Here is a 121,896-nt window from a genome sequence, read left to right on the forward strand (position 1 = left end):
AGCTGGGCAACTCCAGTCAGCAATCATCTGGAATGTGGCAACAAGGAGTTGCAGGGTAAGTTATGGATTTGGAAGCAGCTAAGGAAAATTAAATTAACCCAAAGCAAAGAAAAAAAGACAAGTCCTGCACAAGCTGAGATACACACTCTCTGCTGCAGTTTGCTTTCCCCTTTGCTGCCACTCAGCCTCCTCTGACGACTGAGTATCGTACAGTGAGGTTGGAGTTTGCCTGTGATGAACAAGCAAATCTTGTCCTCAGCTGACGGTGCAGAACATACGATGAGGCTTGTGTTTTGAACCATGCATCTAGTTAAGCTAAAAGCACTGAATTCTTACAGTGTTAGAGTTCAGAATACTAGAATATTGGAATATAAGAATACTAGAGCTTGCAAGGCTGAGTACACTGACGTGACTGTGTATGCACAGAGACTGCACAGGTCTTGGGGGCTTGGACACAGCTGATGCTGCCAACACAGAAGCGGAGTTTGAGCACCAATGAGAGCACAAAGTGTCTCAATATTTGAAATTAAGAGATAAAAGCATGAGTATTTACTACAGAAAATGATGAACTAAGGCTCATGTAACTCTTTCACGTTATCTATTTGAATGCAAATAGCTTCAAGCAATAATTCCTGAGAGCATTTAAACAAACATTAAGTTTATAAACCAGTTCTGGAGGACACAGGCAGTGCGACTGTATCACCAGAAGTACACAGCGGCTCTCACAAAAGCCAAGAGCTGCCTTCATTTGAACGCCTTTCAGTTTTGGGACAGGGATATGGAGGGAGGCACATTTCACCTGCAACATAAACGTTTACTTCATTTCGTGAGAACAGCGTTATGTGATGGCTAAGAGAGAGTTTGGCTTCAGCTGCTGCAAAATCCCAGTCTAAACCTGCTAGAGATACAGCAGAAGAGTGGCTATAGCTGTGTGCTCTCTCACAAAGGGCGAGCTTTTCAGTTTCAGCTGAGCAGATGGAAGGCTCGAGGCTGCCTTGCTTTGCTCTCCTGGGTTTGAGGGGATGGACTGTCGGAGGCATGACCCCCCGCCCCCTTCTTGTCTGTAGCAATTTTATAACACAGAGGCACCATCCTCTGGGTTTGCAACCTTCAGTGGAACCGATGGAAGAACCCACAGAGATACCAAGATCCTGCAAGTTTCATGAAAGGGGCAGGCGGGAAGAAGGAAAAGACTAAAATCAGCAGCTCCAAGAAGGAAAGGCTGCGGTGGGAGTCAGAGCCTGTCCAGCACGGCTCAGCAGCAGGCTAAGGGGTACAAATACGCTGGCCGGCTTGGGACTGGCCCCAGTGTGGGCTGCTCGTGATAGTTGCTCAGGAGGAAGCTGAGCCTAGTGAGGGGGAGCCTGATGGGGGGATGTGAGAGGGTAATCTGGGAGAAGGGAGGAGCTGAGGACTTCAAGATGTGCGCCACACCTATCCGTAAGGTCTGTTGGTTCCACCACTGGTGGAATCACCTGGGCTTCTTCACAAAACTACATGCTATGACATGAGCAATGACCTATTAAACTGTATCGGATGCTCTTAACAAAGCACAATCAGCTTTAAAAATGCCTGTAGGGAGAAACACCACCATCCTGCGTGCCATTAATTAATTCTGCCACTTAAAAATGGGAACACTGTGGTGTACAAGTAATTCTGGGGCACAGCAAGACACCGCGCTCAGCTGAGCCTTACAAGAGTGATTGTATCTGCGGAGATTTCACATTGACCTCTGTGTGACGTGAGCATATGCCATGAGGCCTTGTACTCACGTGCTCTAAGACTTTTCCCTGGTTTGCAGCAGGAGAACTTGTCTGTCTTTTCAGTGAATGGGGAGTAGAAAGTCGTGGGAAGGACATCCGAGAGTAATCAGCAGGCAGATGACTTCCCCTGCACCCGCCCTCCGGAACGTCTGTCTCCCCGTGCAGCAGAGCAGACGCCCGTCCGTGGCTGCGGTAGGAGACGAAAGCGCTCCAGGCCTGCGCAGGAGGGTTGCTCTCTCTGCCGGATGACAAGGGGTGAAAAGTTTTAAAGTTGTGGAAAAGCCTGGACTGACAGAGCAATGTTGCTTCTGAGTCTTACTTCTACCTGCATGCTGCCTCATCCTTCAAAGCAGGATTTAAATGCGTTTGAAAACTACACGCGCCTGCAGGGCTGAGCTGCTTCAGCAGCTCGCTCCAGCGATGCGCGCTGTCTGAAACAAGCCTTGACTTGCACCACTGCCCATCTTCAAGCCGTACAATGAAGGTGCTTCCTTCCTCGAGACAGATTTCTTTCCATTAATTCATCACTCTCTCTTGTAGCTGGAAATTATCTCTTGGGATGGAAAACTGGAATAGATGTAAGGAAATCTTTGCACCAACCACAAACACCGTGGCTGTCCCATTCACACCCGCCTGAGGAGAACCAGGATCTGCGAGCACACCACACCCCGTCATCCACTGTGGGGTGTGAGGGTTGGGGGCAGCCTAAGAAGATGCAGACCTTTCTCCAAGCTCTGCCATTGCTCTGCGTCTTCTTGCAACATGCTCCTGGCCAGTCAGTACTGAATTGTTGGCTGGATAATGGCTCAATGGCTCTGGCTGATAAGTTTTGAAGGAGCAGGCTGTGCAAACGCTTCCCAGTGTATGTATTTAAAAGTTACAGCTTTCAGAATTTTAGGTCTGCATTCTAATGAATTGTGCAAAATATTGAGAAATAAATCTGCTTTGACATCACCTGGAAACTCATCTCTTTCAAAGCCTGCCCGAACAGCAAATTTTCCAGAGGTTATTTTTTGTTATCATCAGTTTCAGTTTAAATTGTGCCATAGGCATTACTGGCTTCAATGTGAAATAGTTCCTTCAAATAGGCACGATCCAAAGGAAAAATGAGTTCTTAGATGTTTCCTTGTTAAAGCTGGCTGATCAAATCACTTCTGGTATGCTAATGGCTCCAAAAGCTGTCACGTTGCTTCTGTTAATTTAGGAGTCTCTGTACTAGTAAAGATATTTGCATAATAGCAATCATTTGCAATAATTGTATTTTAAGGAAAAAAAAACGTTTTCTGAGTTCGCACTGTAGAACCAAGTTCACTGAGCACTCCTTTTTGGAAAGGTGTTTATTTTTTCCCCAAGTTTCTAAGATTAGGTTTACATGCTTAGAGTAAGGTAGCCCACCTTCACAACAGAACCTGTGACAGCATCTGTATGACAAAGACACCTTGCGAGAAGATCAGCTTCGCAGGGCTTTGCCGCTCACCCTAAAATCATTCGGTGTTGCTTGAATTCGTGCTGATGCTAGAGGGAAAAGCAATTCCACTATCTCCTCCCTCATCTTTCCTCAAAATATGAAGACTATGGTGAGTGCTAGTGATGGCTCCATGGGTTCCAGAGGTCAGGCATGCATCTGAGACTGTTAGGTCAAAGCTGCTGGTCCTAGAGAACATCAGTTATGGGTTTTTGCAGCATGGTGGTTTGTTGAAGAGACCTGTAGACATGGGAGAAGAGCCATACCAAGGAATTATTAGTCTGCACCTCCTTCTCTTTTTTCCTACCCATATGTACCCGTCCCGAGGTGGCTGGAGCACACCAAGAAGGTATCTCTTTCAAAGCCTAGGAGCTGTGGTTTCCTGTCATCTCAACAGCTTTTGCGTGGTGCTGAGCTTTTGGCCATGTGTCTCCCTCAGCCATTTGCTTTATGGTAGAGGTGGTAGTTCAAAACGCACGTCTTTTGTGGGGGGTTTTCCTTCTTTGGGGTGGGGGCTTGTCTTGCCTGTGTAAAACTTCATGGGTAGGACGGAGGGGAGTGGTGGTTCAGCTTGGTTCAGTCAGGATACGTGTGTCCACATTCTTGCACCATCGGAGTATTCCATTGGTAGCAAAGGGCTATCATTTCTTGAAAATGCGCATAAAAGTAGGCAGGCAAGTCATCCGACATTATATATATGCAATTGGGACAGATTTTGTCGCAGAAGAGTCTAATTGCTGTTACAATCAGTCAATAAATGTTCTGCTGATGCTGGAGAGTCAAAACTCATTTGACAAAATGAAGAAAAACCCTGGTTATAGAGTCAAATGGTTGATTTAAAGGGACAAGCTTAAAGAAAGAAACCCACAATTCACTGGAAGTGAGGGTGTCAGGAAATACTCGGACTTGAGCCTCAGTGCTTCGGGTCTAATTTCAGTTATTATTTCAGCTTGTCTGAAGCTCACTGAGGTATTTTAGGTTTGGGCTGGTAGAAACTTTAGTTAACTTTGCTGCCCAGATTAACTTTAAATCCTGCCTGATTCAAACTGGTGCCGTTCACGTGAAAGATAACCTGAAAGAACGCCTGTGTGCTGTTTATGCTCTATACCGCTGTTATATACATGTTTATGCCATATACCGCTGTTATATATATGTTTATGCCATATACCGCTGTTATAATGGTTCAACCTGCCGCCACCCCTCGGGCTCCTGTTTGGTGGTCAGGGGTGCTGTGTCGGACCGCCTTTTCCTAATGCCGAGGGGTTGCTTTATCCAAGCTGCTGCTTGATTTCCACGTGCGGTTCAGCTCCGTGCTGGTCCCGGCCCTGCCACTACCGAGGGAAGGCCCCGGCGGCGGCCTCGGGCGGGCCGCGCCCCCGGGGCACGGCTGGCTCCCCCTCACACACCGCCGGGGGTGCCCGGTGCCGGCAGTGCCCCCGGGACACAACCGCTGCGGGGTACGCCCGCGTCCCGCCCTTCCCGCGCTGAGCCGTGAGGGCTCGGGGCACCCCCGGCACCTCCCCAGCCCACAGCCCGCGGCAGAGCCGACCCCCGCCGCGCGGAGGCCCGTGGCGGCTCGCCGGGGTGTCTGAGCGGGGTCCGCCTGCTCCGCGACCCGCACCCAGGGGCTGGCTGAGGGAGGGAGGGAGGGAGGGAGGGAAGGGGAGAGCACCGCGTCCCGCAGCGCCCTCCTCGCCCCTTCCGCCCCGGAGCGCGGGGGGCGGGGGGCCGCTCTGAGGCGGGGCTGCCATTTGCCTTCGCCGTTACCCCTTCCCGGGACTCCCTTCAGCGAGCAGAGGGGGCCCGGGAGGGGGCCGGCTGCCTGCCGCGGAGGAGCCCCTGGGCGGAGAGGCGGGCTGGCTGCGGCCGCCGCTTGGCCCGGCCGGCGGCACCACGTCAGCTCCCCTCAGCCGCCCCGGGCCAGGGGCCGGCGGGGCCAAGATGGGCGACCCCAAGTGACTGCGGGCCCCCCACCCCCAGTCCCTGGGGGCAGAGGCGCCCGGCAAGAGAAGATGGGGCCCCGCTGCCCGTCGCGGGCAGCTCCCTTCACCACCCACCCTCCCCCCGTCTCGGCCCCCCTGAGCGCCGTGGGGCGGTCGGTGTCCCCCGTCCGCCCCCTCCGAGAAGGGAGAAGCCGACGGCCGGACAGACGTGGCAAGCGACCCTGCCAGCGGGGTGCGCGGGTGGCCGGCGGGAAGGGGAGCTGCCGCAGCCCCTGTCCTCCTCCCTGCGCCGGAGAGCCGCCGTGGCGCTCTGCTTAGCGGCCCGGGAGGCCGGGAGGCGCCAGGGACGGCCGGCTGCCGGGGCACCCCGGGCTGCCCCCCTCACACACGCACACTGCCCGAGCGGCCGCGGCGCCGGGAGAAGAAACTGGCGGTTCTCCGCCCGCGCCCTGGCCGAGGAGACCCCCCTGGGGGAGAGCAAACGGGCTCTGCGAGCTGCAGGCGGGCTGGTGGGGCTGTCGCTGCCCCCCTGGAGCACCCAGGCCGGCTGCCCGCGGGGAAACGGGGCGAGGGACCGGGGTGACAAGGCAGGGGCCGGGCGCGGCGGGACCTCTGGTGAGGGGGAAAGTCGCCGCTGGCGGTGGGACGGGCGGGGAGAGCTTGAGCAGGGCATCCATCCTCCTCCCGGCTGCCCCGTCCGCTTCCCCGAGCAGGGCGGGAGGCTCCGCAGGCCCTGGACAGCTCCTTGCTTTGAAAGCCCTCGGAGCGCCCTCCCGGCCGCTGCCAGCCAGCCGCCCGCCCCGGCGAGGCTCCCCGCCGCGCCGCCCCAAAAAAGCCGGGCGAGGGGTGGGGGGACGAATGAAAAAAAATTTTTAAAAAATCGACAAAAAATCAGGGGACGAGTCAGATTTTCCTTCCGAAAGCCTCAAAGTGTCCACGTCCTCAAAGCATGGAACCAATTTAAGGCCGCCCCCTCCCTCGCACCCCCCCCCCCCCCATACCCTCCCCTCCCGCCTCTGCCAAGGCTGCCGCGGCGGGCCCGGAGACAGGGGGCACGTGACGGCCCGCGGGCCCCGCGCGCCCATTGGCTGCGGCGCCGCCGGTGACTCGCAGCCGCGGGACCCTCCTGCGGTATAAATGGGGCGGAGCGGGGCGCGGGTCATTTAGCGTCCCGGGCAGCAGGTCGGTGTGAAGGGCCGGGGTTCTTCCTCCTCCTCCTCCTCCTCCTCAGGACTGTATGCCTGCGCCCCGCGGGTGATCGCGAACCACCGACCGGGCACCCCGCGCCACAAGGAGTCTGCATGTCTTGCGCCGCCTAGACATGCTCAGCTTTGTGGATACACGGATTGCGTTGCTGCTCGCAGTAACGTCATACCTAGCGACAGGCCAACGTAAGTGCTTTCGGCTCCTTCGTGGCGGGGGTGGTGGCAGGGGGTGGCCGGACGACTCTCCACCCAGGCGTCTTCCCCGCGGACGGGGGGCTGCAGCCTCCCAGGCGACACAGACCGGCTCACGCAACTGCCACCCCCGTCCCGGGCCAGAACCTAGCGTCTTTTTTTCCCTCAGAAATAGAAAAGGATGGCAAAAGGTCAACGGGACACCCCCCCAAAAAAAAAACAAACCAAAACAAAACAACACCCCAAAATACAGAAAAACGGGCTGGCATCTGAAGGAGAACGCAGAGCCCCCGCGGACAGCCGTGACGGCCGGACCCAGACCGCGCTTTTGTCAGCCTGCGGGCGCCCTTTCCGAAGCGGGGGGAGCCGGGCGGGCCGGCGGGGGCTCACCCCTTCCTTCCGGGGGGCACCGAGGTGCGGGACACCCGCCCCCCAGCCCCGGCCGCCCCGTATGGCGGCGCCCCCTGGCGGCGGAGCTCTGGCGCGCCGCGCTGCTGGGTGCCCTCCCAGCGGGGCGGCGGGGGGGGGGGGCGGCCGCGGTATTCGCGGGTCCCCCGAGGGGCTCCCCGCACGCTGAGCCCGCCCTCCCGGGGGTCTCCGGAGAGGGGAAGAGAGTGTAGGAGGCGGGAGAGAGAGACATGGGTTAGCTCTAGTGCGGAAAGGGGCTGGGGCTCCCCGCGGGTGCAGCGCGGCTCTCGCTGGGGAGTTCCCCGCCCCTGCTGAGGGGAAGGGCAGCTCCCCCTCCCCACACACACACTGCAGTGGGGGAGAAGCGGAGCCTTTCTGCGCCTCCCCCTGTGAGGTCCCCCCGGAGCCCCCCCCCCCGCAGGACCGGCTTAGACCTGGGCTTCGGCCGCCTTCCGAGGCGGAGGAGGGAGGGGGGCAGCCCCCCACAGCCCCCCTCAGCCCCCAGGGAGGTGCCCGCCAAGCCTCGCCAGCAGCGAGGCGGTGGGCGGCAGCGTGGCCGTGCCCCGGGGGAAGCCCCAGGGCCGTTCTGGCGGGGCTGAGGCCTGTCCCGACACACCGCGGCCGCCCCCCCGGCGACATCCCCCCCCCCCCCATCGCGCCGGTGGCGGGCAGCGGTAGCGGCGCCTGGGCAAAGGCGGAGGAGACGGAGCGGTTCGGGCGGGGGGTCCCGCCGCGGTGCCGCCGTCCCCTGGGGCAGGGACCGTTCGAACCCGCTGGCCCGGGCCCCGCGGCGGGTCGGTGCGGGGGTGGCCGCGGTTTGGCGTGGCCGGGCATGGCCGGAGGGACACTTGGTGGGGAAACAGTCGGTAATGGCGTCAGACTGCTGGCGTCGAAGTGCGGGGTGCCACGTTTTTACCGGGGTAAGATTCAGCCGAAGTGGGTTTTTAATGGCTTGAAGTTCTGTTTTCGAAAATTACTCTCTCCGACTAATTAACGAGAGCGTACTTAGTAGGAAATAACATAAAGTTCTTTCCTGTTTGGTGTGAAATTCTCTGTGACACACCATGCCGTTTACATTAGGCAGCTGTGGAAACAGGTATCTCTGGGCAGAACCACTCCCCATAAAAAGTGAGGTAGGGCCATTTATATTAAAATTTAAGATTACTCCACAAGTGAGTACCTTCAGGTGTGTCAGCCTGTCTGGATTTATTCACCCGTTGCATGCACATGTATGTGAAAATGTGCAATTTTTTCCATGGAGATACGTTTAAGCATATTTAGAGCAGATAGATTCATGCCTTTTTACCGTGTCAGCCATACTACTTGTTTTAATTTCGTTAGCAAGTCTGTTTTGAATTTGAAGTACCTAGCAATCTTACCTGTGAGTCTTTGCCATTTAAGATGATCACCTTAAAAGTAGGAAATTACATTAAGAAAACACTTCTTGCATTAAGAAAATTGATAAAATTGCATTTTGATTTCAAAGCATTGAAATGTAAAATAACTGAATCCACACTCTAATTATCTCCTTTTTTTTTTCTTTCCCTTCTTTTTCCAGATGTGAGTGAGGTCAGTATCATTATTTTTTATCTGATACGTTAACATCCAACCTCAATTAACAGGCTAGACTTCTGGTTTTGTGGGGATATTCTTTATGAACATTAATTCCCAAGATGGTCATGGAAAGGTACCAATGAAGTCCTGGAGGGACTGCCTGGAGAGGTACCCACCCCAATGTCTGAAGTGGGACGGCCTTTGTAAGAGACTGCCTTCATAGGTGTAAAGACCACGGGGGGAGAGTGACGGGGCAGTGGTGTTGGGACGTTACACCTGGCAGTTGGGACTGGAGACGACTCTGCTGGAAAGCCAGCCTTAGCATCTAGATTTCGTTGCACGGGAGGATGGTGGAAGAACTCAGGTGTGACTTGGTTTATGCCAGTTTTGTAGGCTGTGAGACCTGTAAAATTGTCAGGCTTCAGCAGAACGTTCTAGTGTAGTTGCAGGTATCTGTGCTGTATGATAAACTGCAAGTCTTCACAGTAGTGTAAAACCATAGGTTACGCTTAAATATACTGCGCTGTGAAAAATTGCAGTTATGTGGGAAGGTGGGTCTAAGTTTGTACATTATTTTCGTTTAAAATAGTGGGAGAAATTGTATCTTGTTTTAATTCTCTTCTTTATTTTTTCCAGGCACCTGCAGGGCGGAAGGTAAGCGTTTTTGTTTTTCTTGTGCGGAATGGGGGTGATATCAGACATTCTTAGGCAGACTGGTGTGTTGTTGAATAGTGGATGAAGGGAACGCGGACTACATTCATCGTCTGCAGCGTTCCCTGAGAACAGCAGGGGCACTGAGATGAGTGGGAACGAGGGAAGAATGGGTGCAACGTCTTAACACTAGGCTAAATTAAAGTATTGCATTTAGGCTGCTTCACCCAAGAGCAGAACTAAGCCTCCCAGGAACTGAACTACTTTAAAGTAGCATTCCTGTTCAGCCAGAGTTGCTTTGGGAAGATTGACGTGAATCAAACAGTCCAGCAGTGACCGTACAGGTCTAAAAGGCTGAATAGATTCTATTTTATTTCTAAAAGTCACTCCTGTTGAATTAGAGCCAGTTCTTCAGTAGAGACTGAAACCAACTTTGCAAGTACTTCTGCGGACTGTGCAGCGATACTTTGAGCTGTCGTAGTAATGACAGTGATACTTCCAGTAGCCTATTGTGCAAAACGAATGTGCTGTCTGTGGAAAACAGCTATGGGACCTGTATGTACAGTCTTCTGTCCCTTTTCCCTGTACCCTAAGTGTTTCTAAGGTATCCGTTTCCCTGTATCGTCCTGGAGAAGGTCCATGGTAACTCATTAAGTTTTATTTTCTTCCACCAGGGCCCCAGAGGAGACAAAGGGCCACAGGGAGAAAGGGTAAGGAGTTAGATTGACATTACTTTGTTTGCGATCTCTGAACAGCAGTTGTTGGGAGGCCAGTAGGAAAAAACTAAGTTTAGGCATTGATGCGAGATGAAATGAAGGCACCGGTAGAAGCTTGCGGGTGCAATGTCATTGAAAAGAAGCCGAGTTGGCGATGCCCCAGCCTGCCCCAGCAGCACCTCCCCAGCCCCGCTGGGCTCGTTGTGCCCGAGCAGAGGCGGCTGAGGTCGGGTGCAGCCCGGCAAGGCAAGGGATGGGGCGAGAAACTTTTTTCCAGCTGCCCACAGTGGAGGTAGTGCCTGAAAATGCAGGAGGGAAAGTTGATCCCTGAAGATGTGGTCTTTGAACGACGTGCTGTATGGATAAGCTCTCGGCGTCAAACCCGACGAGCCCAAGCTGGCTTTGAGGGGCGTTCGCTGCCTGTGCCTCCACAGAGGGCTTGAAGCAGCCGTGTTCTCGGCAGCCGGGCGCTCGTCCCCTGCCTCCCCTTAGTCCCAGCAGACTTTGCGCTGGGAAAGGAGCCGTCAGTGCAGGCGGTTGAGTGATTCGGTTGTAGTGTCCGCTCCTGCGGCAGTACCTGCTTTTCTGCTTCGCTGCTGCGTTGTGGCTGCTTTTTGCAAAGTGCTATCCTGGAACTCCCACCCCTGCCCGGGCAGCCTGTAGCTACCCTGTGTCTGGTATCTGCTGGAGATGGGAATGCCCTGGTGCTGATGGGCAGCTCGCGAGGGTTTCTTAGATTGTGATATGCTGACAAGCGTAGTGTGCACTGTTGGGAAGAGTGTATCTCTGTGGTCAGCTGGGTATCTGCTTTAGGCTGCCCCAACTAGATGTGTTTAACAACACAAGAGGCATGCTTTGTCCGGAAGGCAGCGAGCCTAATCCTGCTCCTTTAGAAATCCAGGAGACTTTTATTATGGATTTCACCTAGCACTGAACTGGGTCCAAAATGCAGACCAAATGAAATACCTCACCTCACTGCCACGATGGCAAAACTTGACCGGCTTTGTGCATGGAGGATGAGAGAATATAAGGGCAAGTCTTGCTGGGCTGAACACGTGTAATTTCAGGCTGTTGTAAAAGAAGTCCTGACAGTGGTAGCTGAGTGACAGTATCAAAAATCTGTAGAAGAGCACTGCTTTATTGTTCTTGAATTTGTGGTTATACCAGCAAATAGTCTAGATTGATTAAAACCTGGCCTTGAGCTTACTCTGGGTCTGTATTAGTTCATAGCAGTAGGGCTGATCTCTGCCAGTCCTCAGTTGGTCAGATTTTAGGCTCTCACTACCTGACAGGCTGTGTGGGTCCCCATGGGTCACTGGGCTTCACGGGTCCAAAATCTGGTCGCTTAAGAGGAAACTTCACAATTTGTAGATTACACTTGGTAGGATAGAGCCAGTATCGCCCCCATAAATCTCAGCTGGGAAGCCACAGTGAACACCTGACAGGAGGTGTGGCAAGGGAACGCGAAGTGCTTGTTTCCTCAGGTTGGCCACGTACTGCAGCTGCAGATATAGCGCTGCTGTAGCGTGTGCTGGTTGTTAGTGAATTGATCACCTCGGAGGTTTCTTTAACTGCTTCTAATGTGCACTTTGTAATCCTGTTTTTGACTCTAGGGTCCACCAGGTCCTCCAGGCAGAGATGGTGGAGATGGTCTACCAGGTCCTCCAGGCCCCCCTGGTCCTCCAGGTCTTGGCGGAGTAAGGCACCCGAACTTTCCATTACTGAATCTGATAATCTGTGCTTCTGACCGAGGCTAAATGCTTCTCTGCGGGAAAACGCTGATGTGGCATGGGAGAGTAGAGGAAACATTCTCTTGTGATCCACAAGAACTCGATGGTCCCAGTTCCAATGAAACTCTCCTTCGGATTTCTATTTTCCGTGGCAGATTTGGATTATGTATTCAGCAGGGACTTACGCACGGGAGCAAATCAATCCTGTTAATTCACATTAAATTTGTACAGCCATAATGTGCACGGCTAGGAGCGAAGTGAATGAAACCGGGGCTGTTCAGCAGGTGGGGAAAAGAAACGGCACTGGGCGGCTGGGTTCAAGAGCCAGCAGCTGCATTGGAATAAGCTGAAGAAGACTACCCTTCAGCTAAAAGCCCATGTTTAAAAGTCCTGTAGAAGTTTAGAACATCTTCCTTTAGGATTCTTCATTTCTGCCTGTATTCCTGCCGCAGAACAGAGCGGACTGTGCCGCACACCCGCTTTCTGCAGAAGCGTCCGTCATGTGTCCTCTGCACGGCGCTGGCTTTAACTCCTTGCTTGACGTTGGCGTGCGCAGGGAGTGTGAAGGCACAGACAGTGTCCTGTCAATCAAGTTTAGTGGCAGAATACTCTCTTGTCTTCAGTATGAATAGCAATAATTTATTTTCCTATTAGCAAACCCCAAACTGCTCTCATTAATTCCTGTTATTTTAATATGCTAATAAGACAAAGCCAGCAAGAAAAGGATTTTTGGTGGTGTTGTATGGAACTTCTTTCCGTTTTAGTGACGAGGGAAAACGTACTCTGCAAAACTAGATGTAGATTTGCCTGCAACACTTAGGCTGATCAAAGGTCAGCGGTCCAGTGCGGTGTTGCCGAGGCTGCGTGCTCCTCGGAGCTCTTGGCAGCCCAAGGGCCCACCTCGCCCGACCGTCCGTCAGGGCCGGTACGTGAATTTTGCTTCAGCAGTGGGGTGAAAAAATATGCATGGCTTCCCTCACTGGAAATCCGGCAGGACAATTTGAAGACTTCAAGAGAGTTTTTGATTTTAAATGAGCACTGAGTTTACGTTCTTAGTTTTCAGTTGACAGTGCTGCGGTGCCTCTGTCGCTGCTGCGTGGGTGTTTGAGGCCGTTGTGTGAAAGGGCCTTCCTGGGAACACCGGGTCCTTCTGGAAACAAGTGAATAGGGATGTATTTGTAACAGGGCCATGTCTAATGAGTTTTATGCGTGCTGCTTTAACATGCCACATAGCAAGTCGGATGACAGTTAGTTGTACAATGGTAATTATCAATACTTTTTAAAGCAAAATTTTTAGTATTTTAATTTCAAACTTCTTTTCTCCTGCAGAACTTCGCTGCTCAGTATGATCCATCTAAAGCAGCTGATTTTGGCCCAGGACCTATGGTAGGTATATGATTTAGCACTTGATAACTTGCACAGATAACACGTGTACTGTTTTCCTTTGAGCCTGATCCAGCTGTATTAATGCATAGTGTTAAAATTAGTGTTTCGATCGTATGTTGAGTCAGCTTGTGTACCGATCCTTTGGTGTAGGACTGTGTGAAGTGTTTGAAATGGAGTCTTAGCACTTCAAGTATGGTCTTGGGACTGCGTATTTAAGTCGAATATAGCACTACTGGGTCTTGTGCTTTAATTCTGACCGTTGACCACACTTGTGTGAATCAGTGAATCTCATAATCAGATGTCAGATAACAGACGTGCTTCGATGTAGTGCTGCTTCACCCGTGTGGAGACAGAAGACTGTGCTTTAGGAATGAGATCGATTGTAAAGCTGCTCTCTAAAGCAGGCCTAGGTCTAGGAAGTAACTCACTATCTCCGCTCCAGCCGGTGACCATTGCTCTCCCATGGCTGTACAACCCTTGGATTGCACAGGTTTGGTGGGGAATTGGCCACCACGTTTGGTTCTCAACAACCGAACGGCAGTACTTGCCACCACAAGGCTGTTCTGAGGAGGAATCGTTATTGGTTCCTCTATACCATGTCCAAATGGACCTTCAAGGAGTCTGTTGCCTCTCCCCGTGAGCTTCTAACCCTCCCTGATGTTAGCAGGTACTTCCAGTGTACAGATAGCAGGACATGGGTTGAATTCACCAGACCCCCTGACATCACAGACAACGCGTCTGGTGGGTGAACAGCAGGGTGAAGTCTGCCCAGCGTTCTTCTGGGTCAAGTGCTTGTTTCTGTTCCTGAAAACAGTGTAATATTAAATGCACTTTTGAAAGTATTTTGGCAGCTATTTAGATATTAAATGTAGGGAAACAGGAGTAGCTTTGATCAAGTTCTGCTCTCTGACAATAAATCAGAAAATGTGGCTGAGGATTTATTTGGGGTGTCACAATTTCTAAGTTTCCATTTTTGAGTCGGTTAGAGTTCATCTGACAGCAACAGCAGTAGAATCTACCTACTGTGAGGAATTTTTAAGTTTCATAAAGAAAATGTGAGAGATTGGGAAGGTAAAAAGGAGGGGAAAAACAATTATGGAATACAATTTGTGGAGATTCACAGGGCTTATGCAGTGCATGTGGTTCAGACTGTCCAGAAACAGTTATTTTTCCTAGAATTACTGCATATTTTTATAGTCACAAGATTCCTTTAGCTTCCATAAGTAAATGCCTGCATTTAATATGCATTTATTCCCCTTAATAAAACGTCTTATGGGAAAGTTACATAAACCATTGAAATTTGGCACATGATTTTAGTCTTGTAATAAGAAAATCTAAAAGAGTGCCCAAGAAAGTTTTAAACCAAATTAAAACCATAATGATTTCTGTTGAAACATCTCATAAAGCATTCACTGGGACAATAGAAGCCTAAATTAAATTTCAGTTCAAAGTTTTTGCTTGCTTAGTAAACTTAAGACAAGTGTTAAAGTGCAGTAATCTATGGAAATTTCCTTTTAAAAAGTGATTTTTGACCCTTTTTTCCAAGATGTGTGTAAATTCCGAATTCAGTCAAGGAGAGTACTTTAGTGACTTATTTTGTAGGGGAAATTAAGAGAATTTAATAAAAACCAGAAAACAATGAAACATTTAAATAGAAGTTGATCATTATTTGAAATAGATGTATACACAATATGTATAAGAGGTGTTTGATTTCTTTCCAAAATTATGGGTGAACCTCCCAGTTCAAGGTAATGCTGCCATTCATAAACCTTTGTTTTCCCTTTTGCCTGCCTACTGTTTTAATGATCCTTTTCTCCAGCATCTCTTCTTGAAAATCATGATAAAATTGACAGGCCCAAACCCAGCCTTTCTTAAGGTGTTGTTATCACCCTTGTCTTTAAACTCTGGGAGTTCATGCCCAGGGAGAGGGTACGTAGAAGAATGGACCAGTGCACTTGCTAACGAGCCAGAATAGATCACAAAGCCTGATCACAAGGCTCCCAGCCATGATGGGATGTTCCCAGTCGTCTCACTGGGTTCTGTGCTGGTTCAGTGCCTTTAGGTCTGTTTGCCCTTGGACTGCCTGTGCAAATTCATGCAGGCCTCTCTAACTTTCTCTGACTTGATTTGGACATTGTGCACTGATTTAGTATTTAGAAATACCAGGAGCTGGTGTTATAGATGAGTTTATATAGTGGTGATTCTGTTTAACGGTTTTGTCATTTTTCTCCCCTAGGGATTAATGGGACCTAGAGGCCCACCTGGAGCATCTGGACCCCCCGTAAGTACAGTCTCGTCTCTCCTACTGACTGATACCTCAAAATAGCTGGTATCTGCTATCACAGATACCTGCTATCACAAAATACCTTGTTCAAGCACTAACAAAGTCTCCCTCCTCTTCTAGGGCCCTCCTGGTTTTCAAGGCGTTCCTGGTGAGCCTGGTGAACCTGGCCAAACAGTAAGTACAGGTTTCACATACAGGCCCTGTTAGCGTTAGAAACAGGGCACCAAAGTAGGCTGGTGATGTTTAGGCCCGTTTCCCCTATCCCTGTGCACGTCCTTGGATGTTGGAATTGGATATTCCTGCTTGATCCCGTTGCAGAAGCAGAGCTGAACACTCGGGTTCAGACTCCTTCAGGGTGGAATCACAAAGCGCAAAGACAGGCTCCAGCTATGCCCCGGCTCAAGCCAGAAACCAGCAAAAAGCCTTCTGAAGCGTCTGAAGGGCGATGCTTTAAGTAATCCTCAATCTATCTTCAACAGGGTCCCCAGGGTCCTCGTGGTCCCGCTGGTCCTCCGGGAAAGGCTGGTGAAGATGTAAGTGGTTATTAAATGTTTCTCATCTCTTTTTGGGGCTATGACCCAACTCTGACACTAGGTTATTGGTAAGCTAATCATTCTATTGGCCGTAATTCTTACATTGTTCTATAGTACTGGGTAGAATAAATAAACCCCTGAAATAATTAATTTACAGTACAAGAGCTGCTGTATGTTGGAAATGTACGGAAAAAAGGGTAACTTCAAAACCTCTCCAAATATATCAATTAGCTTCCTGAATACAGGGAGAAGGAAACTTGAAAGCTAACAAGCTCTCTGTATTGATTGAAAAAGAGAAACTTTGCCGATGGCTTTTCTTTTTTTTTTTAATGGTTTCTGTTGTTATTTTGTAAAACGAGCTTTCCTTCTCAGTGCACTTTTACTGCCTTGTTTAGGGTCATCCTGGCAAACCTGGCAGGCCTGGCGAGAGGGGTGTTGCTGGCCCTCAGGTACGTCGCGGTCTGCTGTATGCAGGGCAAAGCGGGTCTCTCATTTCTGAATTGCACCACGTTAGCAGGCCACTAACGTTCCCTAAACGGATTAATCCAACTTCAAGCCTTACCTTCAGGGACATCACGTAGTTATGTTTTCGTTTGGTGTTCCCCCCGCCCCCCGTAAAGCTCGTGTGATGAGTAACAGAAGCGACATAGCGAGGCGTTACTCAGGGGCCGGTGAGCAGGCGCCTCGGCATGGCAAGCTGTGCTGCCACGGGTTAATGCATGAAATCTCAGAGTCAGAACTGGGAAGTCGGGTGGATTGCTGATTGCTGTTTGTCTGGGAACAAGTCTGGTCCTGGGACGTTGGGGAACGGACTGTGTTCCTCACGTCAATGATCACGGCCCAAATCTACTCTTTAATTTTATTAAAAGAATTTTTCTTTCTTTTTAACTGCGGTATATGAGACAATCATTCATGCTCTGTGTGTTTTCAGGGTGCTCGTGGTTTCCCTGGAACTCCTGGTTTGCCTGGCTTTAAGGGAATTAGGGTGAGTATATAGAAACTTTTTCCCTGAATAGTTATGACTGACAACACTTCAGCGTACTGAAAACCCCTGGAAATCCCCTCAAAGTTAAGAGTGCATGAACCTCTTTGAAGTTTTTAATATCTCCTGATATGAAAGACTGTTTTTTTTAAAAAAAAAAAATCATAAGATTATATTAGGAAATCATTTTGTATGTAAAGAAGGATTTACCTTACAAGACTAAGAGTTTGTGCATAGCCGTTTGTGGGAAAATATATATTAATACTTATTTTTCTATTCAATATAGGGACACAATGGTCTGGATGGTCAAAAGGGACAACCTGGTACTCCTGGCATCAAGGTAAAGATGAAATCTGAAAATTTAGGATGCATTTGTAGCTCTTCCTAGCCAAGGGCATGTCAAGTCCCCTCCAATCAGTCTTCCATGTTGTCACTAAGTGTTGCCCTCCTGTAGTAATGTGGAAGTCAGTGTAGGACAATCCTTGCTCCTTAACATGAGAAATCATTCCTGGGGCCTTATTCCTGAGCCCTCAGTCGAGTCAGTGCTTTCAGTGAGTAGGAACTGCAGAGTTTGGCTCTGGTGATTGACTATCCAGTAGCATTTGAGATGGATTTTGCTATCTCTGCTTTTCTATGGGTTGTGTTTTGCATTTTGGTGGGTTTTTTTAAAGCATGCTAAAATGAAAACACCTCATTTGTCTACAAAATTCTGCTGCGTGAGACACATGCCCTAGTGTAAGGCTTTCTGCTAAAAATTTGGATAGATGCAGTGCTCTTCTGAGTTAAGGCTATTTGATCTTCACTCTTTTTCCTTTTTTTCCTTCTTCAGATTAGTACATATTTGAACACTATCCTTAAAAAAATGCTTTAAAATATGAGCTAGAAACGTTTCTAGCAAACTTCTTAGTTTCTTCCTCTCCCATTCTACCTCAGTGCCTAATAGTAGTGGTCTTAAAAATCACTGCTGAAATGTTGGGCTGTAGGAAGTTTTAGTGCTTCTGACTTATTCCCAGAAGACTTGTGTTCAAGAACTGTTAATATAACGGTGAAAAGCTCAAATACAAACAAGCAAGAGGGAGAATTAGTAAGAGCTTAGTGCTGCTTGTTTATAGAGTTACTAATCGTAACAGAGCGTTCTCCAGTATCCCGGCAAGTTGTTAACCGTCAGAAGAAGTTTGGTAAAGAGACAGCAAGCACTCGCTCTGTCCTGTTGTTGGAGATCGAAATCAGATAAAGCAATTAAGTAAAGGAAAGAACAGTTGTTAGTAAGAGCGCTAATCTGACTGCATGGGAAGCAGGAGCATGATAAACCGAGGTCACTAACGGTGCTGACAGCATTGCTGAGGGCAAAATCTGGTGTCGCCCTCAGCGTTGAAGAGTGGGTGCGTTCAGACGTGTGCAGGGCACGGGTGCCCTAGGACAAGGGCTCTTGTCACTGTTAACCAGCTGCAGGCTTGTGGAGAAGGGAGAGGAGTCATGTTTTAGTGGCTGTCACTCGTGTCTCAGCATTACTGGTCTGCAGTTAAAAACGCCTGAGGCGGATCCTTATTTCCAGCCCTTTGACAGGACCTTTGTCACCTTGACCTCGGGCAAAAGAGAGCGTCATTCTGCGGCTGCTCTAGCTGAAAACCAGCTGCTGAGGGACCTGAGTTGGTAGTTGATGTAAATATCAGGATAAAGGGGGTAAGGAAAGCCGAGGTGGGCAAGTGAAGTGACTTGCTCTGGCCCTCCTCTTCTACGAGGGTTCCAGCTGGGCATGTTCCAGCGTAGGCAGCGGCAGTCACAGCCTCCGCACTCCCAGGACTCGAGGGGCTGTTCCTGTGTACTGGGGTGCAGGGGCTACAGGAGGCAAAGGCAGTAGGGTCCAGCAGCTGAGGGTCTCTAGAAGGTGTGTGCTGTCTGCCCGAAGCATCCTTTCAGTGACTGAAACCTGTAAACTTTCTTTTTCGTAGGGAGAGCCTGGTGCCCCTGGTGAAAATGGTACCCCAGGACAACCTGTAAGTATTTACTGCTGCTGTGGGAAACGATAACCTGATAGATGTGGTTCAGCCAGCATTTTGGTCAGGTTTTGTCAGCCAGCTGGATACTCTAATGGGGTGTGACTGTTCAGAACGAATTACCTGGCTGTAACACACTTTGTACAGAGACTCAGCAGAAGAAAAAGAATCTACACGTCTTTGTTCAGTGAATAGATATAAATGAGTTCATTTAATTTTTCTTTCAGGGTGCTCGTGGTCTCCCTGGTGAGAGAGGAAGAATAGGTGCCCCTGGACCAGCTGTAAGTGGCTTCCTGTCTGTCTGTCTGTCTGTCATAGTGACCGGCCACCTGCTGTGGCTTTCTCTCATCTCCAGACCTCTTTTCAAACCCTGTTTATCACGTTCTTTCCTCACAGGGAGCTCGTGGAAGTGACGGCAGCGCTGGCCCCACCGGACCTGCTGTAAGTTTCAGTCTTGATCTTTGGCAAGCTGGTTCCCTAGGCCTTGAGTCCCTCTTTCTGTGTGTAGAGGATTTCTTGGGCTTCCGAGAAGTTGATTGCGTGGATGTTTTTAACACAGTTCTTCGTTGCTTATCAGACCATCACAAAATGAATTACTAAAACACAAACCCTTTGCAGACAATATCCTGAGAGCCTCAGGATTTATATTAAACATGTCTGTAGCGAAGGAACAAAATATTCTCTCATTTGCACCAGTGAGTTCGTAGGGAAACGCCCAGTGAACAGAACTCTCATTTCCAACAGTCTAACAGAACAGTTCTCATCCCAAAACTAGAGAAACTTACAGCTTTTAACGGATACATACCATGCACGTGTTGCAGATCGCTGTCCTTATGTACATTCCGAAACTGTTACATGCGCTCCAGGACACAGCAGTGCACCTGCAGCGTTAACCTCTGTCATTGGCCTCTGATAACCTGAGCTATGTGAGCTAGTGTGAGCAGCCAGTAAGATCCAGCTGTCCTGATCTGACTGGTAAACACCAACTATTCTGATAAGTGCTGAGCCAATGCACATTTGTCTGGGTAAAAGGGGTTGTTGTGGTCAGAGCACACCAGCGCGTTCAGTAAACCTCATTTATTTCAGTGACATAAATGTGTGCACAAAGGTATAGTTTAGAAGGTGTCAGAAATTCAGGAACAGCCCAGGATAGCTTTTCCTTTCTGCCTTCAAAATTGGAGTCACTGATGAAGCTGCACATGGTTCTGTTAACTTTGCTAAAGCTGACTTTAATACTCCCGGTCCCTGGCATGCTTTGGCAGAGCAGAATGTGGGCATAGCCCTCCAGTCCTCCCATATGGGGTATTTAAAAAATCGATGTGATTGGGCACTTAAATTGCAGGCAAATAGAGACCTTCTAGCTAAGATCTGATGTTATATGCTGTAGTAGGACCAAAACATTTTACCTGTCTTGAAGGCAATTGAGTTACTGCAGACAAATCTGGAGCTGCTGACGGTGGAGGTGTTACTCTGCCTGGGCAGCGGCAGCGAGCCGCGTTGGGGCCCGGTGGCTGTGCCAGGCTGGAGTTATTTTACACCTACTTAGGTTATGGTGCTGTAAACATTCTGCATGGCACTAACACTCTTTTTTTCTAAAACTAAAACAGAAATAATCCTTCTTGCCACAGGGAATTTAAAATGTAAAAAGGGTCACTGCAATGGAAACTCAGGACGTTTTTCTTTTCATACATATCTTAAAGGGCATTTGGTCTTCTTTTCTTTGCTCGTGCAAAACCAGTGAGAATTCCAGGTGCCCAGTTTATGGCAAATACGGGAGGTTACAGCATGTGGGAAGCCAGCTCCTCTTTGCTATACCAGCTGACCCGTTCTATTCCCTTGGATCTGTGAGGCAGTTTTATAATAAGCGTTTACAACTGGAAGACGTTAGCCCACAAAAAAAAAAGTAGATCTCAATCCCCAATAGCTATGAAGGAGTTGGATATTTCATTAAGAATTGAAGAAAAAGTACCCCTTTTCATTTGCATGCATTAAAGAATAGCAGGGGCTGTGAATTCTGTGTCTTCCCTCGGGGTGCCTGGGTGCTGGGCGTTAGGAAGCTCGTCCTGTTGCAGATCTCACAGCAATAGCCAGACAGTGGAAGCAGCAGGAGGCCCTCGTCAAGCTGATGTGCCACGGCCTCTTGACATAAAAAAAGGGCAGTTTAATGAAAGGGCACCGGGGCTGCAGTGTTCACTGCCTCCAAGTGTGCACCCAGGGGACGCATGGACATTTCTGATCCGTTCGCCTGCGAGTTAGCTCCTGCCCTCGGCCTGACGCCTTTTCTGGGGCTTCCTGACGGACCCCAGCGTGGTCCTGCCGAGCGCTGGCTTGCAAAGAGGCGCAGAGATCTTGCCAGCCCCCTCCTGCTGCGTGAGGACGGGCGAGTGCTGCCATCAGCTCTTGCGTGTGCCCGGTGGTCTGGAAGGGCTGCTGGGGTGAAGCCCTGCCCAGTGAGCCCTGCCCAGTGAGCCCTGCCCAGTGGGCCCTGCCCAGTGAGCCCTGCCCAGTGGCCCCACTGGAGCGGCCACCCAAGCCGTGCCTTGGCAGGACGCAGTGCTCCCCCAGCTCTTGCCTGGCAGGTGCCTGCCTCCGCCCAGCCTCCGTTTGTTCCTTCTCAGGTGTTTGCCCTCAGGGCAAGGTTTCACGGAATCGCTGCTTAATTCACACGTCTTTTAGCTGCACTGCAAATGTTTTCAGCATTGATCTCGCTCTTAACTGTTTGTAGGGAGCCAAATCTGTCAGTTTGGAGTTGCAAAGGGCCACTGATACTCTGAGATGGTAACGTGTGGAAATGTCTAAGTAAATGCGCATTTTTTGGATCTGTTTACTTCAGCAAGCAAGATGTGTCTGCCGTGACGCCGTACCTTTACACAACTGCTTCCCTTTCCTTTCCTAGGGCCCTATTGGTGCTGCTGGTCCTCCAGGCTTCCCCGGTGCTCCTGGTGCTAAGGTATGAACATCTGCTCCTGCTGCTACATTTGATGGTGAAGATGAAGTATAGTAATTAATATTGCTAGGCAGCAAACCCCCACCTTCTCTGAAATGGGAGTGCTTTCTTATCAGTTACAGATCAGGAGGAGGATGAATCCCTACGGTATTTGGAGAACACCATATATGAATGCTAGTGTAAAATGCAGCAGTTATGTCACAGCTGAAGATTGAGGCTAAGCAGGTTCAGGAAGACACATAACCTCTTTTTTTTTTGCTGCTTCCTATGTGGTGCAGTTGTATACACCTTGCAAGGGTGACACGGATTGTGATAAATAAGCAAAGTAGCAGTTGACATCCCTTTACAGAATCAGTGGAGTATCAGGCTCCTTCCAGCCTAAGTTCCTGAAATTACAACGGAGAAATTGCATTTAAACTTTTCAGGTTTAGGGCAGTACAATTTTGTTCTTGCAGACTATAACTTAGATGATTCTATTTATTGCTCAGATCTCAGCATGTTTACCTGGGTAAGAATCTCATTATTTTCAACTTTACTTTGTCCAAGGAAGGACAGAGGATTTGGGGCAAAGGTATCCCATATTCTGCATTTACAAATTTCACTGATATTTGCCAAGAAGCTCAGAGCTGCATACACTTACATGTAGTGTGTGATACCGTTTTCCACCCTTAACACAAGTACTGAAATGCCATGTCACCACAAACAAAACGCTCATCTTGATCCATCTGTAGGAGAAAATAGAGTATTGTTTGCCAGACCTCTTAATATTAACCTCAGGGAAGATGAGGAAAAATAGAGATCCCATTCTGGTTATTCTTGTCAAAAAGGAAGTCTCTTGGAAACCCTGAAGAGTTCTGTGATGCAGATGTGAGCGTGGTTACAGGCATGTAATTTCTAGAGAAGACTGCCTACGTGTCCAGGGTGAACTCTGACTACTTAGAGAACTGCTGAAGAGAAGTTGTCACTATATTCGTTTTTTTTGTAGTAGACTGAGTGAATACAAGCTTCTGAGAACCAAGAACCTTTTTCCCTGTCACTTACTGCGCTGCAAACCCTATCCTGCAGCACTCTGATCAGACATCGTTTTGCATGGTGCAGCAGCGCTGACAGCACCTTGAGGTGCAGGGTAGTGGTGAATCAGGTCTCCTGCACCGTGAGGCATCTCGGGCCCATGCTGGAGGCACATGGCTGCAGCTAAGGCTGGAACCATTCTGATTTTCTGGATCAACCTTCTGTGTAATCCTCAGCGATAATGTAGCTTCTCAGACGTGCTGAGCGTCTGTTGTTCCTGTTAGCCATTAGCTTCGGTGGAGCCTGCTAGGCATCCCAGCTTCAGTGCCTTTAAAATCCAGTAGAAACTCTCAGCTCCTTGGTTTCCTGGCCTCTGGACTGGGAACATACATATAATTGTCTTCTTAGTGTCAGGCTAATGAGGTCTGCTCCGCTGTTGCCGTAACACTGATAGAGGGCTCTGTCCTTCTCTCAAACAGGGTGAAATCGGACCTGCTGGTAACGTTGGTCCTACTGGTCCTGCTGGTCCAAGAGGAGAGATTGGACTTCCCGGTTCCAGTGGTCCTGTCGGCCCTCCAGTGAGTAACTTGCCAGACTTTATCTGTTGTCGGATGGGTGCGTGTGAGACTCCGAATTAACCAGTATTGTCCTCTTTCTTAACAGGGCAACCCTGGTGCCAATGGTCTTCCAGGGGCTAAGGGTGCAGCTGTAAGTACAGCCATGCTCACGCTTGTTTTCTCTAAAAAACCCCAATTCAGTTAATGCCACAGAAAAGACAGTGAGCTCATGATACCTTTTCTCCCCTCTGTTGGACAGGGCCTTCCTGGTGTTGCTGGTGCTCCTGGTCTGCCTGGTCCCCGTGGTATTCCTGGTCCTCCCGGCCCTGCTGGCCCTAGTGGTGCCAGAGGACTTGTTGTAAGTGACCTCGTATATCGCAGGACTCCAAAACAGGACACGGGGTCTGCAGTTGTACAAGATTTCCTCTGGATATATTTATGTATTTGAGGCAGACATCTGTTCTTCCTCCACTAGGACTAGGCATTGCAGTTCATTTCTGTGTCTCACTGCGCCCTTCAGATGCTGAGGCTGAAGCGATTCACTTGGCACTCCCTTTGAGTGCAAGGACTGTCAGCTCTGTGCACGTTGGTAGTGCCAGGAGGGATGTGGCAGCAGTCTCGCAATCGGGCCGTCAGTGGGTATCCTCAGCGGAGGAACCAGCCCTGAATGTGTCAGGGTTCAATTGCTGTCCTTTCTAAGCATCTTTAACACGTTTGGGTGCGTCCTGTTGAACCAAAAATACAGTTATCTCCATTGACCATTGCTCACAAGAGAGGCAGGCATGGCACTGGATGATTAACGAGTTTTTTGATTCATGAAAAAGCTGTCCAGGTAGAAGAGAGATTTTTTGGAATGATGCTTAATTCTGTAATCTCTTTTTGTTTTGGACTCTAGGGTGAACCAGGCCCTGCTGGTGCCAAGGGAGAAAGTGGTAACAAGGGTGAGCCTGTAAGTATGGCAACATGGGAAGGTCTTTTCAGTGGAAAAGCCTGATAGTATCTGCAGGACAGTATCCGATTGCTTCTTTCCCTCTGTTTGGCTGAAATAGGGTGCTGCTGGACCTGCTGGCCCTCCTGGTCCTAGCGGTGAGGAAGGCAAGAGAGGCGGCACTGGTGAACCTGGCTCTGCTGGTCCCCCGGGCCCTGCTGGTCTAAGAGTAGGTTTTCTTTCTGTGTTACAGAAGTAGAAGCAAAAGGGAAGAGGAAATAAAGCTAGAGTCACAAAGGCAAATTAAGTAATTATGAGTGATTAAATTTACATTAATGCTGCTAAGCAAAGATCATTGGCAGTTCTGAGCCTTTTGATTAGCTGGGACAAAACCTATTTTTGCTTTGTATTAATGCTGTTTTCTGTCTTATCCCTGAAGTAATTAGAGGTTGCTTTGATTTATCCATTGTGTAATATTTAGTGAATTATCTTTGATTACTCTTAAAGCTTTGTGATGGGATTTAACTGCTTAAAACAGATGATTGGCTCACACGTAACGTGAGGTTTCAATTCAGCGCCTTCAAGGGTGCCTCGTACCCTTTTTGCTGGGTCAGGAAACCACTCCGTGAGCTTTGGGAGGTGCATGGCTTTGTGGAGGAAAAGCATGCACAGGAAAATAATAGGAAAAGTGGCAGATTCAGTGTGGCACCTTGGTCAGGGTGAAGGTGAAGCTGTGTGGGCCAGGTTGTGGGGTCCTGCCTGCTGGCTAGAGCCACCGTTGGATTGCAGTGAACACCGACAGTGCTCTGATACGAGCAGGTTAGAACCTGAAGACATCTAAGGGAAGCAAGAGAGACTTCTGTCACCTTATACGTTGACACTGAGGTGCGTGTGCCTACAGCTGCACTTACCTCAAATCCAGCAGCCCTGCTTGGAAGGCTGAAATTTAGCGAGCACTAGACGCCTTGCAGGAACAGATTTCTTTCTTCCCCTCCCTTGATTTGTTTTGTGCTCACTTGCAGGGTGTGCCTGGATCTCGTGGTCTCCCTGGAGCCGATGGCAGAGCTGGTGTCATGGTAAGACTTTTGTCCGGGTCACTATTTCTAAACCATCTTCTTCTGTATACAGATGGGTGATGCTTTTTGCTGCCTCTGCCTGATCTTATTTATTTGTTTTGGTAGGGACCTGCTGGTAACCGTGGTGCTAGTGGTCCTGTTGGTGCTAAGGGTCCTAGTGGTGATGGTGGCCGTCCTGGTGAGCCTGGTCTTATGGGTCCAAGAGTAAGTTTGAACTCTGTGGTGTAAGTTTGAACTATGCAAAGAGAAAATTACTTACAATTTAGGGACAAAATTATTCAGAAATCCAACTGCAAAAATTCAGCCTGTGCTAACCACAACTAGGGCACTTCCACCACTCTTCCCTATGGAAAAAGCATCCATAAGGAAATGATTAAGAAGCATCAAAATGTTTGTTGGAATTAGTTTCTTTTGTATGTGGCAGCATTTGATTGCCTTGTCTTGGAGCAGTGCCCCCCTGTACTGCTTACTGAAGTGTGTGTGTCCTCTTTGACTAACGAGAAGAAAAGCAAACCCCGCTGAAATGATGTGAGATGGCTGATCTCAATTATTTCAGTTTTATTTTGCAAATTATGTCACTGAAAACAGCCGTCCACTTTCAGTGGGTGCTGCAGCCAGATTATGTCCATGTCATTGTCTTTTATGCTCTTTAACCTACTCTTTCTCTTCCTACTCCACCCCATGAAGTGAAAGAGTTCTCAATGCACATGTGAACTATTAGGCATCTGCAAACGTTTAAGCACATTCTCTGCTGAAGTAGAGGCTAAATGAGTTTATCTGAGTGACACAGGTACTTGCCTACACTTGATTTTCAGCTGGCACAGGAGCACGTGCCACCAAATTGAACTTCAGTGCGTTTTAGATGTAAACTTGGTAGGAGGTACAGTCTTGTTTCCACAGTGTGTGTTGGTAACTTGGCATCTCCGCGTGTGTGCGTGTGTGCATGTAGAAAAAAACTTCTGGTTAACTGTTGGGTGAGTTGGTTTCCTTCTAAAGACATGAAACCTTTCCTTTCTCAGGGTCTCCCAGGTCAGCCTGGAAGCCCAGGCCCTGCTGGCAAGGAGGGCCCTGTGGTAAGTACCTTGCTTTTCATTGTTTCCCGTCACATGTGGAGCAGACATAAACTGGGCTTTTAAAAAGCAGAGATCTCAGCACTGAGCTCTAACACAACTCTGTGTAAAACCAGCAAGACTTTACTACCATATTACTAGAAGATCAGTGAGAAACTTTCCATTCGTTTCTGTGGGTCTCAGACCAGGCCTGTGTCCTGGAAGGGGAAGAAGAAATTACACAGTTCTACAAAAAGGAGAAAAATGAGCATGCGATGTGTAAAGTGTTTAAAGTTAAATGGCATTTGCCTCCTGTCAGTACAGATTTCTCCTAAACCTGAACTCTAATTAAATTACCCCAGCCATTTGATAGTATGGTTTGTTTTCCTAGGGTTTCCCTGGAGCTGATGGTAGGGTTGGGCCAATCGGTCCAGCTGGCAACAGAGGTGAGCCTGGCAACATTGGATTCCCCGGACCAAAGGGTCCCACGGTAAGTACAGTACAGAAACTTTCTATCACTGGACAGTATTTCCAGACTAGTCTGTAGGTCCCCAACTCTAACAGTCAGACACATCTGCCTGTGTCTTCCTGTCCTGCTTATTGGATGCCATCCACTTGCATTCAAGAGTTCTCTTTTAAATTACTTTCCAGTTATCTAAAATGTGATTAAACAAATGAAAAAGAATTTAATTAGTTTAGGAATATGTGGATATCGAAGTGGTTAGAATAATGTACATCTATATTATAATTTCTGCATGTCCATTTTATCATTTCTGTAGACACACTTCATAAAAGTCCTGTGAAGGTTGGCCACCAAGCCCGAGTTTGAGTTCCAGAGCGTTGTTACTTATAGAGCACAATGCACAGCTCACTCAATTTAGAAGCTACCAGTGATCTCAGTGGGGCTCTTGACATGTCACACAGGCCACAGATAACCATAATCATCTGGATCTGTGGTGTTGGTATATGCTGGCATATATATAGTGTGTCACATAGGATGCTGTGCAGAGTGTCATGAATTATGATCTCAAAAAACAGAGGAAAGGAGTTTTGAAAAGAAAAGACACTTATTTTTGAGCTGTTCTTTCTAAGTGTTCAACAAGGCAAATGGAGCTTGTGAGTGTTTTAATTAGGGTTAAAGAAATATTATAATAAAACTTCTGGCAGGGAGAGTATCAGTCTCTGTTTAGTCGTTTAAACTGAATCTAATATGAAGCCTTGGTTAACTTTTGTATCTTTGTCTTTCACCTTCAGGGTGAACCTGGCAAACCTGGTGAAAAAGGCAATGTTGGTCTTGCTGGCCCACGGGTACGTAGATGTATTTTCTTTATCGACTTCCAGAGAGAAAAAAGTAGCTTTTCGAAACCTCTGCAGTAAGATAGCGTTGTCTTGTGCAGGCCTGAATAGACAGTGAAATAGAAAAGCACTTGGGAAGGCATTAATCTAGCCTCAAGTCAGTGGGGACTATTACTTAAGGGATAAATGAAAACTACCCTTGTTGGGTATTAATTGGGTAATTAATTACGGGGTATTAGCTTCCCATGAAGAGGAAAAAATAGCACTCCCTGTGCAAATTTTTGAGGACAGTGTATGATTTGTAATTTATCTTGTAAACTTCCAGCCGGCTTACTGATAGTTGAAACTTATAGTTCTTCCATTTAAGGGACCAAATAACTGGTCTGTTGTGGAAAACTGCTGTCAGCAAGGTTCCTATGGTCTGTAATTCCAAAGGAAGTTTCCTTAAGGATGAACGTGCTGCAATAACTAAAACAATCACCAGCATTTAAAATTGTGAGCACCTTTGGTACCCTTTGATGGTGCAGCTCTTACAAGGAGATGGTTACGTTCAAAATACGCAGCCAGAGACCTTTGGGTTTGGCACAGAATCTATCCATAACAAATCCAAACTTCGATAACAGCTTTCTGCTTGAACACATCTAGGGTGCTCCTGGTCCAGAGGGAAACAACGGTGCTCAAGGTCCTCCTGGAGTCACTGTAAGTACCTGCCTCCACACCGACCTGATTTGTAATTTACTTTTCACTAATGGGACTTCCCCTTTGAAAATCCGTTTTCCTGTCTTTCTCCTTCCGAGTTAATCACTTGATTTTCATTCCATCCAGGGCAACCAAGGTGGAAAGGGTGAACAAGGTCCCGCTGGCCCTCCTGGCTTCCAGGTAAGTTATGATGTGCTCTGCTCAATCTTCTCTGTGGTTTACAAAGCATGAAGTGCTTCTGCCTTCACTTTGTTTGTGTTCTTGTTTCTTTGCACTTAGGGTCTGCCAGGTCCCTCGGGTCCAGCTGGTGAAGCTGGTAAACCAGGCGAAAGGGTGAGTGACAGGCACGGCGCTCCACAGGCCGGGGCAGGCGTTGCGCAAGCGTTGTGTTTGCAGTTGCACGTGTGGTGAAGCAAGAGCCCGTTGGAGCCATTTGCCAAGACAAAGCAACCCCTGGTCTATGCAAAGTTTAACAGCCCCTTTTGTTGAAGCTACCCCCAAGTGAAGGAGACCCACTGGAGTTTGCAACGTCCTTCTCTTTTTTCAAAGTTTGGTACCAAAGTGAGCAAATCCCATCCCTTGCTTTTTAGGCCTTAAGGAGCAATAAAATATGCTGCTTAAATATGCCCCCTCCCCCAAAAGACAAGAGAGCATATGAAAAATTTCTTTTGGAATCTTCAAGGTTCAATGTAACCTGCATTATTCCAATTGTATGCTTTTGCTCCTCAGCTGATTTCAGTGAATTTACAATGGCCTGCAGCTGGGGGAGCTCAGTGGCAATTCGGGCTCTAGGTTCTGCTCAGTTAAAGTGTGTGATGTAACCAGCAAATGGTGCATCCTATGTGTCATAACCCCTTTAACATTTATAGTTACATCTCTCTGTGTCCCTGTACAAGGGTTTACATTGCATGTAGCTGAAAAACCAGCTTGGAATTTACTAGCTAACTCTTTCTTCAGATGAGAAATTATTGCCTCACGTGTGCTTTGAGATATTGTGTGGCTCTATGAAAGGGGTTTCTTTCTGTGTACCTAAAAGACTGGTTTTAGTCTGAAGATTTTTGATATGCTGCTGCAATTTGAGAAGTGTTTCTATTTGCTGCTAAGAAACAGAGCTCAATTTAAGCTAATAAGTTTGCTTTAGAAATAAGCTTTACCAATATATCTACTCTCTTTAGGGACTTCATGGTGAATTTGGTGTCCCTGGTCCTGCTGGCCCAAGAGTGAGTAACTTATTTGATATACTAGCATGGACTGTCTTCATAATGTGCTCAATAGTAATCGTAGCTATACACGTTTCCAAGTTTGTCGAGACAAACAGCTCTTCTCAGTTAGAGAACAGAGTGTATTGCAGCAGACTCCCAGGAACGAGGGAGAGTTTTCCCTGCTCTTTGTGTGTGTCAGGGTATACGATGATATAACACAGCAGTTGCCAGTGTTGGTGACCTTCTAGGTAATGTGAGTGTTACCCAAGTCGTGATAGCCTGTATTAATGAATGAGAATGTATTAATTCACAATGAGAATGTGGGTGACAAAAGACTGATCCTACAGTGTCTGGTACATATGAGAATTTTCACCTCCAGTGCCTGTGCTCAGACCTTCTGAGCCTGACCATTCCAGCCCTCCTGTCCCTCGCTCGTCAGCTCCCAACTCCCCTGTAACGTCTGGCTGAACAAACGGCAGGCTGAATCCCGAGCCTGGAGTAGTTGTTGGGAGATACAGCCTCCCACTTCCCTTTATTCCTGCACTGGGAACAAACAGCTGTAAAGAGCTTTGTGCGGAGGCCTTTCTGCCTGGCAGGAAGGTCTCATTTATGCAGGGCGATGAGTAGTTTATAAAATGCTCGATCAATTATTTGCTTTCCAAATCCACCTCTACAGAGGTCGATATTTAAACTGCTTCTGTTGCTTCCTCTTTCCTTCTCACTTCCAGACTAAATGTGTTAATGACAAATACTCCTGTTCACTCTTAGCAGTCATGTCAATCAGTTTAAGAAGCACTTTTCCTCCCTGTATTTAGTGACCTGAGGCTGTATTAGGAACCATGGTTTCTTAAAACTCTCGTTTTGCTCATCTATCCAAGCCAAGTTCCCTTTATCGCTGTAGTGGCAATTACCTGTCTCTGCTCTAGCTGCCCTTAAGCATCTCGTACCAGCCAGCCTGTATTTCATTCAGTATTCCAAATCAGGTCTTACTGATGCTTTGTACCGCAGAATCAACACTTCCAAGCAGATCTCCCTGCTTGTGCCAGATCCCATTTGCCTTTTTCACATCCACATCGAATTGTTGGCTGTTGGCTATCACCTTCCCCTTTCTGTCATTTCCACTGGGCAAAACCCCCACTTACAGCACAAATTCTCATTTTTGGTGCCTAAATAAATGGCCTGGTACGTTGCATTCTTGAGTTTTGTCCCACTCCTACTGTGACAGCCATCCAGCAGGTTATTCACTTCTTCCTGTGTAATCTGCCAATCCTTCTTCTTGCTGACAAGAACTTCCACCTTTGTGATATCCTTCTTCTTTTTCCACCTCTGTCATTAACAAAATGCATGTAAAAATAAACATATGTTACTTGGGGAACATCACTACAATATAAGTTATCCTTCTGCATCGTTGGTGCTTTTTAGCAGTGTGCTGTCTCTCCTTGAGTCAGTTCTTCGACCACATCATAGCTCTTACACAAACTCCCAGATTCTCCAGCAGAACTAAAAATGCCCATTATGCCTGATCAGATTAGTCACCGATGGCCAGCTTGATTGCACTGTGGTAAATTGAGATGTCTTTAGTAAAACCGATATTTCTGTCTTTGATAGATCTGTTGTGCATTTAAGCCCAGTTTGTGGCTACTTCCACATCTCCGGATGGCCTCTGTTTCAGAATTTATCCTTATTCCTGTTGTAATGTACAGGTCACAGTAGCAGGCTTTAGCTGTCACCTTCATTCTCCGATACTCACCAGGCATTTGCCACTGTAAAAATAATTGTTTGCCCATTACCATGGCTTAAATTTCACTAGAATTTATTATCTACCCTCAAATTGGTATATCAGAAGCTCCATTTGACAATAGAATGCAAGACACTGCTACCAGGATGAGCACAGCAGCCAAAATCCACGCTCAGGAAGTACTGGTGCTTTAATTGTCAGCTCTTGGCGTGACGCAGGACTGAAGTACCTCGCTGTGCTGTATTCGTGTCAAAAGCTAGAGCCAATTCTTACGATTCGTTAATATTCTTCATGTTTGTTCAGGTGAAAATGCATCGCGTTGCCATTGCTGCTAGTCAGTGCTTGTAAAGCTCTAAATCAGGCTGTCTCCTGCAGGGTGAACGTGGCCCTCCTGGTGAAAGTGGTGCTGTTGGTCCCGCCGGTGCCATCGGAAGCCGTGGTCCATCTGGCCCCCCAGGCCCTGATGGTAACAAGGTACGCCTTTTCCTGCTGCCTCGCTGTTGAACTCCTGATGAAGGCAATTCAAAACCTTCTTTCCTAAAAGCAGAAGTGATTCCTGGTGATAGGTAGTTACCTATAGGTAACTACTGGTGATAGGTAGTTACTGGTGATATGTAGTTACCTATACACCATAGCTCCTGGGTCGTTTCTTCAAGTGGTAAAGCTCCATCCCAGCTAGCCTACACTGATGCTAAAGGTCTTTGTGTTCAGCACTGTAGATGAGGGGAGGGGAACTCCAGTTTGGACTCAGTTTGAATGTAGCCTGTCAGCTGGGTATTATGCTATTACTCTGTTTTGAGATAGGGTCCGAGATTTTGGTCAAAATTCATGCTGACTTCTGTTTACATGCATCTCTACTTACACCAAAAAGTTCTTCTGTCCAGTAAGCAATATTTTCCCCAAAACATTAGCATAATAATGAGCAGTCATCGGCTAAAATAACGTCAGCTCGGTGCTAACTGAATAGGGGTCTTAGTTTCAAGATTTTCATGGGCAGTCTTTCTACAGAAGTTTAGTTTGGAGTGTGGGACGCCCTAAAACCTGAGGAGCCCCCAGAATCACACCAGGCGTCTTCGCTAGCTGAACAAGTGAAATAAGTACAGTAGCTTGGGAGGAAATACCACTACTCACACTGCTTACCAGCCAGCAGAATGGTGGGCAAAGCAGTAATGGCAGAGTGTTGTTCCAAATAGCGTGAATGATTTGACCCTGTCTTACATGATATGCTGTTGCTGCTAGGGTGAGCCTGGCAACGTCGGTGCTGCTGGTGGTCCTGGTCCTGCTGGCCCTGGTGGAATCCCGGGAGAGAGAGGTGTTGCTGGTGTTCCAGGAGGCAAGGGTGAAAAGGTGAGGTGGACAGCCTGCTCTGTTGCTGCCTGCACATGTTTGGGAGATGCTTGAATGTCGTTAACTTCAAACCCTGCAGGTTACCCCAAGGCAACCTTTACTGACTGTGAAACTCTGGTGGTCAGTTAGTGGCGGCTCTGTTGGTCTAACAGAGTGACAGTCTTCTCTAAGGTTGTGTTCCCATCTTTACTCAGCATTTGGAACTGGTCTAAGTGGCAGTTAGATCTTCACAGGATTGGTCAACAGTGAGCTTATCTTTAGCCAAGGAACATTAAAGCTGTCTTTGAGTACAGGCCTTATATATAGTAGGAATTGACTTATTTATAGTAGGAATGGGCCACTGATCCCAAGGGACAGAGTCTCTGATCAAATCCTTGACTGCCCTAGGTGCAGTGACTGTGATATAAGCAAACCAGTTACAAAAATTTTGTGATTTTTATCAGTTTCCTATCAAATCGGAAGACATTTTAGCCAATGTAAGCCCTTCTGTAAAGCTGTGAAGTCTGGTTGCAAGTCTTGTTGCTACCTCTGCTTTATCCATGTAATTATCTATAAAATTCATTTTTATCTTGTCGTGCACGCTCATTCCATATTCTCTTCTGTTCATTATTTAAACTCTGAACTGAGATGCCTAGAACTGCTTTGTTTGTTTTGACTAAAATAATCCACAGCAATTTGGCATAAATGGAGTTGTAAGGAAATTAAGATGAAAATTACTCGCAGCTTTTTACAAAACACTACGGACTGACGTGCGGCTTGAAGCAGAAGAGTAGGGTGTATTAAAAAAGACTGCAGAGGGCTGGCTTGATTCCTTGACACTCGTGATGGCCTGGATATAACTTGTGGTTATACCAAACATACGGCGTTTTGTGTGACCACTCATACGACATCATTGTTTTTAACGGTCGTTTTCCTGCTTCAAATAGAAAGTATAACATGAATACCCAAAAGAATTTTTACGTATGGTTATTTCTTGACTGCAAGAAAAGGGATTTTGAGGGGGTATTTACATTTATCATTCGGAATATACATTAATTTGAGTCTGAATTTTTAATTCTGTACAAAATTCTTGCCACCCGGGGGGAAGTGAGTAAGTTTCCCATGCAAGAGGCAGGCCCGTCACTCTGAAAAGCGCATCCGTCCCCTCGGTCTGCAAACACTCGCTTTGCGAGGCAGTACGAACTCAGCCGTAAGAGTGAAATGGGAATCAAAGTCCAATCCCCAAAAACCTAGCCTGAGATGTGCAACTAATACATGGATACTCCACAACCAGTTCAAGGCTTCTTTCATACAAACCATCGTGGTCGTTACCAATATAACGCTTTTTCTGCCCCTTGTGTGTTCTAGGGTGCCCCAGGTCTGAGAGGTGACACTGGTGCGACGGGAAGAGATGGTGCTCGTGTGAGTATCTTTGGTTCTACTCGACTTCGCCTTCCTACACCTCCGAACTGAAGGGACTAAAAAGGATGTTCGGGACTTACATTTCCCACTGCATTGCATTTCCACTGGTATCTGCTCGCTTTGATACAAATCAATATGATTTTGTTGCCCCTTGTCCAGAGATGTTTGAATTTGGGGGAGAGAAAGAAAAGTGATCATTTCTTATAAACGTAAGCAGAGAAGTGACATCAGCAGAGAACATTGTATTTCATAGACAGGGGATCAGCGTGACATTATCCTCTTTAACTTCACGGGCTCAGCCCAGACAGCTAATTCTAAAGGCAGCCTGCAAAGTCACACAAAATTACCATTCATTTGAGATTTTGGCTGCCTGTCCTAGAATTCATCCTTTGGAAGGAAAAGAACAGATTTTGTTTTACAAAATCATTTGTCCTTTTATTGAAAACAGCTGGAAGAAAGTCACACACCTGTCTGCAGGAGAAAAGAGAAAAAATATTAAAGGTAGTCACTGCTGCTTACGTTTTGTTAGAAATGATGTCCTGTCTCTTGATCTATAGGGTCTCCCTGGTGCTATCGGTGCTCCTGGCCCTGCTGGTGGTGCTGGCGATCGGGTAAGTCTCCTCTTTGAGTGAAAATGTGTCTTGTTTGTTTATACAGTTCACCCACGCATGAATATTTAAGATGAGGAGTTCCATGAAGTCAAATTCCATCTTTCTAGTGTGCACGAGTGCTGTGAGTTTTTCAGATTTGGGAGGTAAGGGTTCCTGGGAGCGTAGAACTGGGCAGTGACATTCACCACAGCACCCCGAACCCTCTCCTAAAAGGGCAGGGAAGGGATGCACACCTGCATGGCAGCGGGTTATATGGGGAGGAGGTTCAGATTTAGACTTTGTCTGGATTCTGACCGGTTGAGGCTGATCTCCACAATCCTCCTCACACTGTGAGAAGAGGTTTTTGATGTGGTGATGAACAACCCCACATTAGCTCAGAATGACTCTTTATCCTGTCTGAGTATTGTTAGAAGTTATTAATACAGGGCGGGTCAAAACAGAAGCATTTTCAGCAACACCCTCTCCCTTGGAGACACGAGGAGAGTCGCTGTATGCGGCTGTACCATGAGATCGCCCCTGCTCTGGCCGCAGTGAGGCCTTCCCCCACAGGGTTGCAACGCTTTGTGCCGTCTGTTTTAGGGTGAAGGAGGTCCTGCTGGTCCTGCTGGTCCTGCCGGTGCCCGTGGTATCCCTGTAAGTAGCAATTCCTATGACCAGTCAAGACATGATGTTGAGAAAAATGCCCTTTTAAAGCCTATTCCAACCACCCTTTCTTCTTTGTCCCCTCTTTAGGGTGAACGTGGTGAGCCTGGTCCCGTAGGTCCTAGTGGATTTGCTGGACCTCCTGTGAGTATTATTTAAGCTTTCCTCCTCTTGGTGCCACGCCATTGCTGTTCCCTTTCCATGCTTTTCCAACTCCTCCTTTGGGGTGTTTTTCTGCCCACAGGGTGCAGCTGGTCAGCCGGGTGCTAAAGGCGAGCGTGGGCCTAAAGGACCAAAGGGTGAAGCTGGACCCACAGGTGCTATTGGCCCAATTGGTGCTTCTGGACCACCAGTAAGTGAACTGTGTCTTTGTAAAATGCATAGCTCTTAACTGTGCTGTGCAGGCAATACCTAGCCTGAAGGCCTTGAATTTGGAGAAGGTAGTTAGAAGAAAAGAAACAAAACTTCAAACGAGGCTGTGAGGAAGGTCACCATACTGATTTTCACACATGATGTAAACTTCATCAGTCTGTGTGGGCTCAGATCGTGAGTCTGGACATGAAATGAAGAGAAAAAAAAAAAAATTTTCACCTTGCCCTGAAGATCAGCCAAATCTGTCCATCTTGGACCATTCAGGGGGTGATTGTGGGTAAGTTCTGAGCTGAGGATGTTGACACCTTCCTCTCAAAGACGGGATGTGCTGTCACGATCTGATTTTTTTTTTTCAGACCCAATCATCCAGAAGCGTATGTGCAAATTTGCCTGTGCACCCCCTTGCACACGGGCTTTTCGTGTGCCCCCACCTTTATGGCCCAAAGGTTGTGCTGCTTCACAGGCACGCAGCCCGTTGTTGGGGAACGGGCTGAAGTGATGCAGAAAGTCAGGCCATGGTGTTTCAAACGCTGTAAGGTGCTGCAGGATAACACGGCTGGGGGTTCTCACTGGGAGGTTCTAATAGAGCAACACCAGGCCCTTGCACACCATCTACTTCCCCAGTATCAGGACAGGAATTGTGGGTTTGGGCCCAGTTCTCTGCCTGTTAAAGTAAAAAGCAAAATTTCCCTTAACTCTTGGGAAGAGCGAGAGTGAGCCCTTGTTCTAAATGGGGAACGTTAACGGTCTTTGCTTGATTCGTTTGTCTTTTTCAATCCTTCACACATAGGGTCCCGCTGGTGCTGCTGGTCCTGCTGGCCCTCGTGGTGATGCTGGTCCTCCTGTAAGTCTTCAGGCTTTTGGCACTGACATTGTTGCTTTTCAGGAACTCACTGTTTCCTTTACACCAAATCTTCCTTTTTGCTTCCATTTTTAGGGCATGACTGGTTTCCCTGGCGCTGCTGGAAGAGTTGGTCCTCCTGGCCCTGCTGTAAGTAACTAATGAAGAAGTTCTAATGGGAGATAAGTCAGAAGCTGCTTTGGCTGGGGGTGATCCTCCTTCTGTTACACTGACCCAAATTCCAACTGCACCGGGATCACCTCAGATCCTTATAGGACTGGATCAGAAAAAGTCTCTTAACTGTTCAGACTCCCAGAGTGGGACTTAGGCATTTAATTTCTGTGGTTTTTACAGTCCATCAAGCATCCCTCTGCATCTTGAGGTGCCCAACCATTTGTGAAAATCGGTGTTTATTTTGCTTTTGTTCACCGTGAGTGACTGCATAGCCATTGGCTTGGAGCGGAGTAAGGCCGTGTCCTGTTTGAAAGAGTGCTGAGGTTGTCTGGTGTCCATACTCCCTAAAGGACCTGCAGTTCCAGCCCCTGTCTCAGGCAGGACAACCTCTCATTGTCTTCAAGAATATGAATCCCTGCTGCTTTATTTTTCCGCCAAAAATTCTGTTTCCAAATTGACATTTGTAGTTTTTCTTTTCAAAGGTGTTTCCATCCTTTGCCAAAAGGCACTTCTTTCTTCAGATACCCTACCTGTAAACGTATTGCAAATCCCAGTGTCCAAAGCAAATCATCCTGTTGAATCGGAAGAGCTTTTTCTCATAGATTTTGTAGTTGCAATTAATGTCTCCAGAGCCAAATCAATATTTTCCCGCCAAATTTTGCCACTTTCACCCGTACTGAGTAAAAAAAATTTAAAAAAATCTTTCAGTTCAGTAATTCTATGGATTCCAGCTACCTGCTGCTAACAAAAGCAATAGGAGTTGTTGCTTCAGAACAGCTGATAACCTGATTATTGCAAAGCACAATTCTGGTACGTGGACATAAAATGAAATTTATCTCGGTTCTGCCCAGTTCATGGGTCTATATTGTAACGATATCGTATTCGTACTCAATCCTAGGGCATCTCTGGTCCCCCTGGTCCTCCTGGCCCAGCTGGCAAAGATGGTCCTAGAGGTCTGCGTGGCGATGTTGGTCCGGTTGGCCGTACTGGTGAGCAAGGTATTGCTGGCCCACCTGGTTTTGCTGGTGAGAAAGGTCCATCTGGAGAGGCTGGTGCTGCTGTAAGTTTCCGAGTATCACAGCTCGTTAAAAATGTTTCTTTTCATGTAAATGTTACGGCTACTAAGATATTTTTGGTATTTTTGAAGGGCTTTTCTCTTTTATCCACAAATTTAGCAAAGCTTTTTAAGTAGAAGCTCCACTGAGACTCAAGAAATTGTTTCTAGACGTGTCTGACAAACACGCCATAAAAAGTGAATCTGGGTCAGGTTTTTCCTCTTTTTTTTCTTGTGGTGAGTTGCATCTTCCTCTGTAAGCAGCCCAAGTGAAAGCAACAAGGCTAACTGCAAGGAAGTTGCTGCTTAGCCCGAGAAAGGGAAGCCTTTCAGGACACAGAGTCTCCTGCTCTGAAATTGAGCATCATGGATGGGAAAAGGAGGAACATGGGAGCATCCATTTAGAACTGTCTCAGTTCAGTTCTGCAGCAGAAACTCTGGTTTGTGGGGATCACAAGGTTAAAGCTGTCTGGCCCCAGGTTGGCTTAGAGTTATGCAAATAAATTAATTTTGAGTGTCTTTAAGCTTGCACATCCAGAATTGCTGGCTTTTTCAGTCAGCCACACTTCTGCCTTATGGAAGTATGCCCTTGTGTGAATTACCACTCTATTGTTTCTCAATAAAAGGTTATAGACATTTCTTCTGTGATCTGCAGAAGCTGAAGCTAAGAATGAAATCTTCAGCGTCACTGTCAGACATGCATGCTAAAATTTTGTAGGTGACAATTGAAAATTTGCCCTTTAATGTCCAGTATAAAGCAATACATTTTCTAAATTTTTGTGTTCCAATTTAATTTCAGTTATGAAAAACAATTGAACTAGTAGGCCTGACTGCAAGGTAGGATAGTAATTGAGGGTAATCTGTCAGGTCGATTGCTTATGCCACGTTCAGTGTCACATACACTTAAATTTCAAGGAAATGGAAAAGGCACTAGTAAAGTTCACTTTCCAGATGGTCAGTAGAGAGCTCTAAGGGTTCTCTGGAGATGTTAGATACCACTTAGGTACCTTCTGAGGCTGTCTCATGATCAGCCTCTTCGCTGTGGAATCCCCTCCCAGTCATCTTCTCTTACTGAATGCCCCAGTTTCCATGCAGTGCCCACTGTTATTGAATGGGAGAGGAAAACGCTGGTGTATAGTGTGGTTCAGAAACAGCATTTTCACTGGAAAACACTTGTGAGGGGACTGTAGCCAGTTTTACATCCTTACAGACCTTTAGCTTTGGCATTTAAAGCCTTATGGCTTGGTTGCAACTTCTTCCAGGCAGGAACTAGCCCTGACCCACGTTAAGATCCTTGGAAAGCCCTTGGTACCATTACAGAGCGAAACAGAGGAGAAATGTGGAGGGCCAGAAAAATGGATTTTTTGCTATTAATATAAATGATATTCTGTTTCTGTCATAGGGCCCTCCTGGTAGCCCAGGTCCTCAGGGTATTCTTGGTGCTCCTGGTATCCTTGGTCTGCCTGGCTCTCGGGGAGAACGTGGTCTTCCAGGCATCTCTGGAGCAACAGTGAGTATATGACTAGTTAACTGCTTTACGCAGGTACGTGTAAAGAGAAGAGCGGAGGTCTCCTCTGTGGGAAGCCAGGGAAGAGGAGAGGTGGGTTCTGCTGTTGCTGTTGCAAACAGAGGCTGTGGGCCCAGCAGACGTAGAGCAGTGGAAGAAATTACGGCTTGCTGCAGCCAAGCAAAGCTTGTGTCTGCAGGTGAGCCTCTCTTTGAATGGCATCAGAGGTTTCTGATAGAAGAGGTAGAATATTTAGAGTGAAGCTAATATTTGGTGTAGTTAGATGTGTTTCTGGTGTCCTGGTTCTTTTTCACTTCCAGAACTGATTGCACAGACATGTTTCTCTGAGATACAGGCCAAAAGTTCTGTAAGGCTGGTTTGTGTTGTATTATAATGTCACATTTTGTTACCACTGTTCCTGTATTAGGGTGAACCTGGCCCCCTGGGTGTTTCTGGTCCTCCTGGTGCCCGTGGTCCCTCTGGTCCTGTGGGTTCTCCTGGTCCAAATGGTGCTCCTGGTGAAGCTGGTCGTGATGTAAGCTATGTCTTATTTCCTCTTCAGGATTGCTTTTCTTTTATTGTGAGCCAAAGACACATACACAGAAAAAAAAAGATGCAGCTGGAGGCTGTTCTGCCAGCAGACTTGTAGCTTCTGGTGTTGTCAGGGAAAATCATAGCAGGATGCTAATAGACATGGATTCCCTTCCCCATCCCCAACTAGGTGACAAACTTTTCAAGGCACAAGTTGTGTCTGAAATAAATCCCGGAGTCGCTGTCAGAATCTTTTGATTTTTTACTTAATTGCCAAGAAGGATGAGGGGGGAAAAGATTACTTCATTGCTGGAGCTGGGAAAAGTAGTACATCCCAGGGGATAAAGTTTTGGCTGTAGAGAATATATCAGGAAAGCTTGTTATCAGCAAACTTTCTTAAACATCAGTGTGCTTGCTGCAGAGATGTGTTGGACATGGAACTTAATTAGGTACAATCTCCTGTTAGGATAACTACATAAAGCTTTCTCTGAGCCTTACCAGGGAAGCTGATTTGATAACCTGAAGCATTGTTAAAACAGGACTTCTGCAAGTCCTGAAACTTACAGGATTGCAAATAGATCAGAGAGCAGTAATTAAAAAGAAATAAACTTTCTGTCCCATGGGAGTTTCCTGAAGGAAGAAGTTTGCTAGTGTACCCAGTGAAACAGTTGCAGTAAAATTCACAGTCACAAAGGAAGCCATTGAAGCTTGTGAAGTACCCCAACAAAGGACTCTAGCTGTGACTGTTGTTTAAGTCCTTTTCTCACCACTGGCGTTTTTCACCTGAAAAGTAGGTCTCAGTTTTACAAGAGTGTAAGCTAGATGAAGACCACTATTGCCTTGACCTTTTCATTTAGAGAAATGTAGCAAACCCCAGTAATTTTCTTCTGTACTGAGCTTGTAAAACCTAAATTATTTGAAGACCATCTTACTTTTGTGAGAACATGAATATATTTAAGGGATTTGAGAGTGGCGTCTGTAAAGAAGAGTTTGTTATCTTCAAGATTTACAGTATCCCATCTCAATGTCGTCTTACTCTCATTGGGAGCAATTAGACAGACACACAGTTTCATGTGTGATGAAAGTTGATGGAACTTACTATTTTTCCATGGTATTTTAACAGGGCAATCCTGGAAACGATGGTCCTCCAGGCCGTGATGGTGCTCCTGGTTTCAAGGTACCTTGTTCTTTTCTTGCATTTCATAATCATGGCAGAAATCGTCCTACGTGTGTAAGTCAGTACTAACCCACTGTCTCTCCTTTTGCATTCTCTTGCTCCCAGGGTGAGCGTGGTGCTCCTGGTAGCCCTGGTCCCAGTGGTGCTCTGGGTGCTCCTGGTCCTCATGGTCAAGTTGGTCCTTCTGGAAAGGCTGGAAACCGTGGTGATCCTGTAAGTTGATGAGACCTTAATTGTTTTGATTGACACGGGACTAACATCTGTCCATCGCACATACACGTTACACACCAAACCTCTGCAGTATGTGGGTAACCAGTGTGCCTGCTGCAGAGGTGTGTTGGACATGGAACTTTGTCGGGTACAGTGCCCAGCAGTGACATGTGTTGTCTGTTTCAGGGTCCTGCTGGCGCTGTCGGTCCTGCTGGTGCTTTCGGTCCAAGAGGTCTGGCTGTAAGTCTGATTTCTAAAGACACTGCACATTGAGGCAAGAAGAGAAAACCTGCTTTATTAATAAGGGCACATGATTGTGCTCAAGATTTGGGCCCAAAAAGTAGTGCTTAAGGAGCTGTAAGTATTTATAGGCCTAGAATGTCGATCAGGATTCTCTCTTACGGGACCGATCCTCAAGCTTTTGGGATCGATACTCTTCCTGGGTGTGTTAACAGGGCGTACATACGTATATCAGGGGCAACACACGGCATGATGTTGAATGCTTGTGCTTAATTCTTGCTTTGACACCAGTATGTACTTGAAGCCTTGTGTTTTATTCCTCTGACATCCATATCCCTTCCTAGGGCCCACAAGGTCCACGTGGTGAGAAAGGTGAACCTGGTGATAAGGGGCCTAGAGGTCTGCCTGGCTTGAAGGGACACAATGGATTGCAGGGTCTTCCTGGTCTTGCCGTAAGTAAATGATTTTCAGGGTTTTGAATATAAAGAGCAAAGTAAAAAAGGTCACCCTAGTGTGGAATTACATAGGCACACCCAGCAGGTTGATACCCCTCACTCCACTCTGCATCGTCTTTCAAAGGCCCTAAGATTCTCTTTAACACTCAAGGCTCTTCACATAGAATGGCAAATTTTGGTATTGCCATTGATAGCAGGCTTTACAACTGTGAGTACCATTAGCTGCCCTGAAACTCAACTGCATTGGGCTAGCACAGAGTTCAAAAAGTTCTGTACATTTTTGTAATATTATTTCTTATTTTGGCTAGAAATTGTAAAGCCTTTGTGTCACAGAAGAAGTATTTGTAGATTTTCTTCCCTTTAAGCTCTGGTATCTCCTTTAGGAATTCTTACTTTTATTTTAAAGCCTTCTCTGAAAATCTGAAGAAACAATACAGAGAGATTTATAGGTTATCCCCTTAACTACCTTTTTATTCTCTCTCTCCTCCCTCCCCAAATCAGGCGTGTTGTAGCCTGACTCCACTAATAAATGCCATTAGCCCTGGATTCCCATTCTCTGAGCCCAAACACAGGTGCTGACTATAGACTATAGCTCCCTCTCGAGTCCTGCGAGTACAAATGCGTGTCACTGCGGTTTTATAATGACTACGTGTGTATCCTCCCCACTAGGGCCAACATGGTGATCAAGGTCCTCCTGGGAACAACGGCCCTGCTGGCCCAAGGGTATGTGAATTGAAGAGCATATTCCCCTAACGCCCCCAGTCCTTCTGTGCGGCGTGTACGTACGCTCCTGTTTATATGAGTCTCTATTTGTAGCGTTTTCCACTGTCATTAAACTGTTGGAGTTTCCTTTTAGGGTCCACCTGGTCCTTCTGGTCCTCCTGGTAAAGATGGTCGCAACGGTCTCCCTGGACCTATTGGCCCTGCTGGTGTCCGTGGCTCTCATGGTAGCCAAGGCCCTGCTGTGAGTATAACTTCTTTTTTGTTCATTTAACAACATTTATGTCACAGGTACAAGAAAATCCCTTCAAAAGCCTAGCAGTTTAGGAAAAGATGTGATTTTATTCATTAAAAAAAAAAAAAAAAATACTTCCAAAAGTCTGTTGTAATTTAACATGAATCACTTCCCTATCAGGCCTGAACCTGAAGTCCTTGGTCACTCCTCAGGGCGGGCAGCAGCTGTGGCAGCCCTGCACTGTTCACTTCTGCTGCTTGAGCCCGCACTAGTCGCCACAGGGCAAGTCCATCTGCGCTGCCTCAGCTTAGAGCTGAGGGAGTTACGTGGGACTACACACCTGTGGAAGCATGTGATTGGGAGAACCCTGGGTCTAATCGAACGCTTCTTGCCTTTTGCTTTTGGAAAACTTCAGGGTCCCCCTGGTCCCCCCGGTCCCCCCGGTCCCCCTGGTCCCAACGGTGGCGGATACGAAGTTGGCTATGATGCAGAATACTACCGGGCTGATCAGCCTTCGCTCAGACCCAAGGATTATGAAGTCGATGCCACTCTGAAAACATTGAACAACCAAATTGAGACCCTGCTGACCCCAGAAGGCTCCAGAAAGAACCCAGCTCGCACCTGCCGGGACCTAAGACTTAGCCACCCAGAATGGAGCAACGGTATGTTGGGGCCAGATGTTTCCCTTTCTGGCTCAGGGAGTACTTCCAGCTTATTAGCTTCCTTTGAGTGGTAGCCTTGGCCACCCAGTGAAAGCGCTGAATGACCAATGAAGTTCTCTCTGCCTCCACTGAAGATAGATAGGAGGACATTCTGAAAACGCTACAGTTGTTGCACAATTATTGCAATAATTTTTCAAAATAACACAAAAATATTTAACCCTAGCTTTCAAATGCATCTTCTTACACATTAACCATCTAAAATCACCTTAATGTTGTACCTAGTTGTGACATTTAGGACCTCTCTGAGCTCCTGTCTCAAACTGCAGGCGGATCTTGGGCTGAGTGAACCATTGTTCGCGTCTCTTTCCTCAACGGCAGGCTTCTACTGGATTGACCCCAACCAAGGCTGCTCTGCAGACGCCATCAGAGCGTACTGTGACTTTGCCACTGGTGAGAGCTGCATCCACGCCAACCCTGACAACATTCCCGCGAAGAACTGGTACATCAACAAGAACCCCAAGGACAGGAAGCACGTGTGGGTTGGTGAAATTATCACTGGTGGCAGCCAGGTAAGTGCCGGTGGGAGGATGATTGTTTCCTGCAGTGCTGTCTGCAGAATTCCCAGCTCACTGACTCTGAGCAAACAAATGCAGAAATTAAACTCTCTTAGAGGAGAAATATGAAAAAGGGAACTACCTCTTACCTCGAGGGAACTGAGCGCCAGGTCTGGTTTGGATCACAGCTTGCTAACAGGATTCCTCAGTATTGTTCTGATTTTTCTTGGTGTCTGCAAATGATCAGTTCAGCATGACTAGTGGCTATTGCTAGGGAAGCCTGGACTGGAATATGGTACATTAGTATAAAGACAGTCCAGAAGCTGTCTGGAAAAGTAAGAAAAACATCTTTGCTTATTCTTTTAACTGAGATTTTTTACATGACACTGTCCTGCATATCACAGATCCTGAGCATGTGCCACCATTAACATTCACAATTGCCAGTGGAAGTAGAAGCAAGAAATAAGCCTACTTGCACGTTAGCCACTGTACCGTCCAACGGCAAATAACCTGGTGCAGCTAAGGAGATCAATTCACATACTTCTTAAATGAAATGGAGTTGATCTCACAATGAAATCGCAGTGTCCCAGAACATAAGATTGCTCACGCTGAGTCAGAACAGTCTAGGGTCCTGTTTCTTACAGAATGCTCTTAAGAGCATATAACAACGAAGTAAACTTTAGTGATATCCACAGACACTGTTCTGTTAGACTGAAAAAAAAGGTCAGGGTTTTCTTGAGACAGGCGTTGTTTCTGTGTATCTCTGGAAACAACAGATTTCTCTTCCTTGAGCTCGTCTGATCTTGTCTTTGGATCCACCCAAGCTGTTACACCGCACCGTGGAACGGAGCTCTGCAGTTTAACTGCATCCACCCGACCTCCTGCCAGTTGTACCTGACGTTCTTTAGCGCTGGAGCTGCAAGGGACAAGTCGCTGCAGACTTGTGCCATTACTGACTGTTAACGTCCCCAGAGCAAACGGCACACCCGGCCGTTCCACGCACCCCCCCTTTCCCCCGCAGGACCACTGACCGAGTGCCTCCTGTTTTTCAGTTTGAATACAACAGTGAAGGCGTGACCTCAAAGGATATGGCCACCCAACTTGCCTTCTTGCGTCTGCTGGCCAACCACGCCTCCCAGAACATCACCTACCACTGCAAGAACAGCATTGCCTACATGGATGAGGAGACCGGCAACCTCAAAAAGGCCATTGTGCTGCAGGGATCCAACGACGTCGAACTACGAGCTGAAGGCAACAGCAGATTCACTTTCAGCGTTCTCGAGGATGGCTGCTCCGTAAGTAACGCAGAAGCCGTGGGCACCGTGATTGCCCGTGCTTAAGCACGCGGCTAGGGACAGAGCTGTGCTTTGGTTCAGAATTAGATTCTCGGTCAGACCAGCAAAGTTTTACCTAGTGAAGATAAATAGCCTACGAACCCAGCCATGCCAGGCCTTTAACAAGTGGGAAGGACTGGGGTACAAACAAATCCTACCTGGTACTGTGCAGCGTGGCAAAAATGAACGGCTTTTCAGAGGGACCAGACCCAAATTCTGGGTCAGCTGAAGACTGATGAGAAAACAGAGCACAAGCTGTAGGAGGGGCGGGATCTTGTCCTGTAAGAGTCAGGCAGGGTTCTCTGAGGATTTAACCTCAGCATGAATAATGCGGTAGTTCATGTAGAGCATCACATGTACGACTTCGGGAGATTAAATGTTTTCTCTGTACCAGAGATCTAAATAGTTGGATATGGGTATCCCATTTGCAAACAATGGCAGCAAAATTAACATGAAATTCTTTCAGAAATTACCCATTCAGGGGAAACAATTCTCAATACAGTGAACGGCGCAATAATGACTGTAACGAATCCTCTCTTGCAGAGAAAGAACAATAAATGGGGCAAAACGATCATTGAATACAGAACAAATAAGCCATCTCGCTTGCCCTTCCTTGACATTGCACCTTTGGATATTGGCGGCGCTGACCAAGAATTCGGTGTGGACATTGGCCCAGTCTGTTTCAAATGAATGAACTAAAATTAACTTAAAGCCTCTCCCAAATTATTCTCTTGTCATTTCTTTTTATAATGAAAGCTGACTCCTTCCATTTCTTCTGTTCATCTACTTGCTTAAACTCTGGGCCAAAGAGAAGGAGAAGAATTGATTGGAGCACTGTGCAATGAAATTTAATACAGCCCCAAAAGGACTTGGAAGTCTCTCAAGATTTAACACCTTGTTTTGGGAAATGTCAACCTTTGTAAAGAAAAAAAAACAAAAAACCAAAATAAAAAATCATGAAAGTTTGCACCACTTGTGGCCTTTGAATATCTTCCACAGAGGAAGTTTAAAACCATGACTTCCAAAGGTTTAAACTACCTCATACACCAAATGAAGTGTGATCCACGTCTGTTGTAGGTACTTCTCCTATGATCTGAGGTACTTTCAGTTCCACTCGAAACACAGTGGTGCTAATTGCATTATTACTGAGTATCTTTCCAATACTTGAACTTTGATGGTGCTAGTAGCATTTAAAGTATCACTTCTCTGTTTCTTTGAAGTCTGTCTCAAAACTTAGAATGTCCTGTCTCACCCGCAGCTTAAGCATGTGGATCACCACTTTTCCTCATCTTTGTCCTTTTCCTTCAAAATCAGGTTCTCCTGCTTTCAAATCTCATTTCCATCTTCTACAATGGGTAAAAAAAAAAAAATCATCATTTCTCAAAAAAAGAAAGAAAATGTATTTTGTATATGTGAGATGTTTAAATAAATTGTGAAAAAAAAAAATGAAATAAAGCATGTCCGGTGTTCCAAAAGAAACTATTTAACGAGTTAAGTTACTTGCTCAGCTGCAGTGGCAGATGTTCACACCCAGAATTTGCAAGACATTTGCGTTGCTGCAACCACCTTAGCCCGTTGCTGCGAAACATTCCCTCAGAGCATTTGAAGAGTGCCTCCACCTGCCTGCAGGGTCTACTTGCCTGCCTGCCTCTTCCCTTCAGCACCACCTTCTGAAAAGCCCACAGGAACTCAGGAACTCCGTGCCTCGTCGTATGAGGAGTTTGGAAGCAGAAATAATTCCTTCCTTTTTTCCAAACGCCAAGCAGGATTAATGGCCGGAAGCAGGATCGTCTTCTCGCTTGAAGGTAGAAGGAAAACGGAGCGTCTGTCTTGCCCGTGAAGGCTGAAAGCCCCTTGGTGTTGGGAGAGCGGTGCCGGCCGATGCCGTGCTGTCATCGGCAGAACTGGGCCTGTCTGCTTTTGAACTGACGCGCGGGCGCCAGGCAAGGAATCTCTAGATTGAGTTGCCAGGAAGATGGGGGTTCGTTAGGCCCTTACAGTTCGTTCGGCTCTGTACCAGACACGGGGCTAGCATCTGCTGGTGCTAGCCTGAGTCATTTACTGCCACCAAAACCACCACGAGAGGCCTGCTCTTAGCTGAGGCCTTTCAGGAGCCTGCTGTCGCCTTCCTGAAACCCTAACGGAGCTGCAGTGCCACCAGCCATGCTTTTGGAGTGGGGAAGGCGCTTGGGAGAACACCCCAGGGACCATGAAGACAGCAGCGAAAGCAGGTAAGGGGAGAGGTGAGACAGGCTTAGTCAGCAGGAACCGCAAAGGGAAACACGACGACAAGGCCCAGAAGGTCCCCGTGAGCTGAGGAGAGCACCACGCCAGAGGCCAGCGGCTGCGGGGCAGGAGGCAGCTCCCACTGGTGCAGGGACCGTTTGGACAAGGGTGTCCAACAGTGAACAGTGCTGTTTCTAAGACCTCGCTCGTGTTTCAGCCGGTGCTTCTCTGGCCCTGTACACGACGACAGTACCATCTCCATGGCCTTTGCTGGTTCCTGCGTGTCAGGATCTCACAGATCCCTTCTTTGTCCTGGCACTCAGGTATCCGCTCCAGGTGTGACCACTTTGCTAGTAAAATTACAGGCCAAGGGCTGGCCTTTGGATTGATAATCCTCTCTCGCCTTCTTTCCAGGTCCATAGCAATGTTCTGTTCTTCTCCTTATCCTCTGCTCTGGAAGCTTCGTCCATAAACTTCTTCCCTGTGTTCATTCTACATAAATACAGTGGAAATTTCACAGGCAACAGCTCAGTAGCTGTTTTCTGTGGGCTTTATCTAAACAACTCCTTCACCTCTTTGCCACAAACATGACAGGGCACTGTCACCACAACATGCAGAATAATGGCATTGATTCCTATTGACCCCTCCCTCTGTTCTGGTTACAAAATTTAATAGATATTTCAGTTAAACTCACAGCCCTTTACTATCTGAAGTTCTGAAATTTATGATTGCATGGTCTTCTAAAAAATAACAATTTTAAACTGATTACCTGATACGATCTGGATCTAGTGTGTTGAAAAACAACCAGGATTTCTTTTCCATTTTCACGTTTCTTTGCACTCTTCTGCCACCTTGAGGGCATAGAGCCATCTTCCGAAAACCAGAAGGTGTTTTTAAGACTGGTGCCCTATTCGTAGAGTGGAAGTGCTCTGTCACAGCCAACAAACAAGACCAAAGATCTCTTCTGGTTTTATCAGCTGCTCCTTTGCACCTAGATCAAGGCCAGCATTTTTCCTTGGCTCGCCTCTTTGCCAGCTAATTGTCTGCTTCCTGCTCCAACTGTACGCCGGAGGTTCTGCCTTCGGCTTCAAAACCAGCGTTTTGATTGCCTCTTTCCTGGTACTTAGATCCTTATGCTCCAGCGCTATAGAAAGGAAGACACCTCAAAAAGATTAAATTCTTGCCTGTACCATGAAAACAGGCAGATGGGCAGGGGAGAGCGAGCCCTATCCATTCCCCCCCCCCCCCCCCCCGAGAGAAGGGCTGACTCATAACACGATAACAAGAGAGACCTGCTGAAGGGCACGGGCTTCAGTGGTTTCACTGCACACGGATTTGTTCTGGCTTCAGGCGTTAGCCGTTACTAAAGCGTGCCGCGCACAGGGGACGTAGAGCTAGGAGCAAACAGTAACAGACTCCAGCTCGCCGGGCTGTTACACCAAATGGCACGGCTGCTCAGCGCACTGTGGATTGTGAATGACAACTCCTCGCTCCGCCTGAGGCGCACGGCAGCCCACGTCAGTGTTCGGTAGATGTATGTTCACACCGCAACCTGACAAAGCTGCACAGGCCCATTAGAGCTCACAGCAACGCAACAGAGCACCACGCAGACAAGCAGAACAACGCGAACCCTAAGGAACGCTCTGTAATATGCTGCTCAAATTAAACTATTTCTGTGCAAATTCATCTTTAAATAATGATACTTCAGCAAACTAGTGTTTTAATGAGCCTGAGGCCAACAGGGAATCTGTTTTCTGAGGCTTCCCAGGATGGTTTGGGTTGGACGGGACCGTCCCTGGGTGGGCTCAAACCACCAACCTTTCGGTTAACAGCCGAACGCGCTAACCCATTGCGCCACAGGGACTCCCTCCTTAGGGCTCTCTTTGTAATAAAAAATAATTTTTCCTTCCTAAAATAAAATCACCTTCCTAAAAACATTGATTCCAAGCAGCAGAGATGCTCTGCACTAGATCTCACTACATCCTAGAAACTTTTGAGCTGACAAAACCTTCCAATCCAATGTGTCATTGTAGTCGATTATTTCGTTAGGATCTGAATAATTCAGTGTTTAAATGCAGAAACTTCTCCACAGCGCCCTGCAAATTCCAGTGAGAAATTACAATGGAAGATAAATAAAATTATTCTTATTGGAGAAATTATATTGGGTGGGAGGTTCTCCCTACCAGTAGTGAGAAAAGAGCCCTCCTCCAAAGGCTTGATCTCCATCAAAATCAACAGATGAGGATATGTTCCTCCCTGACCTCAGCCAAGCATGCCCAGTTCCACCAAATTTCAAACTCCTTTAAAGGAACTTGGGAAATCAGCACAGCTCGGAGGATCCAGAGTTACATCAAGCTCAGCGAGAAATGACCTTCTGGAGATCTCTTTATAGAAACTGTCTTCTTCCATTGCTAATCCAGCTTGATTTTCACTCCTAAAAGAATATTATAGAATCAAGTGTATAAATATCAGTTGGTTGGAAAAATCACGACATTTAATAATTTCAAAAAAGTGTATTTTTGCACTGGCATCCCTAACAGTCAATTTCATTTCTTCCTTCACAAATAAAGCTTCTCTTACTTTGATTTCCCATTTTAGCTTCTGTCCCATAAACTAGTCACACCTTCCCATTTCTGTATTTGCTCTTAAGTCATAAATCCCATTGCTCGTTTATAGCTGGTTCCACTTTTAGAATCGCCCAGTTCCACTCTCTAAAGTACTGCTGGAGCAGCGACAGCAGCTGAGACCAGGAGGGGGAGGCTGGTGAACGAGGACAGCTCACCAGCGTCTCTGCGGAGCTGGGGTATTCTCAGTGCACCCTCCCTCCAGCGGGGCACCCTCCCTCCAGCAGCAGCAGGTAACCTAGTCAAGTACTTGCCAACCAACCGAGGCATATTTAATACTTTACTGACTATTTTGGAGAGGTTCCGAAACACTGAACTGCACAAAAATAGTGGCAATCATACATGAGTGAAAACACGTTGGGTGGCTTTGAGGCCCGAAACCCAGTGGAGCACTCTTCCAGTTCCTCAGAGGCAGCAGGAGAGGTCACCTCCTTTATCATTAATGCTTACATTGTCCTTATCTTTTACTCCACCAAATGTCCGTTGTGACACTGAAGTTTGCCTCTCTCCAGTCTCACGGACCACAGGATTTAGTTTCCCATCCCAGTGTTTTCCTATCCACTGGGATATTTTCTTCCATGTGGCTCCATGAGCATGGACTACACCAAAAGCATATTTCCAATCAGTCCCTGGGTTTGCTCACTTTCCTGTAGCCAGTTCTAACGCTCTCATCAAGGCAATCAATTCTGCCTTTTGTGCGGCTGTCCCACTCGGGAGTACTTGGCTTCCACTACCTGTTCTTCTGAAACCACGGCATACCCTGATTTTCTCTTCCCTTCTCTCATAAAACTGCTTCCATCCACATACAGAGTCATTTCTGCATCCTCTACAGGCACACCTTTTACACCACTCCCGCTGGAAGACTCTTGCTCTATAGTGGTGAAGCAATCACAGGCCGGTTCCTTGTTCCCTGATGAGGGTGACAAGGTTGCTGGGTTTAAGGCTGTCGCAACCTTTAATTCAACATCATCTTCTTCTTTAATTCAACATCATCTTGTTACAGCAAAATCACCCAATATTTCATCATTCTGCTAGGAGACAACCAGTGTCCCCGCTTTTGTTCCAGGGCAGCAGTAACAGCACGAGGTACCTGCACAATAATCTTTTGCCCCAATGTCACCTTTCTGGCCTCTTGAATTACGTGTGACCGCCCATAAACACGAAGGCCACCCTTTACTTGGCCCAGTTCCTTAGAGAAATATCCTACAGGTCTCTTCTGTGATCCCGTTTTCTGAGTTAACCCCCCCCAGAGCCACACGTTGCCCTTCCTGTACGACAAGTTCAGATGGTTTTTCCAAATGAGGCAATCCCGGGGCCAGAACGGCCACTAGACTGTGTCCATTCAAGCACATTTCCGACCCCCTTTATCGCTTCGTGTAAGGGTTTAGCCAGTAACCCCAGATGTATAATCCACAGGCGACACCAGCCGGCCATCCCCAGGAACGCCCTTAATGCCCGTTCCGAAGCGGCTCCGGTATTGTCCAAGCGCTGCCTCTCGTCCCACGCCAAGGCTCCGTTCTCCTTGGGGAACAGTGACACCTACAAAAGCAACGGTAGTTCGAATTATCGGTGCCTTTTGCCTTGACACCCGACAACCCAGAGAACCCAACCGACCAACGGTGTGCTTTGTGCAGCCTCCCCTTGACGCTGACCCCAGAGCCTCTCACCCCCACATGGCGAGGAGGTCTCAGATGCGAGGTTGTTTCCTTGCCACCCCTCTAGTCCTTTCGCCAACTGATTCCCGAAGATAGTCGGGCTGTTTTTAAAACCCCGAGGCAGTACAGCCCAGCATCATCGACTCTTTCCTCCTGTCGTCGGGTTTTCCCCCTCAAAATCCGCATTGGTTATGAAAACAAATGAGTATCTGCGGTCCTCTGTGATGGCGGGGAAGACACCTTTCATAAGACTGTTAGGAATCATTAATGAGCAGAAAATATTCCAGCAAATACTTCCAGTCAGAGAAGCTGTTAAAAACCTTTAAGTTGCTCCTCACAGTGTGGGACGCTTGCAGCTGTCCCTTGAGTGTGTGTGAAACAGGGACGAAGACAGACAAGCGCTAACAGGAATATCCTAGCAAATAACAGTCTGGTCACAGTAAGGTGGCTTTGAGAAGGCTTCGTTTGTTGAATGATGCATGACCAAAAGATAATACCTGAATGGGAGTTCTTCTTTTATAGAGTGAAAGAATCCATACTACGACCTGGTTTGTGGGGTTGGTTTGTTTGGGGTTTTTGTTTGTTTGCCTTGGTTTGGTTTTGGGTTTTTTTTTAGAAAAAAAACAGCCCAGTAACTACAGATCTGTACACTTGGGGGTTTATCTGGTACCTTTTTTTCCCTCTCTCCCTGAGAGAATAAACCTGCGCACCAGTGAGGTGGTTTTGTTATCTAAAAATATTGCTGCAAAAGCGAATGACTTAACAGAGGGAATGGAACGGGAGAAACCAGATGGTATGTTGGCAGGTAGGGAAGGTATTGGTTGGGTGGAAACGGGACACACTCTGATATACCGTGACAGCGCACATCAGAATACTCGGAACTCCAGTTTTGCATGTACATTGTACGTGCACAACGCTTGAGGTTCTTCTGTTTTCCAGATAATATTTGAAAATAAATCTTTGCTTGCAGTGTGCAACTTCCCGATTTTCTTCCAAATACTAATTTTTTTTTTCCCCCCCCAATTATTTTTTCACGCACTATTAAACGAATAACCAACCCCAAGGACTTGCAGAGCTGCCAGAAAAGCGGTTCGGGGGTCAGGGAAAGGCAAGGACGGTCCTTCCCCGCCACGGCACAGGCACCGGCCCGCGGCGCTTCCCCTTGTAACGCTGCAGCGTTTCACCCGCAACACGCGCCTTTCTTTCTTTTTTTCTTCTTTTTTTTTCTTTCCCCCCCGTAAACCCGCGACCGTGCCCCGGCTTCCCTGCGCGGCGCCACCGGGCCGCCCCGCTGCCAGCCCAGGAGCCAGAACCGACCGAAACCCGCCCGACTCGGAGAGAACCCAGCGCCGCCACCCGCGTCCCGGGCAGGCCCAGCGCCCTGCCCGCCGCTCCTCCGCGGAGCGCCGCCCCAGGGCCCCCCCCCGGGCAGCAGCCAGGCGCCGCCGCCCCCTCAGCCGCCGGCCCCGGGCTCAGCCCGGCGGGACCCACCGGGGCGGGGCGGGGAGCGGAGCGCTGGGGCCGCCCGCCGGCGGCGGCAGGAGGAGGAGGAGGAGGAGGAGGGCGGCGGCGGCTCCGCCCCGGCAGCGGGGCGTCGGGCTCCTCTCCGCCGCGCCGGTGGGGACGGTGGCGGCTGCGGCGGGGTCTGCCTTCGCCGCCAGCGGGGACCCAGTGCTGCCCCGCTGCGCCCGCCCGCTCCATCGCACGCTGTTGTCATGGAGGAGCCAAGATGGCGGCCCTGGCCTACAGCGGGGGCAAGCGGGAGATCAACTACTACTTCAGCGTGAGGAGCGCCAAGGCGCTGGCGCTGGGCGCCGTCCTGCTCCTCGCCGCCTGCCACGCCGCCTCCCGCCGCTACCGAGGTGAGGGGGCGGCCGCGGGCGCTCCGCGGGGGGCCGCGGCTGGCGGGCAGCGGGAGGCGGAGCCCCGGCGGAGCCCGGGGACCGCGGCCGCGGAGGGAGGGAAGGCGGGCGGCGGGTCACCCCTCCCAGCCTACCCCACGCCCGGAGCACCCGCGGCGGGGCCGAGGGGCGGCGGGGGGCGACACGCGTACCCCTGCCCCGCGGGCCGCGGTGGTGGTGGCGGCGGCTGCGGGAGGCGAGCCTGCGGACAGCGGCGGGGAGCCGGCGGCGGGGCCCGGCCCGCGGGGCCCGGCAGGGCCCGTCCCCGGGGTCGCCGCGGGCTTCCCGGCGGCCGGGCCGGGCCCCTTGGGGCGGGCGTGTGGGGCCGGCGGGGCCTGCGGCGATGCGGCGGCTTGTGAGGGAGCACAGCGCGGGTCTCGGGGCCTTGCCGGCGGGGCGTGTGGCCGCCGGGCGGCTGCAGGGGCACAGGGTGGCTTCTTCCCCGTTCCTTGTTCCCTTGCGGGACAATTAACAACCTTCACCTGGCAATTAGTGATGAAAAGCTTAATTGGTGTAAGGCTTGCTATGTGTGCTTTTACTGTTCAAATCGTTGCCTCGAATATAAAGTCCAGCCTCTTCGGTGGGTGAAGCAAAATAAAGAGTTGTTCGGTTTCACGTGTCGTTCGCGGCTGGGGACAAGCCGGGAGCTGAGATGTGGAGATGGTCACTGGTGAACGTGACGGGGCTGCATGGGGGTGCCCACCGGTAACTGGGAGATTGGCCGGTTTCTTTCGGGTTGTCTCGGTCCTGAAGCTGTGAATCTTGGCGTGATCCGTAAGTGCTATCAGGACTGCTAAGGGAAGCGTTCTCTTGTTTCCAGTTCACACTAAAAAATGTAGTATGTTTTTGTGGGTACATCAAAAAGTTGATCCCAAGAGAGAGCATCGTGGCTCTGCTGATTGTCGGACAAGAGGTGTCGTCGTGTTCTGACACCCGCTGCCGGCGTCTGGGGAAGGCAGGGCTGAGCTGTGGCAGTGGGGAAGGGGGCTGGGATCTTCATGGATACGGTTCCCGGGATTCACCCTCTGGCTGGCACGTCGGTGAGTCTGATAAACTGACTCGTGCTGAGCTGCGAGACAAGTGAGCGTTGGCTGAATTCTAGAGGAGCTCAGGCATGAAGCCGTGGAGCTCCCCTGTTGTGCTGTGCTCCTTAAGGCACCGTTGGTCACAAAACGAGACGGAAGGAGGGTGGCCAGTGGGATGCTTTTGTAAAGAGGGATTGCAAGACTGGCTTAAGGAAACAGGGCCTGCCCTATCAAGCAGATCACAAGGAAGGTGGAGTATGTGTAAATACAATTTATTATGGGAGAGTTAATGAGGGGGGTGAGTCACAATTTGCAAAAGGATGAGGATCTGCAGGCCTTTAGGTGCGGGCTGTTGGATTGTCACAAAGCTTTTAACAAGTTCTTTCGCCTGAGGCTTTCAGTTTCCCCGAAGCTGTTACGGGGTCAGAGAGAGGCTTTCCCATAAGCGTTTGACAGATGGGAGGTGGAGTGAGTACAGAGCTACCACTTTGGGATCCTCTGAACAGGTTACGTTCAAAAGGCACAAAGGGTTTCGGGAAGGAGGGTGGAGCACTTACAGCAGACAGAGGTTTTCAGGAGGGATAAAAGCAGAGGTGCTTGAGAGATCATCCTGCAACCCTTCAGTGATCTCAAGCACCTGAAATTCAGCAAGTGTCAAGGTATTTTTGGCAATTCGTGAAAACCCAGAAGATTTCCTCGTGGTATTTGCAGGGCTAAAGCTGGCTGGCACCGTGCTAATTGTCAGTGGTGTTGGTGACCGCTCTTAGGAGAGCTGCAGGAGAGCTTGGAAAACGTGTGCGGGAGAGCAACGCAAATGGCAGAAGAATAAACCAGCTTCTGTACAAGGAGTAGCGAAACATTGAAATTCTGTAGCCTGGACAGAAAATTAGTCACTTGGTAATGGTCTCAAATATTAGGAGTTACTGGGGGAAGGTAAATTCATGCTGATTGTCTCCTAACACAGCAAGTGTCAACTGAAAAATGAAATTAGCAGGCAGTCCATTTAAAACAGTCAGAAGAAAGCACTTTTTTTTCCCACACGAGACATTTTGAAACACGTTGCCAAGATTTTCTTCCAAAAATCCCCTGGAAAGGGATGTCCTGGTTTGCAGAGGGTTGCTGCGGTGGGGCTGCAAGCACGCTGCCCTGCTGGCTCGGAGCTGCTGGGCTGCGCGAGCCGGCCGTGCCAGGGAAGGGATCGCTCTGTTTGTCGTGCTTTTGTGCTTCCAGCGTCTGTCCTTGGCTGCTGTCAGGAGGAGGAGCGCAGGCTGGACCTGCTCTTTCCCGGGAGCGTGGGTTCTGCTGCAGCGGGGCAGAAGTTTGACCGTGAGTTACCCTCCATGGGGATGCTGTCGCCCTTTGAGGGCTGTCCGGGAGTGCGGAGGAGATGAAGAGCTGCATATGAACAAAGAGCGGCGACTTGTGTTTTGTGGGAGGTGCAGGTCCCGCCCACGTGGGATCTTTACTATCTGAAGAAACTGATAATCTAAAGTTTGCATTAGTTGAACAGCAGCTGCCTGAATAGTGGAGAAAATGAGATTGCAATCAGGCATATCATTCGTGGAGTCAGACCTGCCTGAGCATACGTACGAGATCCTGGTGCGCTGTAGGGCCTGTAACAGCTGGCAAAGACCACAGCTGTCTCTGAAGAAAAATTATGTGTTAAGTCAAAATAGTTATTTCATGTCCTTTGTTATTCACAAAATTAGACTTTCGCCGCAGGAGCACACGGACGGCGGTGAGACCTCCAGCCTGTCCTGCCGTAGTTTTTCCTTCGGCCAATTCAGCCGGGAGGAAACGGCCACCGAAAATGTACATAACCAGAGAATGGTTCGTGTGAAGAAGTGAATCCTTTCTGTGGGACAAGCATGGCTGTGCAAAGGCTCCTTGAGAGAGAGTAGTTATTTTTAAAACTTTTCTTTTTTTTTTTTTGAGGAAGCCACTGTAGAAGCGACAAGGGCACCCAAAGGCTGCTTCTTTCGTACCTTTTCTTTTTTCTCGCTGTCCCTGGGTAGGAGTGGAAGCATTAATTTATAGATACTCTGTGTTTTCAGTGTGTACTTTTGGGCTTTCAAGCGAGCGGCAGTTGGATGCGTTAGCTGTTCGGTGGTTAGCCTCGCTTCTCCCGCTCCGTGTTTGCAGGTGGCCCCATCTCCTTCTCTCCTCCCCTTGCAGTATTGACAAGTTCACATGGCTCCAGTTAAAGTTGAGAATATGCATTGTGTTTTATAAAGGGGCTGTTTTGGTCTTGGCTTCCTCTGGGAGCTTTTGGATGATGGAGATTTTAGTTAGAACTCCTTTGTTTTGTCTGATTGTCTTTACATTTCAGCTGATCTTGGCCTCAGTCATGCGAATACGGATTATAGATAGGAGCAGCCCCGTGCACCTTCCAGTAAAGCTTGCCTGTATAAACGTGACTTGTATGAAAAAAATGCTGGGGTTGTGGAAAGTCAAATCTATGTTCAGGAAGACAATCATATTTAGTAAATTCAGTAAAAATTTAGAACTAGTAAACTAAGATTCTTCAGTCTTGAAACTTGATTGAGGAAGGATTGATAGTGCTCTGTGAATCATGATGGACGTGAGCACGAACTGTCTCTTCCTGTGGGAGAAGTGGGGAGAGCCAGGTGAATCTAGCAGAAACCGTGTGTGAAATAAAGGCAGGTGATTCTTCGAGCAGCAGCTGTGGGGATGGAAAGCTCTTGCAGAACGATGCTGTGGAGGCTGAACAGTTGAAGAGTAGGCTGCGTGACTGTCCGACAGAGATCTGCGGAAGGTTCTGCAGAATATGGGGGAACCACGTCCAGCTCGGGAAGTCCCTGACGGAGCAGGATAGCAGGTGGCACAGTGGATTGGCATTTTTGGTGGGATCGCCGTTCTAGCTGACAACATCTTTCAGTCAGCAGAAATGGGATCGCGAATGTTTTGGGGGTAGAGGAGGGATTCACAGAGGAGTGTGGTATGAGAAGTGAGAAGGCGATTTGCAGAGCCTTGTGCGAGTTGTTTTTACAATAAGTAAATATTTACCATTTGTTTCAATTCTTGTGTTTCAGTATTGTCAAATTATTTTTTTTTAGTAGCAATGGGGCTACATTTTAACTTTCATGTGTCTGAATTCTAATCTTAATATAATATTTTAAAGGTGGTGATACATGCGAGTATCTTCTGTCCAGTGGGAGATTTCTTGGAGAAAAAGTATGGCAACCCCACAGTTGTATGATGCACAAGTACAAAAATAGGTGAGAAAACTCATGTCTTCTGTTCCTCTGCCTGGAAAGAAGAGTCGCTGTTCGACTGCAGCTGTAGTAACTGCAGTGTCATCTGGTTTTCACTGCACAGCCCATTCTCTAGGCTTTCAAAAATACACAGCATTTATCAGAAGGAAGGCTTTTCCATGTGCATTATTGCAGAGTTTACCCTGGTTGTGTTTATATATAAAAATAGAAATAAACGTGGGGGGTAGAAGGACTGGTAGGTGTTAGGGAGGGCCACAAGGCACTGCAGGAGACCGCACAGCTTCCTGCGTCGCTCTCGGGTTGCTGAGAGGGAACATGCTGACCTTAGGTGTGGAATCGCCAGTGAAAAAGTCCCAGATGGAATTACCAGTCGCTTTTGTTCACCTACTGTAAGGGAACGTTATTTTTTAGAATTACGCTGTATAGCGCCATGGTGAAGCTGCTGTATTTGTATCGCCACGGAATAGCAAAGCCAGCTTGGTTGGTTGCCGAATCGCAGTAGTAGGACAGTTCATTTTCATTTCTGTGCAATTACACTGAACTTTTTATTAATTCAGCGTGTTTAAACAAAGATTTACCGTTCTTTAGGGCCGGATATAATGCTTAGAGTCGTCTGTATTGCTCTGTAGATTTTCTAAAGACGTTTTCCTAAAATACAAATTTCCTGTAACATAAATGTTGCTGTTTTTGTTTTACAGCGAAGCAAAAAATTGCCTCATAGACAAACATATTGCGTTTATAGGAGATTCTAGAATTCGACAGCTGTTCTATTCCTTCATAAAACTCATAAGTCCTCAAGTCAAAGAAGAAGGGAATAAGGTGAGATAGTTTGATGATGCTTTTGTTTCTTCTTAATTTACCTCATAACTCCTCTCTAGATTTCAGAAAAGGAAGAAATAACACCATTTGCTGGCCTAGCCATCAGGAAGAAGAACCACAGGAAGGTCTTTTGGAGAAGAGCAAGATTAGACCGAGAGAGTTGTTTGGGTGCGGGTGAGATGATGGGGGATCTGAGATGTGAACTAGGAAGCTCGAGAGAAAGCATGCGGCAGCCTGGGAATAGATTCATGAAGCTGACTTGTCCCATAGCAACCTGTGCTTCCTGTTGGGTTTCCTGATGAGAAGATGGTTGCTCCTTTGTGTGTTTTTAAGTAGCAGTAATTCATGGCTGTTAATTTGTCATTTTAAATGTCAGTTAAATTGCTGATCTAATCTGTTCATAAAAGTCCTCGGGGCAATGACAGATTTCCAGGTCTAACTGGAAGCCAAAACTGAAAATAGCTTCTGATCTTACCTTCCATCTGGTTGCTGCTGCAGCACTGCCTGCGTTTTGTCGGGTGAAAAACGTGAGCGGCAGCGTGCTGGGCGGCGGCAGAAGGGCAGGGTTTGGCTGTGGCGCTGGGTGAACAGGACCTGCGTTTCTTTCGCTGTGTCGTGCTGCTCAGGCGCGTCGCTTCGTGGGGCCGTGTGCGCGGGTGAGGGGAGGGACACCTTTCCCCCTCAGCTTTTGTCAGTTATTTAGAAATTCTGCCGCTCGGAGGTGCAGGCTGGTGGCTTTCCCAGCAGACAGCTTGCAGTCGCTTTCGCTTGTCAAAACGAGATGTTTGATGGATCGAGTAACTCTGGTTTTCCCAGGCTGTTGGCTGGGTCACAGCTGCTGCCCCAAATGATGGTGAGACGACAGGGTGCTGTAATTTGTTGTGAGCCAGAGGTGTCTTCTGGCAAGGATTTAGGAAATCAAGATCTCAGTTTGTGGAAGGGAAATGCACTTGTTCTTTTGGGCCAGGATTGAAGCTAATACTGTATTTAGTCATATTTTAAAGGAGGATTGTGTATGCAGCATCCGACTGCTTCCTTTCTGACTTCTTACAGTCTCACTCAGCAAATTTAATAATGCGTTCCAGACTTCATCTCTGCCTGAGATTGTTTCCTTTTTTTCTTTAATTTAAACTGTTGGTGGTTTTGTGGAAAGAGGATGGGCAGAAGAAAAGCAAGGCTGGGGAAAGGGAGTGTAAGGAAAGGAAGAGGAAAAAGTAAAAGTTTTTCTTCTTTAGGAAAATCTTTTATACCTTTGTAGCAGAGTGAACAGAAAGCATTTCAGACTTTGTGGGATAGATTTCTCCCAGGAAAAATAACCCTTTATGTGAGTAGCTTGTTCTATCAAGAAAGTAACACAAATGTTCTGCACAAGTATATTGGCCAGTTTATACAGGAAAAGTCCTTTCTAGTGAAGATAAACCTTTGGGTGAGAGCAAATGAATGTACGAGTGTAAGTATTTTTTTTTCATTCTGAAAGTTAATCTTACTCTGGTTTTATTGTTTTGGTTTTTTTGACAGCATGGAAATATCCTGTTTGAAGATAAATCTGCTTCAATTAAAGTGGTAAGTTTTACTTTAGCATTAAATCACAAGCCACAAGCATGTGATTATTTCAGACAAGGTAATCCGAATTGCAGTCAGAGCTGGATTTTTCAGATTTCCCCAAGTGCTGTAAAAGTCAAAAGAAGCTTTAGACCATCAACATTCATTATAATTTTTCCACAAAATATATCAGGGCGTATCTTAACGTGTTCTATTTTGATTAAGATGCTTTGAGAGACTTTGTCTTTGAGTACTTGTGTTCTGTGTTAGCCTTGGGCATGAGCTGCGGAAGCGTGTGTAGTTTTTCTTTGCGTCAGATCTTATAATTTGGCCTTTGCAAGAATAGCTTTTCCGGGGAAGTTTACTCTTCCACTGCTGTGAGAAGATGTATCTGGGGCTGACTGGCTTGGAGCGGTGGTAGCTGTAATTGCCAGCGAGCTCTCTGTGCTACCCCCACGGTATTCCTTCCACTGCGTGCGTGGAGAAGTAACCACAGGGTGGATTATAATGGGGATGGTTGAAAAAAGAAAACAAAGCAAGCACTGGAGGGAAGGTTTTGTGAAGGACTCTGTTCTCCTCTGCCCTGGCGATGGCACGGGTGCCCTCGATAGCTTGCTCTGCTCCCCGTGACAGCCGCCGGCCGCGCCAGGGCTCTGCCAGGCACGGCGTTGTTTGCGCCCTGCCGACAGCTCGTGCTCTGTCCGTGGAAACCAGAGCAGCGGGTGTGTGCCGGGTGGTCTGCGGGTGGGTGTTCAGCGCCTGTTTGTGTGCGCTGGGGCGTCGGGTGCGGGGTGACGCTGCAGGGCGTCAGCCCGTGGCAGGTGAAGCCGGTGCTGTCCCACTCGGTTGCCCTTCACAGTCTGTTCCTGCGTTGGTGCTGTAACCAGCCCTGCTACGGCCGTGGAGTGGGCTGTTCTGGGAGTCGATTCAGCCAAAAACTTGCCTTTTTGGTCAGGTCTGGCGTGGCTCTTTGCATGGTTATCTGAGTGCTGGAAAAGAGCGGGGGGGAGCACAAGGCAGGGCAGCGGGGCCGACGCAACGTGACTTCTGTTGGTGTAGCCTGGCACAGAACTGCATCTTCAGAACTCCTTAAGAACTCCTTGGTAGGTGTCTGACCCCCGAGATTCGGGGTGGCAGGCTGGGGCTCTGGGAGGTGCCTGGGCGGTGAAGGATATATGGCTCGTCTGCCGCTTCCTTGCGTCGGGGCCGTGGGGCTGTTGGCACTGTTGGTGTGGCGGCTGAATGTCGCATTCAGAATGGCTGTGACCCACTGATCTAAATGTGGGAAATACTGGACCAGCAAAAGAGAAAGTCACTTAGAGCAAGTGGGGGGTTTAATTTTGCCCTTTCTAGTCGTCACACGGAGCCTCCCGTCCTTCAGGCACTGCAGAGGCTGCGGGATCGCTCGCAGATTCCTGCCAAATAGTGAGCTGACAGTATTCAAGTGAGCTGCCCAAATCTGTAGGTCTGTGCAAGTGGAAGACAGAGATTTCCTGTCTGCTGGGAGTGTCTCTGCATTCTGTGTTGGGAAGTTTCTGCATGCCTAATCCCTGCCATTTCACTTCCATGTGTGTTTGTGGTCCGTCCGACAGCTCCGCATCCGAGGAGCCACTGGGAGCTGGGGGCTCACGGCCATACCTGGGAGGCAGAGGGCAGTAGCCAAAGCCCAGGCTGCCCTTCTGGATGAGGGGTGGGCCCCGCTCCTGCCATCCAGAGACACGTCGGTAGGGAGCACATTTAACGGCCACGGCACTATTGGCTTTAAACAGCTGATCATTTATGAAGTTGCAAAGTAAATTGTTAGGGTTTTTTTTTTGTTTGAAAATTGTGATTTCATGCTATCAATGGTATTGAGTTCTGGAACAAAGAAAATCTGTTGGTAAAAACTGGGTAATGGAGTAAAAAGCAAGTTCTAATAAATACCTTATCGATGTGAGCTTGGTTTTATCCCTGAGCGCATTGGAAACCCAAGGACATCCCATTTGGCAGAAGCTTCAAAATTACCTTCTTGGTGAAATACCAACTCCTAAACTACAAATGAACATTTCTTCTTTTATCAAGGGGGCATAGGGTTGTGTTTGTGGGGGGTTTGTTTGTTTGTTTGTTTGTTTTTTTCCCTTTTCTTTCTGTTTTCCATGCTAGAGCGAGATGTCAGGCTTTTCATGCTAACTCTAAAGGAAACCTCACTTTGGGGCAAGTGTTTTTCCTTCACAGTTAAATTGGTGGCAATTAATTTGGTTTTTTGAGTTTTTGTTATTGGCCTACTGCTTGTCTTTGAGCTTACAGAGGAAATCTGCCTTTATTTTATAGGATTTCCTGTGGTATCCAGAAGTTAATGGCTCTATGAGGCAACGTATCAAATCTTGGACTGAGGTTTGTCTTAAAAACCTGTTTATTTTAAGAAAATACAACAACTGACTGAGGACTATTACCTGCCCTTTTTTTTCATGCACACATCTCTAATTAGTAGGACTGCAGCATACCACATATATTCAGTCAATTATGCACCAGGGATCTGACCTTTGACAGCAGAATAGCGAAAGGGGGATGTTTACTGGTGTATGTTCTGGGAGAGACATCTCCTGGGCTCCCAGGGGTGGCTTCACTGGAGCCAAAAGAACCCCAAACCAGAAAAGCCCGACTTCCTGGGAGCAGGTTGATTCAACCTATTAGGATTTTACTCTGATTTGGCGTTTCACTTCCTCTGTCTCTGCGATGGCTCCACTTTTATGTCACCAAACATTTTTGATCCTTATGGGTCCTTTCCAACTTGAGATACTCTGTGGTTTTATGATTTTATGTTTATGTTAATTTGAGTGTTCCAAACTGAAGGACAAAGGCAGTTTGGAAAGTCAGGAGTGCCTCGATTATTTTTTCCCAATATTTCCTTCAAATTGCATACTAATTACTTTACGTGTTTCAGTTATTGTACAGGTTGTCATGTTATTCAGTGTAAAATTACGTATGTAATTCTCATACCAAGTAATATGTTTACAGATTGGCAACTGATTTTTTTCTTGTGCCTTCCTTTGTTGACCTTTAAATAGCCTGGAGTTATTTAGCGATGGCCCCTGGTGATTCTTTTGCTACCCTGTTGGTCGTTCTTGCCCAGCACCTTCCATCAAGACAGCTGAAGTTATCGTTTGTTTTTCTGTGATTACCACAAAATGGAGAGCTGCTAAATCCTTGCTGTGCCGCGGCAAAACTGCCACTGAGGTGGCAGCTCTGTGTGTTCCTTGGACTCTGCTGTGTGGGGGCCTCGTCTGGGCCCTGTCCTCGACAGAGCTTTCAGACCGCTGGGCGCAGCCGCCTGCTCTGGTTTTGTGATGGGTCTGTGTCACTTTGGTCACTACAACAGCTCAAGCAGGTGTTGGGCAGTGCTGAGGGACACTGAGAGAAGGAGGCGTCAGGGGTGTGATCTGTGGGTTGCTTGGCCTTAGGAGAGGGTGTTTGGAGAGCTTTTAAAGAGAGCTTGATGGCAAGTGCTAATCGATACTTTGGGCTTTTGCAGATTCTGTGAAAGTTCTGGTGTGTCACAAGTGGTTGTTCTCTGTAAGAAACCTTTCTTTTGTAGCCGTTGACTGAGGGACAAGTTGAGTCGCAGTTAATTAAGATACAAGTCTTAACCTGCTCAGTATGGTAATAAGTAAAATTTGTGAATATTTCAAAACTAATACATTTTTACTTTGTGTCTTAGGGTTCTGTGGCAAAACCTCATATAATTGTAGCAGGAGCTGCCACGGTAAGTTACACCTCTTCCAGTAAAGAAGGAAGTTCTCGTAGGATAGCTTTTATGTGCTCCAGGTGGTTACATGATGAAGTCCTTAAACCCAGTTTACAGTAACAAATGTACTCAGTGAATTGGCTTTTGTAACAAGTGGTTCTAAAATATCAGGTGCATTTCATTGTAGCTGTGCCATGTACAGTGCTGCTTTTTGGCAGCCAGACTGGCTGGTAAGCATCGATTAGCTTGAACCTAGCTAATAAAGTAGCTTTGTTAAAAGCAGATTATTCATTTAAAAAGTTAAATTAAAGTACTTGCATACTAACTGAGATGCATTTTTAATAAACCCTTTTAAGTCACACAATACTGTGGCCCAGCCCAGAAAGCTCTCTCTGAGCGCACAGATTCCTTTTGGACTTATATGGCCAAAACCTGAGTTTTACATGAGTAGTTCAACAACCAAAGAGGCGGCACTTCCTCAGTCTTGTTCGCCCCACTGCTGTGGGCTGCAGTGTCGCAGATAAAAGGGCTGACAAGGACCTGAAGGGGCTGCTCACCCATCGGTTTGCCACCCGGCAGGAGCAGTTATGCCTGTCTTGCACTTGGCAAGAGACAACCAATTCTTTGACACTTCCAGGGGCGGCGTTCAGCAGCCCACGCTAAGCAGTTTGGGCCAGGAGTTGCCTGGTCCTGGGCGTCAGGAGTCGTCTCGTGAATGCCACCTTTAATGTCCCTTACTTCCAGATATTTTGGAACTGGAATTTGGAAGGAATTAGCTATTACAATTTCATAGCAGCTCAAATGCACAGGGGGAGGAAAAAATGTGTTCTGTTTAAAAAAAAGCCGTGTTCTGAAGCTGCTTGTTCCAGAGCACGGAACAGGCTGCCCAGGGAGGCTGTGGAGGCTCCGTCCCTGGAGAGAGTCAAAACCCGCCTGGATATGACCCTGTGTGACCTGCTGTAGGTGACCCTGCTCTGGCAGGGGGTTGGACTGGGTGATCTCCAGAGGCCCCTTCCAACCCCTGGCATCCTGTGATTCTTTGTGGGCAGCAGGAGATGGGAACCAACAACATGCATGTGATGCTCAGCTCTTTAGAACACCAGCGTGTTCACACAAAACATCAGCAGCGGTATCTAGCCTTGGCCAAAGATAAACATCCCCTGTTTTAAGGGACTTAGAAGTGCTTCAAAAATCCACCACGTCAGCCACGTTACCGTGGCGAGCACTGGTGTGGCAACCCACCACGAGATGAAACTGGTCTGTGCCCTTGGACTTGTCAGCGTTTTGGGACTTAGCTGTGTCTTGAACTTAGCTCTTGTTCGGTCATGCTACTTTGGTCCGGCCGTCTCTGTCTCAAGATGTCAGCTGCGTGGCGGTTTACAAGCCGAAGTCAAGTCTCACAAGCTGGAGAAGCTCCAGCTGGTACCAGCTCCGTGGCTTGCTTGTTTCGGGGAAAGGAGGTGCTCTGAGAACGGCACTGCAGTGCTCTGCTGCCGTTCCTGGCTGCCTGTTGAAGGAATGTGCTTCTTAAAACGTGTGGGAATACTGCAGGTATTTCAGGAGTAAGGATTTAGCTGCTGGGGAAGATGTTTTTTTTTCCCAGAGTGTGAGAGCAGCTGCTTGTTACTCGGTTTCATGAAGTATTTTATATTCGGTGATGCTCTCGGGAAGTGGGTTAATCAGTGTACTTGGCTCACATCACAGTTGTTGTGGGCATATGTAGAAACAACTAGAATTCACTACTTTCAGGCTAATTTTTTTTTTTTTTACAGATTTTGTCTAGATCAGTAGAGATACTACATACATATAGATATATATAAAACTTTAAAAGAGATGCTGAATTATTTTTCTCCAGTGTGAGAAATTTTTTTCAGGAGTTAGGAGAAATTCGTGGGTGGCTATAGCATTCTCCCAGTCATTGCATGTAGAAGATTAAATCAGAAATTTAAATGGCTCTTTTTCTTTTCTTTTTCCTTTGTGGGTATCTGCAAAACAGATGCAAGTACTTGAATTCGATACCACCGTCAGGTTTTGCTTGCACGCATCTCTTGCTGAGGTCAGTTTTCCTGGAATAAAATCGACCAAATTGGCCATGATTTTTATATAACATGGCTGGCTTTGCTTCTTCATCGTTGTTCAAAGTCAAGGGGCTTTTAATTAAAACACCTTCTATCATTTAACTTAGGAAAAGTGAAATATGCGTTGAGTGGAATATTACATACTGCACAGTTGAATGGTCTGTTTGAATGTCATTATCTGTCTGGACAGCTGCTTGGTCCAAAAGAAGTTTTTTAGCACTTTAAAAGTGGAGACTAAAGAAGTAATCTAGTTTTACAGAAATAATGAAAAGTAGCTACTAACAGAGCAATGGGATGGGTTAACGAAGGCTTCTCAGGCAAACAGGTTCTGAATCTCGTTCTTTATTTCTCCAGTGGTCTATCAAGATTCACAACGGCAGCAACGAAGCCCTCGCACAATATAAAATCAATATCACTTCGATTGCACCTCTTTTGGAAAAATTAGCAAAAAGTAGCGATGTTTACTGGGTCTTACAAGGTAAAGTAGTGAACAGTAGGTAGCAATTTCTGCTGTCGCTGTCTGTTGAGTCATTGTCTCGTGGGGTATGGAAAACTCAGCCGGTACCGCTTCCCTGCAGAGTGCAAGGGTGTTGGCTGAATTCCGATCGGCCTTTCTTGCCCCCCTGACTAGCTGGTACCTCACTCGCTGCTCCTACTGATGGAGATTTTAAAGCGCGCTCGGGCAAATCCTGTGTCTTCTGGACTCGTAGTTCTGTGTTGGGATTGCTCTCGGACCGGGTGTGCCAGGTCTGTTCTCGCCGTGCTGTGCTCTGTCCGTGCCTCCGGCGCGTCAGAACACAGGGGCATAAACCAGCTGTGTTCCAGCTGTGTTTGCGTTCTGTTAAGTGTCCAGATGACATCAGTGCTGGAGGCACACCGAGTGCATCCTCTGTGTGTGTCTGGAATGAAGAGACCTACTCTAGAGAATGCAGAGGATGTAACTCTCTAGAATGGAACTTGCTTCTGTGCTCTGAGCACTGCGGAGTTAGGCTTGGGAGCCGGAAACCGTGGTTCACAACGAGCCCCTGAGGTTTTTAATACGGCACCAAGCTTACCTTCTCTGGCTTTTCTATGATAAAACTGAAGTATGTCCCTGACTCTGAACGGTGAGCTCACAGGGGGAACGTGCTCCTGGTTTATCTGCCATGGACCACGGCATTTTGGGTTATGATCGCCTCAGTTAGAGCCATAGGCAGATTTGAGCCCTGATAGGAGTGTGCCCTTACAGTCACCTCCAAGTTTCTGTCAAAGATGGTTCTAGAAGTTAACCTGAATCAGCAAATTAATCTTCTCACATTCCTTTCAAAGCCATGTTTATCTAGAGCAGAGGCAATCGGCTGTCAGAGATGTCCCACCTTTCTCTGATAAAGGTCCAGTCCATTTAAGTCACCTCTGGGCCCTTTACTGGAAGGAGTAAGAGGAGAGGCAGTCTGTGCCCACGGAGATGGTGTGAGGTAGCCAAGGTAAACCCGTTTACAGCTCACAGAGTGCGTTTCCCCAGGGTTATGAACGTCAGCAGCTTTTCGGAGCAGCAGAGTGATCTCCAGCTGACCTTTGGAGCTGGAAACCCATATAGCTTGGTGTTGAGCTCTGCATAATTTCTGAAGCCTGCAGGCAGTTAAGTGGTGTTCCGTTCTTCTGAAAAACTGAGATTCTGCCATCAGTTAAACTGGAATTAACAGGAGCTAGTGGAATGCAGTTACAGACTATGACTTAGAGAAATAAGAAGCTGGTTTCTTCTGCAGTAACTAGAGGGTTTGAGAGATTTTTTTAAATTTTTTTTTTTTCCCCTCATGTGTCTATTCTGCTGCCTGTCTTCTGTCCTCTTGGCTTTGGAGTCTTTCCTTGGGAGATTCCGTTACTGAGCGGAGCATTAGCAGCTCTGTGCTCCAGCATTACACGCTTCTCATGGCTTTGGGGAAATTAATCAGGCATTCATGTCTGGCCAAAGCTCTCTAATCTATAAGTACATAGGCATGACTAGGGAATGGTGATAAGAACATTTCATCGTCACCTGCTCGAGTCCCTCCTTCCTCGCTGTCCGTTTTTCTGTACTTGTGGAACAGCTGTGCCTGCCTGCATGAAAACCGCCTGTGCGACTTGAGCCAAGCAGGTGTGTTTGTCGAGTGGAAGGCTGACGTGCTCGTTCTTTGTCCTCTCGCGTTCAGATCCTGTTTATGAAGATATGCTGAGCGAAAGTCGGAAAATGATCACTAATGAGAAAATAGATGCTTATAACGAAGCGGCTGTTCGTATTCTGAACAGCAGCTCCCGAAATTCCAAAGCTAAAGTTAAAGTGTTCAGCGTATCGAAACTGATCGCACAGGAAACTATCATGAAGTCTGCAGACGGCCTGCATCTCCCCGAATCAAGCAGAGATACAGTAAGTGGCTCTGTCCCTGGTCAACATCGAACAGTAATAACAGTAACCCAAGATTTGACGTGAATGTTCGGAAATGGCAGGAAAGGTGGGTGTAACGAGGACCTGCCCGTTCTTCAGGGGGTTCTGTTCACAAGACCCCAACAGGTGGGGGGGCAGTCAGTTATACAGGACGTTTAAAAAACATGACAGCAAACACATTAGCGCGTCGCTGTTTTGCAATAGCTGTTAATCCACTGGGTCTTTGGGCTCCTGGGTGCAAACTTCGTGCCTTCATCTCCATGAGGGAGTTACGGTGGTAATGGTAGGTAAGGCAGTGCTAAGTGATAGCCCTGCAGTTCCCCCCTCTGTGCCCGTGGGGTTTGGTTTAGTAAGGAGCATGGAAAGGATGAGAAAACGCCCCACCTACACCCTCCTGGTTCCACGGGGCGCCCCCGCCTTGGTTTGATCTGATCTGTAACCTGCCGGCACGCGGATGTGGGCGAGTGAGCCCCGGCGAGCGCCGGCAGCCGGCCCTTCTGCTGGCAGAGCTCTCCCGCCGGGGCCCTTCCAGTTCCGCTCCTTTGCAGGGGTTAGCTGCTCTCAAGTACCGGCTGAAGTAAACCCCATCTCCCCGCAGGTTTCAGTCTTCGTCGTGCTTTGGAGACTGTCATCGCCGTGCCCCTTGAGGAGCCAGGTTGTGAGCTGGCGTTCGTTGATAGTCCATTTCCCTCTTTACAGCTCCTTCTAGAGCCAGGAGAGAGAACCCTTCTGTTGATAGGGTTAGGACTAGGATTAGGATTAGGTCTTTTCGCTTACCTCGGGCGGCTCGAGGGTTTCCCGTTTGGAAGTTTTGATGTGCTGTTGAATGCAGCTGCGTGTGTGGGTGCTGTGAGGGGTTACCTATGTCATGGTAAGGGAGGATTGCATATGTTTTATGTCAGTGCATCACCTAGAAGAAAATTTCTTATGCTGAAAATGTTAACTGTTTTATTAGAGATCGATTGACGAAACTGTGTGTTTCTTTGACAGAATGCGATGATTCTTATGAATGTCTACTGCAATAAGATCATGAAGCCCATTGACGGCTCCTGCTGCCAGCCCCAGCCCCCTCTCACTCTGATACAGAAGCTCGCTTTCTGTTTCTTCACTTTGTCCATGCTTGGATATTTAATTATCCATTTAATTCATCGGAATAATTATCGGAAGAACAAATCATGTACTGATGTGGAAAGTGGAGAGGAGAAACCTGCCATCAGCGCTCCTAGTGTCTCTACTTTAGAGATGCTCCTACACTGCTTCTGCAAACTCGGTCTCATCATGACCTATTTTTATCTGTGTGACAGAGCAAATCTTTTCATGAAGGAAAACAAGTTTTATACACATTCATCTTTCTTCATACCGATCGTCTATATCTTGGTTTTGGGGGTATTTTATACCGAAAGCAGCAAAGAGGTAATGATCATGCTGACATCCAGCTTGTAACGTTGTCTCCCAGTTGAGCGCGACTAACGAATGGCTAAATATGGGAAGTGACATTTCCAAAGTCAGGGTGACTCCTGTGCAGAAAACGCGCCCCCAGGCAGCGCAGCGTGGAGGTGGGCGCGGAGGCTCTCTGAGAGCCCGTGGGAAGGGGCGCTTCGGGCCGCCGCCGCTCCTCGGGAGCGAGCGGAGCTCGGGTACGCGGGAGCGTAGGTCACGTTCAGCCTGGCAGAGCTGTGCCCGCTGGGCGGAAGCTTTCACAGTTGAGACCCATTTGCCCATAAAGTGGTTTATTGTTTTGAACTTTTTCTCCTCATTTTGTAGATGCTCGTTGTACTTTTTGGAATAGCAACACTCTTATTTTGTTTTGCATTAGACTAAAGTGTTAAATAGAGAACAGACTGATGAATGGAAGGGCTGGATGCAACTTGTTATTTTGATTTATCATATCTCTGGAGCAAGCACTGTAAGTGATTTGAATTTCGTAACTTTTTTTTTTAAGGGGGAATGCAGTTTGGGTATGTTCCTTCAAAAGAAAGGTGGTGCAAATGTGTATTAGAATTGAACAGAAGGAGTAACTGGTGCCACTGTTCCTGTAGTTTTAAAAATGGTGTCAGCAGAGCCAGTTTTTCTCTGTAGATCTCATCGATGAGAGCTTTTTATGTATTACTTGACCAGTGAAAAAATACGCTCGTTCCCTCCACGTAGAAAACTATGTTAATTTATTTTTAATGGTTAGCAGCCCTTCTTTTTTTGTGTTCTGGAAATGAAACTGCCGAAGGTAAGGCTCCAAAGAGCCCTTCTTAAGTCTCTCTTAACTGGTAGTAGAATATGGAAAGTGCAGAGCAATAAGCAGAAGAAAGTCACTTTAACATCAGAGCGGTCAGGGCACCGCAAGAGCTTAGTAAGAAACAGGGAAGTGTAGCTCGGTGTTTCTTCCCTTATTTCAAGCTGCTTTACCGCAGTGCAGAGAAAGCATATATGGGGGGGGGGGGGAGAGGAAAGCCAAAAGCATTCACGTGGCCGTTTATAAAAGGTATTTTGTTTTTCTCAACAGTTTTTGCCTGTGTACATGCACATCCGAGTTCTGGTTGCTGCGTATCTGTTCCAAACAGGTTATGGGCACTTCTCGTATTTTTGGATAAAAGGGGACTTTGGTGTGTACAGAGTGTGTCAGGTAAGAATGCCTGCGTGGCCTGAGGTGTTCCCCGAGATGCTTCCCCTGAAGTGTTTGCCTGAAGTATCCTCAGCCGGGGAGATCCTTCCGTGTGGCGCTACCGGAATGTGTCCCCCAGCTCCCTCAGCTGTGCCTCCCAGTTTACCCATCCCCTGTCGTCTTCTCCTCTGACACCCTCCAGGTTCTATTTCGCCTCAACTTCTTGGTGGTGGTGCTGTGCATAGTGATGGACCGACCGTACCAGTTCTACTACTTTGTGCCGTTGGTCACCGTCTGGTTCATGATCATTTACGCCACCTTAGCCCTGTGGCCTCAGATAGTCCAGAAGAAGGCAAATGGTAAGACTTTTATTTTTCTTGTTGCGTGCAGCAGCTCAGTCCCTTCGTCACCTGCTCAGCCTGCGTTCCCAGGAGTGCGGGGTGCCGCAGGCGGGCTCTGTGTCCGCTGGAAAACGGGAGAGCAGAGAACCGCCCGCTGCCGCTGGCCCCACTCACGTCAGCGCGCTCCTGAACGGGGTTTGGCCGCCGGGCCCGTGTTCTGACCGGAGCTGCCGTGTGGTGCGCGCTGGCAGCCTGGGCCGCGCGGCCCGTGCCCGCCGAGGGGGTTGCTGCGCTGTGCTGGTGCGTGCGGCGTGAACCGGGAGCGCTGGGGCTCTCCCGCCCTGCGAGCGCCGGTCTGCCCCGTCCTGCCGAGTCCCGTGGGGCTGGTTATCCCCGTCTCGGGTGGAGTGAACTGTCAGAAGCACGTCTCGTGGTACGGGTATTTTAAACAAAAATGGAAGGGAAATCCCAGTTAATTTCATGCGTTGCTGTTTGTTGAAAAGCTGTCCTCGTGTGGTAAATGCTAATTATCTAATTCACCTTAATTTCTACCTGAACCCCTAAGAGTCCTAGATCCTCCTTCCCTATCGATGGAGTAATATCCAAACTTTATAGCCCGCAGGCACGAGAAGGAGATACACCGCAGGCGGGCTAGGAATGGGTGCTGCAGAAACACAAGTAGAGAGCAGTTGTGCGAGATACCTCGAAGGCAAATAGCTCCAATATTGGGGTTTTTCTGTTGCGGGTGCAGAGACATGACTGTTGTGTCCTTCGGAGCCATATGTGCTGAGAAACTGGAGAGTCTTTCACTGCAGCTTTCGCAGCTGCCAGCTTACGGGGCGAGGGAGGGCCACGGTCCGTGCGGCGATGCCGAGGCTTGGCTGGGGCTCAGTGCCAGTCGGCAGCTCGGGGAGCAGTTTCTCGGGCTTCTCTGAACAAGCCCCCGGCCCTTACTCGCCTCCAGCTGCGCTTGGGAGTACGGCTGGTACCGCGGCGTTTGGTGGTAGCTGCTCTGCTTACTTCCCGTGACAAAGCTCTCGGGCCCTGTGGTTTATTTATTCCCTCACGCCCACCAGAGCGAGCCCTGCCTGGGCAGAGGGTTTGGGGAAGCAGAGGCTTCACGTGGTGTTTCCCTTTGAGCACCAAAATTCCTTCTTGCTGTACACATGTTGTCCCTGTTCTAGACGTGAGGCTTGGTAGGTGGTTACTTGCTGTGAATGCTGATTTTAATTGCTTAAAGTGAAATTTAGTATGTAAATGTAGTGATAAAATACTGCTGGAAACAGATGAACATTTATTTATGAATGCATCTATTGCTAAGCATAGCTACACTAATAATTGGCCATGGTTATTTCCTGGGTTTTGCTGTGGAAAGGTTGATGACTGTGTACTGATTAATTGATTTCTTCCCCAGGGAGCTGCCTGTGGCACTTTGGTTTGCTGCTGAAGCTGATCTGCTTACTGACCTGTATCTATTTGCTGTCATATTCTCAGGTGTGTAAGTCTGGAGTATTTTTATCCTTAACGGCCTGAGAGTGTGTGACCTCTCTCTGCTTTTTAATGTGTAACTTGTGCGTTTGCTCCTGTACCATAAGCAGAGAAGAAAAAAACCGGAACTTTTCCGTTTCTTCCCATATTTGAGTGGTGTGGATGCTGGACCAACCACCGTTCCGCATCCTGCCAATGCGTGATGCTTGGCGCGTCTTCAGCATCCCCCCCCTGCGCAGTGACTGCGGAGGTTGGGTGCTGGGCTGGGGTTTGGTGCGGTGGAAGTGACGGGCTTCGCCAGCCCGTGGTGATGCGCGCGGTGAGACGGCGACGGGAAGAGCTGCGTCCCCTCGGCCTGGTGCGGGCTTTGCTGCCTGGCCCGGCGGCTGGTTCTGGCGCTGTGTTACTGACCCGCTGCCCGCGCCGCCGGCAGAGCCGCGGCAGAGCCTCTGGCGCCGGGGTGTTACAGGGGGTCGGGGGCTTCCGCTCCCGCGCTGCCTCTGAGCCCGGCGGGCTGCAGCCCCGCTCACCCACGGGTCTCTGCCCCTCAGCCTGCGGCACGAAGCGGAGGGTGTGCCGGCACCCCCAGGGGGAGCGCAGCTGGCACCCTCGCTCCTCTCGGGAAGTACTTTTGGTTGGGGATTTTTTGTCTTGGGCGGGGGCAGTGCCGTCTAAGGCAGCCTTGATGCGGCGGTGCCACGTCGCCAGTGACACGGGGAGGTGTCGTATCGGAAGAGGGCGCGTTGATTTAAATGTAGTGAGTGTGGTGGCATCGGTGTTAACGCTCGCGCTGTGTCTGGTTTTTACAGGGCACGTTCGAGAAGATATTTTCTTTCTGGCCACTGTCCAAGTGTTTTGAACTGAACGGGAATGTCTATGAGTGGTGGTTCAGGTGGAAGCTGGATCGCTATGTATGTAACAGTCCCGTACACTTATACTGGTCTCTGAAGGGTGTTTTTTAATTGGGGGGTGGGGTGGGGTGTGTGTTGTTTTCCTTTCGTGCAGGGAAAGCAGGAGTCTCTCCCAGTGGGTTGTTTAATAGAAGACTAAGCTGCCTCCACCTTCTGCAAACGTCTGTCAAAGCCTTGCCTGAAAGATGGAGGTTGATTTATTTGCTGCTGGATCCTGCTTAGTTTGCTTGTCCAACACGAAGTCACAAAGTGACCTAGATTTGTCTTTTCTGAGAAATTTTACTGCGAAAGTCGAACACCTGTAGTACTTCAAGCTATTGAAACACAAGGCAAATCATTGTGGTGGCTTTCTCAGTGATGATTTTTGAAAGTTGTGTCCGTTAAGGATATGTTTCCTTTAAGGTAACCTTTAAAACACTTTTAAAGTCAGGGTCTTGATGCCCAAACGGGACCATTCTTGCAACTATTTTTAAATGGTTTTCCAGTGGGGAAGGTGCTTTCTTTCCGGTTACTGGCCTTGCAGTGTGGGGGCATAGAACAGGGCGACACTGGCCTTTTTTCTGCCTTCTTGGCAAGGTCAGAGGAGTTTCTAGGACGGGAGGTGTCTCTGCCAGCCTCGCCCTTTCGGGGGTCGCCAGCACGCCTCTGCCCGCGGCAGCCCTGGGCAGCCGGGCCGTGCGGAGCAGGCAGCGCTCCCGTCCCGGGCGGCTCCGCCGGCAGCGCCGCGACAGGCCGGGCCCGCGGCGGCGTGGGCGGCGAAGGGCGTGCGGTGCCGCCGAAGGGCCGGGCCCGACAGCCGCGCCGGCGACGAGCACCGCTGGGCCTGGCAGTGCCTCCCGGGCGCTGCCGCCCGCCGGCGTGGGAGCAGGGCCGAGGCTTGTGGCGTTGGCCCAGAGAAATCCCTTCCCAGCGCTGGCGTAGCGGGTGCCGGGGAGCTTCTGGAAGGGCCGCTGCCGTGCCTGCCGTGCTCTGCGGAGCATTGGCCAGGGCTGCTCCGTAGGTCTCGAGTCGGGGTGGAAACGCAGCTCCTGAAAACCTTTGGTTGCTTCAGGAAAGGTGGGAAAGGAGCTTTTGATGCTCTTGGCTTGGGTATGACGAGTAGCTCATCCTGTAGCATTTGTGTTTGTACCTGAAGTGCTTGTGTGAGGGCCGTGACACCGTCGTTGCGTTCTGTTTCTCTCTTACAGGTGGTTTTCCATGGGATGCTGTTTGCTTTTATCTATCTGGCGCTGCAGAAACGTCAGATGATATCAGAAGGAAAGGGAGATCCTCTTTTCTCCAACAGAGTTTCAAATGTTCTATTATTTATTTCGATTGTATCCTTTTTGGTACGTACCCCGTAGAACGAGTATGATCAGGTCTGTAAATCTCTAGAGTAAGTTTTCTGAAGTTCTTGTTTAGAAAATACATTGATTTAAAAAATCAAATCTCGATGTGGAGATACTTCAGCTGTGATCTTCGCACAGCCCCACCTGTCTACTCGCTAAAATACTTCTCCTTTCAGTCAACTGTAGAGGAAGACCTCATCGCTCTTCCAGGTCATTGCAAAGGTTACAAGAAAATTGGGTCACGGCAATACTGGGGTCGATAGCGCAGCTCTTGCCTCCGCTCTTGGCTGCTCGCCTGTTTGTGGTGGGAAAGCTGTCAGCGGCACGCCCGTATGCCGGGGTGCGGGTACGAACGGCGTTCGCGGCTGCAGGGGATCTGGGGACACGCGGCGCGGTTGTGTCTGTCGCTGCCCCACCTCCTGCTGAGCCCGCTGCTGCCCAAGCCCCTCACGACAGGTTCCCTCCTCTGTCACGTTGACATGTTCCCTCTAACGGCTGCAGGGACTGACTGTTGTGTCTTTCAGACCTACTCCGTCTGGGCCAGTAGCTGCAAAAACAAGACCGAGTGCAATGAGCTGCACCCTGCTGTGTCGGTGGTGCAGGTAATGGGGCGGGCGGTCCTTCTCCTGGCGGTGACGGCATGCGGGCGGTCCTTCTTTGGGCCTGCTTAGAAATTGTGCTTGGTGATACTTTTGCTTTAGCACGGGGTGTCAGGGGCTGAGCTCGTGCTGTCTGGGCGTGCAGGGGGTTTACCTGCAGCGCTCGGGCCCTCGGGCGCGGCAGTCGCACGCTGCCGTTACGCGTTCGGTGCCCCTCGCGTCCCCGTCTGCTGGAGCCCAGACCCGGCTTGTGACTCGTCGCAGAGCGGTAGGAAAGAGGAAAGCACGGGTGCTTGGGGGTTGTTCGGGTAGGGAGCAGCCGCTGGGACCCCGGAGTCACTGTTGGGCAGAGAAGAGCTTGGCCCCAGGGGCGCGCGTCTGGTGTTGCCAATTCCGGTGTTGGTCCTGCCGCGCGCCCTGCCCCGCTGCGCCCCGGCGGCCTGGCCCTGTTCCCGCTCCTCCCGTTCGTGTGACAGTGCCTGGCTCTCCTCAGGGGCCGCTGCCTTCGGTTTTTCACCTTTGTTTGTCCACCTTGACGCCTTCCTTTAAAACCCAAGGGTTAACTCGGATTCGTGGCCACCTCCGTTGGGGGCTGGCGTGGTACAAGCTGTCGGGTGGTGCCTGGGGTGGGCAGGGCTGGTGCCAGCGCCGGGGCCATCGCGCTGCTGAGGGCGTGAAGGGACTTGCTGTGCTACAGCGATGCCTGCGAGAGAGGGGCAGTTTCAGGCCTTACTTTGTTCAGTATATTTTGTGGATTTTGTTTGGTTTAGGTATTTATTAGCTTGTAAGGAAGGTTAACGCGTGATGCACCTTACTCCAGACAGTGAAAATGAATAGACCTTGTGTGTGCGCGTGAGGTCTGCTTGTCATCACAGTGGCTGTTCTTTTAATGTGTTTTTTTTTGGTTTCCCCCAAGATTTTAGCTTTCATCCTCATCAGGAACATTCCTGGCTACGTCCGCTCTGTGTATAGCTCCTTCTTTGCCTGGTTCGGCAGAATCTCCCTGGAGGTAAGCAGGACGCTCCCGAGCGTCGGGTGGCTTCGCTGCCTGACCTGTGGTATATAGCACATAAACACGGGAAACGGCTATTCGCCTGTTCCCCACCGTGCTGCTGCGCTTGACCTCGTGGTGGCTTCTGCCTGCGCTGAAATGGCCACTGAGAGGGCGGCCTCGCGGTAGCAGACTTAGTCCTGGCGCTGTCTGGGGGGAGGGCAGGCTGGGAGAGCGGGGGGCTCACGCTGGAGTGGGCTGGGGGTGGGTGCAGTTAGAGGATAGACATTTAAGGCAGTTAATAGAATAAGTCCATGTGGTTGAACGTGGATAGTTGTGGCTGGTGTGAGCACGCCAGAGGTGCGTTGGCCCCGGGAGGCGTTCCTGCCTTGCCGGGCAGATGCGGCTTCGCAGACAAAACCCTCCGTACGCCAACGCCAGCCTGTTCCTTGAGCGTCCGGTTTGGAGCGGCAGGAATTCCCTCGCCTGCCACTGCATTTGCTGGCCAGGGGTATTAAATGTTTCGTTTGGTTCTGTTACTCAAGTACGTGGTAAATAATTCCAGGGGAGCCTCATGGCAATAGGGCGTGCGTCGTCCCCGGTTCTGAGGGTTTTGGAGGGTCCCATTTCCCCTGTCCCGCTGGGCTCTGGGGTGCTGCTCCCCTCCGGGGACCCTGGCGCTCCTCGGCCCGCGGCACTGTCCTTTGCTGGCAGCGCCTCCTCGCCAGGGCGCAGGAGCCGAGCGGAGGCGCGACCCTCCTCTGCCCCGGCGTCGTGTCAGGACGCTGCGAGGCCGCGCTGGGCTCGGGCTGAGCCCCCGCCGTGTGCCGGCGCGGCCGACAGCTCTGCCTCGCAGCCGGGGCTCCGAGGAGGATGGCCGGTGCGGCAGCCACGGCCGTGTGTGGCCGCGTGAGGGAAGCCGCCGGTACGTGAGCACCGCTGACCGCGCGCTTTCTTCCCGCAGCTCTTCATCTGCCAGTACCACATCTGGCTGGCGGCAGACACGAAGGGGATCTTGGTGCTCATCCCTGGATACCCCATGTTTAACGTTCTCGTCAGCACTTTCATATTCGTGTGCGTGGCGCACGAGATCTCCCAGATCACGAACGATCTGGCGCAAATTGTGGTTCCCAAAGACAACTCGAGTCTGCTGAAACGGTTGCTGGGCGCAGCGGGGTTTTTTTCGGGACTGCTCCTCTTCTCAGCCACGCAAGATCCGCCGAGGCACTGACTCGGGAAGAGTCTTGGGAGCTTTCTTCAGGCTCAGGTGGTGTCTGCCTGAACAGAAATCCTCAACTGGACGTGCACGGAGACGTTTCAAGGGAGCGTGTGGAGGTGTATATAGTGCCCCTGTACATACTGGTGTGGAAGCGGCCTCGAGTGGGCTGAGACGCGGCTGCGCGGCGCAGAACCGCGCGTGACACCGAGTCTCTCTTCCGGGACTGACCCTCCCGTTGGCAGCGCGGCTCGGACGCAGCGCCGAGGTGCTGCTGCGCTGTCCCGTGCGCCCCGCGGGCCCGGCCGCACGGAGGGGACGCGGCCGCGGGCAGCGCGGGGCGGGAGAGCGAACCCGCGGCCCTCGGGGAGCGGGCGCCTCCGGCTGCGCCAGGCGGGCAGTTACCGGGGAGCCAGGGCATTTTCCTGAACAAAATGGTCATGTTTTGTTTGGAAATGAGTATTTTGGGCGGAGAGAGTAGGCGCTATATGAAACCCTTTATACTTGGAAATAAAGAGTCATCGCCAAGCCAGTGATTTAAGACTGTAGAAAAGTTTACGTAATATTTTATGGGTTTGTTGGTTTTTTTGGTAGAAATTTAAGATGTTTTCTGCAAATATGGTGAATTCTGAGGGTGATTTTTTTTTTATAAGCAAAATTTGATTTTTTTTTTTTTCCCTAAAATTCCTTGCTTTTTCATAATTTTCCCACTACTCCGTTTACCGGTGTGCAGCGCTCTGTCCAGCCCCAGGGAGCAAACAGCTGAATAACTTTCAGAGACTCAGTTCAAGGCGGGGAATGTCTGGGAGCCCCCCCAGCCTCTTGCAGGCAGCCCAAGTTGGCCCTCGGGGTGTGGGGGTGACCCCGAGCCAGGCCTGGGGGGAGCTGCCCGGCTCTGCCCCGTGAGGATGGCTCCCGGTGCCGGGCTGGGAGCCAAGCTGGGGCTGAGGCCGCAGGGCTCCCGGGGAGGAGGGAGCGCGGGGGCAGCTGGCCCAGTTGGGGGATTCCAGCTGAGCGGAGCCCTTCGGAGGAGCCTTTTCCCCGCCGGGCTCAGCAGCGCCCACCCACCTCCCCCTCGGCACCGGCCCTTCGCTGCGGCAGCGCCCAGCTCCGGCTCACGTTCCCGCGAAGCCGCGGTCCTGCCGCTGCTGGTTTGGGTTCCGGCGGTCGTTCGCCCTCCGGTTGCTGGGTCGGTTGATTCGCCTGCTGCTCTCGTGGCGGCGCGCAGAGCCACAAGCGCACCAGGGGTTTCTGAGCGTGGGGGCGATCACGTACGGTTAGACCCAACCTGGATCCTAATTTGTACCGTCTGCGCTGTCCTGTGCGTGTGTTCGATCGTGCCCAGCTTAAACACTGAATTCAAACTCGCAGCCACCAGCGAGGGCAGAAGCAGCCTGAGAAAAGAGTGGCTTCAGGTCAGGGTTGGTTTTTTTTTTGGTGGTGAACAGTTTCTTTTACAGAAGGACCAGTCAGCCACCACGGAAAAGAGAAATCGTTCCCTTCGCCCACGTTCAGCAGTTTTACTGAGCCTGAAGCCGCCGGGACGACACAGGGCGGTGGGTGTGCGTTACTGGGACGTGGGGCAGCGCGTGGGGCGGCTGCAGGGGGAACACAAAGGGGGCCCGGGCTGCGCCACCTTCATCCATGCCAGTATTAGGAGCAACGGGGAACTGTGAGGCCGAGGGATAATTTTTGTTTTGTTCTTCACAGCTTAAGTATTGGAGATATAATTTTATTTATCTGTTGTACAGACTTGGTTAAAAGATTTATTTTTTATGTTTGAAGTAATGCACTTGTTTACTATTGCTGTCCGTGGGATAAATATATTTTCTTTTCAGGTGATGTAAAAAGATGAAGTAATTTAAACATTAAATAAACGTGCTGTGGATGCTTATTTTTGTAATGGGGGCAGCATCGGTCCAGTACAAACCTCTCATCACTGGGCTCGAGCTGGGTCCTGGCTGCTGTCACACCCGCCTCAAGGGACCGGGGGGGTTTCTCCAGAGCCACGTTCTGGACACGGGTACCTCGTGCGCGGGGCAGGTACCCGCTGGCCTCACTGCCGGTCGCGGGAGGATCCCTCTGCAGTAAATCGCAGCGTCCCAGGCCTGACGAAACAACAGCCCCGTAGCCAAAGCCTCCCTGGGGCTCTGCCCCACACCGCAGCAGCGGGGGCGAAGGCTTTTCCCTGGGGTTAAGCGCTGGGAGCCCCACGGCAGAGGAACCGCCTTGGCTTTTGTGGGGGCTGGTGGCATCCAGAAACCCCTCCTGGCGATCTCGGGCTGAGGGATTAGCGCTGGCTTCAGCCCCTGTGGCCCCTTGCTCGGAGGAAGCCGGGGCTCCCGAGCACGGGGTTCAGCGGCGGCTCCTGCCCCCAAAGCGCCTTGGGCAGGCGGGGGGGTAACACCCAGCATGGGCAGCCGAGCTGGGGGTACAGGTACTCTCCCCCCCCCCCCCCCCCCCCTTTCCCTCCAGCACCTCTTTGGGCATCACCCCCTCACACCCAAACCGGCGGCACCATCGGCCCCGCTGCGGTTCCCGTGTCGCTGTCGGTCACCGCAGCCGCGCTCGGGCACCGTTACGTGAAACGACCGGGCAGCAACGGCTCCGCTTCGGGTTTGCCTCTGCCTCGGCCTTCCCAGGTCACCGGGGCGGCTGCGGAGCTTCCTAGTGACTTTGGCTGCAACTGGCCCTCGACCAACCCAGCCTCGGCTCACGCTGTCACCGGCGGCGTTCAAAGGGGCTGCGAGCGCCCGGGGTCGGCTGCTGGCACCATCACCGACCCTTCCGCCAGGCCCTGCCTTTAGCCCCCTTTGCAAAGCTGTGCCTCCAGAGCCATGGTTTCAGTAAGTAAAAATAAACCATTATTAAACTTACCTCAGATAAATGAAGCTTTTAATCACAGAATAGGTCAGGTGGGCTCGATACCCGAGTCACCTGCATGGGGAGGGTCTTTTCGGAATAGGGGAGCAGATTAAGATATTTCACAGAATCAGAGAGTCACAGGATGTCAGGGGTCGGAAGGGACCTCTGGAGATCACCTAGTCCAACCCCCTGCCAGAGCAGGTCACACAGGAACGCATCCAGGTGGGTTTTGAACGTCTCCAGGGAAGGAGACCCCACCACCTCCCTGGGCAGCCTGTTCCAGCGCTCTGTCACCCTCACAGTGAAGAAGTTTTTCCTCATGTTAATGTGGAACCTCCTGTGCTCCAGCTTGCACCCGTTGCCCCTCGTCCTGTCATTGCCCATCACCGAGAAGAGCCCGGCTCCATCCTCCTGACACTCGCCCTTTACGTGTTTACAACACTGATGAGGTCACCCCTCAGGCTCCTCCAAGCTCAAGAGACCCAGCTCCCTTGGCCTTTCATCGTAAGGCAGATGCCCCAGTCCCCTCATCATCTTCATAGCCCTCCTCTGGACTCTCTCCAGTAGTTCCCTGTTCCTCTTGAACTGGGGGGCCCAGAACTGGACACAGCGCTCCAGATGTGGCCTCACCAGGGCAGAGCAGAGGGGGAGGCCGAGCTGTAACCTACTGCAGATCCCCGAGCCCGGCCCCGCGGCAGCCAGGAGGGACCCTCGCTCCGCCGCCTGCGCCCAACCGGCCCCGTTGGCCCCTGGCGTGACGGCGGCCGCGCTGTGCCCTCAGGGCAGCCTCGCAAACTGCCCTCGAAGGCCAGAGGGTGTGCAGGTCCCTCGGAGGAGGTGCTGCGGGGCTCCAGGCACCCCACTTGTGGCACCGAACGGGCCCAAAGGGCAGCTCAGGACTGTTCCGGCTGCTGAGGTGTTCACGCAGGTCCAGGCCTAGAACCACACCGTTCTTCGCTTAGAAAGGAACGTAAAATAAGGTTTTGTGTTCTGAAGGAACAAGAAAGACTACTTTGCTCTTTTTTTCAACCTCCAATAACCTTATTTTACAGTTCCATTTTCGCCTCAGTCCTTAATTCCTCAGTTCCTCAGAATTTCTCTCAGCAGAGACCCCAGCAACCTCGGCCGAGCAACCACAGCCATTCGGTAACCGCGCAGCCGACGCGTCCCGGTGCACAAACAGCCCCGACCGAGGAGCTGCTGCAGCAGGAAAGATGAAGCGCGAGCGCCAGCCCGGAGCCGGCCGATGCTGGGGAACCGCCGGGTGAGCTGCCCCGGCTGGAGGCCCCACGGTCCCGGGCGACGCTGCGTTTGAGGATTTGAAGCAGCACCGGAAAAAAAAAAAAAAAAACAAAACACTTAAAATACCCCAAATGATGTCAGGATAAATGATCAGCATCGACTGATAAATGAGGAAACCTCCGTTCAGACACTGTCCCCAAAGCCCTGGCACTAAGCTCTCGGCTGCGCAGGCGAAGGCCTCACCAGGCACCCACCTCCCCGGGACGCGCCGGTCTCACCAGCTCCTTTCTAAGACGCTGCAAACCTGTCCCTGCCTTCGGGGGTCGCCGGTTCTCCCACAACTCTTCCTGCTGCAAAAAAGAACGTGGAGGGTATAAAAACTAAACCGCATCAGGAATATCAGAAAGGAAATTTAAAATTTTTAAGGCGTTAAAAGCCAGCCCATGTAAAGCGTAACCAGATTCACCCCGGTTGCTTGCGGACGTGAATTTCTGCCTACAGGAGCTCGTATCAGTTTCTTTAACACGACCAGATGAATGAATGGACAGATTTTAAATGTTTAATTGCTTACAAGTGGTTAAAGAGCTGCTAAAGGAACAGAAATCTCATTTTCAACAGCAGTAGTTGTAGGCTTTTGGTTGGCTGGTTGTTTTTTTCCCCAAAAATAACTTTCCTCGGTGCATTTTGATAATCTCTAAAAAAAATCAATGCCTGATTAACCCAGAACACTATTTCTGAGCCTCGCCACACTGCAGGGGTTCTCACGCTGACACACGACCGCCCCTCGCGTGCGGGCGCAAGGCAGCGCTGCCATCCCCCGTCCCCGCCGGTCCTGGCGCTTGCTCTGGGCTCCCCTCTTAAGACTTCCAGCAGAGGTCACAAGACAGAATACAGCTCGGTATTTATTAATACGTGTATTTGAAAGATTATTCTTTGAAGGTAACAAATATAAAAGTTATCAGCGTTTACAAACTGTCCAAAACGTCCACGGTACAAAAGGGGACGGCGCGTGGGTGCTGCGGGAGCGACCGTCCTCCGGCACCGCCGCCGCCGCCCCGCTGGGGCATGCACGACACACACGGGACACTCATGCACCACCGGGCAGAGCGGAGCAGGGGAAAGGACAATCCGCCGCCGCCTCCCACTACAAGTTCCTCGCTTCCGTCAGCTTTCTCTCCTCAGGAATACCATTTACCTGCGAAGGGAGGAGAACCTGCGTGACCCCTCAGCGCGGGCGGCGCTCCGGCGCTCCCGACCCGGCAGAGACCCAGGCCGAGGCTGCCTGTGCCCGGGAACGTCTCTGCGCGTGGGACCCAGCAGGCCGCACGGGGAGACCGGGGCGCTCGGGACGGAGGCGGCAGGAACAGCGGGCCGGCGCTGCGCAGCCTCTGGCACGACGGGAGCGCCCTGCAGACCCTTCCCTCCAGCACCTCCGAACTGTCCCCCCAGCTCTGCCAGCGACAAGCGCGGAACGTAACGCACCTTCTGACGGGGAGGCCGGCAGCCGCCCCCCGCAGCCTGCCACCACCCCCGTTCCACGGGAGTTCTCACCTTCCACACCATTCTTCCCCAATTACGTTTTAACTCGAGCATTACGTCAGCCATCAGGTCAGCATTGTTACGCAAGGTTAAAAACAACCCCAAACCTTCTCGTTGGGGATTCAGATATTCCCGAAGAGGACAGCGGTTACGAGACACGGTCTGCTCTTCACATCACTGCGTGCGGTCTAGGGAAGCTTTCAAATAGGGATGCCTTACCCACGGTGGAGACTGACAGCGTGATAACAACCCCGAGTGCATTATCAGGAATTTTCTGCAGGAAAGGGAGCGAATTAAACGACTGCCTAGTTCTATGGGGCCTTTGGGGCTTAAAGCGTCCATTTCTTACTTGCACAGACCAATAAAGCCGATTGCTGAGGCTACTAAAAGATCTTTTTTTAGTTTTGTTTTAAATCGTAACCTTCTGAACTCCGACCTTCTGCCCACGGGAGCCACAGGCGCCCACCGGGGGATGCACCGCAAGGGGCGCGAGGCGCCCTGCCACGGGAGCGCTCGCAGAGCCGCCGGCGGGGCGAAGGAAGGGGCCGCGGGGAGCTGAGAGGGGAGGAGGAGACGGCGTCTGTCCCAGAGACACCCCCAGCTTCTGGGAGCCCGTGAGAGAACACGTGGCTCTGCCCAACCCCCGCGCCACGGCGCACGCAGACACGGGGGGTTTTAAGATCGGGTTCTGCGGCAGCTCTCGGGTGCGGCTCGCAGGGGACAAGCCCGTGCTTCCACCGGCGTCTCCCACCTTCCGAAACCTTTCTCCCTGCCGCCCGCCCGCCCGCAGCACCGCACCGCCAGGGGATTCTGCCTGTCTCTGCCGTCTGTCCCAGACGGGAACTCCCGCACCAAACCAGCCGGCACGGAAGAGCTGACCTGGGGGGCGGTTTTGTTCTCCCCCCGAACGCCCGCAGCAGCCAGGGATGGGCTGTGCTGTCCGGCAGCCCCGGCCGCGCCGGAGCCTTCGCCCGCCAGGGCCGCTCCCAGCGCACGGGTCGCAGAGCCCCCGAACGGCCACGCCAGCAGCTCCACAGCCACGACGGCCTTGGTGGGTTTGGGTTGGGTTTTTTTTTACAATGTGTTTTCCATTTCCAGATAACAACGAAGCCCACGTGGGCAGAAGCATCTATGATATACTTGCCTCAAATCTTTGAAATGTTGTCATACGAAATTCTCCTTTAATCCCCGAAAGCAGTAATGAAGAAGAAGGATTTTGAATGAAAGAGTTGCTTATGTAACTCCCAGGTTAAAACAAGCCTTCCTCTCGGAGCTGTAGCCCCCGTGCTGTGTTCAACACAAACGCATCGCTACAGTTTTGCCTAAACACCTCTTTGAATACTCAAAAATTACACTTTGGCCTCTCCATTTTGACCCTCATCCCCATTCCCATTGTTGACCTGAGGAGGTTTCTAACGTAAGGTACCGGGCTGCAGTGACTCATGCTGCGTCCTAACGGAGCATTTCACCTACTTGTTCAAGCAATCCCACCCCAAAATTCTCTCTGATGTATCAAAAATAAATCTGCAGAGGCTGTGCTGTAACGCTCCCCTGCGGCTGGAAATGGCTCCCGCCACTCTCCATACAGGGTCTGACTAGCGACTCCTCCGCCCTGGCCACCGCACAGTTACAGGGTTTTCTCAGCACTGACCTGCACTCTGCTGCTGTGGAATCTGCGTCTGATGGGGCAGGTTCCTGCAAAAAAACATTTAATATCTTTAATGCTTCCGTACAAAGCCTGAAGTACATTATGCATAAAAGTTCAGTATTTAAACTTCTTTTTTTTTTTTTTTTGCTTATGAAGCAATAACCCGTTTTCACTGTCAAATACAGTTGTCGAAAGGTTAGCCAAGTCAGGGAAAGAAAGAAAATCCGTGTTCAAGGGCAGGTCCCGTTATTTCCCCTCCCAGCTGGGTTCAGAGGCTCAGACTGGCCGAAATACCGCAGGCAGCAAGAATCGTGGCAGGCTCCGGACGTTACACGAGGTTTGGCTTCCCCGAGTGACGAACGCAGCCACGGTGGCACTGAGCTGCTGGCTGTGGGAGGAACGAGCGGTCGGACTGCCCGACCGGCTCACTCGCCAAGGCCAAGTTACGTTTTTGGGTCCTGCTTAAGCTGCCAGGCTGTCGCTGCGGGAAGGGGCTGGGGGCTGGAGTGTGGTGTGGTGAGGCGGGTAAAGACGCTCTGTGCGACCCCGGAGAGCCTTGGGTGCAGGCGCCGGCAGCTCAGCGCATCCCCGCTGCTCCGGGGGGAGCAGCAGCGGCAGAGAGGGCAGGATCGCTCCCCGGGCTGGACCCGCCGGAGAACTTCGCCTTGGGGCAGGGAGGAGAAAGCGCCCCGCCAGCGCGTGAGGCAGGGAACCCGGGGCAGGCGCGGGCGCGCGAGGGGCAGGGCAGCGGCCGGCAGCACCGCGGGCGGGCAGGAGGGGCTCCTGGCAGAGCCGGTGCCCCCGCGCGGCACCGAGACACAACCAGCCGCTTCCCAGCCCCAGGCACGGCGCCGCGCGTTCCCCGCAGCTCCGACCGCTCCGTCAGCGGGGCTGCCCCACGGTTTCATCGGGTCACTGACAGATGAACTTGGAGGAACAGAAATGAGCCTTTTCCTGGTTTCCGTCTCAAAGAGAGAGGCTGGGACAATGGAAAGGGCCGAGAGCCCCGAGCGGTGCCAGGGGCCGGTCTGTATTTACCACCCGTGCACTGGAACACGCTCGTCTGTTCAGCGTCAACGTCACCAACGCGAACCACGTGCGCCACGGTCAGGACTAACAGCTCCCAAAGTCTGGATGTTCCGGTACAAAACCGCCACCAACGCGGCGGCGGTTTTATACCAGAACGCCCCAGACACGGGCGAAGAGGCAGGGTGTCCAAAACAGAACCGTTGCCCCCGATTCCTCTGTGAAAAGGAATCGTCCTTCTGCTGGCAACGCGCCCGGCGGCGCGGCCGCGGGCTGCAGAGCGGGTACCGACGCCTCCCCAGCGGACCCGCAGGTAAATCCCGCCCCGTCAGGAGCGCCAAAACCATCCGCCCGGGGCTGGGCACTCACTGCTGGGTCTGCATCAGCGGCATGCTGGTGTGGTCGTAGGCGTCCGGGTGGAGCGGCGGCACGATCTCGCCGGTGACGGGGTGGAACACGGGCAGCGTGGACAGGGGCCACGCGATCTCCCTGTTCTTGGACATGTCACGCAGCTCTTTGGTCGACTTCTGTATAGCGCTGTGGTGCACCAGCTGGATGCTACGTCGAAAGGAAATAAAGCAGTAAATACACCCTTTCAGGGCTCTAGCGAAACGGAGAGACTTTCACAACTACTGTTTTTCTTAAAAATACAAGGACTTCGCTGCCTGCGACAGACCCTGCAGCGCAGCAATTACCGCAAACCTTTAAGCAGCTAATTTAATAAATATTGGGTTTATTTGCTTTTTAAGGCAGTAATTATTCCATTGGGTTTTGCTGTCGGGGTAAGTATTTTTCAGGTCCAAGACTCTGCAATTTATGGCTAATGTTCCGTTTATTTGCTGCAGTTAAAACGAAGGTTTTGGTTAACTCCCGATTCATAAAAACTCACGGATTAATTTTAAAACACTCCATAGCACAGGCACTGGACACCTTCCAGGGTGTCTGTTCTCCTGTCCACTGCCTTTAGGACACAGGCTGGGAAGCCCAGGTGTATATACTGGGCACTTATACCCGCACACGTACACCCAAGTATTTATAGCAGGAGTACAAAGTACATACTGACATATTTATTCTAGCAGCACTGCTTTATTCTGAGTTGACAGTCGTTAATTTCAAACCCTTTTTAGTCTGGTCTTCTATCCTGATTTAAAAGCAGCTTTCACATTTATGAATTAAACCATGGATTAGAGAGAATGAAGGAAGATTATGACACACGTGTATGAAGCATGACGAGCTACTGAGAATGAAAATTAAATGGTAAAAGAAAAATAACAGGAAAGAAGACACTTACTCTGGTGTTTGCATGTTTCTCTTTTCCCTAAAAACAAAACAAAATTTATGAATTAAATAATAGCATTGGTAGTTGGAACATTAAATCTGTCTGACGATGAAGACAGTTCATGGGGTGGAAATGCTGACAAGGGTATTGCCAAACGCAGCTTGGCAGCATTTGCAACTGGGTTTCTGACGAGGCCTGGATGGACGCACGTGTAGAGACGTGATGCTGATGGCAGACAGACACACAGACACACACAGAGAAATGAAAATGCAAGTTAAAGAACAAGCTTCTGGCTAAAATAAATGCTGTGACGAAATGAAACTGTAGTTTGGGTAAGAAATGGCACGAATTGCGCTACTTGCTGCTTTCCTTTTATGTGCTTTTCTGTGACAACAGGGCTAAACTCCGTCCGTCTCCTCAACCGGATTTATTTTAGAGAAGTTAGCGTTTTAGAAATTACTTAGTATTTTCCTGAATCAACGATCCTTTATTAGCATTTTATTTGTGGGGGGCATTTTGGAGGGTTGTGCGTAGCGGAGGTTTTGTGGCGTTTGGCGCGCGTGTTGGGATTTTTAACCCTTTCAGCTAGAGCAGTAAAGGCCCTGTACCCGCTCTCCTGGGAACCGCTGCACGTGCTCAGGTGAGAAGGGGGTCGGTATTTCAAGCAGGTTTCTTTGGGCCCGTTTTAAAGGTTTTTAATGAACTGAATGGAATTCTTCTAACAAACAGTCTCCTACACGTTACCACCTCGGAAAGATGGACCAGTCCCATCAGCGTGCTGAAGTACTCACACTCCTTCCCGCCGGCAGCACATGATGTAGGCCAGGATCAGAAAAAGCACCAGGGCTATTGCCGAGGGCACTGCCAGCGTGATTAGGAAATCCGAGTAATAGTCTCTGCTTTTCAGGGTGTCAGAAGGGGGCTTGTATTCCCCACCGTCAGGTAATATCCCCTCGCCACGAACCACTTCCTGAAAGGTGGAAACTTGTTTTGTGTTGTCAACCTGATACCCAGGAAAAAAAAAAGGAGGGAAAAAAAAAAGACAAATTAAATAACCGAGTACTGAACGAACAGGCAGTATCTAAAAGATAAGAACCCACCTCGCGCATCTGACAAATTCCATACAAAGTCATGGATCACTTTATTTAAACAATAAAGCCTTACACCTTGTTGAAAGCTTCTGCTCAATCTGGTAAGTAATATTAGAATGTTACGACTTTATTTTGTGCCTACCAGAGGTACTATGCTCTATACGGACTAATTTTAGGGATATTGCACACAAGCAGTATTTGAGTAAAAATTCAGTAAACATTTTTATTGCAAAGTAATTCCTTGACCCTGCTTTCTTTTTGAGGAATTAATCCATTTCTCACTAGTCTTCCTAAACAACAACACTGCCCTCTCTTGTGCCAAGGTGGCAGAAGTGCCGTACCTACGATTTTCTTCCTCCTCCTTCCTCCCGAGCTGCACATCCAGTGCCCAAAAGAAGCGAGAGGGGTGAAGGGAGCTGCCGGGAGCACCCCGCACAGGAGGAGACGTGCCTCTGGCCGAGCAGAGCCAGAGAGCCGAGGTTCTTCCTGCCTCCCAGTTCAGGCAGCAGCCTCCAGCAGGCCGCGTTCCTCGTCACAAGTGATTCTTTAAATTTTTTTCCTCTCTGTATCTAATGTTTCTAAAAATACCACCTGTCTTTGCTACTGACTTTCCTATTGCATTTAACTGACCGCCTTTCCCGCATGCCTTCTCAATTTTCTGCCTTCAATCTCCTGTCTCCTTCAGCCAGATGTCCTTTTTCAACGTTACCAGTGTTTGTTTCAAAACTCTCCCCAGATCATTAATGAAAACAAATCATATTTGCCTACATTGCTGGCCTTTTGCCTGACACTGTTTGTTGAGAAATCTTGCGACTGATGGTCGTTTCTTTATAATTTACACTTTAAGTCATAAAACGGGGTATACGGACCAACAGGTTTTCATGGGATGCTCTAAACAAGGTTTCGTTGAGCTTCAGACGCATACCCACATATATTGTAAGCGCACGACAGTTTGACAAAAATGAATTTAAATATTCTCCACTCATTAATTCCGCAGAATCATAATTTTACGTCAGCACACCGACTCCCAGCTGCCTCTCCGACCCCGAGCAACGCACAAAACCACCTCTGCCCTCGCCGCCGTGGCTGCCGAAGCCCGCACAGGGCGAGAACGAGCCATGGGGGCGCAGCGCGGGGCGCAGCGTGCGTTACGCCGCCCCTCTCCTCAGAATCGGGGACCCACACGCTCCAGCCCGCTCCGGCGCAGGCGCGTCCCCTCGCAGAGAGCGGGAGGCAGAGGGTGCGGTGGTCGCTCTGTCACTCGGGGGTGTGTGCTGTGGCTGCGGAAGGGAGCTCAGCGCCCTGCCAGCGATCCTGGGGGCTCCCTCCCCGCTCGCAAAAAGCCGCCTGGGAGGCGAGGGAGGGCGGCTGAGCCCCTTTCCCCCCGAGGCGGCGGCGGAGGCACAAGGCGAGCGCCCGGTTCAGGGCGGCTGTGGAAGATCACGCTGCTCCCGGGAGAGCCTCCGGCCCCGCCGGCAGCGCTGCTCCGCGGCGAGCCAAGAGCCGCTGCTGCTCTCGGACGCTGTCGCGGCAGGAGAGCTGCCAAGCGGCTGCTGGTCACGGCGCCGCTGGTCGCCCTCGCCGGGGCGCGCCAGGCCTCTGCGGCTCCCTTCGAAACCCACCCTGGTCTCCAAGGCCTTTTCTCCAGTTTATCGGGACCTTTCTGAATTTTATCCTGCCCTTCGATCCACCTGCACTTCCTTTCAGTTTCACAGGGACTGCAAATTCAATTTAATAAGCACATTCCGTCATCCACCTTATTAACGAGGAAAGGCAAGGAATTATTAACAACTGCTACGGCAACAGCTACCCGACCAGCTCTCCTCTAGGTCCCAGCTTCACCTAGGCCATGTTCCCGAGCTTGCTGATGAGCCAGGATCGGAAAACCTTACCAAAAAGAGATGCCATCGGCTGCTGCACCTCTGTTCTACTTCCTCCTGGTCGAAGGGAACCAAAGCCCTGACCCAGCGGGCTCTTGCCAAGGCTGAGCGCCTTCTGCTGTGTGCTGAGCACGGCCGTGCACCCACGTCCCTCTTGCAATCCCTCAGCAGAAAGCCAATGAACAGCAAACAAGCTGGATATTCTTTTGGACACGAGTATTTTCCAGCTCTCCTGATTTACAGTGTATAGGAAGAAAGGGTCAGAAGTTGTCTAACCCATTTTGTGCACAAATACCTTTTGGCAAACTCAACACGGTTTTTATGAAACCCTCTCTTATCTCCCTCTCAGCTTCCTCCTGGGCAATGTCTGAAGCAGCTCGACAGTCAACTAAGTTTATGTACCTCACCACCTTTGTTCAAACTTCTCTGCAACGTTCTCTTCCAGTACTGTATCGTTTCTTGATTTTCCTTACCAGAACTAAACAAAAATAACCTTATAAAGCCTCTCTGGGAATCATACTCCTTCTATGGCAAACAGGCTAGTGTTCCGTTATCAGTTTTCTTGTATTTGACAGAGAAGAGTGTTCCCGTTTATTCTGATTTCATTAGTCAACACTATTTCCTTTGCTTTTTCTGTTTAATTTTTAACCTGAAATGCGTTTTAGACAATTTTTGGAGTTTTAACAGCATAGAAATACTATTTAAGTGGTCAGGGCTGTAGGCTCAATGTTTGAGAAAACAGACACATGCTTTTTAGGAAAGTAAGTGTAACCAGCAGCATCAGCACACGGAATTAATGAACTACACCTACCCGAATAACACTCTTGCTACTCCTAGTTCTGCAAGCCCTCGAGTTCTCTGGCCATTTATATAGATCACTGCTAGTGAAGACAAACACGGTGGTTTCACCAACAGAATTTATCCTGCCTGGCAAAACCCTTTCACAACCTTAAGGGCACCTGCTAGATGGAAAACAACGTCAACCAGTCACGATAAAGTGGAATTTGGCAGCGCTGTCTGGCCAGGCTGGCAAAGCTCCTACCTCACTCGTGTCTGGCACAAAAGGCGGTACTTCTACAAACATCGTTTTCATGCAATAATAAGTAACTCACCAGAGAGATTTTACACCAGTCGATATGGAATTGAGTACGGAATTTCTTATCACAGGTTATTACAGGCTCCATTTCTTGACTGCATCTCAGCTGATTTTGGGGGTTTTCCACTTCCCGCAAGCAGGAGGAGAACGGCACATCTGCCCCGACCATAACATAGACGCTGCGGAGAGAGACGAGCGGCAGGCTGTCGGGATGCCTCCCACAGAGCCCGCCGGACAAGGACGTGCTCCTCCAGACATCACTGCTGCTGACGGTAACGTGCACCTGTGCTTTAAAGGCTAAAACTACTTCTCAAGGTTCTTTTTCTCGATAGTATGCTTTACCTAAGCCTATGAATAACAGACTGAAACCCAAAGGATTTTCCTAGCTACTTCTGACAAGGTACTCTGTTCCGCCCCCTACGGCAAGCGTTTGTTCACCACTAGGGCTCTCGATTGCCATGAAGTCACAGAGCTCCAAGTGCAGGTTCCTCACGTGAGTAAATCAGCACGACTTTTGAAAGTGGCACTGAAACAGGATGATTTAACCCTCATGAAACCTTCAGTCTTGCTCAGCATAGTATTTTTAAAGAGCTTCTTCCCATGTTTTCAAATACAATTCACAAGGACTAGCGATTTCTAAACCTAATACTAATACGAACCTGCCAGAGCCCCCAGCTTCTCCTGAAAGATTCCCTGCTGTGGCTACGCACCGCCAACAAAATCTGCAGAATGCTGAAAGCTGAACCTAAACTTGGCACGTCATTTAGCAATATGATACCTAAGCGCTACTGCGCTAATTGTATCATTAATTTTCATATTTAAATACGCAGAATGCTGCTGGAAAATACAGCCTGCTGCACCAGGCAACCATGAATGAAGGGATCCCGAAGCAGAAATGAGGCCCTGGTTGCCAGTTGGTGGACTAGGCATGACCCAGCTACATGTCTGAAAGGCTTGTAAGGGCCTCTGCTGCTTCTCTGGCTAGTACAGAGCGTCACTTTCCTCCTCCAGCTGTGCCCAGAAACTCCAGATGCACAAAAGGGCTTTGAAACCACAGTATTTTCTGCACAGACATCAGATTTTGAACCCTCAGCCCTTTCTTAGATATTATTCGACCCAAAAATATCTAAAAATATCTAAAAATAACCAGGCACCTTTATTTCTGCCAGGGAAAGGCGTATCACAGCTGCATTTTGCGAAGACTGAATCCTTGCCCGTTTCTACGTGAAGCACCCTATTTCAGAACAGGAGTTATGGGTATGAACCACAACCGGAAAGAGGGCGTTCTGCAGTCCGCACTCAGGAACCTCAATTCCCCAGACACCCCAGCTTATCACTTCCAGGGAAAGCCCACAGGGCTCCCGAAGCACGTAGCTGAATTTCACCACACAAGAGTACAGCTACAATGACGGTGCCACACGCTAAGTGCTCCGAGAACTCCAAGGGGCTTTGTAACCCATGCTCTGTCACACCCCGCTTCAAAATTTTGAGTTTTGTGAAGGGGGAGCTATTGAATACCCGAAAAGCGTGCCGAACGGCGGCTCAGGAGTAAGACCGCAGTTACAAACTACGCGTACTTACTACCCGCTGGTTTGTAATTGCTGACATTTATTAATATGCCTTGGATTGTAAATTCAATATATAGGAACTGTCGCCTGTTGAAGCGGTACCTAACGTGACAACCCCACGGTGTAACAGCGGGTGCAGAACACCAGTAAACTTCTCGGATCTAATACCAATCCGCATTTCCAAAATATAAAAACAGCAATTGCAAAGTTTCTAGAAAGCCTGAGAAAACATTAAGCTTTTCAGTAAGAACAACAAAAGAGCAAAGCAAACCCATCAGTGCCGCGTGTGCTTACCCCTCCTTCATGTCATTAATAGGAAGGGGAACTCTCCCGCCCCTGTCGAGGGCTGAGGTAATGTTTATAGCGTTCAAGCGCTCGGGCTGCCACACGTTTTTCACCGCTCCGAGAAAGTCGCCGAGAACTTCACTCGCTAACATCTCTTCCACGTTCATATTCCTTATGAAGAACTCCGCTTGATACGGCAAAGGAAAGTCTAGTTGGGATGAAAAGGGAAAGGTTTTGCCTTAAACAAAGGCTCCGTAACAAAGAATTTGAAGAATGATTAACACAATACCACTGCAAGGCTGATAGACCTTTCCAAAAGTCTTATATTTGGACCATCTCACTTTGAACCTCCTGTGACCAAGTTTCATTAAACACTTGGTGCCATCACTGTTACGTAAGTGGAAAACCACTGGCTGTTTATAACCCAACTGGGAGACAGAGGAGTTGTCTAGAGGAAAAGAGTCTCAGCCGGTAAATCTGCACTAAACAGACAAAATTACATTCATGCTAATTTGGGGGTCAAAACTGATCTGCAGTGACAAGGGATTCCAACCTGTGATACTCCACATCATAAATAGATAAATAAGATGAAGAGAACTATTTTTAAGGACACAAACTTGTTTTTATTTTAATTGAAATGTCCATATATGCCACAATCTGTTGGTTTCTGAACCTGCCTATATGGTCATCCTCTGCATAAAGAACATGCAGAGCTACGCAAACTAAACACGAGAGAGAGAATAAAATCTTTCGTGTAAGGTCCATTTGAAAAGACAGCAGAAAAAAATGAAATTAATCATAAAAAAGTGCAAATGTGCTTTTTTTTTAATGAATGAGGAATAATAGTCTTAACCTGTCAGAAATAATTCAGATAAAAATAACAAATCGAATCAAGAGAGGGAAAACTCTCTTACTTCCCCTTTGTGCCCCCACATTTGGCTTGAACACCAGACAACTATTTTACATTAATTTTTTAATCTTAAAAGAATAGGAGCCCATAAGATGTTTTTGCTTATTCAGTTCAAAACACAGCAAGCTATTTTCTGTACATACCTTCTGCTGACATTATATTAATGATCAAATTATGTCTTGCTGTCTCAAAGGTACGCCTGTTATATGCAGTGATCTAGAGTAAGAAAAAAAAAAAGGTATGATTGCAAACCAGCAATGCAAACATGAAAGTCAGGTAAATGAAACATCGATGAAAATTAAGTTGATAATTTAGAAATACTTAACACCTTTCAAATGTTTTGCCTTCTGATTTTGAAATGTATGAACATTCATTCATTAATATAAAACTGGAAAGGCATAGTCAGTTTATTCGATGCAAGTCAGGGTACCAAAATTTCCTCAACCAGCCTACGGCCAAATACAATTATCCAGGGGATACAGGTGAGCAGAATGTCCTTCGGCCCAGGTAAAAGTGCTCTGCCATACACCTGTATTCTTTCTTTTCCGCTGTCTTTGACTTCAGAACTCCCACAAGCACAGACTGGTTTCTCCTCTCCATTTGCCCTTCCACCCTCCACCAGCACGGCAAGATCTACGCTCACTACCAGCTCCTGGGGAACTGAACTAGATGGAGTTATTTAAAGGGAAGACTGTTGGGATCCCAGTATTTGGGATTTAGTTGCAGCTCTAGCCCCACTGAAGTCACACGCCATGAATGGATGCACAAGCACTGCTCCTACACAAGTACTTTTTTAAAAAATCCTGGAATCTGTAACTGCAGGGGAATCGGAAACTCGTAGGTCAAGGCAGCATTCGTGACTCTTATTTTTGGAAACCTCTGCCTTCACGATCACATCCCGTACAGATACCGATCCTACAGCGTAAAGGCACGGGACGCCTGCAACACTCGCAAACCGTTACTGCTCAGCGGTGGCTGTGCTCCCCAACGGCACCGAGATTAAGTGCTCGCTCCTAAGAAACAGAGGACGAGGCTGGATATCAGTATACTTAAGTATTGTTTTCTCTGCTTTTTTGTTCCTGAAAGGTGATCAATCTTGCACGAAACAAACAGAAACAACTACCTTTCCTCCTAATTTCAGACTTTGGTTTGTTCATTTCAGGGACAAAGGAGGGGCAGAGGAGTGGCAATTGTGACAGAGCGGCATTGCTTCTCAGCAAACTGCCCTACAAAGCACAGGGACCTCGGTTATTAAACAAACAAAAGTAACAGACGTTGCACTTCCTTGAAGGGATTTAAATGAAAAGGAAAAACGCTTGGGTTCATTTAAGTGCAGAAGGAAAAGCTCACCTGGCACAGTTACATCTGATGTAATGTAGCACTTTCATTATAAAATTAATAGAAAATAGATTCCTGAGAGGTGGCAAATCCTCGAATCTATTAAATCTTTCAAAGGGTGGTTTCGAGAGCAGTTTAAACATTAACACGCGGGACCCCTGACTCTCTGGCACAGGCCCAGGGCAGGACCCCGAGCCCGCCCTCCCGCACGAGCGCTGCCGGCGCGGCGCGGACGGCGACCGCCTCCGTGCTGAGCGTTCACCCCAGCACGAGCCGCCTTCCGCGGCTCAGGGGAGCTGCGGCTGGAGAAGGCCCCTGCGCCGCCGCAGGGCGACGCACAACGTCGGGCTCTTCTCCTCACGAGGCCTCCTCCAACTCGCCGACCGACCCGCGACACGGCGGCAGCTCCGCTCGGGCCCGCGACCTGCGGTCCCTCCTCGCAGGCGGCACAGGGAGCCGAGCAGCTGCCCTCGGCCTCCGCACCTGAACAGCCACGCCGGGAGGGGACGGCACGGATTAATTAGCACACTAGGCAAGATTCAGGTCAAATACAGGCTCGGGGTCGCGCTTATAACGGAGGTCTTGGCTCAGATCCCCGGACACAAGAGCACAGGCCATTTCAGCAACGGGCCGTTGTAAAGAACGGTTTCCTCCACAGAAAACTCAGCGCTTCTGCACAGGATCAGTTTTACAGACGTGGTTAGTCCTGCTGAAATCCAAACTGAACCATGCACACAGAATTAAGCATGGGTGAAACCATCCACAGTACAACTCAACACAGAGATGTCATTCCTGGGGGAGAACAGCTACATGAAATGCCACTTAGGAAGAAGAAAGTCATCCAGGGTTCAAGACAAATATACTGCTGAAGCAGCAAAATGGCTGGAGCAAGGGAACGAGCTGATTTTCCTCAACACTGTGAGCCACAGTGCCAATTCGGTCCATGATATACATGGCAGAAAACATGGTCCTTTTTCCCCTTTCAATTGCTGCTGAATGAATAACTGGCATTTTAAACATTTGGATAGCTTATTGTCAAAAATAAAGTAGTGGGTTTTGTCATTGCTACACTTCTAAGAATAGAATTAAATACACGTACATGCTAATTAAAATTAAATCTATCAACAAACATGAATAACAAACCACATCATATTTGATGAAAAATAATTTAATTAAAAAACCCCACCAAACCCCACACCTGCTTGTTGACTGAACACTGTATGTTCCAGTGGGGAAAAGTCCGGTCCATATTTAGGGTAGAATGTCACAAAGTTCAGAACTCAGATACTCTTCAAGTACAGTTATTTACAAAGTCTTTTTGTCCCCTGTATTTTGAATACAACTTTAATATATTTGTAATTTACTGAACTGAAACGCCTCTTAGAAAGATGAAGGGCGAGAACCTAAAGGTGTTTTGTCGAGGAATATTAAGCTTAAATGGTCATTGCTATTTACCAGTTATACCTTAAGAGTAAAGTATGAAATGTCACACAACTTGGCTTTCTCTCAAAAGAGGATACAATGGCACCTAAGAGAAAACGTTAATGTCACAAGTCCTTGTCCCTGCCTTATAATCCTTCTTTTATTTTTAGTCAACTTTTCGAGAAGAGAGGCAATGCCTCTTGACAATTCTGAATCTTACACTCCAAAACAAAACACATCTTTTTGAACCTTTAAAAGAAAATACCTCAATGATGGTTGGTTTGCCCACGTTTTCTACAGTTGGCGAGCCGTACAGCACTCCATCGCTGTATGGTGTCCTTTGTATGTAGCGTAGCCACCCAGGTCTGTCAGGGTAACCCATTAAGTTGGTATTAAATGTTATAGGATCATTACTTACTTCACCTAGATAAGAAAAATTATGTTATTTACAAGAAAACACTACACATTTTGATGTTTCCATTATAAAAATCTTACTGTCTTCCAGTTATGACTTCTAAACATTTCCAAAAAGAAGAAAAACCTGCTCACCTTCACCATATCACAAATATGTGAACTCCTACCCAGCGCTTGTAACTATTAAGAAATTCGTGTCTGAAAGGCGTAACCAACTGCAGAGATGAACGTGCTTGTCCTTCGAGTTCTGGCCAACCCTGTGAGCTTGCGCTCCCTCACTAGTAGGTCTGACTGTTAGAGCTCAGTTCCACCTACAACTGAAGCATCTAACCTCCTTGCTGAAAAAAGCACAAAGGTCTCAGCCCTTTAATTCCCAAAACCTCTTCTTTTATTCCTGTTTTTAGTAACGGCTCTGGAGACCCAAGGTACCGCCTTCCTGCAAAGAGCGGCTGCGGAACCAGCCACGGCTGAAAGCTTCTCTTAGCATCAGGATACACACACGGGTCTTCAGCACCAACAGCCTGGCAGTCGTTTTTCTTTAGAGAATAAATTAATTCAAAAAAGGACCAGACATCCCTGCAAAACTGATCCACTGTGGGCTACTAAACACAATGCTCCAGATGCAATCTCGAAAAGCCCCTGGAGCTAAACCAGTACAAGAGTCCTCGTGGCTTCCACTGACGCTTTTAGAAGTGGCTGGATTTGACTTGTTTGGTTTAGCTTTTGTAAGCACCACCAGCTCCTCACTGCTGGGGCATGAGCACCTTCCAGCTGGGGCACAGAACGTGGGGAAATCCGCCCTGAGCCAGGGCAGACACCTCTGCTCCTCCAACTCGGCTTTGAAATTGCAACCACAGCCACGGCAGGACAAGTGACAGGAGAAGATGACAGGCAGGCTGGCACAGAAGGCAGAAACTCAGCCCAGTGAAGAAAGAACGGCGTCATCTCCTCCAGAGAGGAGCAGAGAGACTGAGACCCAAGGGCAACTGGTTTTCAGGTCTGCATTTACACACCTGGCTGCGGGTAAAAGGGACCAAACCCACACCAAACCAGCACCAGGGCGTGACGCCACTGTCCTAGCGATTCTCTCTGCAAGCCCCAGTAACTGAATCTATCACATTCATAATAAAATTCCCAGCATCACAAAAGATTTGGGGAAAAATCTGAAAGCCACCTGAGATACATTCTGGTTTGCCCTTCATCAGGGTAGGCCATGCTAAAGACCCAGCCCAGCAGACAAAAATAAAGGGACCACGCTAACGTCTGGCCTCACAGTGAACATCTGGTATGACCACAGCCATCTCTGGGTACAATTCCAGCGGTCTCAACCCGAAATCACACACTGCCTTTGAATCACATGAACACCAAGGCCGGCCGGGGCCGTAAGGATTCGAAAGACAATCCATCTTTAGCAAAACTGCCAGGTTCCTTCCGTCTATGTGCCAAATCGGGGAGAAAAGTGGGACAGAGGCAAACTTTGCTCTGCCAGTCACTGCTACGTGAAATGAAGACTCAGGTGTATACATGCCAGGAGAAACATCCATTTTTCAAGGAGAAAAAAATTTTTAAAACATTTGGTTTCATTCATGAAAAAATTTAACCAATGCTAACAGAAGCTTATTTTTTCTTTAAGGTGAGTTTTGAAAATAGTACTCCCAAAACAATTCAAAAGCTTATAGCGAAACAGGTTTTGCTTATGTGTGCACTATACATTTATCATAGGTTTTTCCCATTTTTATAGGAAAATAGGGTAGTTATATTTATATAAATGGGATATATTTACTATTCCTTTTCATTGTTGATAAGCACATGGGACAGCACGTTCTTTCTCTTCCTCCCCAGATTGCTCTCACATATCCCAACCTGCCAACAATCGGTCCTTTCGGTTTGCCCTAGGTGTACGTCAAAACACCATACTAAAGAAGTCACAGCTCTTTCTCTAAAACCGAGCTGCTTACCATCAGCAAGCTGCTCCTAAACACAGGAAGCAGGCTGAATCCAAAGGAGCATTTGTTTTAAACGAAAGAAAACATCCCTATGTAGTCTCAGGTTTGATTTAATCTTCTATTTTGTCTCGAGTTTGCTATGTTTTCCAGGTGCTCCTTCATATAGCCTGATCATACTGCGTCTGAAACACTGACCAGACTAATAATTATGTCTGTTAAAAATGCCATTTAACTTCCACAATTTCATATTGAAGGCACAAGTGAAGAAAAGGTACACTTCCTCATCTCAGATACACAATGTGTTACGCCCTCCCAAATTATTAAGTACATTTTTCACAGCACACAATTACATGCATCTTTCCACAAACTATGATCACAAACCAGAACATTTTAAACTTGTAGCCCCACCTATTTTAGTTCATTTGAAGCTATTTCAACAGGAGCTGCTGTAACTGTAAGTTACATGCTGAACTGTAAGGTGTGCTACATAGACTTGCATATTTTCAAACTTTTTTTTTTTCCCCTACATGTTTATATAATATGGAAGATCTTAGCATCCCATACCAGGCTTTGGGTAAGGAGGGAATTCCCCCTTAAAGTACTCTCTCTCCAAAACATGAACAAAAAGAACTCCAGCAGAAGGGTATACATTCCGATCAGAGTGCACCTTAGACAGAATCGTGTACACTGAAAAGCAGAAGGAAAGATAAGAGAAAAAAGCAAAAATGAGACATGCTCTGAACAACACAGCGTGCATTTCACAGCAACGTGGGCAACGTGGCAGAAGGAAGGCAACGGGTATTAGATAACTGTTAATAAGGTTTTTAAAAGGTTGCGTAGATTTGAGAACAGAACACGAGCAAACCCTCTCTTTGCCCAACGGGACCCCTTCCAGCACTGCAACGAACCAAACCGGCTCTGTGAGGATTTCTGAAGCTGCGTGAGCTCTTTATTGTTACTGCAATCACAAAAAATGAGGGAGGCTATTGCAATCTTCTCGTTGGTTTATTCGTAACATTACATGAATAAAAATGCGTTAAATGATTGATACAATTGTGTTTTCTTACATAAAAATAAGGAACATAAGAAACAGGGAGCAACCTTACCAACCCGTGGTACTGATGCCCCACTGAATGGAAAGGGCAGGTTTCCCAGTTCTGGTGCAGAAAAGGACAAAGCAATTCACCCTGGCTGAGGATTTCTACGAGTTCTTAAAGCTAGACTTTCTCAGACCAGCAAGGTCAGATAACAGACATGTAAATACCTGGTTAGAGAGCTCGTTATTGAAGGTGGTGTGCTTGTATTGAAGGATGAAACAGAAGGAGGTGGGCAATTACAGGCCAGCCAGGTGTCACTGATCCCAAACAAAAAAAAAAAATGAAGCTGTATTTTACAGGACTCAGAATTAAAAACCTAAAGGAAACTTAATTCAGAACAACCAGCATATGGAGAAGCAATGTGCTATTTTTTAGGTAACTACAAATTCAGTTGATAAAAGCAAATCTTATTTAGGTGTAACACATTTAACACTACTATGTACGCATTTTAACAAATTAGAAGAACACAAAAACCATTCTGAGACATTAAATGGATAAGAAACCGCTTTACTGAGAAGTTTAAAGACTGAAGTATAAATGGAGAATACTGATCTAATAGGTGTCTGTCACGGTGTCTTACCAGGACACGCTGTAGGTCATATTACTGTTCCATATTACTCTTCCATTTGAAGTCAATGCCCTGAGAGAATCAATCACTGCCGATAACTGTTGTCAATGAGAGGAGGATCGCACAAGCGGTAAGTGAAGGTGGCAAGCCTCGGAGCCACACAGCTGCCGGCTTTTCTGGCTCAACCAAAAGAAGCTTTACGAGAAGTCACATCTCCGAACCCAGGCCACAGGCCACGCAGCCCGGGGGTGCTGTCGTAGGGAAGAGCGACTCCGAAAGAGACGTCAGAGTCACCACATCAAGCTCCCAGAACAAACCCGTACCTCCCGGCAGCTACAGGGCTAACACCGGGATCAATAAGCAAGGTACCTTTGAAAGGTGGATCAAGCTCATGTAATTTTCTAATCCCGGTATGATTTCTCCAGCCTTATCATTACACCAACGTTCTTAGTTGAGATCCGCTTCAAAAGCCACTGCTAATTAGGCACTAATCACAGCCATTCCATCCCTCGCCCCATGTACTCCATGTGGAATCTCTCTCACCTAATTTTAGATGCCTACAGAAACAACATCCACCACTGAGTCAGTCAGGCTCCTTTTATAGTCAGTGAAGAAGAAACAGACGCTTCTAGGGGTTGATTAATTTGATTTCTCCTGGAAAATGAGATGAATCATGTCCTAGATTCCTGACTACGCAGACCAGATCCCCCCTGAGTGCAGAGGCAGCCGAGAGGATGCAGGCATCTGTAGCGCAGACCTCTACATCTAGTGACATGCTTCCCGCTCTTGGAGCCTGCTGTTGCAGAATCAACAGCCTCGAGCTCTGGATATCCTATTGATCACATTGCACAGCAGCTGCTTTTTCCCACTTTCGGAAATCGCTTTTAACGCAGTACCAAACAGAATAACTTTCTAATCATTTTACCTTAAAGACAAAACTAAAATGGATCCGGAAATTTAAATAGTCTTATTGCAATTTTGTGCAGTTAATAAACCAGTTATTGGAATTTCAATGATGTAGACTTAAGCACAGTAACATAGCTAATTGATTTGTGCAATTAAAATCAGTAAATTGATGACCCAAAAAAACTTTTGCACTCACTTCTGTGAATGAGCTGTAAATAGAGCAAGGAAACGAATTCATTTCCTTTAAAGTATTTTCAAGAAAAGCTGAAAAAGTAATCTACACCATTAATAGAGCAGAAAAGCTGACAAAAATAAGGTGCCTGGCTGAAAATGCATCAAATATCAAGAAAAAAATCAATTTTTCCATTTCTGATGCTTTGACTCTGGAATGAAAATCCATTTCAAACAGGAAGAACTGTGAAAAAGTAATGCATATTTTCTCCATAAGCAATAGTTCTAGCAAGGAAGATGGATAATAGAATCAGCAGTTACCGAAAAAAACTCATGTAACTTATTTCTTTTGCCTGTTAGAGGAGATCTATTGCCACCACTAAATGCTTGCCCATTCCTAGCAGCGAGATGTTCCCTGTTACAGACCGATAAGCATCTCACGCAGATGTAAGCCAGCGATCTCGGTGGAAGTCTAAAAACGCCTCTCGGAAGGAAAAAACCCACCAACCTATTTCACCTTGTAACGACAAACACACACACTGTAGTGACACAGGTACAGAGATGAAGAATTTGAACGTTCTCGCCCCCTTGTCAGAGAAGCTCTCTTTTTTTTCCCCTACGAAGCGCCTTCAAAACCACAAGGCAAAGGAGTCTTCAGCCCACCACAGCAATCACTGGTTTTCAACAATGAAACAAGAGAAACGCTATTTTCTTCACCAGCTTTTAAAACCCTCAATTATTTTCGTAAGGCTGCCTGAGACTGGAGGTGAATGGGTGATCAGCTCCGGTGACCTAGGGATGAAACTGAATATACTTCCAACCAGACACGGCTCTAACACAGCACACTGCCAGACGTGGATTGCCTGGGCAAACGCCCTGCGGCAGACAGAAATCTCAGGGACGGTGAAAGGCTTCTGTGCTAGAAAAAAAGGACAGTATCAGCTACCTGAACAGCCCTGTCTCCTCCTTTCTTGTTTCCAGATCCCTTGGAGGACTTTGTGTAGATCCCAAGAGATAGATGTATGTGTGCAGAAAGGTCAGAAGTTCTGGAGACTGGGAAAGAAGTAGATTAACTGGGAACTGAAGGCTAGAAAACACACATCTCTTTTTAAAACACGTACAGAAACTGTCCCAGTTGTTCTTGAACGTGGGCACAGCCCGGAACTCAGCTCGGACTGTATCAGCCTCCAGCCCAGAGCCCGTCATCAGATACAGATGACCCCCGTCTCCAGAAATTCAGATTTACCATGCTGGCTGTAGCCTCTACGTTGATGATCTTTAAAAAAAAAAAAAAAAAAAAATCACCTGGAAATTTTTTCTGGAATTTCAGTGGGTTCTCTCCCCATTGATTTTTAGCAGATGAAGCACAGTCCCAGAAATAACTTGATTCAGGGGCCAATCCAGATTGGGTGGCCTGGATGGGCAAGCAGTGCAAAGCCTTTTCTCAGCGAGTGTACACTAGCTAAAATATTCTATGTGTATGTGCATAAATGACAGTAAAATAGTCTTTTTACATACCTATATGATTTTTTTTTTAAATTGTTACAGACAAGTTACTGTATTAAGCAAACTGCAGAGGTATCTCCAAGCAACCAGCCGCGGTAAGAAAATGTGCAATATTAGGTATACACACAGCCATTATTTCAAGCAAAGCTACAGGAACAGTTGGGGAAGACTCACAAAGACACGCAGGTCTGTGAATGTTTAAAAGACTGAAGAAACGTAAAGTTGTCCAAATTACTTACCTTGAAACAGCACCTTATTCCTAAAACAAAGACATGACTGAAAAAGTAAGAGTAATACTAAAAGCAGATTTGACTGAACCAACATGGGATTTAAATTTACAACCTAAACTCACCATTCTTCTCAACAGCCTTTATTCTGCTGATAATATAACTGTGGGCTTGCTTAGTCGTCCAGTTAACTGTTCCATTATTGCCATCAGCAGAGCTTAACAAAAAAGCTTTTCAGAATAAAACAAATGCAAAAAAAAAAAATTAGTCAGATCAACAGACTCCCATAAACTAAGTATCAGACAGGACCAGAAGCTTTCTAAACCAGGTTTTGGTTTTAGTCAGAGTTCAGGAACCTCAGGTTAAACAAATGGTGGTGTTCGATTTGAATATATAAACACAAAATCAACTTTCTGACAGTCACCTTTTTGACCCTCATTTTTCCAAATAAGCTAAGTTTACACTAAATGCTTAAACCTCTGCAGACATAACTACACTGATAATAAAGACGATGAAGAGCATTCCCCGACAAATACATTTGCACTGGCAAAACCTCATATACAGGCAAGGACCCGCCTGAAGTTACTTTCACTGGCACGGCGTATTTTGGCCAAAGTAGGGAAGGTAACACAACCAAGAGCAGAGCTTTGCTCATGTAAAGATGCTCTGGTTACACACGGGGCTGAACCCCCTTGCCTCGCAGGCAAGAGCAATAATCCCGTTTGAAAAACGAACCGGTTACAAACGGTTGTCTTCACCCCACGCCGCTGGAACACAGCTGGGGCAGCGCAGCTGGGGGCGCAAGGAGGTTTAAACGTGGCGAGGAGCAAACGATTCCAGGGCATCGACGGCAGCCGCGGAGCTGACAGAGACTCCGTTTCACCAGCAGCAGGACTGCCTGCGAGAGCTCCCTCCTCACCTCCCGCCTTCTGCTCTCCTGTTCCCTTTCGTCTGCGACGAGCAAGACGCGTCAGCTGGCTGTGCAGCTACACGCCAACCGAGTGCTGAGGGAAGGAGCTGCGGGCAGACGCTGGGAAAGCGGCCATGACAAAGAATCTTTCTTCTGCAATAGTTTGGGAGCAAGAGCTCGCTGTTAAACCCCGGTTCGGAGACGTTACCGGATCAGCACCTTAACTCCCTTGTGGAAACAGCACCTTCAGGAACGCCACCCGCAGCACCTGCGCACAGACACCCCGCCGTGCGGGAGGAAACCCACGCTCGCTGGCCACCCAACGCTCGAAGCGCACAAACACCACCCGCACCAGAAGCTTCAGCTTCTGCGGGACGCTCTGCTGACAGAGTGCCCCTGGTCAGCTCTTACACCACGGATACCGCGCTGCCCCACACGACTTAGGGGGCCGAACAGGCCTGGCTTACGCAGGAGTCACAACACACAAATACTCAACCTATGCATGCGAGTGAGGCATTTGTTAATGATAATTTACTCAAAACACCTAAAATTGAATTGAGGATGAAACGCCACAAAAAAAAAACCCAAAAAACTACGTGCTCAAATTACCACACCGACAAAACAGCATTTCTAAATTAGGAGTTTCTGTTAAGTTGCTTTAGATTTTTCAATGTGCACAAAGGATCTGATCGAACAGAAAGGTATTCTTCACACCCGCTGTTTTACATCGGTCTTGCAGACGGACAGCTTTCTCCCTGCTGAACTGAGCCGCGTACGTGGCAAGTCCTAACAGAACCCCAGGGATCCCCCAACGCAGCACTGCGTGTGACCAGCAGTGTAAGTTTTCTGTAATTCTTGGAACACTCAAGAAACCCCAAAAAGTTGTTCCAATATCTCAACGGGATGAGCTGGGCAATCAGAGGCTTGTCACCCACAAACCAGCACCACGCAAAGCAATTAATACAAGATTTGATTAATGAATTATTAAATGGAGAACAGTATTAGACTTATCACAATCAACAAGGACTTAATATGTCTTTTCTGACACTTCTGATGAGCCCACAAGCTTTTTCTGATAAAGACCGCAATAATGACATTACCCTTCGATAGACAGCGTAGCACCTCGCGCTTTGAGAAACTAGATACAAAATCGCTCTGGCACATTTAAATGGAATAAAAAAGAAAGACAGGTTCCAAGATGTATTTTTAAATATAAGTGATCAGTAAGTGTCTTTGATTTGGGCTCACAAGCTGTGCTAGGTTTAGCTGTGCGATTAAAGAGGTTACCTGCCCATCTCTCCACCCTCCACTACATTTCACAGGGGAATGGGAAAAGCAGCCAGCATGCCTGTTTTCAGATCCTAGAGTTTACAGCATGATGTTTTAATATAAATAAATACATACCACCATCTATTCGACTTCAAATGACAGGTGTGAAATGAAACTATTCAGGAGCACACTGTCCACTCAACAGCTTCCACCACAGGAACGGCTGTCTCAAGCAAGAGAACAGAGCTATTGCACAGTTAATTGGTCAGGTTTCCAGTGGGCCTCATAAGGTTCAAAGCACAGTAACGGAATGAGTGGCTTTTCCCTCCTAGAGTTACTTATTCGAGCAAATACTCACTGACAGCAGGTTCCAGTTATTGATCTGGGTCAGATTAGCACAGAGACGTGACAGGCAACACCTTTGCAGGCAAAGATTCGGAGCCCTGTATGAAGAAAACCTGTCTCTTTGCCCGTATGGCTGCACTCACAGAAGAAAAAAAGGGCAGCCATGCTATGGTCTTCGCTCGCCAACAGGGCTGCCGCGAAACGTCCTGCCTCCCTCCGCGGGGATCGGCTGAGCACGGGGCGCTGCCAGCGGCACCTCTGCCGGGAACAGCGGGATGAGTGCAGGGGTCTGGTTCCGTCTCCCGAATCCCCATCCTGGCCCGTGATTTCACAGCTGTTTTAAACTGGCCTGTGTTTGCAGCCTGCTGAAAGGGGGATTCCCAGCCCACTCCTGGCCACCCAGCAGACACCAGGGTGAATGATCCCGTACCAGTCCTGGTCAGTAAACAGAATTCTGTCTGCGGAGGGCTAGTTTTCAGCCAGATGACCCCGTTCACAGTACCCCTGTACCAGTCATTCAGCGCCCACAGGGGACGCAGGGAAATGCTTAGCTGTGGAAGGGCAGGAGAATGTTTTCTGGCAGCAACGCAGCTTTATGACAAATTAAGTTGACCACATAATCGCAGCTTCTGAAGTGAGAACTAATGAGCTCCTTCCCTATTTTGACCCCTTTATAGGGAAGAGGGAATATAACTCCATTGCTCAACAACTCCCTGTTCCTGGGATAAAACACGGGTTCCAGGAACAACACGGGCACTGAGAACTAATTCTTTAAGTGTAGAAATACAGGGCAACAATCATAAAATGGCCACAGTCATTCAAACAACACTGATGACCACTCTCTCTGTAGAAGCAGAATATGGAGGCAATTCATTACTCTGCCAAACGAATTCAGCAGGCACCTCTACTAGTTTAATCTAGTAAACCTCTACCATGTCTGTTACTGCAAAGCCAGTCAAAGAACAACTACCTAGTTTGTATTAGAAATGCTTAATCCGAAATGTCACTTCTCACAACAATGTCCCATCTTTTCCAGCAGTGGAGAGCACGATCTTCAGCTAGTCAGTGCCTCCCATTTCAGTACTGTATCAGCCCCCTAGGAGCAAGTATTGGATTTCTGAAATCACTCTTACACCGTTTAAACTCTTAAATATCTTGAAATCCCTGAATTTTGAGTTAATGTTTTGCCAGAAGGAGGGTAGGGAGGAGTGGGACAACTCGGACATCTGACAGCAGCCAGCCTCCTCCAAAAAGCCTTTAAGTATATGTTTCATACATCTTTAAGAAGTGCAAAAAGCTTAAGCCAAGTTTCTTCTGCAGACCAAGTGCTACTACAGAAATGGAAAACAGTAATCTCTACCAGTAGAGGAGAAGTCGAAGAAATCTGTTTACAGATCTTGTGCTACTTCTCACATTCCATTCCGTAAGATGTCTTTTCCCTGGATAAGTAATGCTTCAGTACTGCAGAGTCTGCTCAAGAACAGGACTCAGAAGAAAGGATTTTCATGCAGGGCTGTGGCTCATCTCAGAGCCAGCAGACAAGGCTGGAAGTTCTTTCACATGTTCATAGTTGAGATGGCAAGCTCTGGGAAAGCAGGAAGATGCTACCATGAAAACAACGGGGTTTGGTTTGGGGCAGTTTGGTTTTTTTTTTTTTTTTTTCTTGTTTGCTTAAGGGGGATGGGTGGGAGCTCAGCTGAGCTCCTGGGACAGTTGGCACCATTCAACGTCTGCAAGCTGTCTTGGATTGCACCTAAACTCAGGCCACAAAACTCCACCTTGATGAAGAATAAATTTTATATAGATATCTCTTAAAAGAACTTAACTGAAGTTCATGCTTGCTTTCTTACATGGGTCTCAAACCATGTATTGTGCTGTTTTAACTAATGAAATCCAACTGAATCAAGCTTAAAAAGGTCTGAATTTGAAATGGCAAAGTTAACACTAAAAAACCTTTAGACCTCTTCCCTTACCATGTAGCCTGGAAGGGACTTGTGGATTAAGCTTACCACTCAGCTTCTAGAAGCTCATTTCAGCTGAACTTTTTTATATTTAGTATCTTAATTGATACTGAAAACTTATCCTAAGACTGCCCTAGTTCTTTCTTGGTTGCTATCCCACAACTGGTCTTGGGAGAGGGAGGCAGAAGAGGCAGGAAGAATTTCCACATAAGGAGAAAGCAGTATCTGGCATCTAGCACAGGCAAAGTTTTATCCTCACATGGAACAACTCAACGCTTAGGTGCCAACTGCCTCAATACATCCAATGCCCCACGACACTTCTGCCATCTGCATCCTACGACAAGCATGGCCATATACTTAAAGAAGTATTAGAAGCGTACCTAGATCTTATTCGAGAAGATAGTGAGCAGATTGTTAGCTTACAGATGACACACCACCAACCTCTCGGACCACAAAATAACCTAAAGAAATAAGATTTCCTGCTGCTAACTTGCTCTTGGGTTAGCAATGGTCTCACAAAGGCACTCCTGCGGCCGGGCTGCTATTAAGCATTACCGGTTTGAAGTATTTCGCTGGGAAGAACCTTGCGGGTATGAAACCTGTCTGCTGCACGGCTGCTATTGCGCTCACGCGTCAGGGAGCAGGGGTACGGCTTGTTCTGCAGTCTGAATTCTGTCAATTCTGGCATAGTTGCAGAAAGCGGTCAAGATGGGAAACAATTTCGGCGGGGGGGGGGGGGGTGGGGGGTGGGGTGTGTGTGGGGGTGTATACGAAAGATACCCCTGTACTGAAGACAGCCCCGCTCTCGGGGACAGGCACCGGCCCTGCCAGGCGGCGGGAGAGCAGCGGGCGCTGCCGCCCAGCCCGGCCCTGTCCCCGGCAGCGGAGCCGCCCCCGCCATCCAGCGGCTCTCCGCCAGGCCTCCCTCACCCGCCCTGCCGCCGAGCCCGCTCCCACACCGCCAGGCCTCCTTCTCCCCCCGCCCGCCCGCCCGCCGCCGCCGCAGCCGGGCTCCCCCCGCTCGGAGCCCCCCCGGACTCGGGGCGCTCCTCCCCTCCCCCGAGGCACCGCGCCGGGAGGGGCGGGCTGCGGCGGTCCCCTCCGCAGGGCGAGCGGCGAGGGGCGGGCAACTCGCCAGCCCTGCGCCGCCTTCGGCGGGGTGTCGGCTGCCGCGCCAGGGAGCCGCCGGAGTGGGGGGGGATGTGGGGGTGTACCGGGGGGGCTCGGACCCGCTCCGACGGGGGTGCACGGAGTGGGGGGAGCAGCGAGCCGCAGCCTGAGGGCAACGCGGGGAGGTGGGAGCGGCGCCGCCGGGAGGGGACGCGAAACCCGCAGGAAAGGCGGGCACCGCGGCGCAGGGCCGGCGAGGCCCGCACCCGCTTGCCGCGGTGCAAACGCCGCCGTGACCGACCTGTCAGCAGGAGGGTGGTGAGGGCACCCCCGCTGTGCCGCCAGGGCCCCGCCGCGCAGCACCGCATCGCTCCCCGCTCCTCCGCCTGCTGCTGCTGCTGCTGCTGCTGCTCCTCCTGCAGCCGCCACCACCGCCGCCCCATCCTCCGCGCCGCGCTGTGCCCCGCCGCCGCCTCGCCCCGCGGCGGCCGCAGCATCCGCCCCGCCCCTCCCCGCCCCGCCCCGCCCCGCCCCGGTCGTCTCCAGGCAGCGCGGCTGCCCCGCGGGGCATGCCGGGAGGAACCGCCGGCTGCGCCCCGGCCGCGGCCGCCATGTTGAGGCGGGAGCCGGGCGGGCGCGGGGCTGCGCGGTGAGGGGTGGTGAGGGGTGGTGAGGGGTTCTGGGGGAGCGGGGTCCGCAGGGCTCGTCTGCCCTGAAGGCGGCGGCAGGCTGGGCTGGGGGCCCCTGCCAGGGCCGGGTGCCTGCTCTGCCCTGCCGCAGGTCGGCGCTCTCTGGGTGGGTGGCCATAGTCCTCGCAACACTCGTTTTCTGAGCATCTTGCCCCTTTTTAAGTCGGTATCCCTGTCCTACGTGTAAATCCAAAGGGGGTTTTCTTCAGCTCTCAGCAGCTGCACCTGCAAGGAGCAGGGCTGGGAGGGGGCATCGGGTCGGAGGTCCAGCTGCCCTGGGCATGGAGGCCTGTCGCTCCTCTTGGCTTGTGGCCTCTGTTAAAGGTGGTACCTGGTTTCCTGAGCCAGGTCTGATAGTTTCGGGGTGTCTGGCTTCACCCTGGCAGCTTTCTAGACTAAGGACTGGTTTTGGACTGCCGTGCGACGGCTGTGGCGCAGCCCGAAGCCTGTGACAGCATTTGCTGCACTGGGGAAGCAAATCCCTAGTGTAGGAAGGAAGAATTTTGTCAAACGCGGCTCTTGGCAGTGCTGATGTGTGTTGCGGGGAGGTGTGTGTATGTGGCATATCCGACCACTCAAGACAGCGCTGTGTAAACACGGCGTTTTCTTTCAGGGAGCTGTGCTCGCTCCCTGGGTGGCAGACCCTGTACCAGAACTACGTGTGGAACTGCGCCTAAAGTTGTGCCGGCTTTTTTGTGTTAGTTAATAGTTTGATTAACTCATTAGCTAAAACTTGTGGTATCTTAGGGCAGTTATGCATGCATTTTGAGAAATACTTTGTAAATGTGTTGCTGTGCAGGCTGGTATAGGAGTGCGTTTAAATAGGGACCAGACTTGGATGGAGGGTTTCTGTGAAATACTTGCTTGGCATTGCACAGAATGCAGTTGAAGATTTTTTTTTTTTTTTTTTTTGTCTTCCACAACTTCTTTTATACTTTAAACTGAAAGAGCAGAGATTTAGTTAGATATTGGGAAGAAATTCTTCACTATGAGGGCGGTGAGGCCCTGGCACAGGCTGCCCCCTCCCTGGCAGGGCTCAAGGCCAGGCTGGATGGGGCTGGGAGCGACCTGCTCTGGTGGGAGGTGTCCCTGCCCAGGGCGGGGGGTTGGGACTAGATGGTCTTTAAGGTCACTTCCAACCCAAACCGTTCTGTGATCTCATGGTTCTGTCTTTCTAGTATTTACTGAAAGCCTTTTGGCATAATAAAGTGGTAATTTGTGACTGCAGCGTACTACTGGTTTTTATGCAGTGTTTAACTACTTGCTTTATATGCACCAGTGCTACAGGACACTGTATACAACAAAAAATTATTCAAAAATTAGGGTTTGAAGAATTTTAGTATTATGTGTGATGCACCAAACAGATGCTTATTGAAACAAAGCACAAAATTAACTTCCAGAGTTGAACAGAAACAGATTTTTATGAGCTGTGTTTTTAGCTGATTTAGTCCATCTATTTTACCTTTGCCTGGAATTTTAAATGGTTAAGAAGAGCTCAAAAGATTGAATTACATGATGTAGTAGTTTTCTCTAGAATTTGGCATATATTTTGGAAAATACCATGTGTTCAGAGGAGGAAGGGTTTCTATGTCCAAATATGGAGGTGATAAACAAGAACAAATTAAAAAAAAAAAGAACTGGGAAGAAACAAGAAGTGCACCGTAGGTTACACCAGCCCACAGGCCCGTGCAGTTTGCTGCAAGGCACGTGCAGCCCTGCGTGACCGTGGCCGTGTTACAGAGGTTATAGCTTTGCGTGTCTGGGTGGTTCTCGTGGCTTTTCAGACATGCGCTACCGCGCCTGAAATGCTGGTTCTGGTGAACACTGTAGGAGAGCTTTCACCCTCCTGGGGTGTACGAGTGGCCAGGTCTGCCCCTCTCGCCCTCCTTGGGGCACGGGCGGGCAGCGGTGAGGGAAGCACCCATGGAGGTGTGCTTTTCTGTCGTGAGAGACCTCCATTTCAAACATACTCACTGATGGCTCATACCGTAGTTTAAGAGAAAAAAGTATTGACTGTGATTTCTGTCGCATGGTTTTTCCTGTGGTCAAAGCTTTTAGGGAACGTGTTGGCTCAAAGAACTAGTCTTCCTAGCTGTGTTTCTAACTGCTGTTCTAGGCAGATACAAGAATAGCTGGACAGCGGTGGGTTTGATTTTTCTCCCCTTGCTCAGTATTGGGAAAGGCTGCATCTTGTAGAATGAGACACAGAATAAATACTGTACATATACTGATTTATCATGGGGGAAAAATACTGCCAGAACTGTTATCTGAAGCTTAAAATGTCTGTGTGTAGTACTCAGATTAGTAGGCTACTTACTCCAGTATAAGTATCACTAAATTAATGTTTTCCTCATTTTTCTGTGAGCTTTGCCATTCCTGAATCCCTAGGTTTTGATTTGGCTTAAGTTCTTATGAATTCTACATAGAGAAGTTAGTCTGATGACTAAATTTGTTAAAAATTCTGAACTAATTCTTGTGTCTTCGTTGTTCGGCAGTTCTTAAGTTACCTACAAAAATTCCTTGTTTCTGCCTTTTTTGTAGTCCACATCAAGGCAAACCTCCCCCACCTGGGAAGGCAAGAGTGGGTGTCTGTTCAAAAGCATATGTGAAATGCAATTATCAGAGTTAATGGCTGAAAAATGAGAACTTCTAAATTCTGCTAACGTGTGGCTGCCCAAAGCTAGGCACCTTTCGTGGGTAATGTAACTAAGGTCCTCTGTACTTCAGGGGTCCTGCTTGTGAAACAAGAATTATGTATACTTTGGATAAACTTTGTTTTCGTTTTCTTTTTAGCAGAGCATAGGCCCTGGAGTGCAGCTGCATGATGATACACTCCCTGGATGCACAGAAGTAGCTCAAAAGGAATTATTAGCGAAGACAATGGGCTAGATGAGCACACTGGCAGATTCAAGCTGAGTGAGTAAATCCTCATCTCTTGCAATAAGATTTTTTTGGGTTTGTTTTTCTGTGCATTAATGTCTGTCTGTTCTTCCTTGACCAAATAATTTATTACAAAATTTACTGGAAAGGGCTGACATCCTCCTCGCACCAGGATTTGCGGCAAATGTAACTTATTACCTGTGCAATGTGATCTAGAGTGAGCGTTGCACACTCTGTTTAGGGGTTTCACGCACACTGTCATACATAGGTGAGGCTGCACATGTCCGTGAACGTAAATCCCTTATTATGTTTGATGCAACAAATCAGTGGTGCTTTGGAGAAGTAGCTTCCATGTCCAGATGGCGTTTGGGAGCAAACTGGGGGATGGAACACACCTAGCAGGAACTCCTGCAGGTGCCAAGGCATGGATGTCAGTATCGTGTGGGCCAGGTTACGCAACACACAGATCCAGCTCCACTGTGCATTCCTGGCCCAAAGCAGCAGAAACACGGGCCAACACTGAACAAGGTGTAGCTCCTCCTGTAGGGGCAGCCGACACCCAGAGCTCAAGGCAACAACTTTGAAAAAAGCAAGTTAGTCGTACATCCTAGGTGATGAATGAAGGGGGGTGTTGGGTTTGTACCGGGAGTCAGTCCTTGCCAGGAGTGTGGGAGCTGCAGGCACACCTCCAAGGAGCAGAGCAAGCCTGGGACGGGTGTGAGTGTTCTGTGCCGCTTGGAGAAAATGGTTGGATGAAAACCCGAATGTTTTCAGCCCACAGGCATGAAATTTGAAAGTGATGCTAGGAGGAAGGGCCAAAGTTTTCACGGAGCAAAGAACAAGTTTTCTTGCTGTTCCAGAGCCACCTTTGCTTGGAGGGACAGTGAAATACTTGTACATTTTCTTTTGAATAAGTATCACGTGCTCTCCAGCATGTTTGTGTGAGGTATTACCTTATGTGCAGGGAGCCGGGTCAAAAGGGGCTGTTTAAGGGTAGCAGTTAAGAAAGACTGAAAAATGACAGAGCATGCCAGAGTATAGTAATCAGTCTGCGGCACGGAGAACATGGAGGCTGGAGGGGTGGAATGCAGCTGCAGTTTCAGGATTGTTGAATGTGGTTGTCTCTAAACTGAGATCCAAAGGCGTGCCTTATCTAAACACATCTGAGCTAGTTTTGAGCAGTGTGAAGTTCACACCCAGGACCTTAGGCTAGTCTTGTGTCTTGTGTAGGTGTGTTTTTGCGAGATCTATATTGACTGAGAGCCGCAAACATGAACGTTTGTTCCCTAGAGAATAAGTGCCAAGGGAGCCAGGTGTGGTTAGTGCTCCGGAGAAATGCCACATACAACCGAGACTGTGCTCAGGGGACTGTTGTTTAACTGCCACATCTTTGCACGTGGAGTGCTCATGTCTTTTGGCAAGTAAGCCGTGTTTTGTTTAGGGGAAGCTAATCCTGTACCACTGTGTTGTGGTGGTGTCTGACTGGCAAAGGAAATAACCAGCAGTTGCCAAACCTCTCGGCTTCTGAGATACCACAGATCATGAGGGGGAACCTGTAACATAACGAGCTGTTGAAATGCAGGGTTTCCTCTGGGGAGGTGGAGGACTAGCCAGGCTAAAGGCAGGTGATCAGAGAAACTAGAAATGAATCTGGGAAGGAGCAGCCTACACAGGGTCTTACCCTTCATTGCTTTCACTGACTTCAGCAGGAATTGAGAATTTAGCACCCTGGAAAATGAGATCATCGCAGATTTGGGGGCCCAAAGAGTTAAAGCATTAGTCTTTTTCTGGGCAGTTATGTTTCAAGATTTCACTTACCAATCCTGGACAGGTTGTTTGCTTTCTCTGGGTAAGGTGAACGAAGCTGGGCATGACCCAGGCTGCTTTTAAAAGCTTGGTTTTTTTTTTTTCCCCCTTGCTCTTGTCCTCCTCTCCCTTCCTCCTTCTCTTCGAGGTAACCAAACCGTCTTGCTGCATCAGGATTTCACAGTGAGATTGGAGTCTCTCGGGCTCGTCACTCTGCTGTCATCTTGAGGAGAGACCTTTTGTCAGCACTGTGCTAGCTCTGACCTTTTAATGGATGCCCCCAGCACGTAAGCGATTGCCAAAAGATCCTGGCAAGCAATACCCCCGGCTGGCCCCACGTGGGCCTTTGCAGGGTGTGCGTTGCAGAGCAATGGGGTGCTGCTCAGGCTGGAAGGGCTGTGTCGGGGGAGTTGCAGCAGCCATCCCTGCAAGGGCAGGGTGTGATGCACAAAGCATGCCCAGATCTGCAGCGTGAGCTCTCAAGGGGTGCTGAGCGTTTGTGCTGAAAGGGCAATAGCTCACTGCGAACAGCTTTTCTTTAGCCTGCAGGAGTCATAGCAGGAATTTGCTCTGGTTTACTGGAAATGTCCTACTTGTTAATTCACCTCCAAAAATTAGAGGATGTCTTCTGTTTTTCTTCAGGGACTACTGTACATCGAATGGTAGCGCCTGCCAGCCTCTGCTGTGTGACAGGAAGCACCATCCCCTGGGCTGTTTATTTCTTGACACAGGGAAAAGCAATATAATTTTCTTAGAAGTGAGATATGACGGAACTAAATATTGCATGGATCTGTTCTTCAGGTTAGATCGTGCCCTTTCATATTGCCTAGACAAAAGGAGAGGACTCCCGAGGTGGGGCAAGCTGTGACTGCCTGGCACGTGAGGAGGGGTTTCGGGTGTGAGCGTGCCAGCTGGGAGCAGTACGTGCTGGGTGGGGGAAGACAGGAGGGGGTGCACGGAGGGGAGAAGGTAAAAAATGTGTAAGGAAAACCAACCACGTTACAAAATTCAACTTCTAAACTTCCGCACAAGAACAGCATTTCCATCAATATATTCGCTTTGAAACTATGCAGTGGGCAATCATTTTTGGGTAGTGGCACTCTTTTAACCTGATGGCGTGTTGGCTGCTGGGGAGAGGGAGCCGTGTGCCCAGAGTGATGGCCGGAGGGCCTAGTGCCTGAGTTTTGAGGGTTGGCCCGGCTCGTTTGTGGTTTTCATCCTTTCTGTGATACGCTCCCTCGCTGTATATTCTTGGGAACACACGCCGTGCCTGTGGTGATTTCCGCCTAAAGGAATGAACTAGGCGAAGAAAAGTCTCAGGGACCTTGTATGTGCCCAGGCAAAAGGGTTCATTGTGGTACTGAAGGCGACAGTTCTGTTTGTCTTTAGGCTAAAAGGTTTAACCAGCAGACAGACAATAACTGCCAATAAAATAATATATAATAATAGACACAACCGGTGGGATATTCTGGAACTCAGGGAAAGCAGTGATTGGAAAATGGTTTCTTTCCGTTGTGTTTTACAAGTTAGTAAATGGAATCCTAAAAATAAGTGTAAAGGGCGTAGGTACTCCGAAGCGGAGCAGTTGTTTCTGCAACCCAGGATTCCGCTGCCTGTTGTCGTAGGAGCCGTGTGTGTTGCCAAAGAGAGAGTCCCCACGTGGTGCTTGCAGGCAGAGCAGAGGGGTTTCGGTGGTGTGCCTTGTACGAAGCTGCACGACGTTGTAAGGGTCCGGACAGGGAGTAGGGCTGGAGTATTTTAAACTCCAGTCGAGTTACAAAGACGTGACTTTGTACACTGAACGTGTTTTTTATTGCCATGGGGCAGAGGAACGCTCCTGCCCTCCTCAGGTTTTCAAGTTGTTGGATCCTTGCCAGCCTTCCCAGTCATGGGGGTTTGGGGCAGCGTCATATACTGAAGATTTTTGGTGAGGTTTTTTCGGTAAGGCACAAGAGCGTAATTGGAAACTGCAAGTGTAGTTAGAATACAAGAAGATACATTTTTATTTTATGCTGAATACACAATTTTATAAAGGCTAGACCACTTCAGACTGTCTTATCTGAAGAACAAATTTGAAAGTTATTTCTATAAAAGTAACATTCCATTTTAAGCACATACCATCCTCTCAGTTGTAAAATTATTGCCACCAGGCAAGCTAATGATTCAAGTCCTTTAGTTTAATTGGAGGTTTGTGGATTAGCGTTTTTTTGAGGGGAGGAGAGGGAGGATAATTTGTATTTTTGGAAGGAAGGGAAAGGCAAGGAGTTATTTTGCTTTTCCAAGGCATGAATGTCCTGTATTATAGGAACTAAAGACATGTATGTTCTCAGCAAAGTGTCAGAACAAAAACAAAATCTCTGCATGAGAGAGCTTACTGTGTAGGAGGACCTTTATGTAGCAGATCAGCTGCATTAAGCTAGAAATTACAGTATTTAATTCGCTGTGAAGTTCTAATGTGAGCCTGTCATGCAGGCTGTGTAGAAAGCTGTGTGCAGAAGTTCTTGTTGTTTGGTTCAGGAATACACAAAACCAACTTCTCTTGGGCAAAAAAATATTCCTAGAAGAATGCATATAGAATAGTGGTATGTATGGTAGGGCTATGTTTTGGGAGGGAGACTGGAAGTTTGCTGCAGGGGTAGGAAGAGATTTTGCATTACCCATGCCAGAATGGAGTTAGGTTGGAAGCACCAATACAACTAGATACAAGATCAAGAGAAAAATCGGAAATACCAGAAAGAATAGGGTAAGCAAAACTGGAAATGTTTGGTTGCTAGGATGGAGGAAGCTAGTGAGGTGATTCATGGTTTGTACGAGGGAATGCTTTTGTGGAAAGGGTTTGTAGCAACTGTGGGAGTACCGGGTAGGAATTAGACAAAGCAACAGAGGAGGCAGCAAGAGCTTAGGAACTTCAGGAGATCAGAGCTCAGTCAAGGTCTCAACCACAGGGAGTGAGAGAAAGGACTTGCTTGTTTTTCAGGGACGTACTGTAAAGGGGGAGTCAACAGGACTTGGCAAAACGGAGTGGTGGGAGACAAGAATGACTGCAAAATGATAGATATGTTGACAAACAGGAGGATGTTGGAGCTGTAAAAGCACAGAAAAGTGCTTTTGAATGGGGACAGCTGCTGCGGCTCTAAACATAGCCAGGTGGCAGGTATAGCTGACAGAGCTGAGTGTTCCCCTTGGAGCTGCCAGACTGAAGATCCTGATGTCTAAGTGGGTGTGACAGCAAGTTACAGCTCTTCATGGGCGTTTCTGTGCCTTTCTCTCTCGTTTATGCTCTGGACTAGGTGCAAAGGACCTTTAATGATCGTGTAACAGAAGTGTCTGGCTGGTGTAGGCCCAGTGCGTAGTAGTGCAAGCAGCAAGTATAGCAGATCTGTGGAGGTGTGACAGGACAGGCCCTCGCTTGCCCTAGGAGCTTCCATGATGGAATTGCTTTTCAGTACTAGTAGCATCTGGCTTCAGGTGTGGCTGCCACAGCATGGCTGAGCTTTGTCTTAAAGCTTTAGATATTGGGATGGGAACATTCACAGAATACAGTGGATTCTCTCTCTAAAAGATCCCACAGATTCACAGACTTCTATAGTTATTACAGAAACAAAACCAATGCGTTTGGTTTTATTTCAACTTTGAAGTAGCCATTATTCGTGAGAATATTTAGTATTTTTGCCAGAGATGAAAGACGCTTTATCACCACCTCCTGTTTAATGTCTGTGACTTGAACTCTGTCTTGAAACAGTTTAGCAAAGTTTTGGCTTTATGAGTTCATATCGAGAAGAAGAACTTAAATTATATTCAAAAATTAGATTCTTTAGAATAATCTTGAGCAGTGTGCTGCCAGCAGAGTTGTCCTTTGATTTTAAGATGCCACCAAATCTTGAACTGATATTTGTTTGAAAGCCTGTTTGTTGTTTATTTTCCTCTACCTTTATTTATGAGGAATTGTGTTGTAACGACTTGAATGTTAGGATCACTAAGACTATTTAGAGAGTAAAATCATGCTGAGATACGAGTTAAAGCTGCTGAAACTGAACCTAAATCTTGCCTGCCCTTTTCCCCTCCTCCACCCATTCAAAAAACAACCTTTGTCAGTGGTGGGGTTACGTTATTATAAACTTACAGAGCCGAGCAAGCTCCAAAATGAATTTTGTCTCCTTTGAGTAGCCCTGTAGATGACTGCTATGTATCCACAAAGGGGCTTTTGCACTGTTCCTACTGAAATTCAAATGCCACTTAAAATATTTCCAGCCCTTGACCAAGATTTTGCACATCATTAAGTGAGCAGTGAGTCCTTCTTGGCAGTCATCACAGATGCTTCTTTTATTCCGAAAGAATAGTAAACACTTGTTCTCTCTCTGCATGACTGCGTTTCACAACAAAGAAACAGCTCTCTCAATCTCTTTTACTCCATGTTAGCTGCAAATTGTGTAGGACAGTGCACAGCCTTGGTCAGCTCGTTGGGGAAAGAACCCATTTTTCTCCCTGTCATGGTGTAACTTAAGTTATATTGAGAAGGCAGGACAGTGAGTGCATGGCTGTATAAACCATTAACAGCAGGCTGTTGGAGTTGAGTATTTTCTGTATTACAACGGACATCCACCATTACTTTGAACAGTCCACTTCCTCACCCAAACATGAATGTCAGAAACACTGAATGCCATTTACAGGAGCACTTAATTACCAGAACTGTTGGAGTTACTCTAGCAGTACTTTCAGAGTCCTCAGCAGAATTTTAGGTTATTGGTGCCGCTCCAGTATGGTCTAAGTTAATAAGTATTTCGGTATCCTTTAGGAATGCCTAAGCCAGATTTTAAGCCTGTTTAACTGAAACTTAAACAGCTCACTTGAGTGGCTTTTTGTGTTTCTTAGCAGCTTTACAGTCTGCGATGAGAAAAACGGTTGTTTTCTCAAAAAGGAGGGTCAGTGCACAGCAAGAAGTATGTCCTTCTAGGTACTATGCTGGAATCTTCTCTCAGCTTCTGTGAAGACAGACTGCAAGTAGTAAAGCATAATCTTGTAACTAAATCACATGAATGATGTGTTCAAAGAGATCTTATGTTTCTCTCTGCCATTCCTCAGGGAAAAAGAAAAGATGGGATTTTGTCCAGGCCATCTATTCAAAGTTAGATGCTTACTGATGAGTATGTTGATTCATGTCTAGTCAAAAGGTTGTCTTTTTGCATAATCTCAGCTGGCTAAATTTTATGTCTCTATGCTCCTTTTCTAATAAATGAAGAGAGAGAGGCAGATCATACCAGGCTGAGATGGGTCTCTGGAGATAAGTGAGATGAATGCCTTGCTGATGATACTCATCTGTCTTTCCATGAGGTCTCTGGCAGTTAAATGGCTAAACTTACGTGAAATGGATGTCTTCCACGATGAACACCTTCTTGAACAAGTATCTAAAAATAAAAGTGATAGATGCTGTACTTTCTTCAGCTTACCTCAACAGATCCGTTTTACTGCTGTTTGCCTTTACCACAGTATCTGGGAGCTCTAGCTATGCATGAGGTGCTTGAGGCTGTGCAATCACAGAACAAAAAGCCAGTCTGAACTCCAAGAGTTTACACCCTACGTGTAGAACAAGATGACAGAAGGATGCAGAAGCAGAGAAGGATTAAAAGGAGCAGTGAGAGCGCCTGGGTCACTAGCTGTCACAACCCATCAATAGCCCAATAGTCGTGATGGAGTTCTGCAGACATCATGGCAAGAGAGCTTTAGAGAGTGAGCTGGGGGTCAGACAGGATTGCGACTCTGAGGGCGTTTCAGAGGAGTGCCTCTGAACGGGAGGAGGCGTGGAGATGTATGTTTGGAAAGCAATTACGTGGCTGCTGTAAACTGCTGGGAGGTTTAGACCCTGGTGTAGAGCAGTGTCACCTACAGCAGGATGCTTAGGCCATGTCCAGTTGTTTTGAGTATCTGAAACAATAGAGACTTCAGCCTCTGTGGCCAACCTATTCCATCCAGTGTTTGACCACGCTCACAGTCAAAAAGTGTTTTCTTACATTTAAGTGGAATTCCTTGGATTTCATTTTATGCCCGTTGCTTTTTACCCTGTTACTGGGTACCACTGAAAAGAGCCTGGCTCCATCTTCCTTACCCCCTCCCATCCAATATTTATGTGCACTGAAAGATCCCCCAGAGCTTTCTCTTCTCCAGGCTGAACAGCTCCAGCTCTCCCAGCCTCTTCCCATATGACAGATGCTCCAATCCCTCAGTCACCTTCACAGAATCACAGAATGGTGGGGGTCGGAAGGGCCCTCTGGAGATCATCTAGTCCACCCCCCTGCCAAAGCAGGTTCACCCAGAGCAGGTCACACAGGAACACGTCCAGGTGGGTTCTGAATATCTCCAGAGAAGGAGACCACCACCTCCCTGGGCAGCCTGTTCCAGCGCTCTGTCACCCTCAGAGTGAAGAAGTTTTTCCTCATGTTGAGGCGGAACTTCCTGTGCTCCAGTTTGTGCCCGTTGCCCCTTGTCCTGTCACTCGCTGAGAAGAGCCTGGCCCCATCCTCTTGACACCCACCCTTTAGGTATTTGTAAGTGTTGATAAGGTCCCCTCTCAGCCATCTCTTCTCCAGGCTAAAGAGCCCCAGGGCTCTCAGCCTTTCCTTGTAGGGGAGATGCCCCAGTCCCCTCATCATCTTCATAGCCCTCCTCTGGACTCTCTCCAGTAGTTCCCCGTCCCTCTTGAACTGGGGGGCCCAGAACTGGACACAGCGCTCCAGATGTGGCCTCACCAGGGCAGAGCAGAGGGGGAGGATGATCTCCCTCGACCTGCTGGCCACACTCTTCTTAATGCTCCCCAGTATACCACTG

At 48.7% G+C, this 121,896-nt stretch overlaps 3 protein-coding genes and 1 non-coding gene across 6 annotated transcripts; 2 read left to right on the top strand and 2 right to left on the bottom strand.

Annotated features, from left to right (window-relative positions):
• The first annotated feature begins 6,492 nt into the window (after window positions 1-6,492).
• Window positions 6,493-46,069, top strand: COL1A2 (collagen type I alpha 2 chain). Its single transcript, XM_086467601.1, has 52 exons — window positions 6,493-6,562; window positions 8,535-8,545; window positions 9,167-9,184; window positions 9,856-9,891; window positions 11,511-11,594; window positions 12,957-13,013; window positions 15,250-15,294; window positions 15,418-15,471; window positions 15,777-15,830; window positions 16,226-16,279; window positions 16,762-16,815; window positions 17,099-17,152; window positions 18,765-18,809; window positions 19,037-19,090; window positions 19,206-19,250; window positions 21,706-21,759; window positions 23,247-23,345; window positions 23,431-23,475; window positions 23,584-23,682; window positions 24,220-24,273; window positions 24,374-24,481; window positions 25,275-25,328; window positions 25,434-25,532; window positions 26,348-26,401; window positions 26,769-26,867; window positions 27,632-27,685; window positions 28,319-28,372; window positions 28,499-28,552; window positions 28,652-28,705; window positions 29,548-29,592; window positions 31,688-31,786; window positions 32,552-32,659; window positions 34,007-34,060; window positions 34,618-34,671; window positions 35,251-35,304; window positions 35,404-35,457; window positions 35,558-35,665; window positions 36,476-36,529; window positions 36,623-36,676; window positions 37,599-37,760; window positions 39,157-39,264; window positions 39,689-39,796; window positions 40,916-40,969; window positions 41,075-41,182; window positions 41,366-41,419; window positions 41,764-41,871; window positions 42,544-42,597; window positions 42,731-42,838; window positions 43,245-43,491; window positions 43,870-44,060; window positions 45,098-45,340; window positions 45,923-46,069. Exons 1-52 carry the CDS (start codon window positions 6,493-6,495, stop codon window positions 46,067-46,069), a joined length of 4,092 nt encoding a protein of 1,363 aa, XP_086323727.1.
• Window positions 46,070-49,395: 3,326 nt separating this feature from the next.
• TRNAN-GUU (transfer RNA asparagine (anticodon GUU)) lies at window positions 49,396-49,469 on the bottom strand. The gene has a single exon. It is a non-coding gene; the product is annotated as a tRNA-Asn (tRNA).
• Window positions 49,470-53,613: 4,144 nt separating this feature from the next.
• Window positions 53,614-78,244, top strand: CASD1 (CAS1 domain sialic acid O acetyltransferase 1). 3 transcript variants are annotated; one of them, XM_086467931.1, is made up of 18 exons: window positions 53,614-53,746; window positions 57,953-58,049; window positions 58,745-58,865; window positions 60,384-60,428; window positions 62,718-62,780; window positions 64,105-64,149; window positions 66,564-66,687; window positions 68,378-68,592; window positions 69,601-70,023; window positions 70,427-70,543; window positions 71,108-71,227; window positions 71,409-71,565; window positions 72,962-73,041; window positions 73,845-73,946; window positions 75,134-75,274; window positions 75,799-75,876; window positions 76,790-76,882; window positions 77,829-78,244. In XM_086467931.1, exons 1-18 carry the CDS (start codon window positions 53,614-53,616, stop codon window positions 78,093-78,095), a joined length of 2,421 nt encoding a protein of 806 aa, XP_086324057.1. In that variant the 3' UTR covers window positions 78,096-78,244. The 3 variants fall into 3 exon arrangements, with proteins under 3 accessions (XP_086324057.1, XP_086324058.1, XP_086324059.1); XM_086467932.1 differs by having other exon boundaries at window positions 70,427-70,516; XM_086467933.1 differs by lacking the exons at window positions 53,614-53,746; window positions 57,953-58,049; window positions 58,745-58,865; ... (2 more) ...; window positions 64,105-64,149; window positions 68,378-68,592 and having other exon boundaries at window positions 66,639-66,687; window positions 70,427-70,516.
• A 5,087-nt stretch (window positions 78,245-83,331) lies between these two features.
• SGCE (sarcoglycan epsilon) lies at window positions 83,332-97,666 on the bottom strand. The gene is made up of 9 exons (XM_086468109.1): window positions 97,535-97,666; window positions 94,653-94,725; window positions 93,609-93,807; window positions 91,763-91,925; window positions 88,471-88,682; window positions 86,770-86,958; window positions 85,378-85,421; window positions 84,871-84,905; window positions 83,332-83,382 (listed from the first exon to the last, which is right to left on the bottom strand). The coding sequence occupies exons 1-9, from the start codon at window positions 97,649-97,651 to the stop codon at window positions 83,332-83,334; spliced, it is 1,083 nt and encodes a 360-aa protein (XP_086324235.1). The 5' UTR covers window positions 97,652-97,666.
• Window positions 97,667-121,896: the final 24,230 nt, after the last annotated feature.

This window comes from Leptosomus discolor, chromosome 7 (assembly GCF_034619465.1).
Source record: "Leptosomus discolor isolate bLepDis1 chromosome 7, bLepDis1.hap2, whole genome shotgun sequence".
NCBI classification, from domain to species: domain Eukaryota; kingdom Metazoa; phylum Chordata; class Aves; order Leptosomiformes; family Leptosomidae; genus Leptosomus; species Leptosomus discolor.

Bases quoted from the DNA above. Each gene is read 5' to 3' on its own strand.
- COL1A2 (XM_086467601.1), top strand. From the start codon at position 6,493: ATGCTCAGCTTTGTGGATACACGGATTGCGTTGCTGCTCGCAGTAACG. The intron at 39,265-39,688 runs GTGAGTATATGA...TTCCTGTATTAG, and splicing joins CAGGCATCTCTGGAGCAACA to GGTGAACCTGGCCCCCTGGG. The intron at 42,839-43,244 runs GTGAGTATAACT...GGAAAACTTCAG, and splicing joins ATGGTAGCCAAGGCCCTGCT to GGTCCCCCTGGTCCCCCCGG.
- CASD1 (XM_086467931.1), top strand. From the start codon at position 53,614: ATGGCGGCCCTGGCCTACAGCGGGGGCAAGCGGGAGATCAACTACTAC. The intron at 73,042-73,844 runs GTGTGTAAGTCT...TGGTTTTTACAG, and splicing joins ATTTGCTGTCATATTCTCAG to GGCACGTTCGAGAAGATATT. The intron at 73,947-75,133 runs GTATGTAACAGT...TCTCTCTTACAG, and splicing joins GGTGGAAGCTGGATCGCTAT to GTGGTTTTCCATGGGATGCT.
- SGCE (XM_086468109.1), bottom strand. From the start codon at position 97,651: ATGGGTTACCCTGACAGACCTGGGTGGCTACGCTACATACAAAGGACA. The intron at 88,683-91,762 runs GTGAGTTACTTA...CCTGGGTATCAG, and splicing joins ACTGGTGTAAAATCTCTCTG to GTTGACAACACAAAACAAGT. The intron at 86,959-88,470 runs GTGAGTACTTCA...CTTTCGACGTAG, and splicing joins TGCTGCCGGCGGGAAGGAGT to CATCCAGCTGGTGCACCACA.